The 144,179-nt window shown below is 41.8% G+C and overlaps 1 protein-coding gene across 6 annotated transcripts; it reads right to left on the bottom strand.

Moving 5' to 3' along the window:
* Positions 1-34,427: 34,427 nt before the first annotated feature.
* Positions 34,428-136,783, bottom strand: ZNF462 (zinc finger protein 462). Of its 6 annotated transcripts, none has more exons than XM_074953674.1 (13): positions 136,368-136,783; positions 90,007-90,258; positions 83,696-89,172; positions 82,503-82,667; positions 80,588-80,859; positions 77,473-77,591; positions 73,135-73,326; positions 52,649-52,916; positions 50,788-50,924; positions 45,431-45,654; positions 42,760-42,892; positions 36,884-36,998; positions 34,428-34,678 (listed from the first exon to the last, which is right to left on the bottom strand). In XM_074953674.1, exons 2-13 carry the CDS (start codon positions 90,224-90,226, stop codon positions 34,477-34,479), a joined length of 7,524 nt encoding a protein of 2,507 aa, XP_074809775.1. In that variant the 5' UTR covers positions 90,227-90,258; positions 136,368-136,783; the 3' UTR covers positions 34,428-34,476. The 6 variants fall into 6 exon arrangements, with proteins under 6 accessions (XP_074809775.1, XP_074809776.1, XP_074809774.1 ...); XM_074953675.1 differs by lacking the exon at positions 136,368-136,783 and adding an exon at positions 135,118-135,299; XM_074953673.1 differs by lacking the exon at positions 136,368-136,783 and having other exon boundaries at positions 80,588-80,856.
* Positions 136,784-144,179: the final 7,396 nt, after the last annotated feature.

Below are 144,179 nucleotides of genomic sequence, written 5' to 3'. Positions count from 1 at the left end.
TGGCTGCCTGCCACATTTCCAAGAGCTGGAGAAAGCTGTCAAAAAGTGGCTGTCTCCCACCCCTTCCAGCTTAATTCTCCTGATCTCAGTGGAGATGGAATTCAGCCCCAAAACTCCCTTCATCTGATATTCCACAGAGGCGAGAGAGTATCACTTCAATCCAGCCTTTTACATTTGCCTTTATTAGCATGCGGGGTGTTTTTTTTTTCTATTAGCTTTAATAGTAATTTGAGAATGTGGATTCCTACCTCCAGGTGTCAATTTCGCTTTAATTAAATCTCCAGGTCTGCGAGAGTGCCAGATGTCCTGTTCAGAGAGAAAAGGGGATTTGCAGTGAAAATGTGCACCACCCGAGAGTTCAAAATAAGAACACAGGTTAGTGCTGTGCCTTAATCAAAGCTAATTAAACCTTAAAGAGCTCCCTAATTTGAAGGGAAGTTTATTTTGTGCAGCAATCTGGGGATGTCTGAGGTTTAGCGGGAGGTGGGGGGGTGGGAATGGGATTACATTGTCAGCTTCTTGGGCCAGGGATGGTCTTTTAGTTCGGTTGGCTGCTGGTCCATGACTAGGGCTCCTAGGCACTATAGTAATAAATATAAATAATCAACCGTGCCATGCTGGTACAAATGACTCCCCTCCTCTCCTCTCGAGCATGGGGACTCGATTGTGACACTCCAGTTCCCAGACTGCTCCTGGGGCCATGCAACGATGTGCTGCCCCTGGCTCAGGGTTTGACCCAAAGCCTCAGCTGAGCCCCCAATGGATACACATTAATGTCCTTGAGAAAGAAATACCCACACACAGCCAAAGCCTTACCTGCTCATATCCATGGTACCTTGGGAAACATGAAGGAAAGGAGGTGAGTGCTTTGAGTGGGATGTGGCACAGTTATGCTAAGCAGCCTCTACCTGGCACCAACAAGAATATAGATTTATTTATTAGGGCTGTCAAGCAATTAAAAAAATCACGATTAATTAATAATCGGGCTGTTAAACAATAATAGACCATTTATTTAAAATTTTTGGATGTTTTCTACATTTTCAAATATATTGATTTCAATTACAACACAGAATACAAAGTGTACAGTGCTCACTTTATATTTATTTTTTATTACAAATATTTGCACTTTTAAAAAAACAAAAGAAATCGTATTTTTCAATTCCCCCATTACAAGTACTGTAGTGCAATCTCTATCATGAAAGTTGAGCTTATAAATGTACAATTATGTACAAAAAACCTGCATTCAAAAATAAAACAATGTAAAACTTTAGAGCCTACAAGTCCATTCAGTCCTACTTCTTGTTCAGCCTTGTCCCTCTCAGATTTTGGACAGCACTTCAGATTCTTAAACCTTGGGTCCAGTGCTGTAGCTATCCTTAGAAATCTCATATTGGTACCTTCTTAGCGTTTTGTCAAACCTGCAGTGAAAGTGTCCTTAAAACAAACACCATGTGTTGGGTCATCATCTGAGACTGCTATGACATGAAATATATGGCAGAATGCAGGTAAAACATACAATTCTCCCCCAAGGAGTTCAGTCACAAATTTCATTAATGCATTATTTTTTTTAAATGAGCATCATCAGCATGGAAGCATGTCCTCTGGAATGGGGGCCAAAGCATGAAGGGGCATATGAATGTGGGGCATATCTAGCATGTAAATACCTTGCAATGCCAGCTACAAAAGTGCCATACGAATACCCGTTCTCACTTTCAAGTGACCTTGTAAGTAGGAAGCGGGCAGCATTATCACCCGTAAATATAAACAAATTTGTTTGTCTTAGCAGTTGGCTGAACAAGAAGTAGGACTTAGTGGACTTATAGGCTCTAAAGTTTTACTCTGTTTTGTTTTTGAGTTCAGTTATGTAACAAAAAAAAAGTCTACATTTGTAAGTTGCACTTTTATGATAAAGAGATTACACTACAATACTTGTGTGAGGTGAATTGAAAAATACTATTTCTTTGTTTAGCATTTTTACAGTGCAAATATTTGCAATCACTGTACGCTTTGTATTCTGTGTTGTAATTGAAGTCAATATATTTGAAAATGTAGAAAAACATCCAAAAAATTAATAAATTTCAATAGGTATTCTATTGTTCAACAGTGTGATTAAAACTGTGATTAATCACGATTAGTTTTTTTGAGTTAATCGTGTGAGTTAACTGCGATTAATCGACAGCCCTACCATTTATTGCTGTTTCTTTCCAAGATAACTTTAGGTTTCGACTAGCAAGAGGTTAGGGGGCTATTACTACAATACGGTGACTATTCCTTTAATAAGAAAGGAGGACTTGTGGCACCTTAGAGACTAACAAATTTATTTGAGCTCTCTAGGTGCCACAAGTCCTCCTTTTCTTTTTGCGAATACAGACTAACACGGCTGCTACTCTGAAACCTATTCCTTTAATGTTTTCTTTTATTCTTTCCTGTGTGTCCACTGTAATATTGGCCCATGTTAAGTTTTGAATCAAGGGCCAGAATAGGCCCTCAGTTACATCCACATTTGCCTGTTGACATCGCCGAGGTAGCACAGGCTTAACTGTAGCTAGAGTTAGGTATTAAAAGATTTTTTTTAAAACAGAGAAACTGCAAGTGGCTGCTGTATTGATCGTTTCCCAGCAAAGTCAATGCCAGACTTGTATTACCCATGTCCTTATTCCTCAATAAAAGGAAAAGGAAAGTATGTGCGACATCCTATTTGCTAAGGAAATACTCTGGGTTCATCTCTGAGGACATACCAGAAAGAATCTGGGGAGATACATTGGTAATATAGACAGCCATAGCAGGCAAAAGGAAAAGGTTTTCACAGCACAGCACAGCACATTGTGAGGAACAAGCTTTGAAATGATTTATCTATTTAAAAAGGCACTATGGGGCCAATCTGACTCCCACTGGTTTCAATGTCCAGACACCTAGGATAAGAGTTCCTATATTATTTTGTGATAACACCTTTCCCATTTATTGTAATTGACTTGTTTATCTATGGTACCTGTATCTGAGTGTCTCGTAATCTTTAATGTGTATAGGTAGGGAAGTCCTACACTCCCCATTTTATTGATGAGGAACTGAGGCACATAGAAGCTAAGTGAGTTGCCCAAGGTCACATAAGAAGTCCGTGACAAAGCAAAGACTTGAACACAGGTCTTCCAAGTTAGCACCCTAACCTCTGACTCTTCCTTCCTCCCATCTCATAAGCAAACTAGGGAAATGGGGTCTAGCTGAAATTACTGTAAGGTGGGTGCAAACTGATTGAAAGCCTATACTCAAAGAGTAGCTATCCATGGTTCGATGTCAGTCTGGGAGGGCGTATCTAGTGGGGCCTAGAGGGGTCAATCCTGGCTCTGGTTAGAGAGGATCCTGGGAGATTTAGGTTAGCTATTAGGACAAACTGTCTAACTAGAAGGGTAGCTAAGCTCTGAAATAGACTTCCAAGGGAGGTTGTGGAATCCCTATCACTGGCGGCTTTTAAGAACAGGTTGGACAAACCCCTGTCAGAGATGGTCTAGGAGTTTACTTAATCCTGCCTCAGTGCAGTGGGCTGACCTACAATATTTCTCGAAGTCCCCTCCAGTCCTACATTTCTATTATCTTAAAACCTCACCTCACATCTTAAATCTAGTGCATAAGACACCTTCACCAGCGCTCCATTTACCATATATGTGTCACCTTCCAAATATCAGCCAGAGCTGAGGAAAAAAATTATTTGCCCAATTTTGCCATTTAATATTAATTAATAGTTGCAAAAACTTGCAACTTTCTCAAGTGCATTCGCTATTTGAAGTTATTCACCCTATAATTGTAACAAAGAATTCTTCGCCTGTAGCATATTGGTAAAGCAGTTCTTTGCAAGCATTCCATATTTGAAATTCAAAATTTGACACCCCTTAGTAACAGGGTACATTCTGTTCCTTGACTGGAGGGCGTCACTCTTTGAACTGAGTTTTTGATACAAATGCTCACATTTGCAATATCCATAACTTGTTTTCTGTGAATAGCATACAACATTTTCTTACATTGTATTGTTTCAGCATGCATTCCTAGAGAAAGGAAGTGAACACAGTTGAATTCTATCTTATACTTTTATACTGCAACCCATCACCATAGTGCAAAATTTCCAGAAAGAGCCCTAGAGAACGTAACGAATGTGCACAACACACATTCTCAGGAATCTGCCAAGGGCAGGCCTTGAATTAACCATACACATATGATCCTCCGGTTCCCTATCCGCACATATTGAGTCACTCAGTTATTCTGTCAGTAAACCAGAATTCAAACAAATATTTGCAGATTTCCGCCCCCACCATATTCTCAGCTGTAGTGCCAACATTCATGTGAAATATTGTCATTTCGTGTTAATTTTACTGTAGCAATGACCAGAAATCAAACGCCTTATAGGACTTAGTTTTGCAATCTCGTCATAAAAGATCAATGGGAACCTATGTTAAAAAATGTTATGATACTAATACAAAACATAAAGGACCACATTTTCAGTTGCTTTTGATTGACGTAGCTCCATGAAAAAAAAAACAATGGCCCTATTCCAATTTACATCAGATGGGAATCTGGCCTCAACTTATGGGTCTGATTTTCAGCTCTGTTCCACCAGTGTTATGTTGATATGACTCTATTAAATTAATTAAATCAATGTAAAAGTGACGTAACTGAGTTAGACGGTGTGGGTCTATTTTACTGTCAGAATATGGTAAATATAATAAAGCTTTCAAGTTGAGCTGTGAAGAAGCCAACATTTCCATTTCACTGGAAACTCCATGGTTTTGAAATCCACTTTCATTCCGAATCAGAACAAAATGGAGAAATTCAGAATTTTCCACAAAATGAAAAATTCCAAAACATATTGGTTTGGGTCAATAGAAACATTTTGTTTAGATAAAATCATAGAATCATAGAATCATAGAATATCAGGGTTGGAAGGGACCCCAGAAGGTCATCTAGTCCAACCCCCTGCTCGAAGCAGGACCAATTCCCAGTTAAATCATCCCAGCCAGGGCTTTGTCAAGCCTGACCTTAAAAACCTCTAAGGAAGGAGATTCTACCACCTCCCTAGGTAACGCATTCCAGTGTTTCACCACCCTCTTAGTGAAAAAGTTTTTCCTAATATCCAATCTAAACCTCCCCCATTGCAACTTGAGACCATTACTCCTCGTTCTGTCATCTGCTACCATTGAGAACAGTCTAGAGCCATCCTCTTTGGAACCCCCTTTCAGGTAGTTGAAAGCAGCTATCAAATCCCCCCTCATTCTTCTCTTCTGCAGACTAAACAATCCCAGCTCCCTCAGCCTCTCCTCATAAGTCATGTGCTCTAGACCCCTAATCATTTTTGTTGCCCTTCGCTGGACTCTCTCCAATTTATCCACATCCTTCTTGTAGTGTGGGGCCCAAAACTGGACACAGTACTCCAGATGAGGCCTCACCAGTGTCGAATAGAGGGGAACGATCACATCCCTCGATCTGCTGGCTATGCCCCTACTTATACATCCCAAAATACCATTGGCCTTCTTGGCAACAAGGGCACACTGTTGACTCATATCCAGCTTCTCGTCCACTGTCACCCCTAGGTCCTTTTCCGCAGAACTGCTGCCTAGCCATTCGGTCCCTAGTCTGTAGCGGTGCATTGGATTCTTCCATCCTAAGTGCAGGACCCTGCACTTACCTTATTGAACCTCATCAGATTTCTTTTGGCCCAATCCTCCAATTTGTCTAGGTCCTTCTGTATCCTATCCCTCCCCTCCAGCGTATCTACCACTCCTCCCAGTTTAGTATCATCTGCAAATTTGCTGAGAGTGCAATCCACACCATCCTCCAGATCATTTATGAAGATATTGAACAAAACCGGCCCCAGGACCGACCCCTGGGGCACTCCACTTGACACCGGCTGCCAACTAGACATGGAGCCATTTATCACTACCCGTTGAGCCCGACAATCTAGCCAGCTTTCTACCCACCTTATAGTGCATTCATCCAGCCCATACTTCTTTAACTTGCTGACAAGAATACTGTGGGAGACCGTGTCAAAAGCTTTGCTAAAGTCAAGAAACAATACATCCACTGCTTTCCCTTCATCCACAGAACCAGTAATCTCATCATAAAAGGCGATTAGATTAGTCAGGCATGACCTTCCCTTGGTGAATCCATGCTGACTGTTCCTGATCACTTTCCTCTCATGTAAGTGCTTCAGGATTGATTCTTTGAGGACCTGCTCCATGATTTTTCCAGGGACTGAGGTGAGGCTGACCGGCCTGTAGTTCCCAGGATCCTCCTTCTTCCCTTTTTTAAAGATTGGCACTACATTAGCCTTTTTCCAGTCATCCGGGACTTCCCCCATTCGCCACGAGTTTTCAAAGATAATGGCCAAGGGCTCTGCAATCACAGCCGCCAATTCCTTCAGCACTCTCGGATGTAACTCGTCCGGCCCCATGGACTTGTGCACGTCCAGCTTTTCTAAATAGTCCCTAACCACCTCTATCTCCACAGAGGGCTGGCCATCTCTTCCCCATTCTGTGATGCCCAGCGCAGCAGTCTGGGAGCTGACCTTGTTAGTGAAAACAGAGGCAAAAAAAGCATTGAGTACATTAGCTTTTTCCACATCCTCTGTCACTAGGTTGCCTCCCTCATTCAGTAAGGGGCCCACACTTTCCTTGGCTTTCTTCTTGTTGCCAACATACCTGAAGAAACCCTTCTTGTTACTCTTGACATCTCTTGCTAGCTGCAGCTCCAGGTGCGATTTGGCCCTCCTTATATCTTTCCTACATGCCCGAGCAATATTTTTATACTCTTCCCTGGTCATATGTCCAACCTTCCACTTCTTGTAAGCTTCTTTTTTATGTTTAAGATCCGCTAGGATTTCACCATTAAGCCAAGCTGGTCGCTTGCCATGTTTACTATTCTTTCGACTCATCGGGATGGTTTGTCAGAACTTTTGTTTAGCATAAAAGATGAAGTCAAAAATAAAATAAAAGTTGAAACAAAAAAGTTATTTTGAAATGAAAATACTGAAATGATTCATTTTGATTTTACTTAAATTAATCATTTAAATTTTTTTTAGTAAAACTGACAAGCCCCTGCAGAACTTTTCAATTTTGTTGACTCAACATTTTCAAATAGAAAATTGGTCCACTGGAAAATTTTCAACCAATAGTACTTTTGGAGACAGTACCAATACAAGTAATTCTCCCTCGGTGATGGGGTGGGACCCACCATGCCAGCACCTCCTACTGGTCATCTTGTGGATCAGCTCCACAAGTCGGTATGCTGACTCCTGGTGGTATCTCGCCTGCCGTCACTTCTGTTCCTGGATCCATGTTTCTCCAAGGACCGCGGTGTCTTCAGGGCTTGCTCCCCGCTTCCAGGGGACAGTATCGCAATCCAACTGTCAAGACATTTCCTCAGTGGCAAGTGGGAGTGAGGGTGGGACCTGGGCCCACCCACTACTCCAGGTCCTGGGCCAGGGACCCTGTAGGTGGCAGCCATGTGCTGCTTCCCTCCAACCTCTCAGTCTATTTCACAGGGCCACATCCCTGCAGCCTCAGTATTTTCTTCTCCCTATCCTCAGGGCCTCAGTATACGAGTCTTAGCAGTCAGCCAGGAGCTTGCTCTCACTCCCCTGATCCTGCCCAGCACTGATCTGTCCAAGATGCAAGCATTCTTCCTCCTGCAAGGCACCTAGTCCTCCCTCCTTGAGCTCCAGGGAGCAACTCAACCTGCTCTGCCCTGCAGCTCTTCTTATATGGGCTTGCCAGGCCCTGATTGGCTGCTCCTCGCAGCCACTCACCTATTGGCTGCTTGCTGCACTGCCTCCCTGTGGCTCCATTAATTCCTTACAGGCCAGTGTGGGGCAGATGTCCCATCACACTCAGCAACATCAAAACAAAGTTTAGTTTGAGGTATAAACTTTTCAGATCAAGTTGTCTTGCTTGTTACATACCATAGGGCAAAATCTTTATTTCACTTGTAATTTTTGTTAAATACAATGAGCATCATTATAAATTATTACAATGTTTACTTAGGCCAAATTAACTGCATCTTGCTATTTGCTCTACCTCCCATACGGTATACTGGGTAATGTTAATTACTTGCAAGTGTCAATTTTAGAGATTTTAATAGCAACCAAAATAAATTCTGAGGATTCAACTACAATAGTACCTACAACCACCACCTCACTCTCCAAAAAAATAACCCCTTGTTTTCAAATGTTCACTTTAAAGAAACCTCAAAATTTTTGGCATAATTTTTGCAAAACTTAAAAGCTAAAAGATCATTTCCATTATGAAACAAATATTTGGATGGCTCCTTTAGACAGACTTTACTGTATTTAGTGCGTCACATGATGAGACGCCGCTAGTGAAGAACCACCCAAAGTACTGGTGTGCCATGTGGTCCAGTATTGTTGGACCATCTGGTAAAGACCTGTTTTCCATGGACCCTACCCCCCATCTTAGCACCTCATCCCATTAATGAATTTACCTTCAACCCCCAAAGGGAGAGAGGTTGATTGAACCTCAATTTACAGGTGAGGAACCAAAGCATAGCCAAAATAAGTGACTTGCACAAAGGCAGACAGGAACCATGTAGCAGAACCAGGCATCCAACATCATTCTGCTGAACCTTACTGCAGTACCGTAACCACAAGGCCACCTGTCCTTGCAGTTACAGGCAGTTAGTTCTGATGTGTTGGCACCAATGAGAGAGAAGCACAAACACCAAAGGGAAAACAAAAAGAAAAGGAGTACTTGTGGCACCTTAGAGACTAACCAATTTATTTGCGCATAAGCTTTCGTGAGCTACAGCTCACTTCATCGGATGCATACTGTGGAAAGTACAGAAGATCTTTTTATACACACAAACCATGAAAAAATGGGTGTTTACCACTATAAAAGGTTTTCTCTCCCCCAACCCCACTCTCCTGCTGGTAATAGCTTATCTAAAGTGATCACTCTCCTTACAATGTGTATGATAATCAAGTTGGGCCATTTCCAGCACAAATCCAGGTTTTCTCCCCCCCTTCCCTTTTTTTTTTTTCCCACACACACAAACCCACTCTCCTGTTGGTAATAGCTTATCTAAAGTGATCACTGGAAATGGCCCACCTTGATTATCATACACATTGTAAGGAGAGTGATCACTTTAGATAAGCTATTACCAGCAGGAGAGTGGGGTGGGGGGGGGGAGAGAAAACCTTTTGTAGTGGTAAACACCCATTTTTTCATGGTTTGTGTGTATAAAAAGATCTTCTGTACTTTCCACAGTATGCATCCGATGAAGTGAACTGTAGCTCATGAAAGCTCATGCGCAAATAAATTGGTTAGTCTCTAAGGTGCCACAAGTACTCCTTTTCTTTTTGCAAATACAGACTAACACGGCTGCTACTCTGAAAAGGGAAAACATACCCTGAAGATAAATAGCCAACAATGCTTGAGCTGCCCTGGTGGCATCTGCTATCAGAGACATTAGTCTTTTAGGGAAATCTAGACAGTTTGATGTTGTGCGACACATCCATTAAAATTATACTTTTTACCTGAGTTCTTAGGGGCGTGACCCAGATTTATGGGATTTCGTTTTTTAATAAAATGAAACTATTCATGGTTTGGTGTCATAGGCTCTGCTATGAATCACAGATGCCTGTTCAACAGTGGAATGAAACTGGCAGAATCCCACCTGCCCCATCTGAAGTGGATTATGTAAAACCCCGGTCATTGTTCTGTCAAAAATAATAAATCTATCCTGATAACACAGAGAACAAGCTAATCCATTAACCGGCTCTAACCTCTTTAAAATTAGCTCCAGAAAAGTGTCTGTTGGCTTTTTTACACTGCAAGCAAGTTATGTGCCTGGATTATCCATCCTGCACCATAAAAGGGAGACACAGTGCAGGGAGCATGGGCTTTCTTTTCACTTCTGCAAGATGAGGGTGCCTATTGCTCGTTCGTAATGGCCCGTTGATCCCCTCAGTGCGTGTGCTGGTAGTCTGGCTAGACACGACGGTGCAGCAGCAATTTTAGAGCGTTCGATGGAAAAACATTCTTGCCCCCCGCACAACCCACCTTTGCACGGCAACTCGGGAGCAGTGAACCAGTTGGTAAGAACTTCTCTCCCCAGCCCCAGGCCAAAGCCCACTAAAGTAAATAAGAATCTTTCCATGGACTTCAGTGGGCTTTGGATCAACCCCCAAACTCTGGGGACCAGATTCCTAGCAGGTGTTATTCAGCTCCACTGACTTTTGAGAATCTGGCCCTGTAAGTAGAATCCACGTTGTATAGTACTTCAATTGTTCCAGGTGGCTTCCTAAGTGCAAACTGGATCGGCCCAAGATCTTCTGCTGAAATTTTCAAAGCTGCCTAAACGATTTAGATGCCCAAATCCCATTCAACTTAATGTGTCCATATCTCCTAGGCAGCTCTGAAAATGAAACGGTTACTGACTGTAACCATGGTTCCTCGAGATGTAAGGTAGACGTCTATTCCATGTAGGTGTGTGCATGCCCAGTGCCCCAGAGGTGGAGACTTTTGCCTAGCAGTACACAGAGAGGCCGTGCATGTGCCTTGTGACTGCGGCATCTCCCCCGGCTATATGAGGCAGCGCCGCCCTGTCCTTGAAGATTTCAGCTATACTGTGTCTGTTTGATAGGATGAAATATACCAGCTTGTAGTATGACTATTAATTTAATTAGTTACTGTTTCTAAAGTGTTTTGAACATGAAAAGCATGTGTTAGTGGATCTCTGTGTATCCCTATCTATGCTAAGAGATATCTAGCTCCCTTGTCTCCCACGTCCCCCACCAAGCCAGGGTTTTGTATAAACCTGAAGTGTAAATGCTACACTGGCATCTGTAAGACAATGTGCCAAATGCATATCATTTAAATATTTATTTCATGGGAAGTTAGAACATTTTGCACTTTCCTCCACAACTCTTTCAAAAGCAGCTCCTTCTTGTCTCTGGAAGAGTGCCCATTGTTCATTTGATTCTAAAGATAGGTCTTCCCTGTTTTCTTTTAAGGCAGCAATTGGGAGGGAAAAAAAGTTAAGCTTTATTATGCTGCCTTGTCACCAGGATACAAAAGGAATGATGTGAAACAAAAATTGCTTTCTCTTCAATGTGCTCTACCTCTCCAGCATACAGATTTCAAGCCATATTCTTCCTTCACTTACGCCTTGTGTACTGGATTTCAGATACTGGTGTCACTTAAATGGCAGACATTATGCATCCTGCAGTCTCAGTTACTTAAGAAGCAGTAATCTGTTTTCTGTTGCCCCCCAAATTCTCTAGATTTCTCAATAGATGGGGATGAGGGTGGTTTATAGCATATGCCTGTTTATCTATCGTACCTACGTATCTGGCCCCTATTCCCATATTATCTGAGGACCTCACAGTCTTTAATGTATTTATCCTCACAACACCCTGTGAGGCAGAGCCATGCTATTATCTCCATTTTACAGATGGGGAACTGAGGTACAGAGAGATGAAGGGAGGTCCACACTGCTAGTGGAGCTGTGATTGCATCTTACATAGACAAACCTGCCTAGCTTTACTCTAACTAGCCTGGCTAAAAGGAGCAGTGAAGACAAGGCAGTGCAGACCATAGCATGGGTTGAGAGCACTAGTACACATGTCCCGTTGCATCTTCACTGCTATTTTTTTAGCTGTGCTAGCTAAATTCAAGCTAACTTGGGTTTAACCTACCTGAGCTGCAATCACAACACTGATTGCAATGCAGATGTCTAAGAGACTTACCCCAAATCACACAGGAAGTCTGTGACAGAGCAAGGACTTGAATGCAGGTCTCCCAAGTACTTGGTTAATGCCCTTAGCCACAAGACCATCCTCCAGGGAGACCCAGCATATGAGAGTGTGTGTGCCCTGAGAAGGCGAATACAGGGATAGACGCCAACCAAATGCCTTTTCTGAAAATATAACAAAATAAACCTGAAGATCCATAGACATCTGTGGCCAACGGAAACCCTAGAAATCAATTTAGACACTCACCCTGCATTGATATTTGGTAAATTGGAATCCCAGCAAAGAACATGGCCTCTTCCACCAAGCTAGAGTCAGGGTGGGCTAAGATGTCCAGTATGGCAACAAGTCTCAGTAACCTGATGACAAGTTAGGGATGAAAGGCCAGATCCAAAGTCCTTTGAAGTCAGTGGAAAGACTCCTGTTCACTTCAATGGGCATTGCATCAGACAGTCCATCCCTACTCAGCAAAGCACTTAAATATGTGCATAACAGGAAGCACAAGATCTGAGTGGTTCCACCAACAGTCATGTACTGCGTGTTTAAAGCTAGGCACGTACTTAACTGTGCTGAGGCCGAAAATGATGGGTTTTTGTTTTAAATGGGAAATGTGTCAAAGATAAAGCATTTTTAATACATGATTTGATGCAGTTCCTTTTAGGTCACTAGATGGAATGAGTCTGAATTGTGGAGTAATTATAAGAAGAAATTTCTAGTTAGAAAGAAGGCAAAAATAGGGCTCGGACCTTGCAAAAAACTTAACCACATGCTTAATTTTATGCAGATGAGTCAAGTTAAGAACATACATAAGTGTTTGGAGGATCAGAGCCTACGTCCATATTAAACACATTTCAGTAAACACTTAGAATGAACCCCCCCCCCATTTTGCTATTACAGCAAATCAGACTCCACAGCAAATATAACTATATTCTACACCTAAGCATTTCAGTTGGTCAGGGAAAGGAAATAGGTAATAAATAGACTCAGCTTTTCATTGCTATAGAAGTCCTGCAATTTGAGCATCCAAAGACTGAAAACTCATATCTATTCCCCCATTTCCTGAAGTGAAATGTTCTAGGCTTTCTCCATCTTTCTTCTTCTCAACTGCTTCTGTCTTAGTGCAAGGCCCCAGTCTTGCAAACACTCCTGTGCATGCAACTAGTCCCACTGCAGGATTGCTTAAGCCTTTAACCTCGCGCCCCACATCAGATTCCCATTTCTCCCCAGTGCAAATTAGTCTTGTGCCCACAGCTCAGAAGCATTGGCAGCAACACCTTGGTGTCCTCTAGATTAACAAGGCAGAGCTCTCCCATAGCTGGTTAGGTGGGAAAGGAAAGCCCACACACTTTTGCTATTGTTATCCTTATCACTCAGAACTTTTACCAGAGATTGTGGTTGAGTCTGAATACTGGAAGAGGAATGGATAGAGAGGAGAGGGTTTACGTTGCCTCAGCTGTTTTCTGAAGCTATCATTTACATTACAGTGGGGCCTAAAAGTGCAGTCAAGATTGGAACCCCATCGTGCTAGGTGCTGCAGGTCAGCCACAGAACCCAGGTCTCCTGACGCCCAGCCCAGTGCTCTATCCGCTAGGTCCCAGGGCCTCTTCCTTAGTCCCTTCTGGTTTGTTTTCTAGTGACACATCCCAATATCCTCTTTGCTCAACTAGCTACTGCCAGGCATGCTACGTTATCACTCATTGCTAAGAAGAAGAGCCTCCTTACGTGTTTGCCATCATTCAAGGTAGAGTCCCAATGGCACACCGCTCTGCACACATGCCATACTGCAGGAGAATCCCAGAGCTGAAAACAATTTGCTTTCCTATACCTCTGAGGAATACCACCAGGAAATTGCTAACACTGTAAATTGTTTCAAATATGCACTTGCTAAAGCCTTTAAAGAGCAATTACTGTATGTTAAATGAACACCAATCAACTGTAAAAAGAGCAGTTACACGGGTTTAATAGGTATATAAAGGAGACAATCTCACCACCCTGCAATTAATTCTAAATCACATAAAAAGTGTAACTTGTACACTTATTGCTTATTAATCCATAAAAGCATGTATGACACCTTAAAACATTTCATTAGCATTTAAATAGCAGGCGGAAAGTTAAACATCAAATTATTGTCAAAATACTTGTTGATCTCTTTAATCAGCATCTTAACAGACCTGTAGCTTGAGGTGCAAAGGTCCTCACAGCAAACAGGTGCTCGTTTAATGTGAGTCATGTCCCCGACGCCCTTCATCAGAGGTGACAATAATATAGTGTTCAGTGTAACTATCACGAAGCACTGCAGTCACAACCATGGAAATGTTCCAGCTAGGCATCGGAGGTGGCAGGCAGGGCTTAATATGGGCCAGAAGGGACAAAACCACACATGGGCTAGATCCTCACCCGATGCAAACTGGTGTAGCTCCCTTGAAGTCAGTGCTGGCTTGCACCAGCTGAGGATCTGGACCATGAAGATTTGGCAATGGGAAGTGCCAATGTGGAGAAGTTAGTCAACTTCCCAGAGGCCAGGACTGGCCAAGAGGGGATGGAGTACTCGGAATTGCCCTGTTCAGATCATTCCCTCTGAAGCATCTGGCACTGGCCACCGTTAGAAGACAGGATACTGAGCTAGCTAGACCATTGATCTGACCTAGTATGGCTGTTCTTATGTTCTTAATATGTTATTACCAGACTGGTTAGAAAATGCACCCAGATGCAGGACAGGGCTTGGGATAGCTTCAATTCAATGGCAAGCTGACCAGTGAAGACAGTGTAGAAAGAAAAGTCTTGGCAACATTGAACCTATAAAGCAAATATTTTGTTTCCTTACCAAAAGTTTAGAGAGAAATAAGACACAAGACTTTAAAAAAAAAATTCAGATCAGAGAAGCAATGTTTTTAGCCCCAAGCCTGCACAGATTTTGCAACTATCCGGGACAATATGGATATTTTTGTTCTGATAAAGAGAGGAAGGCTGGTCTAGTGGTTAAGGCACTCAGCTGGGAGTCGGCGTATCTAGGTTTATTTCCCTGCCCTGCCACTGACTTCTTATAGGACCATGGGTGAGTCACTAAATCGCCCCTTTTCCTCAATTCCCCACCTATGCAATGGGGTTAAGAAACCTTCCTCTCTTCTACACTTGGGTTTGTCTATTTACAGTCTGTGCAGCCTTTAGACTGCAAGCTCTTTGGGATGGGATTTTCTATTACTATGTGTAGGTACAGAACCTACCGCAATGAGGACCCAATCTCAAGGTGCTACTGTAATACAAATAAAATATTAACCATTTCCTCATCCTTGGACCTGATTTATAAGCTTTTCATGATCAAAATGTGATGAAGAGGACAAAACAATCACGTACTTACTGGCTTTTGCTGAAATCATAGCTGAAGAACCCCTGTTATGAGTCCAAAAAGGGGTAGATATTAAAAGCGGAAGATTGAAATCACAAATGGAGTTTCCAAGGTCTTTCGTTTACACTAAGGCCCCTTTACATGGCACTGGCAGTTCGAAGAGACCTTGGTGTGGAACTGGGTAATATTTATAACCACTTTGAAGCCCCTTTACACAGCCAGAGTGGTATCAATGGGAATCAAATGCTAAGAATTTTGACTCAGAATTGTGTAAATCTTCCTCTACAAGATCTTCAGGAAAACACAGAACATGAATATTACAGATTTCTAAGGTTTTCTAAGGCTTGTGGGAAGTTAGTCTGGCATAGCTGTTTTCTTTAAAAACCAGAGCCTGTCCTTGGATGAAAACTCTGCTAGCTAAAACTATGCTGGAAAACTGTTACTGAGCATCACTGAAGCAAGCAAGATTCTTCACCATTTGTAGACAGTTAAAGAGGTCTGGAAAACTTTCTAAGGATGGGTTTCAGAGTAGCAGCCGTGTTAGTCTGTATCCGCAAAAAGAACAGGAGGACTTGTGGCACCTTAGAGACTAACAAATTTATTAGAGCATAAGCTTTCACGGGCTACAGCCCACTTCATCGGATGCATAGAATGGAACATATAGTAAGAAGATATAGATATATATATACAGAGAAGGTGGAAGTTGCCATACAAACTGTAAGAGGCTAATTAATTAAGATCAGCGGGAGAAAAAAACTTTTGTTGTGATAAGCTTTTGCTCCAATCCCTCAGACAGACAAACACCTATAATATCTCTCTCAAGCATTCTTAAAACTACAATACCCACCTGCTGAAGTGAAAAAACAGAGCCAGAAGAGTACCTAGAAGTCACCTACTACAGGACAGGCCCAACAAAGAAAATAACAGAACGCCACTAGCCATCACCTTCAGCCCCCAACTAAAACCTCTCCAGCGCATCATCAAAGATCTACAACCTATCCTGAAAAATGATCCCTCACTCTCACAGATCTTGGGAGACAGGCCAGTCCTTGCTTACAGACAGCCCCCAACCTGAAGCAAATACTCACCAGCAACCACACACCACACAACAAAAACACTAACCCAGGAACCTATCCTTGCCACAAAGCCCATTGCCAACTCTAATAGAACCTAATCACATCAGCCACATTCACCTGCACATCTATCAATGTGATATATGCCATCATGTGCCAGCAATGCCCCTCTGCCATGTACATTGGCCAAACCGGACAGTCTCTACGCAAAAGAATAAATGGACACAAATCTGACATCAGGAATCATAACATTCAAAAACCGGTAGGAGAACACTTCAACCTCTCTGGCCACTCAGTAAAAGACTTAAGGGTGGCAATTCTGCAACAGAAAAGCTTCAAAAACAGACTCCAACGAGAAACTGCTGAGTTTGAATTAATATGCAAACTAGATCCCATTAACTTGGGTTTGAATAGAGACTGGGAGTGGCTGGGTCATTACACATATTGAATCTATTTCCCTATGTTAAGTATCCTCACACCTTCTTGTCAACTGTTTAAATAGGCCATCTTGATTATCACTACAAAAGTTTTTTTCTCCTGCTGATAATAGCTCTTCTTAATTAATTAGCCTCTTACAGTTTGTATGGCAACTTCCACCTTCTCTGTATGTATACATATATCTTCTTACTATATGTTCCATTCTATACATCCAATGAAGGGGACTGTAGCCCACAAAAGCTTATGCTCTAATAAATTCGTTAGTCTCTAAGATGCCACAAGTACTCCTGTTCTTTTTTCTAAGGATGAAAGCAGTTCAACAACGGAACACCTGCATTGAGAGGTCATTGTGGGGCACCATCAATTTAAATGTTCAATGTAGAGATGGATTCAAGCCACAAAGTTTTGTTCAAGATTAAAACTTTTCCAAAATTGAGGGATGCTCAGCCCTGAGGTTTTGGTTTAAACTGCAACAGGTCAGCTGGTCCATGTTTAGATCCAGACTTCTCCAAAATGTTCATAGTGTATGGATCTGGGCTTTTTGGTTCAGACTGATTTCCATTCTGACATCAGGACACTCAGACTGGAATACCGCAGGGGATCAGTGACGCAAGTTGAAATGGTTTGGATATGATGACTCTTCTGCTGTAACTGCTAGGATTTCCTAGTATTCTGAGCAGGAGACTAGGGATTGAGAACCAATTGTTTTTAAGTCGCTATTGAGGAGACAGTCTGATCTAGTGCAGAAGGCACTGGACTGAACTTGTAATCAAGAGACCTGCATTCTGCCACTGATCCACAGGGCCTCGGGCAACTCAACCACCTCATGCCTTATTCTTCCCATCTGAGAAAGGCAGGCAATAACACTGACCTCGCTTTGTAAAGTGGTTTGAGGTCAGCAGATTAAAAGCATTGTATCAGAGCTAAGAATCACTATTATTTACAGGAAAACAGAGTGACCTACAATAATGTTTGAAAAATGAACAGGGACCATGACCCAGTGTGTTTGGTTATGTCATAAGGCTACCACTAAGAAAAGAAAACACCCCCACAAATGCATGTTCAATAGCAGTGACCTCAGACCTCTGGAAAATGTAAACATCCTGCCTGGATTCCAATGCCTTAGTTATCATGCTAACAAGACAAGCCACCTGCGTACGCAGAAGACCGTACCATGAGATGCATTTCCTTGTTATTTGCAGAGAGCACAGCAAATTCACTCCGGAAACTCGAGCAAAGTGAGAAATCACCTGGATATTGACTTACTGGTATGGCATCCCTGCTATTTCACTTTCCATCTTGCTAATGCCCTGATTGGAACTGAACTCTTTAACATTTAATATGATCATTTTAATTGGAGAAACTTTGAGGCTCACGTTGCCTGGCACCCTTTGCATGAGAATCAAAATCACCATCTCTTTTCCAGAACAAATTAACTGGCTGGTCACAGAGTGTTTGCCATTGCTGATTGATGCCAGATACAATCCAGTGTTACTCCTCCAATTCTATGTATGTCATAGCAGTGTTTGCCTCCCAAGAGCCACACTGATGAGTGAGTAATTTTCTTACCCTTAGGGACACATTCAAGCGCCAAGCTGACGTTACTGGCTGAGCACCAATGATCTCCATGGCAGGAAGCAGCTGGACTCCTGCCCTCCGGGCTGCGAGACAGGGCTGGAGTCACTGTGTGGAATTAGTCTGGCCTGTCTAGGAGCAAGAGGAAAATCTAGAAGATTCTATAGCTCCAGCCAGGCTGCTTAGCACTGACGTAACTCTGTGCCCACAAATAGTCCCACTGATTTCAGTAAATTGGCCTGTGTTTCTTGCACTACTGCTCTCTTCTATGGGAAGACAGTGGTGATTTTCCAGCCCTTACTATGTATGCCAGCCGGCACTGGCCTACTTACCCTGGCCCCAAACAACCACGGCTTTGCTGTGAGCATCCATAGTTATTGTGAATTGTAGGAGCACCAACGGACAGGACCTGAGCATGAGCACAGAGTAACAGTCCAAAGCTCCAAGGCAGGCAAAGGGTGGAAGAAGGAAAGTGATGCCCTCATTTCAGATATGGGGACCTGAGGTACGGAGGCCTAGATCCTCAAAGATATTTCAGCACCTAACCTTCATTAATTTTGATTAAGTGACTAAATACCTTTGAGGTTCTGGGCCACAGAGACTAAGGGCCAGATTTTTAAAGGTAGTTAGCCACCTAAGGATTCAGATAGGCACCTATTAGGATTATCAAAAGAACCTTGGTGCCTAAATCCCATTGAAATCAGTCAGATACAGGTGTCCAGGCACTTTGGAAAAATCCTGGTAAGTGCCAATCTGCACCTTTAGGTGCCTAAATCCCCTTGAAAATCCAGCCTTAAGCAACTGTCCAAAGTCACACACAGTGCCTTATAGAGCCAGAATTGAACCCCACTCTCCTGAGTCTCAGGCCAGCGTCTTGACTGTGAGCCCATCCTTCCTTTTCAGACAACTGGGCTTTGCAGGTTGTAATGGGTGAGCCCCCTATGCAAAGTCCTCCCCCCGCACAGAGCCACACCCAGTTGTGAAGCCAGCCCCTCTCCCTCCCCCCACCCCACGATAGCTGCTGAGTTAGTGGTAGGATTTAACTTCCATCAAGTTGGGGATATATATCTTTTTTTAAAACGATGAACCTCACACTTTTACCCTCCTGTCAGTGCCATGGATGTGATAGGCTTTTGCAGAATCTGACTTGCAAATGGAAAGGATAATCTCAAAACGATCATCTGCACCTATAAATGGGCACACTGAATTTTGCAAATGTGAATTTGTGAAGTGTGATAGTGCAGAGCAGTTATTTCTGTATTTCCCCTTTCAGTGAGCCGTCTAGTGCTTGCTCTCCTGCTGAATCTCTCTATGCACAGCCCAGGGATGACATCAACTTTATATAAATTAGGTGGGAGCGCAGTGTTTTCCTGTCAGTTTTCCAGTTCAGTGACACAGAAAAAAATCTGAGTTACAGCACAAATTCCTTCAGAAAGAAGTCCTAACTGCTAAGTACATATGTTAAACGGCTTAAGTAACGATGGAAGTGTAATCCATTGATAAGAATGTAATTATACTTTTGTTGCTGATAGCGGCTAAATTAATTGCATAGGATCTGATATGTACATTTGAGCATCTCTTTACTTCTGACGTCTGGGTGTAGGAGTAGAGAGCTGGTGACTCATAACTATGGGAGCAGGTCCACAGGAAGACAAAATTTACTCTCATTCACCTGAAATTTTCCTTGGCTGTGACTGGGTCAAAGCAGCACAGACCCTGGTTTATCCCGGCTCTCTGAAGCAGAGAGGCAGGACCAGTGACCAATCAGAGTGAAGGCACTTCCAGAGAATCTTTTTCACTTGCCAGGTTGATTTGCTCTGCTCCGTAATAAATCCAATTACTCTATTTTCCTACCTTGGTGGAAAACACACCTCACCCTATCCAGCCAGGAATCAAATTCCTCTTAGGTTGGTGTCTGCACAATCTTGACTCAATCACAGAAAACAAATTTGTAGGTAAATGGGCCTGCAAAACTCCCATTGACTTCAGTGGGCCAGGATTTTATCACAGGCTACAGCAGTAGGCAAGAAGGCACCTAAGGGGAGACACAAAGATTTGGCCTACTGGAAAGGCCACAGGGTATGGGTGAGAGAAACAGGGAAAGGGGGACTTTTCCATCCAGCTCCTGAGAGAGACTTCCTCACAGAAGGGGTTCCAACAACCGACAGCTGCACATTTAGGCCTACGCTTTCCAAAACCACTAGAGGCTGATTTTCCAAGGGCTGGTGCTCAGCTCTTTCTGCTCAAAACTCACCATGGACACGTTAGAAAATGGAGTGCCCAGGGTGCCCGACGATCGCTGCCATCCACGGCTTGGCCAGCCAAGAGATGGCAGCGCTGGGGAGTGCCAGAATCTTTTCCTCTGCAGGGCCCATGAGCCTGCCTGTCCGTTCCAGAGCGGTATGGTAGGCCGCTCTCTCACATTCACTTTTGGGGTATTCTCAAAAGGGGACATCGAGGGATTACATTTCCACTAGCTGCTTTTTGTGAGGCAAACATTTCTTTGTGAAGAGATGTGAAGTGCCAGCAGCAGGGAGACACCCCTGTAGTCGTAGCAGGGTGTATCTCCAAAGGGCTCAGAGACGGCCCCTCTCTGCACATGTGATGGCCTTTCCAGGCTGTATATATACTACTGCAAAACTGAATCCCTCCTAATTTTGCATGAGACTTAAAAATAACAGGTACCTGTTTTCTAACATCTCATAACTGAGATTCTAGAGAGCGTTAAAGCAGAAGGAAAAACTCTCCCAAAGTATTTTATGGACCTTCTCTTCTAGTGATTTACAGTCCTCAGCTAGAAACAATGAGCCAGCTTGCCAACAGTGCAAGTCTGCAGTGTTATTCAGCGGGTTTGTTCTAGAATGACTCCAGTGTAACTGAGAGCAGACTTTGGCCCAGTAACTCAACGTGGTTTCTTCCAGCTGCAGAGAAAAGTGATAATTTCAATCTACCATTTTCACTCCAGCGACCCTGATTTCTGAGGCATGCCTGGGAAATAAGGTTCTTGGTTAGAGGGCAACAGCTCAGCAGCAGAGACACATTTCGCTCCCATTTGGAAGGCAATCCTCTGGTTGGCTAGGCTAAGCTCAGCTCTTCATTAACAGAAGTGAACACTCAATGGTGAATCTGTGAATCAAGAAGCGGCGTATTGGCTTTTATACCAATTATTCAAAAAGCCAAATAACTGGAGAAGCAGAGGTGATAAAGTGGCTCCCTTCTCATTCCAACAGCTGACTTTATTTTTTCCTGAGCACCCCAACTGAAAAAAAATCGCTCTGAGTTCTCCATGGACTGTTATGTACATGCAGATTATCCCCCAACCTCAATCTATGGACAGTTCTGATGGGTGTCCACCCCACACAAGGCCTAAATGGGGAAATTAGGCCAATTAACCTTAGACTGCACCAGGAAGGAACCCAGGGAATGCCAGGGCCTAATTGCCGATATGGTCCAGGTGGGGGAGGAACTCGGTGGGATCTATGAAGAAAGGAAGTTGATAGGCTGCAGGGAGGAAACCTGCAGTTATACCCCCTGTGACCGGAGTCCCAGGGGAGTCAACTGAGGTCACTCAATTAGGGTGAACTGCAAAGAATGGGGTGGACAATCCCCAAAGCTGGTGGATATTCCAATACTTAGATTTACCAAGCCTGCACAAAACAGCATCTGTAGTAACCCAGCCTCAGGCCTCCACCCAGACACCCAAGTCAAATAGGATGAGGATTACTGAAAATCTTATTCATCACATAAAAAAGTTCTGCCAATCCCAAAGGATCAGACACATCACCTCCCAGGTTAATGAATTTTTTAGATCTTACCCAAATACATGCTGACAGCAATTCTTATTAACTAAACTAACATTTATTAAAAAAGAAAAGAGAGAGTATTGGTTAAAAGATCAATATACATATAGACAGGAGCACAGTTCTTGAGATTAAATTCATAGTAGAGATGGTGAGTTTTGTAGCTGCAAAGAGTTCTTTCAGAATTGGTTCATAGGCTATAGTCCAACGTTCATACTCAGGGTAATTCCAGATTAGGACTGGAGATCTCAATCTTGGGCTAAAGCTTCCCCTGCATGAAGCATCAAGCAGATCTGAGATAAAAAGGATTGGGACCCATAAAAACATAAGAACGGCCATACTGGGTCAGACCAAAGGTCCATCCAGCCCAGTATCCTGTCTTCCGACAGTGGCCACTGCCAGGTGCCCCAGAGGGAGTGAACCTAAGAGGTAATGATCTAGTGATCTCTCTCCTGCCCTCCATCTCCACCCTCTGACAAACAGGGGCTAGGGACACCATTCCTTACCCATCCAGGCTAATAGCCATTAATGGACTTAACCTCCATGAATTTATCCAGTTCTCTTTTAAACCCTGTTATAGTCCTAGCCTTCACAACCTCCTCAGGCAAGGAGTTCCACAGGTGGACTGTGCGCTGAGTGAAGAAGAACTTCCTCTTATTTGTTTTAAACCTGCTACCCATTAATTTCATTTGGTGGCCCCTAGTTCTTATATTATGGGAACAAGTAAATAACATTTCCTTATTCACTTTCTCCACACCACTCATGATTTTATAGACCTCTATCATATCCCCCCTTAGTCACCTCTTTTCCACGCTGAAAATTCCTAGCCTCTTTAATCTCTCCTCATATGGGACCTGTTCCAAACCCCTAATCATTTTAGTTGCCCTTTTCTGAACCTTTTCTAATGCCAGTATATCTTTTTTGAGATGAGGAGAATCTGTACGCAGTATTCAAGATGTGGGCGTACCATGGATTTATAGAAGGGCAATAAGATATTCTCCGTCTTATTCTCTATCCCTTTTTTAATGATTCCCAACATCCTGTTTGCTTTTTTGACTGCCGCTGCACACTGCGTGGACGTCTTCAGAGAACCAGCCACGATGATTCCAAGATCTTTCTCCTGATTAGTTGTAGCTAAATTAGCCCCCATCATATTGTATATATAGCTGGGGTTATCTTTTCCAATGTGCATTACTTTACATTTATCCACATTAAATTTCATTTGCCATTTTGTTGCCCAATCACTTAGTTTTGTGAGATCTTTTTGAAGTTCTTCATAGTCTGCTTTGGTCTTAACTATCTTGAGCAGTTTAGTATTGTCTACAAACTTTGCCACCTCACTGTTTACCCCTTTCTCCAGATCATTTATGAAGAAGTTGAATAGGATTGGTCCTAGGACTGACCCTTGGGGAACACCACTAGTTACCCCTCTCCATTTTGAAAATTTACCATTTATTCCTACCCTTTGTTCCCTGTCTTTTAAACAGTTCTCAGTCCATGAAAGGATCTTCCCTCTTATCCCATGACAACTTAATTTACATAAGATCCTTTGGTGAGGGACCTTGTCAAAGGCTTTCTGGAAATCTAAGTACACTATGTCCACTGGATCCCCCTTGTCCACATGTTTGTTGACCCCCCTCAAAGAACTTTAATAAATTAGTAAGACACGATCTCGCTTTACAGAAACCATGTTGACTTTTGCGCAACAATTTATGTACTTCAATGTGTCTGACAATTTTATTCTTTACTATTGTTTCAACTAATTTGCCCCGTACTGACATTAGACTTACCGGTCTGTAATTGCCAGGATCACCTCTAGAGCCCTTCTTAAATATTAGCTATCTTCCAGTCACTGGGTACAATAGCTGATTTAAAGGACCGGTTACAAACCATAGTTAATAGTTCCACAATTTCACTTTTGAGTTCTTTCAGAACTCTTGGGTGAATGCCATCTGGTCCCGGTGACATGTTACTGTTAAGTTTCTCAATTAATTCCAAACCCTCCTCTAGTGACACTTCAATCTGTGACAATTCCTCAGATTTGTCACCTACAAAAGACGGTTCAGGTTTGGGAATCTCCCTAACATCCTCAGCTATGAAGACTGAAGCAAAGAATTCATTTAGATTCTCTGCGATGACATTATCGTCTTTAAGTGCTCCTTTTGTATCTCGATCGTCCAGGGGCCCCACTGGTTGTTTAGCAGGCTTCCTGCTTCTGATGTACTTAAAAAATGTTTTGTTATTACCTTCTGAGTTTTTGGCTAGCTGTTCTTCAAACTCCTTTTTGGCTTTTCTTATTACATTTTTCCATTTAATTTGGCAGTGTTTATGCTCCTTTCTATTTACCTCACTAGGATTTGACTTCCCCTTTTTAAAAGATGCCTTTTTATCTCTCACTGCTTCTTTTACATGGTTATTAAGCCACGGTGGCTCTTTTTTAGTTCGTTTACTGTGTTTTTTAATTTGGGGTATACAATTAAGTTGGGCCTCTATTATGGTGTCTTTGAAAAGTGTCCATGCAGCTTGCAGGCATTTCACTCTAGTCACTGAACCTTTTAATTTCTGTGTAACTAACCTCCTCATTTTTGCATAGTTCCCCTTTCTGAAATTAAATGCCACCGTGTCGGGCTGTTGAGGTGTTCTGCCCACCACAAGGATGTTAAATATTACTATATTATGGTCACTATTTCCAAGCAGTCCTGTTATAGTTACCTCTTGGACCAGATCCTGCGTCCACTCAGGACTAGATTGAGAGTTGCCTCTGCCCTTGTGGGTTCCTGCACCAGCTGCTCCAAGGAGCAGTCATTTAAAGTATGGAGAAATTTTGTCTCTGCATTTCATCCTGAGGTGACATGTACCCATTCAATGTGGGGATAATTGAAATCCCCCCCCATTATTGAGTTCTTTATTTCGATAGCCTCTCTAATCTCCCTTAGCATTTCATTGTCACTATCACTGTCCTGGTCAGGTGATCGATAATAGATCCCTACTGTTATATTCTAATTAGAGCATGGAATTACTATCCAGAGAGATTCTATGGAACATGTGGATTGATTTAAGATTTTTATTTCATTTGATTCTACACTTTCTTTCACATATAGCACCACTCCCCGCCCCCACCACACACACACACGACCTGTTCTGTCCTTCCGATATATTTTGTACCCCGGAATGATTGTGTCCCATTGATTGTCCTCACTCCACCGGGTTTATGTGATGCCTATTATCTCAATCTATTATATCAATATCCTCCTTTACCACGAGGCACTCTAGTTCACCCATCTTATTGTTTAGACTTCTAGCATTTGTGTACAAGCACTTTAAAAACTTGTCACTGCTTATTTGTCTGCCCTTTTCTGGTCTGTCAGATTCTTTATGTGAATGTTTCTCGTCTGACCTGGCCCATACTTTATCCTCTTCCATCCTCTCCTCCTGACTAAAACCTAGAGAAACTCTATCACTAGACTCTCCTCTAAGAGAAGTCTCTGTCCGATCCATGTGCACCTCTGCAGCCATCGGCTCCTCCCCACCCCCCAGCCCCCATCTCTTAGGTTGCTCTGCAGCCTTTGTAATGTGAAGTGCCAGCAGACTGGATCCACTGTGGTTTAGGTGGAGCCTGTCCTTCCTATATAGGCTCCCCCCATCCCAAAAGTTTCCCCAGTTCCTAATAAATCTAAACCCCTCCTCCCTACACCATCGTCTCATCCACGCATTGCGACTCTGAAGCTCTGCCTGCCCACCTGGCCCTGCGCGTGGAAGCATTTCTGAGAATGCCACCAAAGTGGTCCTGGATTTCAGTCTCTTTCCTAGCGGCCTAAATTCGGCCCCCAGGACGTCTCTCCTACCCTTCCCTACATGTATCACGCCCATCGGCTCCTCCCCAGCACTACACATAAGTCTATCTAGATGCCTCGAGAGATCCGCAACCTTCGCACCAGGCAGGCAAGTCACCATACGGTTCTCCCGGTCATCGCAAACCCAGCTATCTATGTTTCTAATGATCGAATCTCCCATTACTAACACCTGCCTTTTCCTTATGACTGGAGTTCCCTCCCCCGGAGTGCGAGAGGATATCCCAACATCATCTGGAAGGAGGGTCCCAACTATGGATAGGTTTCCCTCTGTTCCCGTTGACTGCTCTTCTTCTCTGGGCCTTTCATCCTCCTTAACAGCGCAGGGGCTGTCTGACCAGAGGTGGGACAAATCTAGTGTCCTGGAAAGCCTCATCAACGTACCTCTCTGCCTCCCTTAGCTCCTCCAGTTCCACCACCCTGGCCCCCCAAGCCCATTCACGGTCTCTGAGGGCCAGGAGCTCCTTGCACCAAATGCACACATATGCCACCCGCCCACAGGGCAGAATCATACATGCTACACTGAGTGCAATAAACAGGATAGCCCCCACTCAGCTGCTGGGCTTCTGCCTCCATTTCTTCTACAGCTACCTAGGTTAATGATAGGGTTTTTGTTTAAAATCAAGAAGGTTTGATTATAATTTAGTTTAAAGGTTTTAAAGAATGGCAAGTGTACCTCGCCCCCTTCTGAGCTCCCTCTCGAAACTTCCTGTTAGCGGTCCCTGTTCGCTTGCTCACTGTATGAAGTATAAACTGTATAAAGACCCAAGACATCTTTATACAGTTCGGAGTCCTTAGGCGAACAATAGGCAATCACGGATACTTTGAAGTAGACCTACTTCCTAAGCATCACCTGTAATTTACATAAGGCAATTTATCCATTAAGCAATTTATCACAGACTTTAAAGAGATATATAGACAATGACATTATTGCACCCAAGATTCATCGAACTGTTAATATTCCCTTTTGATCTCTGAATCAATAGCTATAGTGACAGACAGGAACTGTCTGTTTACATGGCTAAAATTTAACAAGATATAAGTACACACACACAATTAGTATCACCTCTAATTTCTAACAGTATAGGTTTGCTTTTCAAAGTTCTAGCCTATCTACTGTGGAATGTCCCTAATTACCATTCACATACTTTTCTAACATGTCTCTAAAGCTGCTTAACCCTTTCTGGCTATGTGTCATACTTCTGTATAAGATTCATTGCAATTATATAACAGTGGTAGCAACAATGATTTGCATGGTCATACTCTAATCAGATAATGTCACACCCCCGTATACAAGGGGCAAGAGCAGGAAGCTGTAAGGACAGGGTAGGAAGCAATCCAGGGAAGGAGCAGTGAGGGCTGGGAGAGTAAAAGTCCATAGCTGCTGGGTTGAGGGTCCCTGGACTGGAACCCAGTGTAGAGGATGGGTCCAGGTTCCCCTACCAACCACTGCTGGAGTGACACACTGACTAGGGAGAGCCCATTTGGGGATGGCTGGAAGCAGTCTAGAAGCAGACTTCTCCCTTCCGGGGTATCATCGAACTTTAATGTGACTTAGCCGGAGGGCTGAGCCATAAAGAGGAAAGTGCTGCAGCTCCAGGCACATGAGAGGCCATGGAGTGAATGAGTGAGTGGAATGATGGACTAAGTAACCACAGGGAGGGGCATCAGAGAACGTGGAAGACATAATTCCCCAGATGGGCCACAGGGCGGTGTTAGAGAGCTTATTCCTTCACTCTCCCACTTCCCTGGTCCTTCTCGCATGAACAGAAAGCAACAATACCCGAAGTCCGAAGGTGCAAACAATTCGATGTTTATTGGGGTGAACTTCCAGCAAGCTTAAATACAAGTTCCTTTTTCCTTATTTTCGAATCCCAACTTACTTCCTGTTTGCCCCTAATTTATATAGTAATATTCTTAGCTATACCTTAACCAATCATTCTACTGAAATTTAACTAACCAATCCTAACATATTGTAACATGATTAGCTAACCAATTATATCCCACCACCTTAATTAGATTACACCCAGCAAAATTAATTATACAGCAGACAGAAACAATCACAGAACCAGACAGAGATTATACAGACAAACAATAGCAAAGTTGGAACTCTAATGACAAAACAATACAGAAGTGAGGATTTCACATCCCAGCTATTGATAAGTGAGTTCTTGCCAGACAGGATGCTATCAAACTAAGTTTCCTTTTACATTTTCTAGGCACTTCCCTTTCTCTGGAGGTGATAGGAATTATCAGGACAGGATTGTATTCAGGACAGGATTGTATTCCTAACAGCCCAATAGCACCTTCTTTCAATGTGACTAGTTTGGAATGTGAGGATGTGACTGTTCGCTTCCTGGCTTATGGCTACCTCTGCTGCTTAGCCAAAGGCCTTAGCCTAAGAACAGGGCCTCAAACTGTCACAGTAAGAGAAGGCCCTTACACCAGCAGACAGTGATTTTGATTCTTTCTTTTATACCTCTAGAACTAGCCAAGTGATAAGAATACCCCTAAATTCTTAAAGTACAGGCTTTTGCAGACAGGCCTGAATATCTATATCCTAACAGGCGGCACTGTAGAGCAGTGAGCTGAGCAGATCTCTGTCACAGCACTTATATATATTTTATGAACTCTATAGGAAAGACACAATGCAACTAAGTTATAGGAGGATTTTTCCTTTTAGGGGAACAAAATAGCAAAATATTTCTAAAATGCAAAAAAGATGAGTATAATTTTTTTCTGTCGAGTTTCATCATTGAGGCCAAGAGTTTAGGAAGATTTGAATTGGGGTTGGATAGCAAGAATATTCTGAATAATTAATGTTAAGAAAGACATGTGAATTGGAAGGACTCTGAAAACCTCATGCTCCAGGGCTTCAGTCAAACTAACTATTGGGGGAAATGTCTCGCTGTGCGTGAACCCAAAGGCTCTTAAAAGAGCCTTTGTGGACTAGGATGATACTTTCATGGGGGACAGGTTACCCCACATGTGCCCACTGCAGGGTTTCTTGCATCTTGCAATGGGTGCTTGGCCCTCTTGGGAGAAAATGAGAGCTGGGCAAGGTGGACTATGAGTCTGATAGAGCCTGGCAACTCCCATGTATTTCAGGAACAAAACAGTTCTCACATGAAAAATAAATGTCATAATCAATGACGCTATGAAAAACTCACCTACATCCTGTTTTTTTTAATCCAAATTTTCCGTAACTTGGGCCTGAATTCCTCCATCTAGAAAAGATGCAAACACCAGCTAAGCAAAAACAAAGAACATTGGGAAAACTTTTAATTTCAATTGATTTGAGGCAAGTTGTTGAAACAGATATGGGGGGAGGAGGGGAAATTGTGTGGTTCACCACAAAGCTAATCAAGAGGTTTTGTCCAAGATGAAATCAAGTGATTCAGCTCCCAATCCTCTCCTGTACAATCCTGTCACAACAAATCCATTCCCATTGAAGCTAATTTGCAGATTTAAAAATATTCAGCGTTACCCATCCACTAATGAAACAAACCTGCAGAGAAAATGTTCACGTTTAAAATTTGTTTAGAGATTATAAGAAGAGAACGCCATCAGGTTTGATGTGCATTGTGTGTTGGTAAGAATACATCTGAATGGAGGCATGCTTCAAAGAAGTCATTGGGCTTAATGCAGGGGTAACTGGTTGAAAGTCTGTAATATACAGGATGTCAGGCTAGATGATCTAATAATCCCTTATAAATCTATGAATTAGCTGGCATGGCCTCACAGTAATTCACACTGCTTGAGCTGCTCCAGATTCTGATATTTGTATTTAAGTCTCTTATTCTTAGTTTCCACAAGGAAAGTAACAATCCCATATCTCCGTCTCGGAAGCACAAGAGTGAGATGTGCCCTGAACCGCCACCTAAATCCAAACCCCAGGTTAATTCAAATAAGGGTACTTCCTTCCTTTCCACCCAGGACAGCTACCTTGGATTATTCTGCTAAATCCACTTCCACTTTTCAGAAGATCCGCCTGCTTGAGTGAGTGTAGTTTGGGAAGACAAAAGTGAAAAGTGAAAAGGCATCAAAAGATCAACCTTAGAGCAGGGATACTCAGACCTCTGTGGTTCAGGAGCCAAATTAGCAATCAACATTTCACAAAGGAGCCACAGGAGCGTGAATTCATTGTTTCATTTACTACAGTACTATATATTCATATTTAAACAGCATGACAGGGAAATAAAATTCTCACAGCAAAATGGCTGACCAAGTATTATTACTTTATCAACTACAATTGGTTAGCAACATAGCAAAAGCATCCTGATTAATCCAATAACTTAGATTGGTTAATAATTAAATCACACAGTGTTTTAATATCATGTGCTGCGAAGAGCCGCAGGAGACACCTTAAAGAGCCACTTGCAGCTCATGAGCCTCAGTCGGAGTATCACAGCCCTGGAACATTGGGGCCTGTTGTCCAGAGTGCCGTGCAAGCTAACACCCAACTTGTAATGCTGCTTGTTACAATGGGCGTGGCCAGTGATAACGTGACACAAAAACAAATGTGTCTTTAGAGAACCCGGATTTTATTAATACTTTGTCTCTCACTGGGCCAGGGACATTCCCTTGACACAACAGGCCTCAGCTGAACTCCTGAAGTTAATTATTCTGACTGACTCTCCCTCAGCCACTTTCCGTTAGCCTGATGAACACAACTGGCAGAGAGAATAGCTCCTCCTTTTTCTCACCAGAAAGTGAAAGCGCTATGGCAGCAGCCCACAAGTGTTGAGTAAACGTATTTCTGTGGCTGGGCCAACAGAGTTCAGTTTGTATTTAAATTTACCCAAATGACCGCGTAGTATTCCTACCGGTTGTGGGATCCAGACCTTCAATTTTCCATGCCCAGGTTGAATGATGCGCACCTGTGGCTCTGGCTTCCTTAGGTAAAGTTCCATGAAGAATGACAGTGAGTGATGGAGCTTAAATGTATTGGGCCAGATGACCATCTCCCTTCACACTGGTGTACATGTAACTCACTAGGACTTACAATGGTGCAAGACGGAGTTCACGGATTGTAATTGTTAGGACAAAAAGAACCAAATCAAAGCAGTCAACTGGCAATAAGTTGACATAAAGGCCCAAATGCTTACACAGACCTCCTGAGAAGGCAAAAAGGGAACCAGTCCTCGAGAGCACAGCATGAGTGAACAGAAGACCAGCCCAAAACATATGAGTTCTCAGAGGACTGACTGCTCTCCAGAAAACCAGTGAATTGCCCCCAAGTTAAGAAAGATGGACCTTGAACGTTCTCTCTGTACTTAGAGTTTCCTAAACTGCGCTTTAATTCAGTGTAGGCACTTGAACCAGTTGAACTTTGAGGCATGCTCTGCTGCCCAGTGCAAATACGGAACTCAGAGCAGAAGCTCAAGGGGTCAGATTTTTCTCTCATTTCCAGCAGTATGAAGTCAATGGAGTTACACTATTGTAACGGACCGGGAGCTTTATACCACTGTAATACAAGACTAGAATTTGTCCCAGTCGCATACTACATTAGCAATGTAACTGCTGTTAGTATTAGACAATTACTTTTACAAATTCAGGTTCACTCTGGGATGGAATAGATAAAAAGTTTACAGAATGTTGTAAATCAGTAAAATATACAAATAAAAAGATGAGAGGTTTCCAAAAAGCATCTAGACAGTGACAGAAACCCTTAGACATATTGTTTTGTTTTCTATAGTTCAAGGGAATATGTATTTCAGCCCCCACATTATTTTGATCTGGGTGGTATAAATGCCTAAAGAGAAGGGTACATATAAGGTGATGTGATTATCAGGGTTTTGGTGCTATTTAGCACCCCAGGCAATCAGCCCAATTCTGCTCCCAGTGAATCAAAGGAACTTCTATCATTATAGGAGGAGCTGACACACCGATACCCAAAAAATGAACACTTGCCACAAATCTCCAATGCATTTAAATATCTGTGGTTGCCAAGGAAAAGATTCCAGATCAGTCTTCAGTCATGAACTCAAAGTCCTTTCTAGATTCTCAGCAGAAACACAAGAGTAAAAAAGCCAGCCACAGTTTGCTGAAATCATATTTGCCCAAGGCAAAGTGCAAAATCAATTAAGCATCTGAGAGATCCTCAGATGTTGAAAGGGACAAATGCTACAGTAATGGGGGCCATTAAAAGTACTTAAGATAGAACTATACACACACACACACACTTTTTAAAAGTCTTTATTCATTTTCATTGCCTTAAAAAAAACCAACCAAAAAAACAAAAAAACAAAAAAACCAAACAAAAACCCAAACAAAAAACCAAACCCATCAGTGCAACAATTTAGGATCTCCCTCCTCCTCCCCCATCAGTAAGCAGTAATTTAAAATCAGGAAATACTGAGTGCTGGAGGCGATGGGTTAGCATTTTGCTATTTTATTTCCTTCTGTCAAACTCTGAAAAAGTCCTCTGTATAAATTAAACAATGAAAAAAATGTTATTTTCAATTCTATGTCATCATTACAGTTAACAGAATTCATAATAATGCATCTAAAATGTGGTGTCCACAATATATCAGGTATACATTGGAGGGGAGTCGGGGGGGGGAGAGAAAAAAAAGAAATATATGACATTCTAGGCTTGTTAAAAGGATAATGGTCCCATATTTTTATTAACAGGTTAGCAAAACAAAATCCAATGGATTACAATATTTACATGTTATTTGAAAAATAAAGTAGTGATAAAAGCATGTCACAATCATTTATTTCATTTTTTTTTCTTTTTCGTTTTTGGTAACCATTACAAACACCCAATCCAGGTATGGAACTGTTTAAATACATTTGAAATGAGGCCAATTAAAAAAAACAAATACAGACACAAAATGTGTATTTATACTTGTCCCTCTGCTGTGTTTTCCACATGATGCTCCCTCCCACCTCCAAAGAAACCCCTCAGAAGATGAATCCTTAAAAGCAAAAACACCATGCTTTTCAAGTAGCACTTATTCCACAAATGCAACATTTTTGCCATCAATTTTACGTGAAGCTCTGTGGGATGCCGTCTTCTCACTAGCTTCCTGTCTTTTCCCCTCCCTCCCAATACATCCCCCCAAAAACAAAAAAACAAAGAGACACATGCATTTCTAAAACTAGGTTTCAGTCAAGTATTTTCTACTTTTTGGAAAGAAACTCTTTTTTGTTCACGGTCAGAACATACCATGGACCTGGATTCTGCACTCCTTACTCAGGCTAAACTCCCACAGACGTCAGTGGGCATTTCACCAAAGGGGGTGGGGGGAATTAAAGAGTGCAGGATCCTTCCCCGTGGGTGTAGATTCCTATTTATTCTATGCTGCTCCCCTCATGCTAAGGAGGAGGGAAAAATAGCAACTCCTGTCTTGACTCGAGTTAGATTCAAGCTCCATGTAGTATGTAACTATTTCACCTTCCCTTGCAAAAACACGTGTTATCAGAGACCCCCTCCCACCTCCCCACCGCACAAAAACAAAAAGAAAAAACCACACACCACATACAAAAAGGCAGCCAATCTTAACGAAAAGTTACTGGCGTGAGACTGATCAATGTTAATTTGACAAGCAACAGAATGGTTATGAGGACCTAAGTGGCTGGTCCGCAAGCTGCATAGCTGTGCCGTAAGTTTGGTTCTTTAGTTTAAATTTTTAAAAAAAGTTAAACTTCTTTGTTATTTCCATATGTTTAAAAAAAAATTTGTTCGCAAGAACAAGTCTCCTTTCCCCCTTCCCCCCCACTGAAAAAGAAATAATTTTACATGAGAAACTTAATTGTGCTGTATTTGTAACACCTCAGGCAGATAGAAAACAAACATGTGGCAAACAAAACCGCACAATCAGTCACATGAATCTATCAAACCCTAAAATTATAGTTGAATACTAACAAACAGCTTACCTGGAATAAAGGATGACAATTCACAAACAGTTATCTAGGAATTAAAGTCTCTCTCTCTTTTTTTTTTGTATTTTTTTTTTACTAAAATAATTAAAAAATCACAGTATTTTAAGAAATAAAACCCACACTGGGATTTTAAGCACAATTTGTTTTCCTTTCTTTAAAACTTCTTTTTTTCTTCCTCCATTCACCATCTCAGCCAGCAGTCTCTACATTTAACCACAACGACAACAGGTAGTACTGACAAATGCAGAGATTTCCCTTGGTTAATTTTGAGGTACTAAGAAACAGGTGACTGTTTTATGCAAAGCAGTTTTTTTTTTAATCCTTTCTTTTCTTTTCTAAAGCAGTTGCATTCAGTCTGGAAAAGTGTACTGTATTAAAACTAGAAAAACGCACTGAAATTTGTGCGTCAAAAAGTTGTCCCCCCTTCTTCCACGCTCACGACGCGTCCATTCTCAAACAATCCAAGTCTCCATTGCAAAGCACATTGTGTAATGTAGGAACCCGGGAAGTTGCTTCGTTAGTCCAAGATGAATGTAACTTCCCATTGTCAAAATCCAGAAGAAAAGATGCAGTGATGTAATGGAGCCACTTATTCCATCATTTAAATAACTTTAATATACACACACTCACACAGGTACCAGTGCTTTGAAAATAGATCATTCAGTCCTAAAAGCAGCTTTGTTTCTTCCTTCAGCCCACCCCCCCACCCCTTTCATCACTGTTCAAGTAGGTTAATTAAAATCACACCAAATGCTTATTCGTTTTTGGCCTCTGTGTTCTCTTGGAGAGATTTATCGGCAGCCACACCAAGGACTGCAGTTTCATTCTTGTGGGAAAAATCCACCATTTCCTCACTGCTTTCCTTTGCTTCTGCTGATGGTACCTTAACATTCTCCTCTGCGTTCTCCTTCAGCTGTTCATCCTCCCTGGTCCCTCGCTTACTTTCATTCAGGGCCCTGAAATTTGAGCAACAGAAAGTGGAAAACTTTTCGATCAGACCCACAGAAAACAAAGCCCTCCTTTACTTATTGCAGCAGGGAAAAACAGCTCGCTTCTCCTCTAATGACATTCACAGAGAATACAACCAGTCAAACATCCAGCATCTAATATGATACATATGCTTGCAACAGGACAAGTAACACAATGAAACACTAATTTCTGCGCATTCAGAGTTTGATATTTGGTACTTATTCATTATGGGCTGTTGAACATAAGGGGCAGGAATAATCCCAAATTTGATGTTTGACCTTTTCATTAGAGGTCACTGAAAGGTCAACCCCCTTCCTCTTTTCCCTTGTACTCATCATTTGTATTAGAATTGGTCCCAAAGTGTGCTAGGTATGTGAGCGTGAAGACAGTCCTTCCCTGAAGAGTGAACAGTCTAAAAAGGCTAATGGCTTTTCAACCACTGAAGTGCCTAATGAGCTGCAGTCTTTAAACTCGGTACACTCGTCATTACGATGATAAAGCCCCGCTGCGTGAGGTGCTGTCAAACACAGTGTAAGCACTTTAGGGCAGAGACTCTGACTATCTAAATACACAAGACAAAGGATAAGAACACTGAAGTGTCTGTTATCCCCAAAAGCAGGGTTATCATACGTCTGGGTTTTCCCAGACACTACCTCTTTTTTGACCCTCCGCCTTCTGTCTGGGCAGATTTTTCAAACAACAGGCAATGTCCGGGATTTTTGCAGAGCAGTCATTGCAGCTCAGAAATAGCCCCAACTGGTCCATTTCCCTGCAGCCACAGCTGATGGATCCCGCCCACCCCAGGCCCCCAGCCCTGGGGCGAGGGGGAGCGGGGGGCCCCGCAAGGAGGCGCTGACTGATGGGTGTCGCTGCATCCTGGGCTTGTGCCAGCCACCCTGTCAATATGACAGGGAGCAACACTGTCCCTCGCCTCCGGTGAGTACCCCTGCGAGCACTAGTACACACACTCCAGGTACCCCCTCCAGCACCCCCAGATCCCCCTCCCGGTACACCACACCCTCAGTACCCGCCAAATACCCCCTCCAGCACTCCCAGCTGTCCTCCCCTCTTCAGCTCCCTCCCCCTCCAGCAGTGACCTCTTTTTGGGACCCTGAAATACGGTAACCCTACCCAAAAGGTCGTCAGCCTAGCAAGATACAAAAACAACATTAACGTGTCTTCCAAGTGACAGTAATTTTGCAAGAACCCTCCATTTTGGAGTACGTAAGGAGCATTTAAGAGATTTCAGACAAAAATATTCTCAAAGGCAAGTGACTGTACCAAACACCACAGCTGACTGCACCATCCACGTGCAATAGTGTGGACTGCTATTAATGAGTGCACAATATAAAATCATTTGCTATTAACCTCAGAGTAGGACTTTTAGAGAGATGTCCTCTGCCTGAAGATTTCAAAACTTTAGTGCACATAATTTACCATAAGTTTAATATCAGTGTTCTAAGACAAAGACTAGAAAGGGAAACCAAAAGAGTGGAGCCCATGCGGAAAGTGCACAATGATTTGTAGGCATCTTCAATGCTGGCTTATGAGCTCGAAAATGGCAACAGTAGTCTCCAGCTTCATTAGGTCAATGAAGTGGTGTTCGGATCAGGATGACTTTTAGCATTGGATTCTGAGGTCCGGTTTAAGGCCAACCTGGTCCCATGATTCAAGTTTGGATTAGATAGCACTGTATTCCTGGAGCTGTTCACACAAGATTCTGGACCAAAATGGCGGAAGTTTCTGAAGATGAGCTGTACTTGTGAGACTTCTCCCATCTTGGGCCACATCTCGAAAAGAGGTTCCGTCCAGCCTGGGATCTGATCCAGGCCTGAAGTTGCAAGGGAACACACTAACATCTGGGGTCTGCATCCAGCCCCCCCAATAATGGGGGAATAGAGAGAGTTAGACTGAGGTTTTGGTTCTGATCCATTTTGAGTACCATAGCCACCTTGGAATTCTGGGTTCACTAGATTCATAAATGTTAAGCCCAGAAGGGACCATTATGATTGTCTAGTTTGACCTCCTTTATAACACAGACCAGAGAATTTCACACAATGACTCCTATGGTGACTTCCTCGAATTATTTGTTCACCTCCCTGTGTTTGCCTTTACTAGGCTTGGGGTGGGGAGGAACAAAAATCTACAGTTGCCTTCAGCTGTGATGAAAAGTAGTCTGTAAACAAACTTACATGCCATGTCTCAGTACGTGCCGTTCCCACTCAGAGCCCTCTGTAAATGACCTCCCACAAAACTCACATGGAAAACGCTTCTCAGGAGCGCCACTGTCAGAGAACATCATGGAATCTGAGAAAGAGTAAAAGAAATGTCATTCACAGATTCATCAATGTTATGGCCAGAAGGGGCAATTACGATAAGCTAGTGCGGTCTCCTCTGCTATCCTTCTGAAAGGGTGTGTGTGTAGAGAGGAATCCTTTTGAAAAAGCTGGCTCAAACTCTTAACACACTTTGCAGTTCAAGATTCCTGCTCCCCATCTTCAAAACGTCTCTGCAAACCAATGTGATGAAGTTTACCACCCACAGGCACATCCCCTTTCTCCACATTTCAGTGGCCAGAGAACATGCATACCTCCCTCAGAGTTCAAAATCAATTTTATGAGGGAAGCTTAATGTGGAAACAGCTTGTAAGAAAGAAAATAAATACAAGTCTAAATACATTTTTCGGTCACAAAGCTAATTTTGGGCGACGCAGTCTCATTATAGTAGGCATCTGATCCCCAAATATGAGTCCCTCATGCCCATGTCTATAATATCTCATATGTAAAGCAGTACTGATACCATTCTCCAGTGATATTTAACTGGATCAGTGTTTCCTCCCATCCTGATCTTTTACACAAAATGTCACTGCCCTGATCTGCAGAAGCGCCAAGCACCTACAACTTCAACTGAAGTCAGGGGAGGCTGTGGACACTCAGCACTTCTAAAAACCAAGCCCTTCGTGAATGGAGCCAGCTTTAACAAAAGATGAAACCTTCACTCACAAATTAAGAAGATCGCCACACAAGCCATTAAAAATAATTGCACAGACTATCTCAGTTGATTCTTTTCACTGGAAATGAGACAGCACCATCTGTTCAGAGCATTAATTCCTTAGCAGGGATTATCTTGAGCAAGAAATCAACAGAATGCCTTTCTGACTCCTCCCCAACTACATAATGAAAGAAAAGGGATTTTGCTTCATTCCGTTTTGATCTCTGCTTGCCTGGTTTCTTCACTTTCAAATGTAGTCCATTCAAGTTCAAGCTATGACTCAAACTTACCCACACACTCACTCCCACTCTCTGTATGCATGTTTTGTACAGATGTGTGTTGCTACGAGTTTGTAACCTTCATCAGTTGTTTAAATTGTCGGGGGAATGTTCCTTTCCACAGCTTTTATCCTTTTCCCTTGAAGGAGAACTGGCTTCAGATTTCACAGGATGCAGCCCTTCATTATATGGCTAAGATCCACGGGGCCAGATACTCAGCTGATGTGAATCAGCATGGAGTCAATGGCACCAGGCCAGTTTACACCAGTTGAAGCTCTGGCCCCTAAGCTTAGTCATACACACTTATGTGTGTCGTACAAACGTATAAGTACCACTAGAACACCTTATCTCTGCACCAGGACTAGTCTATCACCTACAGAGAGTAAGAAGTTTTGGGGGCAAGAGCTGCTCTTATGTTCAAGAATACACCTACAGTACAACAGCCAATGGGAAATTTATTCTGGGTCTGTGCAGAGGAGGTGCAGACAACAGACCCTATTTTGTTCAAATGCATGAGGGGGATTTAGACTTGTAATTCCCATTAATATTAATGAGTGTTAGCCTAGGAACTCCTCCACCCTTTCTGAACAGACCATGTTCTCCTCTCCCACTCCCCATGACTTCCCGGTCAGTTTGGTTTTAAGGTTTGTAAATGTGGATGGCTCCCTGAATTACAAATCAAGCTGAAAGCAGTAAGGTCATCTCAGATCTATCAAGCTGGGTATATGACATGGTTCCAAGGGGAAAAGGATATTTTGTACACGCTCAAGACACCTGACTGCCTTTGACTGTGTGTTATTTTGTGGGCATACATTGCTTGTTTGCTAATGTATGAATCATTTCACAATCTGAGTTCTAAGATCAAAGGATAGAAGTTCACAGGGAGAGACTGTGTGTCTAGGACACTGCTTCTAGCAAGAGGTGGCACGTAGCTGCTCTGTCTCAGAAGCATCCCAGGAAAGGAACATCATCCCTCCCCTCCCTTTTGTTGTTAATTTTCTGCTGTCCTACACCAAGTTATTCCTTTCCCCCAGCCCCGCACACAACAACTTATCTGTGCTGACATGTTGTACCCAGGCTCCATCCATTCCCTGCCACCCTTCACCCATCTTCTCCAGGGAGCAATATGTGGTTGCACAGCTTTGCTTACTCCTGCATTCATGGATTCTGTGGTTCCAGTAGCCCACATAAGGATGTGACAGGGATTCTTACTTCCCTGTGCTGACTTATAGGCCAAGTCATGACCTAGCCCATGGTGAGAAATCCCAACTGTACTGAAGTCATTGACCTGAGTGGAGCTGTGGTGTATTAAAACTGGGTTAAAATTACAGTCACATCAACTTTTAGGGGATTTTCCTGGTCCGGTTTGCAGGATAGGGGGCTTTATAGGGAAGCATGAGATTTGGGCCTAACAGCAGTCAGTCTACAGACAGCCAGGCTACAGTAAGATGGGGAGACTTGTGCTTCTTTGTTTTAGGGAGCAGCCTGCTTTCTCTCTCTCTGTTTTTGGGTTCTTGTGTGTAACTGTTCTTAATTCTAAGAAATAAAAATAGTGTTATACTACAAACTTCCAGCAAGAGCACTTATGTTTTTTTTCTAACTTTTCTCTGTGCGTGTTTTGAACATAACAGGGAGCAGAATTTCATCCATGGTACTTACAGTTGAAAGAGGCCTGTTATGTAAAGTCCAGTCCCTGGCACAAGATGCAGAGTGAAATTTTCATGTCCTAATGACATAGAAGACTAAGTCTCATTGAAAGTCAATGGAACTTGGACTTTTAAAGTGCCTAATGTTATTTTGAAAATGGGACAAAGGCACTTTTGAAAATTTTACCCACAGTGTCTCTAACAGCGGATATATGTACCATGTCAGATATTACATGGATACTATTGCAGCTGATACTAGCTAAAAGGGAGAGAAGAGAGATCATTTGCTAAAGAGTAATCAGCAGAGAATGGTAGGTAAATAAAATCCTCAAAAAAGTATGATTTTTCGACCCATTGTTTGATCAAACATGGATTATTTTAACCACTCACAGATGGAGAGACCCAGCTGCAAGTGAAAATATATATACATAAAATGGTGAAATACTCTCCACATTATAACCATTGTCTTTGGGAAATGTAGATATTTCTACTGTCCCTGATGATTAAAACCCCAATCCGGATAGTTCTAATCTTGTATTTGCATAATAAAAAGCATCCAGAGATGTATGTATCCTGAACACAAGTTAAAATAAAATGTTTACTGTGTTGGTCTACATAAGAAGGTAATAGGTCTGCTGCAGCTGCAAGTCAGGGGATCTGGTCCTCTCGCTAAAGCAGTCAGTACAGGCTGATGCTTTCAGCACTGCAGCTCCTAGGCTCGAAACCCACTGTTGATCTGACATGACTAATTACATTGACACTAACTTACACTTTTACCTAGGATGCTGCACCTTTACAGATGCCATATTTTTGAGTATTTGTGAAAAAGACATCCCTTCTGCTGATCTTTTAATTTCTCTCGTGCCACCATCAAAGATCTCATGGAAAAAAGATTTGATAAGAGCTATGTAGTTTCTTAACCAACACTCCTCCCGCTCATTCAGGGCCATCCCTAGGAGAGTGCGGGGTCCAGGCCTGAAGTGACATCACTTCTGGGACCGACCGCGCCGGGGGCAGGTAGGGGAGGCTGGGGAGGCGGTGCCTCCCCAAACAGCCAGCCTGGCCCTGCTCACACTCTGCCCCCCCGAGGGCCTCGCTTCAGTATCGCCGCTGGGCTCCAGGGGGCTGGGCTATGCTGCCTGCCTTCCCGGGGCTGGGGAGGCTTCAGCGGTGGCTCTCCCTCCCGGCGCGCTCTCCCTCGGGTGGAAGGGGCAGGGCTGGGGGTAGCCTCCCCCGGCCAGCGGTTCACCCACCGCCCATGCGGGGCCAGCTAATTGCACCAGCCCACGGGGCCCCCCCAAAGCATGGGGCCCAGAGCGGTCACCCTGATTCGCCATCCCCTAGGGACGGCTCTGCCCTCATTAAAAAAAAGCTCTGGGTGAGTTATCACTGAGCACAAAAGCTGTTAAAAAGCAATGTCCTAACTATGGACTGTGCCATGATACTCAAATAGCTAACATGCTGAGATTTCATTGGAAGGAAAGACATAACCTAAACCCACATTCTGTTCTATACGTTGCCTGTGAGACAACAGCAATAAGTTTAAAAAACTTCAAGGAGATGGGTATTTTCCCTTCTGAAATCGTTTTTGAATGCAATTTTGAATTCTTTTTAAGTTCACAAAAAAAATTTACAGCATTCCTTTAGTTGGATGTAGAGAGAAATTGGTAACCTGCCAGTCAGCAGCATGATAGAATGTGGGAACTGGATGGCATAGGGAACTGGTAATGGGATTCATCTTTGAGAGTCACTAGTTCAAAATGAACCCTGGTTAGCGGTGGCTGCCATATTATGTCTGGTTGATAGAAGTACGCAATATAGGGTGGGTTCTGAGACTGCACAGAGTACTTCAGTTCTTGGGGCTATTGGTCTAGCAAATTACATAAAAATTACATTGGTCTAGCAAATTACACTAAATCGACTTAGAAATATTAAAGGAAAAAGCCCAGTATTATGAATAGAAGATTTCTCTTTCATATTCCCTCCCAACTAATGTTGGTTAAATTACCAGGATCAGCAGCTGCAGAAAAGAAGAATGCCATTCTCCTTCTGATGAGCGCTTTATGAACAGAGTGTGCTACTGAGTAAAATAGAGTAGGACTGCACAGAAGAGCTGGCCAGAAAATGGAAAATCTCTTTCCAAGAAAAATTTCACATTTTTGAAAAAAATAATTGTCCCGAACCAGGATGAAACATCAAAACAGTGAGAATTTTCAGAGGAAGGGTTGAGAACAATTCCATCTTGGGAGAACTGATATGGAATTTTCTGCCTGCCTGCCAAGAAGGCTCTTGCAAATTTCATTTGTGGAACTGATGAGAGCCGTCTAACTTGCCTGCCTGAGAGGCAGAGAGCCGGGACATTTGACTTCTCCTCCAGCTCTGTGACCTAGAGCAGCAGAGAGCTGGGGTACTCAGCCACTCCAGCCCAGAGCTGGGGCAGAGAGAGAAGAGGCTGAGGGTGTTCAGCCTTGGCACCTCTTTTGGGAAAGGTTTTGTCAATGTCACTGGAAGAAAATGTGAAAAATGTCAGTTTTAGGTTGCCTAGCTCTTGTAACTTGAAATTGACAGATGATTCAGGCCCTGATTCAGCCACTCACTTCAGCAAGTTCTCAGCTTGAAGCAAGTGAATTGTCTGACTGCAACCAATGGGAGTACTCACATCCGAAAAGTTAGGCGCATCCTTAAGTATGTTGCTGAACTGGGGTCTTAATAGGTAATGTGCTTCCAAGATGGAGCACTTTGTTATTCTTGCTTCACAGCTGCCAGCCAGTCTGAACCTAAAAAGGGGAGTCACGCATAGAGGAGAGGGAGGACAAAAAGCTAACGAAGAGCAAGACAAGAGAACGATGATGGTCCAAAAATAAATGTCTCCACTAACTTCGATATCACAAAGCATTAACATGGAACAGGAAGGTTGCATATGGGTTACCGACATACAAATGCTACAGAACAATTTGCTGACATGTACAAAAGATCTCAGTTGCCTAGATGTGATCTGCTTTTTCTCTATATGCACGCTGTCTATTAGGCCTTTGCTGACATGTGTCTATGGTTCCTGAAAAATCTCTTGTTAAGTCAATGGCTCATCTTGTTCTATGGGGCTTTCAGAGACATTCCTATGCCCAGACTGGGAGAAAAGGAAGCAATACTGACCTCTCTCTTCAGTCTTGGGGCTCATCTCCTCTTCCTTTTCTTCCTCATCACTGCTGGAGCTCTCGGTTTTCCCTTTCATTTGTTCCAGCTGATCCAAGTTAACCCGTCCAACCAGCTCAAAATTACGACTCACCTTAAAAGAAACAATATAAACATTAATTAATATTCATGTCTATTTAAAAAAAATCAAACCTCTATTTGCAGAGTAATGGCTGATGAGTAAAATTTGCCAGAGGCCATTTTACCAACACTCTGTCAAGTTAATACCCATTCCCTTGAAACACAATTAGACACTCCTCTAATTGTTTCGCTTAAGTTTTTTTGCAAAAAGAAAAGGAGTACTTGTGGCACCTTAGAGACTAACCAATTTATCTGAGCATGAGCTTTCGTGAGCTACAGCTCACTTCCGATGCATCCGATGAAGTGAGCTGTAGCTCAAGAAAGCTCATGCTCAAATAAATTGGTTAGTCTCTAAGGTGCCACAAGTACTCCTTTTCTTTTTGCGAATACAGACTAACACGGCTGTTACTCTGAAACCTGTCATTAAGTTTTTTTATACAGCATTTCTCCATGCTTCACCTTGCAACCATCTTAGCTGAGGGATCTTCCTTGTTTTTCCCTTATGTGCAGGTTTTAAACTTAATAAATAATAAAAATAATACAAGCACCACTATTAATCCCCAATCATTCTATAGTCTTCATCATTGCAGGGGATTACTAATCTTATGTGATATAATATTAATATAGCACCACGCTAATGCAACAGAATCCTTTATGAATGATTCATTCAGTTTAATGCATGGGAGATGGGTCCTTGAACTATACATGTCTGCTGTCCGAGTGACTCATTAGTAACAGATTAATTTTCATTACAAAGGGTTGCTAAGTGCTTCACAAACTGATTTACAAACTATAAAGGGAACACTTCACCCAGCAGTCAAATTCCGCTAACCCTCAGGTGAAATGCGCCAGCTATTTAACAGCTCACAGCAATAGTACCTAACAGGTTTAGGATGGGAAGTGAAGAACTCGTGTATCCAACTGAAACTGTGGACAAAGATTTACGACAGAGGCGTAGAATACAATTACCCAAGATGAAACGTGACCAGGACACTGGGGTTAATACCTTTTATGTGAACAGCGCCCTGGGATTTTTAATGACCAGTAGTGGTCACGACTTTGGATTCAGACTGATCTGAAACGACAGCACCTCCTATAGCACCAGCATTATGCCAAGGCTCTGATCCAGTACTGACTTAGAGAGCGGGGTGAATCCAGTACAACATTTCCTGCAGCACCTTGGATAAAGTAACAGCTTGGCACGGCTGTTTTCTGGGAGGGGAATTGCAATGAATTTAAAGCGCAAGTCACTTTACATCTGAGAAACTTTTACAAAGTGACGTGTTTTCCCACAGGGAAATGACAATAAACACAACAGCATGACAGTAGCACCTACACCTAAGGAGCACTGCTAGATACAAGTACTGCGCACAAAATAGTCTGAAATAACTAGTTTTTAAAGAGTGTGAGACAGCATGAACAAAGTAACTACTGGGGTTATTTCGGCTATGACTAGAGACAAGGAGAATACACCTCTGGCAAGAGCCAGGACGGGGTAAAATCTTCCCATAATGAAGCACCCAATCAAAGGCCTGGGGCATAGTGAATCCTGGTCCAGCACCCAGGCTGTGATCAGTGGGGGAAATGTGAGAGCTAAAAATTGTATATTGTGGAGGAGTAGAAAGATTCTAAAGCTGCAGTAAAGAGAAGGGGAGAGAAGCATGCCAATTATTAACAAGCTGACATAAGGAAAATAAACGCATTGCAGTTCACAGAGCTAGTTTTTAAAATGCAGTGGAATAACTTTTAGGGCAAAACAGATTCTGCTGACACTTTTGGCGCTCATTTTGTCAACAACATTTTTGGTTTGTTTAGCAAAAGTAGTGGGAGTAAATTTCCAGCATGGGGATTTAACTGCTTAGCTCCTGTTAACAAGAGTTAAGTGGTTATTTCCCTACAAAGTCTGACAAAAAATATGTATTCCTAAAATTCTGAGCTGAAGCAATGCAAAGCCTCAATCCTGGAGAGGATCATCCCTCACAAGAACATCTTGAGTTAGAATTAAAGGGCCTGATCCGAAGCCAACCGATATTACTGGACATATACTTAACGACTTCAATGGGTTTGGGTCACACCCATATAAAAATTAATATTGCTAAAGCACCCTTAACTTAGCATGATGTACACGTGATGTATTTTTTATGTATCTTTTCCTTAAGTGTAAACTAAAATGTATCACACAGTTATTAAAATATGCATTGCACGCCATGTTGTTGACGTTATTTATTTCCAGAGCAATCTCAACTTTGAAATCTCCCACCTTTTATGGGACTGGATCACACTGCCTTAATCGTTGCTTCATAACTATTAAAATAAGGTACATTCTCTACATAAACATTCAGGTATCTGAATGGCTCAGGAGGGGTACCCAAAATTCAGGAAAAAGCCCTACAAACAAACAAGATTTTGGAAAATAGGAATTTCACAAAAAAATTATTCCATCCTGGGGGTCAGTTCCAAATCTTGAATCACTTACCTTTGCTAAAAGTCAAGTCAACTTACCACTTGCAATGTGTACATAGTCCCAGAGAAAATCCTGCTAAGCACTTACTTTATGCTCATCCCGAAGATGAGCGTCCAGCTCCTCCGTGTGTTTGGTCTCGTAGTAGCAGAGTTGGCATTTGTAAGGTCTCAGTTCATTGTGCTTCTCTATGTGCTGCTGTAAGCTCTCATCACTGGAGCAGGTGAAGGTACACTTATCACAGCGGAAAACTACTCCCTGCAAGTATTTTGACAGTTTGGATCGGCAGACTTCGATGGGAACAACTCGCTCTTCTGTTGGGATAAATGTGATGAGAAGAGCATTTTCATTTTAAAAACGTCAGCACTGTATCCACAGCCTTCCCCCTCTTTCCCCCCGAGAAACAAGATTTGCTATGTTTGTATACAATCCATTTACCAGCAAGTAATTTGCAACGTTTTCTTGAGGGTGGGATAAGATGGGGGGGGGGGAGGGAGGGAGGGAGGGGAGGGGAGCTAAACTGGACTGACACAAAGAAATGCAACTACATTCCCTCCACAAAAGGTAGGGTCAATTCTCTTCAAGGCAGTGAATGCAGAGGTCACCCTGAAAACTATCACTAATTAGGTGGGAGAAAGGGAAGGAAGAGAGGAAAGGGGTGTGGCCAGGAGTCAGGGCCGCAGAGTCTGGGAGTTGGTGGGTAGGAAACAGTTGACGGGATGGTGGGTCTTTCTGATGATGGCTGAGCTGAGCATACCAAGGGAAGAGCCTTTAAATATTACGGTGGTAGCCTAGTCACAGACCAGGACTCCACTGCACTAGATGTTGTACAGATTAGCTTTTAAATATTGTGACTGTAAGACTAGAGATTAACATCCATTTCATTTCTCACCCAGGTGCTTAATTCTACCAATTCAGTTTTTCATGCCAACCTGCCCAATGTGTTAATATACATTTCAGGTTTTAGTTTAAATATATAGTGAAAAATTATTCTACTGAATTTTAATATTACTCACACACAGACAGGTGTATATACTGTATATAACACACACAGACACACACACTCATGTAACAACGTAACCGATAAGAAGTTTTCCATGTTTCCACTGAGCTAGAATCCTACAATTTGGTTCCTTCATCCACTATCGGCCACTGAGTATTGTGTGCACACAAGGGAAATCCCCCATTCAATATAGGGTCACCAAAAGGTCATCATTACTTAACTGCCCTTTTGAACTAGGGCACAGGAATTTAAGACTGTTATTCCTTAAGCACTGCAGGTTAAGAGGCAGTTCAATGTTTGTAACATAGTGAACATCACTAACAACTTATTTTAAAGAAGTAGGCCCAATTCTCAGCTAATGTAAACTGGTGTAGCTCCATAAATTTCAACGGAGCTCTGCCACAGAAGAGGTGGATCCAGATCAATGTATCAGTTTCTTTGGTAAAGTGGAAACATGGGGTCTCTTGCCTCCCATTTGGAGAAATTAAAGTAATCCTGGTTTCTAGTAATTTATTGTACATATAGAATTCCTAGACAACCCCCCCCCCCCAACCACCACACACACACATACAGGAGTGATATGCATATAATAAATGCATTTATCATGCCTCTCTGCCCATTTCACGTACCCTCTCTGCCCATTAATCTATTTTTCAAATATTTAAATATTCCAAACCCCTCAGCTCCTTCAAGCATCTGTTTATTAAACAAAAACAAACAAAAAAACAACTTGATTTTGAAATATTTCCTTCTCCTCAGACCACTCCAAAAAGTGGAATTTTCCCCAAAGCTATTCTTGCTAACGGCTCAGAACAAGTAAGATTTGCTCCTGCACCAGTGACAGTTGTTCCACCTGTAAAAATGCAAGGCCCTTCAGGGGAAGAAAAAACCGGTGAGGTGGGGAGGCTACAAGATAACAGGATTTAAAGTTGTGACCATTTGGGGGCATAGGAAAGCTATTTTCGAAGGCTCCCTCCGAGTTCTGTGCATTTGAACTTGTGGAATCAAGGCACCGGCTTTAAAGCTGCTTTCAGCACTGGAAAAATATCAGAGCCTTTCGTCATATGCTGGATAGGAAAGCACATCAGAGAATGGCCAGTAAAATGTAACTGCATCGTCTGGGCTAAATTAAAGGCTAATAGCTGAGCTGGGCACAGATCTGGAGTTCTCCGGTTCCAGTTACAGAACTTCCAAGGACTCTCCAAATCGGACTGCCATGAAACCCAAGAGTGACTCAGAAGTCTCCTCACCACTGTGTGCCTGCAATGCAGGCTCTGGTCCTATAAATTCCTTCCCCCTTCAGACTAGGAAAGGGCACAGAATCACTGCTCCTCTGTGCCTATAAAAGGGAAGTTAAACCACACTGACGATGTGTAACTGATTGAGCTGAGTAGGTGACACATGGCAGAAGGCTCTCAGGGGCAGACTAACAACATCCTGCGCCCATAACTTTTAATGGGAAACATACTCCTTGCTTAAACTTCTCTAACAAACCATTCGATGCTCTAGCTCATAATGGCTTTCACCACAGTTAATGGGTGGTGATAGAAGTTGAGCCATTCACTGGGCTAAAGAGAAGATGATGTGCTGTCAAGTGTCAGCTACATCCTGTGAAATCAGGGACCTTTCATTCCAGTTGGGGCCTCTGGACATCATCTCAACAGAAACAATATTTACAGTGCATTTTCATCCTTCAGTGCCATATGGCAAAGAAACGAACATCACACTGAGAACTAGCCAGTACAAGGTTGTACACCTGTAACTAGTTATCCACTGGGGAGGGAGAAGGGGCACCAAGCAACATACTGGACCAGATCCTCAGCTGGTGTAAATTAGCATAGCTCCACTGTTTTTATGCACAGCATCCATTACTCACCCTCAACCCCCTGCAAAATTAGTGCTTGGACAGACAGCCTGACACCAAGCCCTCTGTCTGTCTCTGGAATGGCTTCAGAACAGACTGCACCAGGGCAGCTACCCCATGCCTCACTCCTGCCCAGAAAGGCTTAGCTTTCAAGATCCAAAGATATTTCAGTGCCCTCGCACATTAACCCCTCGACCGCTCTACTGAGGCTGCCATAATTAGTGTCAAACACCATGGTGAGGTTTTTGATCTGTCATATGTTCATCAGGAAGGAGGACTTGGATGGATGATTCAGGCATTGACCTGGTGGTCCTTTAGCATTTGGGTGCTATGTGTATGGAAGAATGGCTCTTCGTAGGCCCTTGAAAGCGGACATCATCTGACTCTTCCCAGGCCCAAGTCTCATTTACACTAAGGCCTCTTTACAATGCCTGAATGGTATAAAAGGGAATTTCTGTAGGATTCACTGCAACAACGTTCACAAAGGCTATTTACAATGAAGCTTTGCCTAAGGACGATGGGGGGCAGGGAGAGAGGAAAAGAACTTGGAAAGTTTGGATACTTTTTGCCCTTTTTTGGAGGGGTCTCTTAGTAGTGTTGACTATCAAGTTCATTTATTTGGTCTGTGTTTTCAGGTTTTTATTTTGTATGTCTAGAGATCTAAGATAGGAGCACTGGATAAATTGGATAAAATTAAAAGACAAACATACGTCTTTTTTCACAGGGCCAGATTAGAATGGAGATGAAAAATGCTCTATCTTATAGAGCTTGTTGGAAAATGGAAACAGAAGCGCAGCTCAGCAAGGAGCGCAAATGTGCAAACGCGCACACATGGTCCCATCTAGCAAATGGTCTGGTCTCTATTATTTACAGACACCAATAACTCTTAGGGGACTGTTCTGGCAGTTGGGCAGAGGGATGCTTCACAGCTGCCACGTGGGCAGCTCTGCTCTACTTGAAGACTCACCAAGACAGGGGTTCAAGGCTGCTCTGCATGGCTGGAGCATTGCAAAGTCGCTGCAGTGTGCCAAGGAACTGACCCACAGTTTCACAAAAGAGTTATCTGCCTGCTTCCTTGGGGTGTTGTGAGGATCGACTCATTAATGTCTCCACAGTGCTTTGAACACGTAAAGTGCTACGAAAGGTTATTGAACATTCGCAATTTTCCTCAAAAATCTTGCATTAGTGGAAGTTTTCCAACCAGGTCTAGCGCGCTGCAACCCATTGTCTTATCTACATTTGTTTATTCCCACTTTAAAAGTTGTGCCTAATCGCACGGTCCAGATACAAACACAGGACAGAGAACATCATCACTAGGGCTCCTATGTGTGGTAACACAAGTAATGATAACAACTCCTCGCACAAACTATACCTAGTGAACTCTTCTGACCCAATCAGTACCCCAGAAGTGCTGATAAACACATTCCTCAGTGATGCTTCTATTAGCCCAAATACACCCTAACCCACCTTCTTCTCAAAAGCCATTGAAGACGGATCCTGCAGATCAACAGACTTGAGCTGTCTAGTGCTAGAATACCTCTGGAGGATGATCTCAGCACTGAGTGCCATTGCCTGCCAAGCTTTTACACTCACTGAGCTGGCTCTATGACATGCCTTTTGAGTCCTGGGAAGGTCTGTATGATCTCCCCAGATGCCCCTTCAACATAGTCTTTCCAACAGCCGGAAGTACCTATCAATGCTATCTACTTCATTGTTTGGAGCCTTTCTAAACCTGAAGCAGCCCAGAATATAGTGAAGTATATTGTGTGACAGTGCTGCCACACAAGAAGAACCTCCTCCAGGAAAAGATGGCATTTGAAACACACGTTTGGTCAGCATCAATATCATACTGCGAGATTCTGCTTAACCTACAAGTAGGCAGGGTGCCAGCACAACACATGGGTTTGGATTTAGGCAGCCAACAGACCATCTGTAAGCATCAAGTGCGATAACTCTCGGCAGGAATCCCAGCCCAGAGTGTCCAAACAGCTGTCTCTTCTGAACTTTCAAGCCTGTGGTTAATAGAGTAGGATAATCTCTAAGTCAGCTCTTAATTGTTTTAAAAAGTTTTAGCCATTTTTGCTCCTAAGAATAGTTGATGCAGATGTGGTGAAGAAATATATGTTAAGTCCTCTGAGGTGTCCAGGGTAGGGGACGGTGCAGATGGAATAGAGCCATCCTTTAACAATGTATACGGAACAGAGATTATTAGATAATGGGCTCATTAGAAATACATATATACGGTAAAGATGTTTCTCAGTCAGAAGGGTGCTATCCTGCCCCACAGAGTGATAGGAGAAGCATAACATGCTCTAAACAGGTGTCAAATGACTGTAAACATTTCTGGCAGAAATTCTAAACAGCAATTTCAAATCTGCCTCTATCCACTTTGGTCTAATTCTTTGTACTTCACAGAAAAGAAACAAAATGCATTACTAAAAATATGTGCAAGGACTTCCGGGCTACTCAACACTTTAATGCTCACATTCAGATGAAAACTTCATTTCATGGGCCTGAAATAAACAGGCATTGTTCAAGGTTTTCTTTGTCAGACACAAATACTATAAGGGATGTCTTTACCTCTGTGCAGGACTATATGGTCAATCATGTTACGTTTGTATTTGGTGTGGTACAGGCAAAGAGGACAGCGAAGGTCTTTGGGTCCTTCCTCAGGAACTGCTGAATGCCCAGCTTCCACATGCATAGTAAAAGCAGATCTATAAAGTAAGGAGAAGCAGAAGAGATAAAAAATCAGTATTTCATATGCCTACACACTTCAAGTGCCACAGCTCTGTCACTGAAGTGTTATTTAAAGTGCTACAGATGCCACTTACTCCTGTCTGTATAAAGCCACATGATACTTCAGTTGGACTCCTCAGACGAGTAACACATGTGCATATGTATTTGCAGGATTTACTCTTACATAGCCATCATGTACTCTGACAAAATATTCTATTACAGTGGTTGCACTGGTCATGCCGCTATAGGTAATGCAGCAAAAGAATTTCCATTCCACAGGCTCAAAAGAGGTCTTTGGGCTGAAAACTTCCATGCTTGGTCTCTGCCAAAGGCGAAACATGTTTGGAAAGTTGGAGCAAAATTCCTTCAACTGTTCTGGAGTCACAAGGCTGAAGATAAATGTCTTTCTGACAGCAGAAACATTCTCGCCACCTTTCTTTTGTGGGCCGAACTCAAAAACAGCTGAAACGCTATGCTCCAGATCTGGTAGATACACAGACTTTAGTTAGCACTAAACATTTGCAGCAAGTTATACTACTAGCTGCACATGCAGAAGACAGATACACTGCACACTCATACCTAGGAAGTTAACTAGGCACCTGTCTGGCTACAAGGCCAGCTGTGGAGGAGGCGTTTGTAAACTTGGGTGGTTCAATAATTTTGGATTAAGGAGTGGTGGAGTCTATAAATGCAGCAAGCTGCTTAACCCTTCACTAAGGAATTTACAGTCCCTGTTGGCTTGACAGCAAGGAAATGATAAACTCTGCTGGCTTTGGGCTTGATCCAGTGGCCACTGAAGTCAATAGGAGTCTTTTCATTGACTTCAGTGGGTGTTCTTCTGTGTTTCACTCTCCATAATGAATAGAGGACAGGACTTTTCTACATTCCTGAGAAGAAAGACCTAATCCCCAAATGCTTGAGAAACACTGCATTAAGGAACGCAAACCTCCATGTCACAAGTGTCAACATATTTAATTATATGTTGATTTAAGAGAGTTTTGTTATGTCCAGTGTTATTGGTTGGAGAAAGGAGTAATAAATAATAAAATAAATAATAATAATAAGTGATGAAAAACAGTCTAAAACCCTGGAACTGGAAATACATGGAAATAACTGAGTTTTTATTTTCGGGTGTTTAACTGATTTGATGAAATAGTCAAATATACTGTCACACACTTTTGGGTATGCGTTTCACTTCTGCCATCTGAACTAGATGGAGAAAAAGGGAGGAAATTATAAAGTTACATGGTAAAGATTCCTTTAGACAGGCCGTGTTGGAACTCTGCTACTTCACTAGAACATCTGCCTTCCTTACTTCTCATGCTACCTTCTAACGCCCTCCAACAACACACCCAGGAGTTTTCGGAAGGGACGTAAACCCTCATGCTTCAAGGCATAAACCAACTTCTAACCACAGATGATCAGGAAGAATCATTCTCTGTGGACACACTATTCTGTAACAACCTATTGCAGGGATTTCTTGCACCTTCCCTCTGCAGCAGTTAGTAGTGAATGCTGTCAGACAGGAAACTGGGTTACATTAATCCTGTCGTGATCTGGAAGGGCAGTTCTTCTGTATTTCTCCCTAATCATCCATTCTTATGTTTCTCTTCAGCTCCAGGCAGCCATTTCAGGAACTAGTGTGCTTGTCTTTTAAAGTGTTAGAAGTGATTTCAGTTTATCTGTTTTGTACAATACGTACTTAAAGCCTGTATAAAAGGAACAATCTTTGCACTTGAAGAGCTTCTTCCCTCCATGTTTGTCACGGTAGTGACGCCGAATGCTCTGAATGTAACCCGAGGAGAATTCACAAAATTCACAGTTTAGGGTGGCTTCAGTTTTCTGTTCAGCTCCTGCAGCCGCCCCAGAGAGCGGGAGGGGGCTAGTGTTGTTGTTGTTCCTGGCCAGAGCTGCTGACTGGTAGTGGTTCAGCTGCTGCTGAACGTCAGGAGGTTCGGAGTATGAAGAATCTGGGGAGAAAGTGAAGGGGAAGTTATAGCAGCTGGTCAGAGAATCTGAAGTTTTAAGGACCTGGTCCAAGTCCCGTTTACTGGGATTGGAGTTGGATCAAGCCCTAAAGCATGGAAATCTCGGACGCTTCTTTCAGAAGCGGTGTGGAGGGAAGAATGGTACTTGTTCATCTCTATAATTTCAACCCTAGTTTATATTTCACAGTTAAAGGCTGTTGACTGAAATGATCATTTTTAATCTATCAAGTGAGAGGCTTCAAAAGGGAGCCAGTATAAAAAGGAGCCTAGTTTCAAGACATCTGTAAACTGTGAAATAGAGGCAGGTTAATATACTGTGAGCATTCTTCTACATGATGCGTAATCCAAAACAGATTTTCAGATGGGGTGAATTGGTGCATTCCCATTGATTTATGCTAATTTACACCAGCTGAGGATCTAGCCCCTGATGTTTACGAGTAACCTTTTTTTTCCTTTTTTTTTTTTTTAAAGCATTTACAGTTATTTCCCCTGAAATTCATGGAATTATTGGAGAAACCCCTTAGCAAAGCTAGTTAAAACAAAATGTTCCAGAATGGAGAATTCACTATAATATCTAACTATTCACATCCTAACATTTGAAATGATTTTAATTTTAACATATAAAAATCAGATATATTCTCCTGTGACTGATGTTTAAAAGTGAGACAATATTAAAAAGGGTATTTAATCCTAAATCCCACTAAAAAGAGATTTCCAATCAGGTTTCTTTGAAAGATATTTTTGAAATGCCATTAAAATATCATGACAGAGAAATGCAACTGATTGGGGGAGGAGAGGAAGGAGAAGAGGAGGGAAAAATCTCAGAACACAAACTGAAAACCAGTATTCCTTCCTCCCAACATAAAGAGGGCTTGAACCTTTCCCAATACACTGTTTTGAATGTGGAGGTTAGGAATTCATCAGCTTTGTCCTATATAACCGACAGCTGCCCATGAATGGCACGAATGAAGGCAGATGAATACAGCACAGATGAATTTCAGTGTAACTTTCCTGAAAAGAAAACAAAGGGCTCTTTTCTTAAGCTTTTCAAAGAAAAAAGAAAAAGAAAAAGAAAAAGAAAGAAAGAAGAGGGACTACAAACTGTACAAGCCACCTCCTGCTTTGATGGAGACTTAATTTTCCAAAGTATAATTCCCTGAGGCAGGATATGTAGGAATTCTCCAACATCCATACTCGATGGAACTTAATACCATCCATTCTAACCAATTAGTAAAGACAAACAAAAGGCAAGCAGCACTACATAGCACTCACTGTGGGGACTTCTCCCCACCTGTCTTCAAAAGAGTACAACGCTTTCTTTCTTTCTCCCTGCCAAAAAGGGGAATATACGTGCTTTAGAAATGATAAACAAAACAAGACAAAAAACAAAACAGGGAGAAGAGTTAAATAATGTCTCACGCCTCCCTTGGTTTATCACCAGGTGTAGAGTGAGGACAAAGGAATAGACATAAAGGATCCTGGTAAAATGCATTAAGTTCTCTCCTACAATCTTCTATCCAAATCTCATGAACCCAGACCTGACCAGAATGCAGCATTTAGCAGCTGTGCATTCATTCTTTCTGTAGCAAGTTTGTTTACCATTTCATTAGTGGTTTACAGAGTCCCCCCCCCCCAGTCCGTCCGTCCGTCCGTCCCTCCCCCCCCCCGCCTTTAAAATCTCAAGGTTTGTTTTCCTTTTGTTCGAAACAGACCCGTATACCCTCCACATTAGCACAGGTCTAGCAAGCTAAGAGCTGAAGCAGACTTCTCTAAAAGCCATTACTTCCTTAGAGAGAGAGGAGGCAAAGTGCTCCTTTGCATTGCTTTTGGCCAGTAAGTCATAAGAGTTCATTGTATACTGTCTAACTTTCAAAGAGGGGAAGCAACTAACGTCTGGGTTATGTGACCCAACCGTTCTAACGTCCCAGTTAGACACAGCCTCCCATACAAGGGCCTGGCATCCTAATAATTTTGACGTCACAGCAGGCAGTTGTGTGCGCGCGCCATTCAGGCCTCCTGTAAATCACTGAACAAAACCTTGTTGATCCATTACTTAGCAACAAGGAGACTGACAATTTCCATCACATCTTCAGCATTCTGGGCCAGATCTTAAGCAGAAATAAATGGGTTCCTCTTCATCCACTCCAATGGAGCTAGGCGTAGTTATAACAGCTGAGAAGCTGGCCCACATTTTCACCCATCAATGTTCTGAATATTAGCCGTTGGTAAAAAGGTGGCTGATCTTTTAGCCCAAAGTGGGGTTTTTGGAAGATCCATTATACTTTATTTCACACATTTTCCTTCTCCCTAGAGTCTGCTGCACATTACTCCAGCTGCCTCATTGAAAAAAAAGAAAAAGAAAAAAAGAAGAAGCCTTAAACTCTGGTATTTACATATGTATGCGGAAGCTGCCCTGTGAAACCTGCAGAAATAAAGAGGCACTTTTATAAACCCACAGGAGGTAAAAGGTGAAACAAACATCAACATTCTTATCATGGGAAATACCCAAAAGGAACATAATGTGCATTTATATTTGAATTTTCTTCATTCAACTGGGATTGGTGTGCATTTGTTTTCTATTTTTGGTTTATAGCTCTTTTGATGAAAATATTCTACACTTGATCGGCACTTCAATATTTATAGAAAATAAATTATCCACACACCACTGTAGTTTGTGATTATACGCTCACGTTTAAACAATGTTAACATTTATGCCTACAGCTCTGCATGGCTATTTCACCCCTCTTCTTTTGCCAATATGTTTTATTTCTCTCGGATTCCTTGAGCAGTGCAAGATTTAGCGCTTCCTGAAGGAAAACAACTAGGATTAACGTGAGTATACGTGGCTTCTGTTGATTTCTAAGAAACAGTTTGCAAGACTATGTAATATTCTAGATCAAAGGTGGAATGTTTACAGACATGATTCTACCAAGAACACTTAGAGCCCAGTCCAAAAAGCCGCTGAATGGAACAGAGTCTTTCCATTGACTTCAATGAGGTCTAGACCAGTGGTTTTCAACCTTTTCATTTGTGGACCCCTAAAAAATTTCAAATGGAGGTGTGGATCCCTTTGGAAATCTTAGACATAGTCTGGGGTCCATGGACCACAGGTTGAAACCACTGTTCTATGGTAATGACAAACTTTTGCGGATCCCTTAGACAGTCTGGACACCCCCAGGGGTCCATGGACCACAGGTTGAAGACCACTGCTCTAGACCAAGCCCTTAGTACTTGATCCAAAGCCCACTGAAGTCAATGGAAAGACTCATAATTGCCTTCAGTGGGCTTTGATCAAGCCTTTAGTGCATAGTACAGCAAGCACTGTATGTAGGTAAAAGCCATGTTAGGGGTAAAAAAAAAAGAGCTGGTGTAGTACAATAATGACTGGGTAGGTTCTTTATTCTGAGCAAAAGAATGGCAATTCAATACAAAGGAGAAGGGGTGGTATAGCCCCAACTCAGCAAGACAGTTATATGTGTGAGTAATAAATCCCACCCCTGGTCAGCAAAGTATTTAAGCACCCCTGGACAGCAAAGTATTCACGGCCATGAAAAACGCGTCACAGACCGTGAAATCTGGACTCCCCCGTGAAATCTGGTCTTTTGTGTGCTTTTATCCTATACTATACAGATTTCATGGGGGAGACCAGTGTTTCTTAAATTGGGGGTCCTGACCCAAAAGGGAGTTTCGGGGGCAGGGGGGTGTCACAAAGGTATTTTAGGGGGGTGCAGTATTGCCACCCTTACTTCTCTACTACCTTCGCCGCTGGGCAGCTGGAGAGCGCCAGCTGCTGGCCAGACGCCCAGCTCTGAAGGCAGAGCCCCGCCGGGGCAGTGCAGAAGGAAGGGTGGTGATACCGCACCATGCCACCCTTACTTCTGTGCTGCTGCCTGCAGAGCTGGGCGGCTGGAGAGCGGCAGCTGCTGACTGAGGGCCCAGCTCTGCAGGCAGCAGTGCAGAAGGGTGGCAATACAATACCAGGCCATCCTTACTTCTGCGCTGCTGCTGATGGCAGTTCTGCCTTCAGAGCTGGGCTCCCGGCCAGCAGCCGCTCTCCAGGTGCCCAGCTCTGAGGCAGCACCACCAGCAGCTGCGCAGAAGTAAGGGTAACAGTACCCCAACCCCCTCTACAATAACCTTGCGACCCCACCCCTCCCTCACAACTCCTTTTTGGGCCAGGGCCCCTACAATTTCAACACTGTGAAATTTCAGATTTAAATAACTGAAATCATGAAATTTACTATTTTAAAAATCCCATGACCATGAAATTGACCAAAATGGACCGTGAATTTGGTAGGGCCCTACTAATGATGCAAATTACATGCCAGCCTTTTGCTGCATCCAGAGGAAAAGTTGGGTTGGGCAAACTCCCAAAAGGCATTTGCAATCTCAGCCCAGAGTAGACAGAGGGATCTGCAATCCAGGTTTGAAGAAAGCAAAGAAAAATGGTATCCCAAGTTTGCATCAAAGCCCAGGAAGAAGAAGAAAGACATTCAGCAGATAGGGAGCAGTTAGCAAATTATATTAAATAATGGAATACAGAAAACCAAAAGAGAGGCCCTAAAAGATTCATAACAGGAAAAACAACCATGAACGAGGGCTGAGCATGTGATAAGAAAAACTAGCAAATTTTTAAAAAATAAATTCAAAACAGGAGAGTGGCTAACATGACAAAGAAAATATGGGACATTTCTGTACACAGATATCGGAAACTGCATTGAAATGCGACTGGCAAGCAACAAATCAACCAGGGCAAAATAGTCAAATATTCAAACAAATACCAAAGAGATTTGCTTCTATTAACGATTTTTACACAAAAGACATACAAGACATACTATGCTACTTCAAAAGTTTATTCAGAGAAAATATAGAATCTTCAGACATAAAAAGAAGAGCAGCAGTAGCCACGCCAGTGAAGGAAGAACTGCTAGTAACTGAGACAACAAAACTCGGAAGAACAGTGGTCACGGTAGAAATATTGTGACTTGCAATGTAACCTGTAAGATTTTCCAATAGGCTAACTGCATAGGTGGTGCCATAAGAGTAGCAGATAACTAAGTTCCTGCCTATATTCAGAAGTGCTCACCATTGACCTAATTCTGTTCTCAATGAAATCAATGGAAGTTTTACTATTGACTTCAAAGGGAGAAGTTTTACTATTGACTTCAAAGGGAGCAGTTCTGGTCACCAAAGATTGCTTCTGAAAATCCCGTCTAGAAATAAACTGTGCTCGTAACCACATGGCAAAGTGATCATCTGAACTAGTTATATCCAGTACAAGTTGGAGGGTGGGATGGGGAAGAGTTGCTGTGACTCTTGTGTTAACTATATTTGTGTTAACTATATTTGTGCATCCATGCCTACCACGTTTCTTAACCATTGCATTCTGGGAAACTCTCTTAGTAGTGACTCAGTAACGGACAAAGGATAAACATTTCAAAAGCACCTAAGTCACTTTGGAGCTTAAATCTCATAGGCTTTAAGTGAAACTCAGGCACTTTTGAAAATTTGATCCAAAGTGCCTGGAGGATATGCAATCAGATCATTTCAGCAACACTTTGGCCAGTGCATACAGGATGCCCTAATTAAAGAGGCCTACGAAAGGAAGGAGTAAGATTGGCCATCCCAGTTAGGAGATCCTAGCAACACAGAAAAACAACAGTGTTGTGACTGGTTACTGCTTTTTACACTGGAAAGAGCAACACATGGTTGGCTGCCATGGTACCATACCTGATGTGTACAGCCATACGCAATGGCATTAACTGTTTACAGAGTTTGTTAAAAATTATGGTATCAGGAGTCTATGGGGAAACACCTGGACTTCCATAACTCAAGAGAATGAGAAAACTCTTCTGTATTAACACAACATATTAACAATAAATATCATATGTAAGGTACAAGAGGATTTCTTTATTCCAAAAGAAATGAAGCATATCTGAAATAAGCAAGTGGAAGAGATGCAATAGAGAAAACAACAGTTTCATACATATACCATGGAATTGTGGAAAAATTAGAGAAATACTAGGAAAAAATATTTAAAAGTGCTGTAAGTACTAGATAAGAATGAAAATTCCCAAGTTTCCATAGCCAGTCTTGGGCAAATTAATGTATGTGCACCAACGTGCATAAAAATTGTGTTTTTTTTAATTTAACAAAAGGAAAAATAGAATATTTTTGAAGAAGGAAAAATAAACTTAATTTTTCATCCCAGGATATTATAACGTACTTGAAAATCCAAGAAAATCAAGTTGAAATACCATACAGAAGTCTAACATATAAGATCTGTCTATCGACACAAACACATCAGAGCAAACACCAGTTTAGGCTAAGAGATACAAACAAAAAATGTTTAAACATCAGGCACAGAGAAGCAATAGGAAGATTACACAATTAAACTAAAAATAAAAAAAAAATACAAATGAGTGCCCCAGTCTTTCAGACACTGAAGTCAATGGGCTACACATGTCTAGCATTAAACATATGCTTCAGTGCTTTTAGCATTAAGGTCAGAGATGGAGAATACAATATTGCATAAGAGATGCAATAGACTGAGTACATGAGGAACAAGAGTACTCTAGCCCCTAAGTGATAGCGAGAGAGAGATCAATGACCAAAGAGAGAGAGACGGATAAAAATAAAGACATTAGTTCCCTGTAAAATTCATACCAGAACAGAAACTACAAAGTCACCGATCATCTTCTTGTGGAGGGTTGAGGGTGAGGAATGAAACAAAATAAGAAATCAGAAGTTGGAGAAGCTCTTATCCAGCTCGAGTTTTGAACAAAGAAAGTGCAAGAGATTGGGACACTTCAACATGTATTTAAAAGCCTCTTTGGGCAAAAATGGGATGATGAACTAAAGCAAGAAGCAAATGGGATACCATGGAAAGATCCAAGACAATACAGAATAGGAACAGCAACTTCAGCATTGAGGACATATTGGACAGCCTGTAACAGGGAAGCCCCTAGAATGTTATTCACGAAGGGAAGACTGTAATAAGGAAGAGTCAGATTTTTTTTTTGAGAAAGAAAAAATACAAGCAAATGGTTTCTCCTCTAGAAAAAAAACAAATCAAGATGCGATACTAGACACTGAGCAAGTAAAAACACGTCAGGGTGGGATTTTGAAAAGAGTCTTTGTGATTTCAAAATATGAATCCCACTGAAACTCAACCGGACTCCAAGGACCAGCTTAGGGAGCGGTGAGAGGATATTCTACTCATGTAGCAGCAACAGCATGAGAAGTGGGAAGGTGGGGAAGTGGAGTTCCACAAAGATCACGAAGATGACACACACTTGTTCACTTGACGCCACACATCACTGACCTGAAGAAGGAATATGTGGGAGGGTGAAACACTCTGAAGATGAAACATAGTGGGGGAGGAGAAGGAGGGTGAAAAGACTGAGAAGGATTCAACACAGACTTGAAGCATGGGTGCTTGTGGAAAATACCGAGAGTGCAAGGAAATTTAATATGACCAGATTTTTTTTTATTTTTTTTTAAATTGAACTCACTGGGCTTAATTCTCATTTACGCAGAGGGGCCCCTTTACTCTGTCAGAACAACACTGAAGTGGCCATGGTGTAAATGACAATCAGGCCCTCAACATTTAGGCACTGCCAAGAAATAAGCAGGAGAAAGATCTGAGGGGATGAAAACAAAAACCCGCCACACACTGCTTTATGCAGCAGAGAAAAACAATTGACATTTAAGGATGCATAAAAAAAAAAAAAAGGGGGGGGGGGGGAGTACTGAACATTCACTGGAGGAAGTTATTCCAGCACTGTGTATCAAGACCACATTTGGAATGCTTCGATCAGTTCTGGCCATTTTTTTAACATTAAAAAGGATACTATAGATGTATAGAAGGTACAGCAGAGGGCAACCAGAAAGATACACAGACTGTAGGATCTTAGTTGATCAAATAAAAAGGTTGGAGAGACTATATTCATGCTCGTTTGTAACTTTTAATCTCCTTTTTTCCTTTGAGTTATAGACACACACGTAATTCTGAACACAACAAAGAGGGGATAGATGTTGCACAACTCCTTGTGCTAGTGTCAAAATCACTTAGAAAGGACATGCACTTAATCTAGAGAAGAAAATAACAAAAGGAATTTAGAAGGTAATTTTACCTTCTAAAGGTGAAACTCAGAAGGTAAAATTATTTTACACAGCGAGGGACCCATACTGCTTCCCATTGAAGTCTATGGGAGTTCTCCAATTGATTTTTCACTGGGTACAGGATCAGGTATACAGCAGTAATAATACACTATATAATCAATTACAAGGAAAAGCAATGGGAACTATATACATTTCAGAAGAGAGAAAAGTAATTGGAGGACGAAGTTGTACCATATTATTTTTATCTGCAGGGAGGGGACCAACCAAAGAGCTTCCTGTCCCCTCCTATTCCAAAGCTTCCTATACTGCCAGGAATTTCTATTAACATTGGCATTCAAGGCCTCTATTTATCCACAGAGTAGGTACAACGTGGCCAGCAGCACTATCTGCATCCCTACGCTGCTCTACGAAAGTGCTGATTTGGAATGACCAATTCTAGGTAGGAAAGGACACTGCTCTCTGTGTATCTATTCAGTCTTGGGCCATTAATTCTGTTGCTTCTTTATCCCCCTTTTCCCCCAAGCTGCTTTCTTGGATTTATTTTTAGCTTATTATCCTTTAACTTTACCTCCAAACATTTGTTTATTATTATTTTATGCCAAGCACAATTCCATTTGTTAAAACGCAGGTTATTCCAGTCATTTTTCTACAACAAGCTCCCTGCTTACTATTTTTTCAGGCCAGAGCGGAATTCTAGTGTCGAATGTGTTTTCTTCACTGTGATTTTCCTCATTATATAGGACTGATGCACGCGGAATAACTTTACACATTTGAATGACCTGCTTGCAAGTATGGCATCTATGTTTAGTCAGAGACTGCTGGTTAAAGTCTGAGCACTGCAGTAGGCTAGGAGTATGCTGCCACCTGGATGTACTGGCTTAACAGTTCAACACACAGGTCAGGTTTCAACCATGTATTTATTCAAGTGATAAAAATTCCACAGTCTAAACATGGAATAGGACTTGGAAATAAACAAAACGTATTTGTATTTCAAATGTCAGATCTCAATACACACACTATCGCCAAAGATTTTAAAATAAAAGTTGTCCATTTATTTCTAATCTTTTGAGCCAATTGCATTCATGGTGCAGCTCCAGTGCGACAAATGAAGTTACCCAAGGGATGAAGTGTGCCGCTTAGGACTAGATGGAGAAAGCAAAGCAGAGAGGTTAGACACGAGGTAGATCTAGTGAGACAGAGATTTAACCATTCAACAATTGGGCGTGATCAGTAATGGTTAGTTTCTTAATTTATGTAAATTTTCCATCTACCATTTATTCCTCATTCCAAGCATAAAGGGCTGAGCTGTGTCTTATGAACTTGTAACCATCTCAGACTTATTTTATTCTGCTCTGTGATTCCCTTCTTGTTTAATAAGCATGATCATCAAACACAAAGTATTTAAATGTTTCTTCATTGTTCTGGATCTATGTGCATTTGTGTGTGTGTGTATGTACAAACACATATACACAAACTGCAGTCATTGAATTGCATTTCTACATTTAAGCCCTGTGTTTCAAGGTTTAAGACATTGTCTAACTATTGGGTTTTAGAAAGAAACTTCTCCCAAAAGCAGGTCCTTAAGTGCCAGTTACATGGTTTCTTGCACCTTCCTCTCGCACCTTTCTCTGGACTAGATGGACACCCAGTCCGATCCAGTCTGGCAACTCCTGTTACTCTGACTAAACTTTCTCTGGAGAATATCAAGATTAACAGTGGACACCTGGGCAAGGTGTGAAGGATCACGGGTCTTGAATTTGGGCCCACAGGTTGCCAAGAAGTGTCCAGACCACAACCGTTACCTGACAATTCTGCCAGTCCCCTCCCATGCTGGTTCTGGAGAACTCTGGCCCACCAGAGACTCTGCCCACAGAGCTTCTGATTGGAGCAGATGTCCAGCTCCACCAATTGGCCGGGTGTCCAGCCCCATTGATTGGCCTGATGTCCAGCCCCTCCGATTGGTCTGGGTGCAATTCTAAAACCAGAAAGAGGAACAGGAAGTTGTCTGAGCAACTGAGTGAACTCCTGACCTGATGCTGTACTGGGCTATGACTCTGGCTTCACCACAGGCACTGTGCCCTGGGTCCGAATTGATCCTTGGCATGGCTGATTCCGACTTAACTTTTGGCATAAATACTGACCCTGATTCCAGTCTCTACCCTTGGTGTGATCCTAATTCCAACTCCAGCTCTGGCTTTGGTTCCTAGTGTCTAACTCTAGCTCTGACCACCAGTTCTGACCATCCACACCTTGATCCCCACACAAGGTTACTGTCAATAGATTGAATATCAGGAGATGCAGATTCTATTCCCGACTTTGCCATGATTTGTTGTGCAACCTTAGTCAAGCCACTTCGGTCAATATTTTCAAACACAAGTGCCACATTTCAGTGCTAAAATCTCACTGACACTTGAAGAATCAAACTACATATTCAGATGCCTAAATAAGTATGTAGGTGCCAAAACTTTAGGCACCCAGGCGCAAAAGTGTTGATATGAACCTCTGTGCACCTGTGTCCTCATACATCAAATGGACATAAAGCTGACCATCCTTTACAAAGCTCCGTGAGATCCTTTGATGGAAGGTGCTAGAGCAAATAAAAGCAGCAATAATGAAGGGCCCGAACTAAGGTGGCCAGGTGTCTGGTTTTCGACTGGAAAGTCCAGTCGAAAAGGGGACCTGACAGCGTCTGGTCAGATCTACTGACCGAACACCAAAAGGCTGGTTAATGCAGGTGGAGAAGGCGGAGAGGCACCAGGTGATCACCCGCACCAGCCCCTATTCAACCGGGGCCACCTCCTACCTGCATTGGGCAGCTGCCCCAGCTCCGTACTTGAGTCCCTCCCAACCTGAGCAGAGGGGGAGAAAAAGGGGGGAAAGAGGGGAAAAGCAGCGACCAACAGGGGGTGGAGAGGGAAGAGGAGCAAATGGGGGGTGGGGCCTTGGAAGGGAAAAGGCAGGGCCGGGGAGGTTCTGGTACTCCTGCTGGAGTGTCCGGTTTTTAAATATTACCAAGTTGGCAACCCTAGCCCTAACACAGGGGGCTGACATACTGGAGCCACTCTTTCCCATGTGGCCTGAGTCAAGCAAATAGATACAAGACTTTGCGCTAATCGGAATTCTAGCACTGGCATCACTTGTACTGGATTTTGGGCCATCATCAAACACAGGTAGGATTGAGAGAATGTGGCAGCGGCTCAGAGCAAACTCTCATTAACTTCAATGGTAGCAAAGTTAGACCAATGCCGAATGATTTTGAAAACTGCACCTTTGCTATTTTCAGGTTTGTTTGTTTGGTTTTTTAAATTGATAGTGGAAGTGAAGTGTTTTATTTTTAAACAATCTCTGTCATTCTCCATATCTTTTGACTACTTTTCCCCCTTCAGCTTCTCTCTCTCTCTCGCTCTCTGAAAGGTGATTAAGACGTGTCCCTCTTGTGTACTTTACAAATCTGTATAATACGGTCAAAATGTACTTGCTGGCTTAAAGTGAACCACAGAGCATTAGTTTAAAAATAATTAAAAAAACAAAAAACCCTCAACCAATTTTACGGGGGAAATAGCTTCCTGTGACCACCTCAGGTTTGCATATACAATTTAACATGTCACCACCCTGAAAAATATTAATTTAAGTCTCCAGGCTAACTTCCTTTCAGAATCGTCATGCAATACATTAGCCACACAATTTTTCATTCAAATTTTGGGTTGAGTATAAAATATAAAAATGCATAAAGGAGTTTTACATTGCAGCAGTGCCCTTTATCAGAAGGTCTGTAAATCTTAATCAAGCCACTAAATCACTATTTTCAGTGGTTTCTGACTTGGTAGTCAACATGTGATGTAAGACCAGAGCTTTGCAAAAAACCATTAAGAAAAAAAATATTTTTATATTTCTGTTGAGTTTCAGCCTTCCAAGTTTTTGCTTTGCTCTTTTAAGTCTATCTGGACATCTTTAAGTTGTAATAACACAAAGACAAAAAGAAAAGAAAAATCATAAGCAAATTCTCCATTTTAGGAGTTTCTCTACTCTAAATAAATGCAAAGTGTTTTGCTTTAAAAAGAATAAATTTTAGGAGAGTATTAATCAAACCAAAGTGTGGTTTTTTTTTTTGATGAAAAAAAGCCAAACACTAAACCAGCAAAATTAAGGACCTGACCAAAGAATTATGCATATGCTTAACTTCATGTACTGGAAGTACTTTCCTAGAGTTCAATATGCCCACTGTGTGTCTATAAAGTTAAGGACATGCTTAAGTGCTTTCTTGAACTGGGACCTAAGTTACTAACAACTGACTGTCTTTTACTGTGCAAGGGCAGTAACTGTTTCGACTCGCACTTTCACTGAAATCAGCACAAATATACACACAAAAAACCCGTAAGAATTCAGTATCAAGTGTGCAGATATACCTATCAAATGTGACTGTGGGTGTGCACATGGTGACATTCACTTGTTTTAACAGCATGTTCATCACACCATGTTATCTGATCACCAAAGATATTCTGTGCAGTTGCACATCCAACTCGCCTTGCAATTTAAGCAATTATGCCTTAAGCTTTGTTTGAACTTGCACTTTTGTCCTCGCTGGTTCTGTGCCTTCCCAATCAAACAGAAGCCAAATAAAGGACTGCCAACTTCAAAGGGTTTCTTTCAAAACCTGTGAGGCCCATGCAGTGAAAAGGATACTTCCATGTTCCCACAGCAACAATGTTCCTATGAAACATACTCTGATATTAGTCTGCTGAAACTCAGCAGTGGAACAGACCTACAAGTGTGGATGAAAAAGGCTGTGATGTCCAAAAAGCACTAGCTGCTACGAGCAAAACAAACAAACAAATAAAATTAGAGAAATAACTAAAGTGAAAATTAAAGGACTGGCCTTAGGAGGGATCGATTTAGAGACCTCTGCATAGGAGACTATTAAAACGCTTTGAAGGAGGACAACACTGCACCTAAAAGATAAAAGATGAGCTAGAAACTAAGGCCTATGCAAAAAAACAAGGGACAGCTGAAGTCTCTGAGTATGCTGAAAGATCTGCCCGGACAAGTTGCTGTTGTTTTTTGTGGGAAAAGTGGATCACTAGCTTTGTGCAGCTCAATGGATCTGTTCTTGTCTTGCTGGTCTTCTGAGAACCCCTCTCCTTGCCAAGCTTCTTGTGGGTTCTGGTGCCACAACAACTCACTCTAATAAATATTTGGAAGGCCCTCTGAGCCCAGGGGGATTTCAGATGTCAAAGCACATGAGATACGTATTTTTCCTGACTATGCAGCATCACTTCTGAAAAGGGGATGAGAGGGGAAAACAAAAACAAACAAACAAAAAAACACAGATTTGCACCTTTCAGGCAACAGCTTAAAAGAAGGGACTCAGTTGAGCAGTTCTATGCCCAGCCAGGCTCCGGTGAATCAAGACAGACACGTCTTTATATTTCAGTCTCCAGATGAGGCAATGGCCTTTATCAAAGAGAAAATAACAAAGTTCAAGAAGAGCTGGAATACATGGGACTGGGTGCTTTGGACAATGACGGAGCTCAGATATTGCTGCTTAGTGAATTTAATTATCATTGCATCTGCCTTTTTTTTTTTTTTTTGGAAACTGAGGTGTTGGGTCTGTTCTGAGTTGCTGCTTTAAAAAAAAAAAAAAAAAAAAGTGAGCACACTCATGCATACCATAAAGTAAAACTCAAAAAAGCTTCTGTTTTGAACATTACTGACTCTGTATGTGTTCTGTAATGTGTGCCTGTATTTATGAGGGGCAAATATTTTTCTTGGCATGCATGGAGGGAAGGGGATGGCCACTGAGTCGCAGGAGTGTGCGTAAAGTGCATTGTATTGCTTCCAAAGGGTATCTCCAGATTCTGCCATCCGTACTCCTACCTTTCTCTGCAGTCCCACCAAAAACCAATCCGGCTATTCAAAAAAATAAGTATCACGCAAAATGAGCACAGGTGAGCAGCCACGCTGACTTTGCTTTTAAGTACAATGTGCATGAAATAATAATACAAATGCCAACCCATTTATTAAGCTGTTGGGTATTTTTTTAATGGGTTTTAAATGTTACAGGACCCACTCATGTACTTCTCTGTCTCTCTTCTTCTTAAAATGAAATAACATTGCCTTCAACTTCTAAATATATTTGTTTAGGACTGGAACTTGCATGGAAGACAGCCCGATTTACAGGTCTCAGAAGCTTCTCTTGGGGAGGATGAAGGCATCGAGGCAGCTCCCAGACTGCTGCACTGGGCAGCACAGCATGGGGAGGAGACGACCAGCCCTCTGTGAAGAAAGAAGTGGTTTGGGACTATTTAGAAAAGCTGGACGTGCACAAGTCCATGGGGCCGGATGCGTTGCATCTGAGAGTGCTAAAGGAGCTGGCGGATGTGATTGCAGAGCCATTGGCCATTATCTTTGAAAACTCATGGCGATCGGGGGGAAGTCCCGGATGACTGGAAAAAGGCTAATGTAGTGCCCATCTTTAAAAAAGGGAAGGAGGAGGATCCGGGGAACTACAGGCTAGTCAGCCTCACCTCAGTCCCATGGAGCAGGTCCTCAAGGAATCAATTCTGAAGCACTTAGAGGAGAGGAAAGTGATCAGGAACAGTCAGCATGGATTCACCAAGGCCAAATCATGCTTGACTAATCTAACTGCCTTCTATGACGAGATAACTGGCTCTGTGGATAAAGGGAAAGCAGTGGACGTGTTGTTCCTTGACTTTAGTAAAGCTTTTGACATGGTCTCCCACAGTATTCTTGCCAGCAACTTAAAGAAGTATGGGCTGGATGAATGGACTATAAGGTGGACAGAAAGCTGGCTAGATTGTCGGGCTCAACGGGTAGTGATCAATGGCTCCATGTCTAGTTGGCAGCCGGTATTAAGTGGAGTGCCCCAAGGGTGCCCGAGGACCGGTTTTGTTCAATATCTTCATAAATGATCTGGAGGATGGTGTGGATTGCACCCTCAGCAAGTTTGCAGATGACACTAAACTGGGAGGAGAGGTAGATACGCTGGAGGGTAGGGATAGGGTATAAAGCAACCTAGACAAATTAGAGGATTGGGCCAAAAGAAATCTGATGAGGTTCAACAAGGACAAGTGCAGAGTCCTGCACTTAGGACGGAAGAATCCCATGCACCGCTACAGACTAGGGACCGAATGGCTCGGCAGCAGTTCTGCAGAAAAGGACCTAGGGGTTACAGTGGACGAGAAGCCGGATATGAGTCAGCAGTGTGCCCTTGTTGCCAAGAAGGCCAATGGCATTTTGGGGTGTATAAGTAGGGGCATAGCGAGCAGATCGAGGGACGTGATCGTTCCCCTCTATTCGACACTGGTGAGGCCTCATCTGGAGTACTGTGTCCAGTTTTGGGCCCCACACTACAAGAAGGATGTGGAAAAATTGGAAAGAGTCCAGCGGAGGGCAACAAAAATGATTAGGAGACTGGAACACATGACTTCTGAGGAGAGGCTGAGGGAACTGGGGATGTTTAGCCTGTGGAAGAGAAGAATGAGGGGGGATTTGATAGCTGCTTTCAACTACCTGAAAGGGGGTTCCAAAGAGGATGGATCTAGACTGTTCTCAGTGGTAGCAGATGACAGATCAAGGAGTAATGGTCTCAAGTTGCAGTGGGGGAGGTTTAGGTTGGATATTAGGAAAAACTTTTTCACTAGGAGGGTGGTGAAACACTGGAATGCGTTACCTAGGGAGGTGGTGGAATCTCCTTCCTTAGAAGTTTTTAAGGTCAGGCTTGACAAAGCCCTGGCTGGGATGATTTAATTGGGGATCGGTCCTGCTTTGAGCAGGGGGTTGGACTAGATGACCTCCTGAGGTCCCTTCCAACCCTGATATTCTATGATTCTATGATTTTCGGGGTCAGTCCTGCAAACACTTAAGTCCCAGTCTAGTGTAACTACTTGCAGGCAAACTGAAAGATTTATGCTTCCTCCCATCTTTAAAAGGGATGAAGCAGGGTGTGGTACTGCCTTGGAAAGTCCAATCAGGCTTTCCCTAGTTTTGCTGGAGGATCTCAGAGCATGTGTAGTATGACCTCTCACCCTGAAAGAAGGGGTAATTAATCTATAACTCAGGCCCTGCCTACAGTAAGGAAATTTGCACTGTTATAGATAAACCAGTGTAATTTATTTCTGTGTATTACTGGATTAAGCTGCACAGCTGTAAAGCCCCACTTTGCACCAGAGTGGTGTGTCTACATTACGAGTTTGTGCTGGTGTAACGAACTAGTGTGGATTGCCTTACTAGAGACAGAGCCAAAGACATCCTTTCTCCAACCTGCTCTTTAGACTGGGAAGTGAAACAGAGGTTTGAAGAAACCCACCAAAAACACAAAAACGGTTTGACAAAACACAAAAACAAACTCTCAAATGCTTAGTTTTGAGTCTCCTTATTCTTGTGATATCATCATTTCACAAGCATGCCAGTCACTATCCATTCCACAATGCCAGCCAAGACCTGACTTTCTAATTCAAAACAACCAGAAGGAAAGGTGGAAAGCAGCATAGCTCCACTGAAGCTCAGCAGTGTAACAGCTGTGGATTTGGCCCTTTATCTGGATTATTATTGTTTAAAACAGCAACAGACTACAAGGGATCATGCTACACACAAGACCGCACTTTAATGTCCAATATTTACACAGGCCTTTCATTTTTGTTTTTCAAAAGAATTTGGTGCTTCCCGTCCAATTTTTTATTAACATTAGACAGACATGCCTAGTTTGGTCAATGTGTGTATTCAGAGATGTCACTCAGTTTAATAAAATCACTGATATGTTGGGGGTAGTGTAAAGATGCTCACTAACATGGTAAAACCCTATTAAAGAGAGAGCTCTGATGATCATACTGCTGTATAATGTTTCTCTAAACAAAAGCTCAGTGTTGCAATGATTATTGTTTTGTTTATGATATTTACATGGCAAGCTGTTAAAACTTCCAAATAAATAAATAGTTTTTGCGGGGGAGAGAATTTTGTGCTTACAGAATGTACCGATTCCCATCTAAGGAGCACCTGATACCATGGCGACAGTCACCTTCTACACCAGAAATACTGTGCACATGTAGAAGTCCCCCTTCCACAAACCAGGTGTGGTATAAATAGGATCAGCTTCCCATGTTGTCTCACTAATAAGATTCAGTATTGACCTGCAGGGCCTACCCCTCTTGGAATTGAGAGGGCAGTTCTGCTTCTATGCCTCTTTAGGCCTTCACCTCACCACCAACACAGTCCATCAGGTTATTTCACCACAGACCTCCAAACAACTGCTTACTGCTGACCTGGACCAGTTTACATCAGCATTATAGCGTTTCTATGATTCTTCTTTTTACTGACAACACAGCCAACAAGGACCAGACCACCAAAAGTGCCCTCGAAGTCTACTCTCACTCAAACATCTCAGCTCCAGGACATACACTGTAAAGCTGTGCTCATTGCTCCCAATAAAAAGCTAAAATAAATGAGCCATACAGATTTAAATTCCTTCATGCCTTGTAATGCATGGACCAGCCTAAATGTGTTTCTTTGGACCTTTAAAAGTGGTGCCTTGGGAAACAAATTCTGCCTGACCTGGAGGTAAAATTTCTACTGGGTGCTCGCCACAGAACCATTTTATTCCAGCAAGGCTGCGACAAATGTGCATTTCGCCATTTTGGTTGTGCACCCCTCCTGCCCCCCTTCTTTAATGTATTCTTTCAGGCTCCACATTTTCCACTCCCACTCCCACCTCTCTTTCAAGCCATCCTGCTCTAGTTCTGTTCCATTCATTTCAATGCACGTGCATAGTAAATAGGCCTGATTTATAAGCTTTCAACTGTACTTTGTTGCCATATAGCTACTGATTCATGAAACAAGTTCAAATTCATTTGATATAATATCCATGTTTGCCACTTACTCTCACTCTGATCCAATTTTGTGTCATCAGCAAATTAACTAGATTATAGCCAGCCCAGGGGAAGGTTATTTATATATGTTAGAACAGTGGAGGTCCAACTACTGTGTATTGTGCGAACCCCACTTAATACTTCCCCCAGTGGGGCATAATAGCACCTTTCACATGTACTGCCTCCTTTCCATTATTCTGACCAATTGTTTATCTATTCCACGTATCACCTGCAGCTTACAGGTCTGAGTTACACAGAACTCTATTCAGCCCCTTCTAAAAATCCAAAATGAACCATATCAAAAGCATAGCAATCATCAATTTGGTCTGTAACCAACTCCGCAATGTCAAGAAAATTACTAAAAGCATGTTATTCCTTTCCCAAGTGATACTGAGAATGTTCATATGATTATTACTTCACCTGTGCTCTTCTAATTGGCTGCTGGTGGCTTTTATTATTTTCAAAGTCATTTAACTATTAACCTAGTTTAAAGACGATCAAGCTATTTGGGACAAATTCTGTCTTGGCCTCTGGTCTCAATACAAATCTGGACTGTTTAACAGAGACCTCCTCTGATAATGGGTGTGTTTCAGTGTACCTAAAACTTTTTAACCAGAACCCTTTAACTAATATGTACTCCTCTTTAAAAATAAAAAGGCTACAATATTGAAAACATAACAGGCGACAGAGGATAACTGCAATTCATGCCTTGCTCCTGTAATCAAGACTTGGAGCTCTGAGTGTGAGCAATAGAAAGCAAATGCATCATCCCTCCAAAGCCCGTTACATTGACTCTGCTCATCTCTTGATACCTTCATCATTAGTAGAACCTTGCTAATTCACATTAAAGATTGGTAGATCCATTGATAACGACTGAGTTTTGAAATCTGAAGAGTCACAGAAATATTTTTTTAAAACGCAATAATGCACACCAGATATACTTTACTCATTGGACTAGCTTAGTATTAGCAAAAATGGCATTAGTAGCAGCTCGGTCAGTATTCACTGCCCAGTGCCAGACATCATCCTGTGAAAGGAAGGGATCTGAACAGGGCTGGTCAAAACTGTCTCACTGAAAGGATGTTTTTGAAAAAAGAAAAAAAACAGCCTTTTTGGAACATGTTTGTGCTGTTCACATCTTTACAAGTTTTCTTTGAAAAAAATAGTTTCTATTTTAGTCTTTTGGGGTTTCTGCCTTTCTGGGTTTATTCCTCTTTCATTCTTTCCCATTCCCCCCATTCTTCCAAAAACACTAAGTGATTAGAAATGAAATTTTTGTTTCAACAACGACAAAACAAAACAAAATTCCAGAACATTCTATGGAATATTTGGAACAATATTACATTTCTTTCTTTCGAGCTTTTCCATGGAAAATCTGATCTGAGGAAATCCCAGACAACCTTGGAAGATCTGGAAGATCTTGGAAGAGCTGGAACTTCTGCCCAGCCCCTTGTGCATCTATTTTCTTTGTCAATATGGCTCACTCAGGAACCATAGTAGTTTCTTGCCTAAGTACCAACTCCCTTGCCGGCCTGGGGGTTCAAGATGTGGAGCTTGACATTGCAGTTGCATTATCTCCCTATAAGCTTGCTAGGGTCTCTGTCATATATAGCATCCATACTCCAGTTCTGCATCTGCTCTATTCAACCACACTGACCAAAATTCCCAGAGCCCCAAGCAGCATGCTTCTCTTACAATGGGCTTAAGGGAGGTGGGAAAACAATGCCTCTTCGACTTCACTCACCATCTTTACCCACCATCCTGATACAGCCAATATTTTGGACTTCTTTTATACACACCCTGTCGCTTTTAGGGGGAGATTTTCAGAGGCACAGATAGGGAGTTAGATATCCTGTTCCCACTGATTCTCAGTGGGAGTTAAGAATCTAATTGTGTCTTTAAAAATCTCCCCCATAAAACTTTGCTGAGATGTGCAGACACCCTGACATACTCTGAGTATCAGTTATGGGCTGGACAAGTTAGAGGAGCATGAATTAGTGAGGTTCTTCCGAAGATCATATACTAAAGCTTCAAACAAATTTATTCTCATTTTAGAAGCAACTTCAGATTTTCCTTTACAAAGTGACCAAAGAAACTGCCTTTGGGGCAGGCTGTTGCCTTAATATATGTGTGTGTGGGTGGGTGTGTAAACAGCACTTTAGACAGTTAGGATCTTGCTCTGAGGCACCTCTTACCATTAGAGTCCTCCACTTCTTCAGCAGGAGTGTGGTTCTTGGAGGCGTGTTGGGCGAGTGAGGCTACAAGGCTGACAATGCGGGGTCTTGGTAGTGTCAGTGCTTTCCCATGCACTTTCAAGGAGTGCTCTTTCAGCTGGCTGATTGTCATGGTGGAAAATGAGCAGGAGGAGCATTTGTAGGCATGTTCACCTGGGTGAGCGAAATACAGGCAAGTCATCAGCTCACAAAAGAAATAATGGGGCCCCATTCTTCTCCTACTGAACTCAATGGCAAAACTCCCATTGACTCCTCTGGTGCAAGACTGGTTCCAAAGAAAACCAGCTATTTAGTTTTCCTGTTGGAACAGTCGGTACTGGAGTCTATGGATAGTGACACCTGCCATATGACAAAGATATTGCCCCTTTGAAACCCTGGCCCCCTTGTCACATGACGAGAGGCCAGCAAATAAAGACCAGTCTCTCATCAGCACTCCCGTGCATCACAACTTTGTTGCATGGTGTTGGAAGAAAACAATCTTTGGCGAAATGGAGCTGATTGAATCCCTCAAGCTGAAAGAGAGCTGGAAGCGGTGGGTACAGGACTTCCAAATTTTCTTGGAAGCAAGAGGCCTTTCACAGTCGTTGGAGAGGGTGGAATCCTCCATACTGCTACATGTGGGAGGTCCGGAAGCATTACAGAAGGAGCACGAAGGGCATTACAAGATGCTAGCCAAAATCCTTCAAAATCTTCAAGAATATCGTGATCCAGGCAATCTGGGAAAGGTACATTTTCCTGACATGAAACAAGCTGTCAGGCAAGATCATTGGTCATCATGTAACAAAGCTAAGTCACGTGAATTATGTGTGGTATAAGTGATAACCAGATCAAGGCAAGGTTATTACAAGAAATGGACATGACATTACTAGGAAATGTGGATATTTGTAAGGCTAGCGAAAACTGTTATGGAAAGCATTAAGAAGAAGTGAAAGAACAGAAGTGCTTGTAATTCTAAGTACGTTCCAAGCCATAAAGACAGATAAACAAGGATAAACAAATTGGAGAGACCAGATTTGTTTGCAGTAAGTGCGGAGGCAACTGGAACACAAAGCAAAGTTGTCCAACACAAGGGTTGTGGTGTTACACATGCAAGTATCGCTCTTATTTGGAAGGGAGAACAAAGCACCACACCGAATAAGCATGGGTTACAAACAAACCACAAAAAAACAAGACAAAAATAAGTGTAAAGTATTTATGAACATTAGCTGGAGGACAAAGCTTTGATAATGAAGATGCAGAAACAATTCTTTTGGGGGGGGTCTCTTCATAAATTTAGAAAACAAGGTTCTGGAACAGATTGGGTTTGTGACACGGAAATAAACAAAAAGAGAATTTGAAAATATATACTGGAGCCCAGTGTAACATAATCACAGCAAGCATAAACAAAAAGGTTAGAGACCACCCTGTGCTAAAATTAAAAAACAGCAGCTAAGCTTCTTTAGTAAAAGACAATGGCAAGCACACACTGGTGTATCTGGAGAAGGACAGACCACTCAGAGCACGAAGTAGTGGAACAAGAATTCTCATGTGGTCCCATCTGCAAATGCTGATTAACAAAGGTGTACAACACATTTACAGATGATATGCAAATGTTATTCTTCCAGAATATGATTGGTTGCTTAGTGGGACAGGACGCATTAAGGATGTAATGCATCCCATTGACATAGACACTAGCATGCTGTCCAAAATACAGTGAGCAAGAAGGATGAGCTTCACGATATGGTAAAATTAGATGTTATTGAATAAATACAGGCCCCAACTGACTTTATTAACATTAAGGATATCATAATGAAATCAAACAAGTTAAGTACTCTTATGGATCAAGAAGATTTGAATAAGGTTATCAAACATAAGCACTACTCTATGAAAACAGCTGAGGTGGTTGTATCTAGGACTTCAAAATGCAAGAGTACTTTCAGTTTTGGATGCAAGGCAAGAGTTTTTGAAAGTCTGACAATAGAAAAACTACAAAGACCTATCTTCTACTCCCCATTTTGCAGATTATATATAATATCCCTTTGGGACTGTCTCAGATCCTGAGATGTACCAAAGCATCATGATCCAGATTATTTAGAATGTGAATGGGGTGGAAGTAATTGTTTAAATGATCTGCTGATTTGGGGTGAAGACAACAACAACACAAGAGGCACCACATAACGTTCCGTAACATGCCACAGAAAGAACGTTACATTGAACAGGAACAAATGCCAGAGAGGAGTGAATGTAAAGTACGTACTCCATGACGAATGAAGTTTGACCAGAGTCAGAAAGATGGACGCAATTGTACAAATGGAAAGACCCAGAATAAGAAGCAGGCTAACGTATCTAAGCAAATTCACTTCTAAATTTGTACAGATTAGCACTGGTCTGATCAGGGAGAGAAAAAGTTTTGGAAATTTAAAAAAAAAAAAAGCTGTCATGGAAGTGCTAAAACTGGACTATTTTGAGATTAGAATGAGACTAAGATCTTGGTTGATTCAAACTCACATGGGTTGGGGGTAGCCTTCCTGGAAGGTGATTACTTATATTTCCAGAGAGCTGACTAAAAACACAACAGAGCTATGTTTAGATTGAAAAAAAATGCTAGCAACTTTTTGGTTTCATGAATGTCTATTTGGTAGACACTGGTTGAAGCAGAAATAGACCATGAAACTTTGGAAATCCTATTACACAAACCATTGTGCAAAGCACCACCTAAACTCCAGAAAGTGACCACAAAATTCCAAAATGTGAGATACAGGCCCTGTAAGGAGTTTCTCAGAGCAGACATGGTTTCAAGATCACCTATATATAGCAAAATCAAGAATCTATAGAAAAAGGAGTTTGGAGGAAATATGGCTCACTTACAAATTTTTAAACTAAATTTTGACAAGCTCAAACAGGAAATACAAAATAGCCCAACTGTACAACAGCTTGAGAGATTAATTCTAAATGGACGGCCAACAAAAAACATCCAGGCACCTCCACACATGAAAACTTATCGGGAGTATACAAACTGAAACCGCTGTTTAAAATGGGTATCTCATAATCCCACACAGCATGAGGCCAGAAACGTTAAAACTAGTTCTCAGTGCCCAGCCATATACTGAGAGGTGTAAGAACAGGGCCTGGCATGAATGCTGCCATTGAAGATAAGGTACCCAAGTGTGAAATCTGCAGTCAATATAGGAAACAGAATGCAGAGCAGCAGCAAAACTATAGGCGACTCCTGACTGCCCTTCGTCCAAGGTTAATTTTGATCTATTTGAATTTAACAGGAAAGATTAACTTCTTGTTAGTGGACTACAACCAATTTTATTGTATTAATTGCGCCATTGCAGAACAGGCAGAAGGAACTGCTATGAGAACAAGATGTGACCATGTAAGCAGCAATCCCTGGAGGTTCAGAGATGTAGTTATTGACAGATGTCTAACACCGTTGGGTTTTAGTAATTAGCTAGATTACTGTGTGGTGGTTAGTTTTGGTTGACAGTCTACTTATCTGCATTTGATTTGATCTGCCTCTTTTTTTTTTTTTTTTTTTTTTTTTTAAAGGAAGCTGTAACAGTAGCCAAAGGAGTAAGTAGATATTGACCCCAGTCCTGTGATAACCTTTTTAATGCAGAAATATGTCACATGGCTGCGGCCAGGAAATCAAGATCAGTCTCTGAACAATCTTGTGTCTCATACCTTTAGACAGTCACAGGTGCAATATTTTGCTGTGATCCTTTCCCTCCCCATATCACTTTCCCAATTCCCAACTATCACAAGTGTGTTGGGTGTATGTACATATTCTACACAGCAGGGTAAAAAAGTCTATAAAATACTTCACTCCTCAACTCGTGTAAGTCAGCATAAGCTCCATTTACGTCAATGGAGCTATGCCAGTCTAAACCAGCTGAGGATCTGGCTCCAAGTTCAGTTTGCACATTGAAGCCAACACATGACAGTCCAAAATGCAAATCCCAGCTCATTTCAGGAGTCATTTAAAATATAAACATATCAGAACAGCAGATCATCAACATATGAGTATCAAACTTGACTGGTCACCATTACTAGAAGCTGAATGACTGAGCACACTTTTAGAAACAAAAAGTGCAGGATTTTCAGAAGTGCTCAGTGTTGGCCTAATTCTGCTCCCTCTGAAGTCAATGTTAAGACTCTCAATAATTTAACGGGAGCAGAGAGTTGACCAGTGCTGAACCACCTTTGAAAATCCCACCCAAAACTGGCAATGAAAAGTTTAACTGGTGTTAACAGTGGCAAAGAGAGTAAGACATTTGTTATAGTTGCTGCATTGTAAAATTGACAGAGACTTACCAGCATGAGCTTTGAGTATATGAGTTTTCAGGCGGCTATTATAGGAAGACTTGAATGGGCAGAGTTTGCAACGGAATGGTTTATGGTGTCCGTGGTGAGTCTGCATATGGCGATCCAAACTTGGCAAGGGAGAGGCAGAAAAAGGAAACACAAAATATTAAATAACTTCAGCTACTACTTCATATGCCAGGCTGAAAACCTAACAGGCCAGACTCTGCCACCCTTCTTCATGCTGGGTAGCACCTCAATCCAGTGAGGCAACTTGCAAAGCAAGGTAGTATCTAGCGTGAGGAAGGGTGGGAGAACTGAGCCCAACGTTATGCAGAATGCAAGCCACTTAAACAGGATAACTGGGAAAAATCAGGTGTTAATCAGTTTTATCCAGAGTGTAACAGGATAGATGCTATGGAACAGAGCTGGTTAAAAAACAAACAAACAAACCACAGCAATTTTTGGTTTGGCAAGAGTCCTTGTGAAAAGTTTGCCCCCTTTCCCCCTCCAATCAGCAAGTTTTGAAATTTTTCAACCTGCTCTATTGAGGAAGCCTTCTTTTGGCAAAGAGAATAGAAACGGACTAGTCTGTTCTGGGGAAGATGCCAGCAGGCTGTGCAGGAGCCAACCAAGGAGTTCCAGGAGCAAAAAAAAGATGGTTTTAGAGAGAGATTTGGAAGACAGTGCATGGAGCCCAAGAAAAAAGTGTGGGTAGCAGGAAACATCTATGCTAGGATCTTCTTTGTGAGAAGTCAAAGCAAGAGAGGGGGGTAAGAAACCCTTTCAGATTCCAGACTCTTTCTAATCAATCTTTATATAACAGCTCAATTCATAATTACATTTGATTTAGAAGAATGAAGCACTAGGTGAACATCATAATATCTGAATAAGAACCCCAGAGTTCGGAAGCTTCTCTAAACCATCTGATCTTCCCGAGTTCACAAATCTCAAGCGAGCAAGCACCAACTTTAGGCTGGACTAGACATATCCCCAACAACAGCCCCTTCTCACGGTATGTTAACATGTTTGACTCTTGTCCTTCTTTCAGCCTGCATGTGCAAGAGGTGCATGGCAACAGGATAATGGGATGGGGGAAAACAGTCTTTAGTCTCAGAAGTGCTTCCATTTTCAAATTTGCTTGTATTTCACTTACACTGGCAAATTCTTACTAAATATCAGCATCTTCACACACAATGCAGAAGTTCCTGCTACATTTTTCATCCTGTACTACCACAAAAAGAGCCTAATCTATAAAAATGCCTGTCCATCGGTGCAAAAGCTGCATTCTTAGTCCATTCAAATTAACACCTGATAGTAACAAAATGTACAGTATGTCTATTTACAGTAGCACTTCATAGCAAAATAATGTTATTGTAAATTCAATAAGGAGCTATAATTACTGCCAGTCCAGTGAAATCAACAAATCTGCTCAATGAATAAAATATGCGGAGCATCCATTTGCGTCGATACTTCACATAACAACAAAACCCCCATCTTAAATACCTGACAAGGAAACAAGCTTGCTTAACAATTAAAGCAGACTGTCCATCCAAAGAGGTATAATATATAATACTAGTCCATACAGGACCACATACAATTAAACTCAAACCATAGGTCCCATCTCTGAGATTCTTTTCCAATCAGTTTTTATTTAGGGTTTTTTTTTTTTTAAACTTGTACTACGGATTTTCTCTCTCCCAATTACCTATTTTACCCAAGTTAAAGAGATGACGTAGATAGTCACACAATATCTGATTGAACCTATTTCTATAGCAACCACAATTTTACAGAACTCCAGCTTGATCCTCCCTATTTAATCCCAGCATCTTCTTCATTCACAGCCATAACAACACTTGCCAGGGAAGAGTGCAGGCAACCTCAGTGCTAGAGTTGTGGGGGGAGGGTGGGGGGGGAGGAGGAGGATTATTTTAGTACAGAGACTTTTAAAGTGGCACAATCTGTATTCCACCAATGCAGTCCTGCCAAGGCCTGCCAATTCAGTATCGGAACCCCTCTGCTCAGAAGAGGCCCCCTGTGCCCAACACACATTCCCCGGGGGATGCCCTGTCCTTTTACCTCTCAGAGCCTGTAAAACAGATTATGGTTATAACCGAGCTGGACACACTTAGGATGCTGGTGGAAGTGTCACTGTCTAGAACACAAGATTTGTTTTCTGTGTCCTGCTCTCTCCCTGGTATGGATCTGGTTGCAGAGCAGACACACTTAAGCCTGACTTACGATGCTGTGGATGATGCCACAAATGTTTCAGACAGAACAGAGCATGGCTCTTCCCTCCTTCGTTGGATGAGTAGGTGTCTCCTTGGAGGATAGATGAAGCATGCATGTGTTCTCAAGCCTGTCAATGGGGGTTTGGTGTGGGCGAATCCTACGGAGTACATTTCTTTGTGGCAGGCCTTCAAGAAGTTTAAAAAGCCAATTAAGCAGCTACCTCTCTCCCTAGTCTAAGAAAACCTTTAGCACATACTTTGTGAGAAGTTTGTTTATTTCTGCTAATACTTAATCTGTTGCATCAGAAAATGGAATATGTTGTGGAACTCATTCAGAGAAGAGCCCTATACTCTTGTGGATAATGTTTTCATAGAACAATTTACATAACACAATAAAAAAAATCAAGATTTTTTTAAGTTCAGCTCTTGAGAACTGCTCAGCATTAAAGAGACTACATCTCTCTAAATCAACCCAACAAAACTCCACCAACAAAAAATCACACTGCTATCTGAAAACTGTTGCTATAGGTAACACCCAGGTTCCTTATTTATGAGTATCTCCCTCTTTTCTTTCCTGTTTATTTTATTAATTTGACAGCACTGCGTAGAAGGTCAGTTTCATTGTTTCCTCTGTGTAGGAAGTTTGCCCCTTTTGTTTGTGTGTTCTTCCCCCACAGAAAAAAGGAGAATGAATATTTTAAAAAAAAAATATGAAAAGAATCAGAGACATTGGTAAGGGGACTCAGAAGAATGTGAATACCTGAAAACTAGAAAAAAGGGGCAGGAGAGCAGTTAAACAGTAAAGGTGTCCAGTTTTCAAGTGTACAGTGCCCCCATTAATGTCAGCACATATGAAAACAGTATCACTGGTCTGTACTTCTATTGCAAAAACTTACTTGTGCCTGAAAGCAGAGACAAAGGAGCAATACTGGCAGCTGTACTTGTCTTCACGGGTAAACATGGCCAGAGCCAAATGACTTCTCTCATGAGATCGCAGACCCTGCATAGACATCAAAACCCGGTCACACTGGCTGCAGTGGTAGCCCCCAGGCCTGGTTTCATCTTCCAAGGATGCTCCAGATTCAGCTTCTGTAAATTCCACCATGCCATGGTCTTTTGCTCCCTCAAAACCCTCCAAAGTTGTGTTTGAAGAATCTTCCGCTTCCTGCTAAAAAACACATACCCCCCCAAAGCCATCAATTCTCTCTCCCTTCTGCCTTGGGTCTTCCCCATGTGTTAACTTTCCCATCTAAGCTTCCCTTTTCAGAATGTCTCCTGGAATCCAACTACATCCATGTTCTAAAGATATCCCTGCACCGTTCCCATATCATCAATGGCTTCCTTCAGGAAAAGGTCTCCCAGTTTCAAATCTATTCTAAAAAAAGACTAAATCTCACAACTGGCCCTAAGTAATATTGTCAATATCATCACAAAAGCCATGGAATTGGAGCAGAAACTGAACTAACTACCGTCTAACTCCTGGAAGTGGACCCCACAAAACAGGTTAGAGACACATAGGAAGGTGGTATGGAGGAAACTTGCATTGTCCTTGCCTCTGGGCTAACCCAGACCTCCCCTTTCCAGGGCTGTTGAGCAGACACTTTCTCATGAATTTAGTGCTGGTGGAAACAACAGGCACTCTATGAAAACGCTACTCCTCTTCAGAAATAGTTACTTGTTTCTTGTTCCCCTCCCTTAATATTATTCACCATGGCACATATTTTGTTGTGATCAGCAGCTTAAAATTGGTAGAGAGTGTGGCACCACATTCATTTCACCTTGGTTTTCAGCTTTCTTGCTCAACTACTTAAGTAATTTCCTTTTGCTCAAAAAGATGGCAACGGTCCTGTAAGCTACGCTTGAAAAGGATAGCTGGGCAGGAGAAAAGGAACAATCTCTTTTGTAGCATCACGTAAGCAAAAGAGGAGGGCAGTGAAAGGACAACAAAATAATAAAAGCCCTCTTAGGTAGAGCAGCTCAGACCCTTCTGGATTTAGTTGCCCTATCGCAGGATGCAGTAGGGGTTAGAAACACGGGACTGTGGGGTCAGCTCTGCTACTCAACCCACTCTGAATTCTCACTGCAGCAAAAGGAATGTGTTCACAGCTCCTGCGGCACGATTGCACGCACACGCCCCAGTTGATATCCTGAAGAACCTGCTGTTAGGTAGGAAACCCCAGTCCTCCCCTGCACACCTGATTTCCTAGAAGCAAAAGTCCATTTGCACATGAAAACTAAAGTGCATTTACAATTGGCCTCTTTAGTTGGGCCAATGGCTCCAGTAAATGACTAATTAGCCATCTGAATGGCTGTTTGCATATACAAACACCCGGTTTGCTTGTGTCATTGTAACTATGCATGCAAGCATGTAACACACAATTTCATGTACATTTGTGCATGCACACTTCAGGCTTCCTCTTCTGAAAATTTTGCCTTCAGAGGCAAAGACAGTAGAAAAGTAGCCCAGAATAGCTGGACAAGAGCTTCCTGCTCAGAGGCCTACGCTTTCTACCATGGACAAGACAAATTCCTTTCTGCAAGAGAAATGGGATATACTCAGTGGCAAAAAATAGTCTTCATGTCCTGAATCAAAGGTAGAAGAAAGTTGTAACTAATGTCTAAAAAAATCTAGCATTAAAATAATCCAGAGACAACACAGAAAACTGTCCATTAGATTTGGATGATGGATTTAGTAAATCAGTACCTAATCCAAATTGAACTTAATGAGAGAGTCTGCCCATCAGCTTCCGTGAGTTTTTTGATCGGGCTTTAATCTCAAACAAACACATAGCCAGTTCTTATAATTCTCACCTTTACGGTAGCTGTCACAGACGAGACATTCCCATACTGAACATGCTTGCGAAGGTGATTACAGATGGCTCGAAGGGTGGGATGAACTTCCACGCAAAATTTACATTTGTATCCAACAACTTTCCTCTCCTTAAATTTTGATACATCTTCCAAGTGACCGAATGTCTGTTGGAACACATCAGTATAATCAACAAAGACACTGAAATTTGCTTCCAGAACTAACTTAACCAAAAAAAAAAAAAAAAAGAGAGAGAGAGAGATTACAAATGTACTCTGAGACAGCATGGATTTTAAAACCAAAACAATTAGGCAAGCCATTTTTGTTTGTTCAAATAGAAAAGAAAAAGGCCCACTCTCTTGGCGCTTTAAGGACAAAGATACAGATTTTGCAAAGCCATCTAAATGACTTACACACACATCCATTAACATAGATGGATAATGTGTTCAAATCCCTTAGGCTGGTTTGCAAAATCTCCTCTCAAGTTTTCAATTAGCCTTCGTTAATGCCTTTAAAATATACAGGTAAAACATTTCCATAGTATGAACTCTGAATTTCTGCCTGTGACAATTTTATTAATTTTTAATTACAAGGCCCAATTATGCCATTGGGTGACTCTGATATAAACTATGAGTCACTCCTTCGCAATGGTAAATAGTTACTCCAGATTTACACCAGTGAAACAGAACAAAATTTGGTCCAAAGTTCATATGGGGCCTGATCCAAAGCCTGAAGTCACTAGAAAGATACCCACTGATATTAATAGGCTTTGGATGAGGCCCCATGCCAGACATATTACCCCCATTCTGCTGACACCATGTCTTATTGAGTAGGCTATTCCTGAGAAGGAAATTTGTGTTATTACAAGGAATCATGACCAGGGGGATTGGGAAAAAGACAGGCCAGTGGCCTTGTAATAGAAAGTCACATAATTAAGTGCCAGATAAGGAGGCTACTCATAGGAGGAGAGGAGGAAACAGCAATCCCCTAGGAAACTCTAGAAAGAGATACAGAAGGGGGCGGGAGGGGGGGCAGATGTAATCAAGCTAGAGCATTTAATTGATTTATAGAACTCATTGGCACACTAAGTCGCTTGCTTGTAGCTGTTTGGCTGCCAAAGAGCACATGCATGGGGACACTAATAAGAAGCCGGGGAGGGACTGGGGGTGTTGAGAGAACACACACACACTCTTACCCTCTCTTGTTTGAAATCTGCAAAAGCACCATCTGCATATTTCTGCTTGCTCAAAAGCTGTTTCCTCCTCTCTTGACGTTTGGCACGCTTCTGGAATTCCTCATTGTGACTGTTCAAATGTGAGGTCAGTTCTGCCATGCTATGCAGTTTACTATCACAGTGCTTGCACTGGTAGGCAGAGCTCTGAGAGCGGGTGCCACATCCCAGTATGGTAAAGTCTCTCTTCAAATCCTTGCTGTGGTGGTCAGTGTAATGCATACACAGCAGCTCGGCTGTGCTGAAGGACAGTTTGAAACATTTTATACACCTGAAAGGAAGCCACTCGATTTCCTGAGCCTCATTCTCCACCTCAGACTTTTCAAAATCATTTCTCTCCTCACCTAGGATCTGCTTTTCATGCTCGTCAGCATACACAGCTGTAAAGTAGCCCCCCAGCTTGCTCGCATGCTGCTTCTTAGGGAAAACACCAGGGTGACGCTTCATGTAGTGGGACACGATGCCTTTTTTGCTAAAGGACTGGAAGGAACAAAGCGAGCACTTCTTCTTTTCCACTGCCCTCCTCAGCTCCTCGCTCAGTTGAGGAGAGGTGTCTTTGGGAGGAGACGGAATGATCACTTTACTGGGCTTGTCACTTACCGTCCTGGAGGCTGCCAGGCAATGAGTGTAATAAGCGTCAATGTCGTGCCGTTTCTGGTAGTGTGCTGCAAGCCCTTTGCGGATGGGGTTTGTGTAGGAACACAAAGCACATTTGAACAGGTTGTTTTTGCCTTCCGGCTGTGCCCGGACATTGTTGTGTTTGATGCGGTAGTGCCTGGCTATCCCCTTCCGGGTGGAGCAGAAATATTTGCACAGCTGGCACCGGAACACTGTGTGCGACACGAGATGAGAGCTGGAGAAATGAGAAGCTGGCACGGCGACTTCTCCGATGTCCTCAGCAGCAATTTCCGGAGAAGCCTTTATTTCAGGGGTACTCTCCGCCTCCATGGACGCAGACACCTTTGGTGGTGACTGTGCAAACACATCAAATTCAGGTTGGTTGTGGTATTTTTCATAGTGAATTTTAAGCTTTTCCAAAGTGCCATGGGTATAAGGGCATAATTTGCATCTGTAAGCACCATACCCTTGCTTGAAAATCCTACTTGTTTCTTCCACATCATTCTGGGACATGTCATTAGACTGCTCCACGTCATGCACAAAATCCTCAGCGGTGACCTTTATTGACGGATGCCGTTTCTGGTAGTGTGTAAGGACACCGTGGATGCGCGTATTAATGTAAGGGCAATGCCTGCACTTGTACACGGCTCCTGGGTTAATGTCTATGTCCTGTGCAAAATCTGCAGCTTTAACTTTCATGCCAGGATGTTTTTTGCCATAATGTGTCAGGAGGCCGTGCAAGTTATTGTATTCAGACTGGCATACTGTGCACTGATACGGTGTGGAGGATATCGCAGGGTTTGCAGAGGCCAGCTGGACATTTTTTTCTTGGGGGAGGCTGGAGTCTTCTGTACAATCCACGTCCTGTTCCATCTGTGATGTGGTTATCTGGTCTTCAGAATTAACCCTAGTCCCAACTTCATCGGACTGGGTGCCAGCTTTCTCAGCAGCATCTTTCTCCTTGATGATATCCAGCAACACAGATTCATCCCCATTCATGGCCCAAGGATGAAAAGCCTGATAGTGATTAGTAATATCCCAAATGGAAGATGCTTCAAAAATGCAGTCTCTGCATTTATAGGTTTTTGCCTCTGATGGCATCACTAGGGCTGGAGGGGAAGGATCTGGACCTGCCCAGAGTTTAGTGGCCATGTATGTATAGTCAACATAATGCTCAGGATGTCTCCTTTGGTAATGCACGAGCAAACCGCTAGGCTCTGTATGTGAATAAATACACCATTCACAGTGATAACCAGCTTCTATTAAGCCATCCAAAAATGCCCATCGTAAAATGGATGTAACTGTGGCCTTCAGGCTTGGATGGTCTTTTTTAATATGCTTCCTCAGTGCGTAAAAATAAGGCGACGTGTAGGAACACTGCCGGCATTTGAGAGCTCTTAGTTTAGCCTTGTCCCGCTCTGCATTGGAAGTGGGTGCAGGCATGCTGCTGGACAATTTTTTCTGGCCACGATCGCAAAGGCTCCTAATCGTGGCTGTGTGCTGTCTAATCACATCTGCATTGGCTTTGAAGTCACGATGCTTCTTTTGATAATGAATGAGCACGCCTTTAACGGTCCGATTTCCATAGTCACAATGCTGACAGAAGAACATTTCATTCTCAAGGGGAGCCACAGAGCTCTCAGAGCTGCCCCTGTTCAGCTGCACAGACGCTGGTGGCCTCTGAATGCCAGGTGGCATTTCACCACCCCTCATCATTGCTGCTGTGGGGGGCGTCTGCCTAATGTATTTCGCAGTGACCTTTATTTCTGGATGCCTTTTCTGATAGTGGACGAGCACTCCCACCACCGAGCGGTTGCTATATGAACAGTGCTTGCAGTAGTAGAGTTCAGTGGTGAGGTCTGGTGGTGGTGGTGGGGGAGGTGGTGGCTGTGAAGCCATGTTGGAAAGTTTTGGGGAGATGGGAGTTCCCAGCTCAAAGGACAGTTGAGCCAGGGCAGAACCCCTGTCGACAGACACCACCCGCATGGTCTTCTGAATCCTGAAATATGAAGCCTTTTCTTCAGGGTGTTTTTTCTGATAATGCACCAGAACAGAATGCATGTTAGGGCTTGCAAACGAACACACATCACAGTCATACACCACAACGCTATTAACTGAAGGCTCTTTCTGATTTTCACATTCTGGACTAAAACTCTTTGAAGCATTTTTATTAAATGTAGCAGGAACTCCAGCCCCGCGGGCCACCGGGGTGGAAGTTGCCATGGTCTTGGGAGCAGAATTCAAGATCTCTCTCAGTGTTTGTGACTCTGCATTTAACCCTTCTTGCTGTTCGACTACATAGCTTGAAAATATCATTGCATTGTTAATTTTAACAGTTGGGTGCATTCTTTGGTAGTGCGGCATCAAGCTTCTAACATTCGGGCTAGTGTAAGAGCAAAAGCGGCAGCGGTAGATCAGATCAGAATGATCAAAGTTGAGTACATTCATAGCTTCAGGATGATGCTCACCGTAATGCTGCTGCAGGTCTTCAAAGTTGGTGTAGTCAATGTAACATTCAAGGCATCTGTACACAGCACTGTGATCGTTAGGGTCCAATATATACCTAAAGCTGAACTTAATGTAAGGATGCATCCGTTGGTAGTGGGTGCTAACACTCCTCGCAGATTTGTTGCTAAAGTCACAGTGTTTGCAATAATAAAGCCGTCCGGAATCATTAAACTCTGCATTTTCACTGTTTTGATCAGATCCATACATACTCGACTGGCTGCCCAGAAGAGATGCATTAGGCCCTTGATGATCCTTCATGTTGACAGAAGAACAATAATAATCTTCCTCATCTTCAGATAAAGTTAGCTCAATTTCTGCCCCATTGGTGGAATTATAATCATGCGGCATGTTCCTGAAATTAGTCTCCTTCTGAGAATCATTAGTATCTCTTCCCCACATTTGCTGGGGTGCATAGGAACTAGACACCTCCATCAATGGCTCTGTTTGTTCTTCTTCCTTGTCCAATTCTACTTCTATCTCCACTTCATTGTCTTCCTCCTCCTCTTCGTCATCCTCTACGTTAATCACTGCATCTTCTTGTTGCTTGTTTTGGTTAATTTTGCTCTGTAGGTTGCTCGCTATTTCATCGATTCTAGTTCGCTTCTTCACAGGCGATAGATCTAGGGGAAAGTCATTTGTCAGTTTTCGAGAGGTCTTAGCTACAAAGTTATTTTTAGATGATAACCCAAGAATTGAGGTCTGGCTTTTCTTCACAGTGCTGGAGGCAGCGTGGGCATCCACCTCACTCTCTTGTGGAGCATTGGATGACGGTCCCTCGTATTTTGGCAAGTTATCACAAAAAGAATGCTTGTGTTGTTGATGAACTCGGAGACCTTTCAAAGTAGTTGTGGAGTAGTTGCACAGCGTGCATTTATAGGGGTGCTGAGAGTGGGGTTGAGGGGACTGCTGCTGTTGCTGCTGCACGGATTCCATCATTCCGCCTGACTTCCTGCCATTTATATTTCCACTTTCATAAGACACTGTGCTTTCATTCAGAGAGGAGGCTATGCTTTCACTCTGGGAATTCACAGCATCCCAATCTGATGTTGTACCTGTATGACATTGTTTATGAGCTCCAAGTTTTAATGAACTCTTACAAGTGAAAGGACATTCATCGCACTTGTATACAGCCGTCTTCCCAGAGAGGTGGATGTTCTCAATATGGCGGGAGATGCTTCGGCGGTGCATAGTGAGGAAAGGGCAAAAAGGACACTGGAACCTGTTCATGTATCTTCTAAAGGGGATCCCCTTTGTTTCCAATAATTTGTTACCATCAGATCCCATCAGCTGCTCTGCAGACATTCCTGAGGTCTGGTGATCCATGGAGTTCAAGCCATTCTCACTGTCTATTTCATTTAGCTCTTCATCAGAGCTAGAGTCATTTAGCATACTATTAGTTTCCAGGTCAGCAGAAGAATTTGTCATGTCAGCTATTCCATAGCGGGATCTGTCAGACAAATTAACCATACCAGAGTTATGAGGTGACTTAGGCTTCATTTGAGGATAAGACACAGAAGAAAACTTTGAAGATGTAGAAGAATTGGGTCTGATAAGGGAGTTAGTCATGGAGCCTCTGAAGTTTGAGACGTTGGCATTCGGCATCTCACGTCCTGTAGCATTCATAGAGATATAGTTGGAGTTTGGGGCGGAGTTTGGTGCACTTTTGTTCTGCACATCAGGTAAACTGGTTCCATCCTGTTGCTGTCTCAGGCTTGACAGTATTTTTACCATGCTGCGATGCTTCTTCATCATGTGGTCACACCAGCGTTCCCTTCGAGGGGTCTGATAGCTACACCATTCGCAGCAAAAGTTGCCCCTAGACTTTGTTAAAGGCTTGACCATGGATTCCAAGATGCTACGCTCTACTACTTCAGCAGGCAGCTCCTTGCAGGATTCCTGCACCGGCACGGATGCGGATGCAGATTCAGATATGGCAGCTGTGGCAGTAGGGGGAGTTGAACTCTCCTTTAGATTATTTTTGTGATACATTTTCTGGTGCTTAATAATCCTTGCACGCCTTGGCGATTTGTAGGTGCAGAACTGGCAAGAGAAAACTTTGCCAAACCCCTCATGCATCATGATGTTGTAATTTAAGGATCCAGCAGCAGGCGGTCCCACCGAGCTCCCTCCAGCTTGTGTGCCATGCACTTTTCGGGTATGTTCTATGAGAAGGTTTTTGGATCTGAAGTAACGCACACAGAATTTGCACTGGAAAAACTTGTTTGTTGGTTTAGGATTTGGGGCCATGTGCTGGCTATAAAAACTCTGGCTATGGCTATAATAACTTCCAGTCCCCATCTGAGCTGCATTTTGCCCTAAAAGAAAAAAAAAACCCACAAGGAATAAATACATACAATTTCTTCCCCACGTACCACTCAATGATATAATACAATATTCAAGAAAAATCACATCCCATTGGGTCCATCAGTATTCCAACGCATGCAATACACTGGACTATCTCATTTACGATTCTCTTCTGTACCTGCTGCAAAACTCTGATATACAGGACGTAACGTGGTCTATATATTACTTCTAAAATAAAGTTTCTTTAAATAAACACATTAGTTTTCCCCTTGTTTATTCTGCCCCCCCCCACCATTCCTCAGACGTTCTTGTCAACTGCTGGAAATGGCCCACCTTGATTATCACTACAAAAGGTTTTTTTTTTTTCTCTCCTGCTGGTAATAGCTCACCTTAAGTGATCAATCTCCTTACAGTGTGTATGGTAACACCCATTGTTTCATATTCTCTATGTATATAAATCTCTCCACTGTATTTTCCACTGATGCATCTGATGAAGTGAGCTGTAGCTCACAAAAGCTTATGCTCAAATAAATTTGTTAGTCTCTAAGGTGCCACAAGTCCTCCTTTTCTTTTTTCGAATACAGACTAACACGGCTGCTACTCTGAAACCTGACATTAGTTTCAGACGTTCACCCTAAATAAATACATAACTTCTAAAATTCTTGATGATAAAAAACAGATAAATCCCCAACCCATTTCAGTGGTTACATACAAAGCAGTAATCAGAACTGATAAGGCAGTAACTAGACAATACTCACTTTGCTGTCATTATAATAAAATTAATGAAAATTACAAATTAAAATATGCCAAGACAGGCAGCAAAAAAAAGAGAGGTTTACGTTTACCTGCAATTTCATCTGCAATTGTAAATTCATCCTTTACAGAAGAAAATTCGACCTCTGTCTGGTTGCTAGCATTCATGGAGCCAGACCTTGGCTGGCTAGGACTTTCCTCAGAAACATCTGTTGGCTGCAAAAAAGCAGTGTGAACATCCTGAATGTGAGCTTTAAGGTCTTCATAGGATGGAGCTCGAAAATCACAGCCATCGCACTGCAGCACCTCCATGGTCCTGGATAATACTTTCACATCAGGAAATTCTGAAAGAAAAGGAATGGGGGAGAAGTACTTGTTACAGAAACATCATTCAGTGAACCATGACTAATATATAAAACCAAGCTGGTCAGCAATAAGGTTTAGTAACCTCCAGAAATGCTAACATTACAGAAGTAAGAACTCAACTTTTGCTCAATATGTTGAAAGGCATCAAGGAAATTCAAATTAACAGAAAATCCTACCTAAACGGCTCACGAGTTACTGAGCTGGGCTCTACAAATATTCAAGCCTTCTGACAAATGGATGTTGATTCAGTAGACCTTGGCTTTTCCCTTACTCAGGTTCTTTCTGCCTGGGCTTATTGTTACACTGACAGTCTGTCTCAAATAAAGATGAGGGAAGCACATGTGATTTGAGCAGCTTCATTACTCCCAGCCATTCATGCATTGACCTTTACTATTAGAAAATAGGATTTCTGCCTCTTTTCAACCAGCACTAACCTTCCTCTAGATTAGACAACTACTGACTACTTCATTGCCAAAGACTAAAAAGCCTCCTCGGGAAACTTGCATTTTCAATTAGTTTAAAACATCTAGTCAGTTTTGACCTTGATGGAAAAAAGAAACAATATGGCAGTGAAAGATCTGGATACATTGACCTTTGATAGATTGTTGCACCTTAACAATTCCACCAAACACAGAAGAGAGCTACATTCTTGGTTGGAATTCCCATAATTATGCCCAGAGTTATACCCTGTCTCTGGGATCAGGATTTTGATGGGGTGGTGGACGGGAGAGGAAGGGATTTTGCTGTCATTTAATAAAAACATTGCAACAGCACAATGGAAATATGAATAAAAAAGACCACGCCCCAAAGTTTCATGACTTCCTAGATTCCTCCACAAACCCTAATTTGATATACGGTGTAACAAACTGATCTTGGTAAAGCCAATGTAGTTCAGTACATGACCAGTTAATCCAGTGAGACATAATTCTGGGGGAGAATTTGTCTCTGTGCTCAAAATTTATGGACTGCTGTAGAAGAAAGAATATATAAACACAGGGAAAAAAGTCAAAGGCAGAGGTCCTCCTACCTCATGTGTTTCTTGGGCACAGTAGCAACTTATTATCTTAATGAATGAATTACTTCTTTAAGTTTCCCACATGCTCCACTGGGCTAGATTAACCTAGGACTTCCAGAGATCTGATAGAGGGAACGGCAGCCAAAATATTTTATGATGAAAATTCCATTCATTTATTGTAGAATATAAAATTACTTCTACAGCAAGATCAAAGTCCAATAATATTATGTCAATGCAATAAAAGAGGGCATTGCATTAGGATTTTACATACAGGAATGTTCCTCCTGATAGCCTGCTAAAATAAACTTCTGTCAAGTCAAATGCTGGACAGACTGCGCACACAGACACTCCAGATGTTTACCTACACTACTGTGCACACTGCATTTTGTCCCCTTTCTCCTTAGTCCCCCATAAAGAAAATGAACACTGCACCAGCTTCTTTTCAGCTAGCAAAGACACAATAATCAAGATACTCAAGTTTTTTCCTGCAAGTACCAGACCAAATTGTGTGGAAGAGGTTGCTATCTCTGCTCTGGATCAAATTACAGCAGTGAGTGAAGCCCCACCCCACGTCTCCTTTAGCACAGTCCATTAGACCTGAAAACAATTTTTTTCCATGGAGCAGACGACTCCTGCATTTAGAGCACTTCACAGAAAAGCAGATCATCCAGTTTTCACTGCCCATCCCCCAAAGCTTAGTCCTTTCATCTCAGCCAAACAAGCCACAGCTCTGCTGAATGTGTTTATCACACTTTCAAGAGATATGAGCTCCTGCGTCACTGAAGCTTTAAGACTCACTAAGCTGCCCTAGTCCTCTGAGCTTTAGGAGCAGCCATTTTAGCTCAGACAACTCATGCACTCAGAGCCTCATAGCTTCTAGCTTGTGCACAACATGGCCTCACTTATCTGAGCTTCATCTCAAGCACACACGATTTTTTTTTTTTTGCTAGAGTGATGCTAGAAAAAGCATCCTCATAAGAACACTACTTGCCTTCTTCTTATGATTTACCTTTTTCAACAGAGAATCTGCTGTTCCCATGCACTGTCAAAACCAGCACCTTTTCTCCCTCACTGATCATTTGCAAAGATCTCTGAAGGTTCTTTTATCCCATGAATGATAAATGTGTTGATTAGTTCCAGCACAACAGTATTACTGAAGCAAGACACTTGTCCAAACTGTCCTACAGACTGAAGCAGCCCTCTTAAACAGGGGGAGGGGTATGGGGGGAAGGAACCCTCCAGAATGCCTCAGCCTCTTGAGAGTCGTCCTTCTATGCACAGAAGACATACCATCTGACTCTGCTTGCCAGATTCCAAAGTCTAATGACCTTTGTTAATCACCAGCCAGCCTGCCTGCTTCAGCAAACTTTGCCAGCAGACACACCCTTCAACACAAAGGCTGGAGCTATTCCTTTTAAAAGAGGTTCTCTGAAAGCTCCATTGTGTGGAAGAGAGAAAAAACAAAAATCTTTCCTTAAAACTTCAGTCACTTTAGAAAGAACATAACAAAAGGCTTGCTACTGTGTGTCTTTTGGGAACATTTAGACTGGTTTACAAAACAAAAACCTGAAGGAAGAAAAATTGAGGTTCTGAACAAGATAAACGCAACGGCTTCAGCAGTGCATAGTTAGAGCATCTATATTATATAAAGTTACAGTTCTTTAATATTGTGGCACTTTCTGAAGTTATTCTCAAGGATGCTAGCTGTCGTCTAGATGAACTTGAACCACAGTCTCCTTGTTCTGCTACAAAGCAAATTAAAGGGTTATGAGATCAGTAAAAGCTACGGATTTTTAAAAAAACGACAAAAGACCCTTTCTAATGGGTTCTAGCTTTAATGTCACTAGGGCCTCTCCCACAAAAGCAGCACTGAGTCAGGGAAGAGGTTAATCTCACAGCAGATGAAAGGAACAAACAGCCTCAGGTACAGTTGAATGGCCTTCAGTTTGATGTTTTCACCAAGGCATGTACCGAAATCACAATGAATCGTATTTTGTGAGGCAGTTTGCTTTACTATTTACACATTTCTCTTTAAAATTCAAGCGCTGTTTGAAGGAAAAAATCAGAAACTTGTAGTTTGGGCTAAACTATCCAAAGAAACTGAAATGTGATGCATTCTTTATTTTTTTCCTTATCAACAAGGGATATGGAACTGAGAGAGACCCATCTATCTGCAAGCAAAAAAGAGCACATTTTCAGTGCAGATGTTGATACTCCATTGAGACATGCACCAAATAAAGGAGATAAAGCAAGATTTGCACAATTGTCCATCATGAGGCAGGAAAGGCAACACTTTCCATAGGTACACATACCAACACTGTCTTCTACATTCCAATTTTTTAGTCAACACACAATCTGTTTTATTTCCAGATATTGTGACAGCAAGATTTAGTTATTTATTTTTGTTACCAAATCAGCAAAATCAAAAGCAGAATAGGAAGCTTCTGAACTACTAAAGCAAAGTTTTAAACAAACCAAAAACAAAAAGCCCCAAAATAACAAACCATTCAAGGAATCCATACATCAAGCATGACCTCTACAATATTCCAACCCATGCCTTGTGACCATGCTAACTACAGATATCATAGCTTCTAAAATACCCATACTAATGCCAGCCTACTCTCCTCATGCAGCTAGGGAAAAATTAAAATTAAAATGTCTAAGTTTGTCTAAATTTGTTTGGTCTACATAGAGTGCAACCTTTTCTTAAATTATATGGCTGTTTCCCATGAAAAAAGAGTCTCTGATTTTCCAACTGGAAAAAAACTTGAGCAAACAGATTTCCAAGTTTTTGTAGTTTTAAAGCTTCAGGCTGAAGTCTCCTGTTCTCTCTACTTTTCTTCTCCTAGAGCTTGGCAACAACTGAACTTCAGTACAAATAGTTCTGAGGGACTTACTTGCGTTTTTTGTTTTTTTTTTTTTAAAGTGTGTGGTTTTGGTGCTTCAAAATACAAAATTAATTGTGAAGCCTAAAGTACTGTGACCTCAAAACTGAGCTTCTAGGGTTGACTACCCATCTGTTCTGTTTTGAGATGGAGTCAACAGTGCTTCTACAAGTTAAGAATACATACGTGAACAACCACAACTGAAAAGCTCATGCTGAGCACACACTGAACATCCAGCTCAATTTTAGTATCACCACCTTTAAAAATGAGTACTCCAATTTTCTGAGTTTTCCAACATTTGGAAGATCAGAAGCTTCTTTAGACCTAGGAAACAGAAGGCAAACACAGTTGGCAAACACAGTTTGCCAAGGTGAAGTTAATACAGAGCCACCCTAGGGTTGTATAGTTTATTACAGATGCACTGCTGCTAAACCTGCTACAACTTGACAAAATTCCCTTGGAGACTCATTTTACTTGGTCAAAACAGATCAGCATGAACAAAGGGTTTTAGCAGAGATTGAATTCGTGCGTTTGAGAAAACTTCTCCTCTAACAAAGTGCAGGAGGCCTCAGCATTGGTCTTCTTTTTTTTTTTGTCTCCTGGAGCCTAACCTCCCAGAAATAAACTATGAAACACTACAGCAATGTGATTCACCAGCACCTAATTATAGACATTACAAAATCTTCAAGAAATAGAACCTTAAATCTCATGAGTAACACCATAGGGTATGCGTTTTTTCCTGATACAGAAATCTAGATTTTAAAAGATGCCAGTATTTCACAGCTGCAGAACCTTCTCCTACTACAGATTAAATTACTTGTGAAATGCTTTATTTAGCCCAGGCATGTGTGGCTTCTGATCTTATTTTCTTAAGTTGATTTTTTTTAAACACTATCTACATTTAACCATTCAAGACACCATTGAATAAAACTATGGGACTTTCTAGCAATGGAAAAGCTGACATGTTTGAGAAATGTAAGCCTGAAGGGTGCTATAAAAAGGGTGTGTCTTGTCATTTATATTCTTCACAGAATAGAAAGAATGAGGACATGAAAGACCAAATGTGTGCTCTCAGTTATATCGATGCAATCTCACTTGAGGCAGTGGTTTCTTTCAAAAAGACAACCTAAAGTGGTTTCCTTAGCAGCAAACTCAATCCTCTCAAGACCTTTGTTGGTATTTTTTTTCTTCTTTTGTATTAGGAATGAAAAATAAAATCTATTTTCTTCCCTTATCTTTTTCATTTTTGTAGGTTTTGATGGTATTACATAGGTTGCAGTAGCCCACTTCCTTAGTTAATTCAGAGATCCAGTTTGGGTACAGTAGACTCTAAAGCTAAATTCTGCCTTCAGAACATGGGTATAGACTATAAAGTCAAACTCCCTGTATGTTAACCCAATGGTTAAGTCTTCTGCATTACTTTTTGAAAATAAAAGATATAAAACAAATCTGCATCCATCAGTCAAACACCATTCAAGTTGACTGTGTATGATGGTCATACATGCAGCTTCACCACATTTTGGCCATTAAGCACTTATCCAGCTTCCTATGACAGGTTTCAGAATAACAGCCGTGTTAGTCTGTATTCGCAAAAAGAAAAGGAGTACTTGTGGCACCTTAGAGACTAACCAATTTATTTGAGCATAAGCTTTCGTGAGCTACAGCTCACTTCATCGGATGCATACCCAGCTTCCTATGTGATCTCAATTTACCCATATTGAAAAGACATAACATATAAGACAGCATGAATAATCAAGAAATTCAGAAAGATACAAATGTGTCACAAAACAAAGGTTTCAGGAAAATAAACTATTGTGATCAGAGATGTGCTATACTCCAGGAATAATAAATAATAAAACCACAATTTGAATAGCAGCAATAAAAGACCTAAACACCTCTGCTAGTGTTTGGATATACATTTTAGACAATATTTTGAATGTGGCATGAGCTTCAAGCCAGGTTTCACAAAATGAAGTCTACCTAGTATATGCCGAAATTCTGGTTGACCACATTGTTATAAAAAACAGGCTCTATGAAGCTCCACAAGGAGCAAGAAATGCATGTGAACATAAACACACACACACACATAGAGACACACAACTAAATTCTATTCTGGTCAATTGAGTTGCATCTTCTTTCATGTCAGTGGAGTTGCATCCACTTATACCCATGCTCAATTTGGCCCTTTACAATGTGTGAGTCCGTGTCACATGCAAATCATTTATAACATTAGGTCAGTGCAATACAAATAAGAGAGTTTTCAAGCTACTAAACAGCTTGCAAAACCTTGTATCCTTAAAAGGAAAAAAAATCCTACGTGAGAGCTGTATTTTTATGAGACAGAGGAAAACTTCACAACAGCAGCTTTGGGAGTTAGGACATAAAGTACTTAGACCTTTCAGTGAGCAAAAACTTCAATTCTCAGAAAAGCTCTGGGTGTTTTCTTCTTGAGACCTTGACACTCACACATACAGAAACCACTACTGCAAACAGGTCAGAGCAACAGATAAAGTGCTACAGGCTCAACCTGTTCTCCAAGGCTGTCTTCACTGCAAAACGGATGGGTTTCAGCTACAGCAGGGTACCTGACATTTGTTAACTATCCCAGTTTAAAACCCCAGTGGAGACAATCCACTGTCATTTCTACTGCAAGGTACCCAGGCAAGGTCACTTTGCCTCGCTACCTTGCAGTCAAAACAAACAGTGCTTTGTCACCGCCTGGGTTTTACAGTGGGACAGCTAACATCTCTTAGTTGTCCCGTGGTCAACACACTTTAATTTGGCATTGAAAACAAAGCCCAAAATGATCTAAAATAATTTTGAACTGAAGTGTTACTTGGAAAGAAACCAGGGGGGAGTGTGGGTGGGTGGGGGTATGTTTAGACATAGGTTACTTGAATTCCACAAGAACACCAGATGGTTTTATTAGTTCGAACTGCCCTAATACTGGCAGTTTTCATGATAATAATTCAACTGATTTTTTGCCTCAGAATTCTAAACATATGAATGAGAAGTGAAACAGCTTAAGTTGCTGTCTGAATTCCTGGAGGATATTTCAAAATTGTAAAATTGAAGGCAGATTGCAGATATGCTGCCACATCTTAATTAAAAAAAAAATTAAGGCAGTTTATTAAAAGCTACAAAGTTTGGTTCTGGACACGTCTCTCAGCCTTCATCTATTGAAGTCCAGTTGCCAGAAACCAAGTGAAAACTCAGGCCTTGGGCAACCGGACTTCCGCATAACAAAATCAGACACAGAAAGATTGTTTACAAGTCTCCCAAAATTAGATGCTCAGGCCTGTTTGACCCCCAAAAAGTTGCAATCTCAGTCATCGCTGCCATGTAATTCAAAGGATAAAAGAAGACCCTCAGAAGAATGCCATGTGGAAGATAGTTACCCTTACAATACCAAAAAGGGTCTGGAGACAGGGGTGCTGGGACAATGTACATAGTAGGGGTGTTGAGAGCCATTGAACCAAACCGTAAATCCTGTATACAGTGGGAACCACTTGAAGCCAGGGGGTGCGGTGGCACCCCCTACATCCCTAGTTCCGGCACCTATGTCTGGAGAGGTGAATGATAAGAATTTGATCCTCCACAAAGATGTGGATATAATGCACTTTTTCTTCCCTAAAAATTTAGGTAGTTCCTTACGTAGAGTGACCAGATGTCCCGATTTTATAGGGACAGTCCCGATATTTGGGGCTTTTTCTTATATAGACACCTATTACTCCCCACCCCCATCCCGATTGTTTACACTTGCTATTTAGTCCCCTATCCTTACCTGTGTTATTGGATAACTGTAGCTGGGGGGGGGGGTGGGAGGAGACTGTCTCTCTAGGTAAAAGGAAATTCCCTAGAATCAATATGTAGAATACTTCCTTGAGCATATATTGCAAGAAGATCGAACAACTGCTTTACCCAGAAGGGGAAACGGTAATTTCCTTGCAGGTTCCTTTAGTTCTCCTATACAAGCCCAGACAGGCGGGTTTGCTTCCTCTTCCCAGCAGGTGAATAAATAAAAGTACTGAATCCTCTTCCTGGAGAAAACCCTCCAGGGAAATAACTCTATTAAGCCAGGTTTGAGATTCTAGTAAGTGCCTTTCAGAGGAAGATGCTATTAGACAAAACCATCTTCCAAAGGAAACATTCAGCTAAAACATTTTGTAAGAGCCCAAGAGGAACGGGCCATGACAGGAACAGGACAATGGAGAAAATCTAGAGGGCAAATGAGGCCAGTTGTCCTATTCACATGCTCAGTGCTCAAGGAGAACTGACTGCCTCAGGTTTCAGAGTGGTAGCCATGTTAGTCTGTATCAGCAAAAACAATGAGGAGTCCTTGTGTATTTGTTAGTCTCCAAGGTGCCACAAGGACTCCTCGTTGTTTTCACTGCCTCAGTGGCACCCCACTGACTTCTCAACTTGTCAGAAACAGACATTGTCTTGGCCCTCCTGTGAACACTCTGATACCAGAGTCAAACAACTAAACCGACTTGGCTTTTTGCACCAGCCGCCTGAGTGTACTTCTCACATTGTAGAAAACAAGTGAAAGATCTTTTTTATTAATAGCAAGTTGGAGGGTTACCATAAATGCCAATTTATGCACCATGCAAACTGTTACAAGAGCACACACTCTGTGTATATATATAGTTAATACATAAGGTGCCTGGAGATAGTGCTCAGGAACACAACAGCATAAAGCCGGGTTTTGTAGAACCAATAAAACTACTTGTTGTGCCCTGCAAATAATTTTCTCTAGCAGCTCATTACACAATGTGTTACCAGACTCTTCAGCATGGCAGAACCTTATTCAAGTTGGCTGTCTTGCCAAGAAAGTCAACAAGTGAACCCAAGTCAGGACTACCAGGTTATATAATCAGGGTTCCCTCTGTGGTGAACTGGCTATAGCTGGCAGGATAATGCTCTCTGAAAAACAGTCCAAAGAGTCAGGAAGGGCAGAAACATCATACGGCAGAAAGCTACACTCGTCCCCAGTTACTCTGCTGCTCCTAGTAATCCCTACAATAGACAGACACAGATACTTCCTAACCCAGCCATCTGACCATTTGTCCCAGTCACTGTTATAAAGGTCTGACTGCTTAGGGTGCATGATTGATAAGCTATGTGTGTGCATTAGGAAAGTCTGATTTTAGTATCCAAGAAGCTCGATTTACACAGGCCACATGCTGTATGTACACTTTACACTTCAAACTGATGACACAGCTAGGCCCAGCTCATGTATTTGCGAGATAAATAAAGATCCCTGAAATACTACATTATTTTATGGGCCCAGGGATCTGAAACTTGGTGATGGCCATAAAACAGGAGGTTCCATTTCCCCAAGGTCAGCCAGCCAAAAAGCAGAGATCGGATCTGGTCCTGATGCTTACAAAAATCCTCAACAAGGAGAAACACAGAATAATGAAAAGATATGCCTCTCAAAGACTAGACAAACAGGAGTTCTGCTGGAGAAGTGTTCCATCTGCCACCTTGAGACCTAGACCCAGTGCTATATTGCATCAGTTCTACCAGAGGATTTCTAAACAGGGGGGTGGGAGGTGAGGGAAGAGACACAAAGTAATACTGTGGCTGGAACACCTAAATAAATTCCTGGGGTTGTTTCTAACAAGTGCTATGCAATGTCCACTTGGGTACGAGTACTAGGCTCCTAGCTGGATGAAGTTCAAAGCATGGGCTGAAACCCAGAACTACACATGGATCAGTTCCATGGAGAGCATCTACGGACTCTTTTCTTCATGAGCATGAAGTGAACTAAATGTCTTCCCCATGAGCTCAACTAAGTGAGGCCTCTAGAGTGAAGGGTGTGGTTTTCTTAATCAGCATTCTGAAAGCTCTATTTATCATCTTATTACTCCTAGTTCAAAAGAGTTGACATGTCTAGAAGCCTTCCAAGGAGGATGAGAAAGGGTAGTTACTAGTAAGGTTTTAACCCTGTAACTTTCCAAATTGCAAGTGATAAAACCAAAGCATTGCCAACCACCAGCCATGTTCCAAGGCATCAGTAAGTCCAATTAAATTGGAACCTGGTTGACAAAGCCAAGTAAGGGGCAGCCTATATGCTGTGTAGTGTTATCTCACTCAGATTCAGAGCCCATTTCATATGTATAAGGCCTAGGAGTACTGTCAGTGGCTGAAGTTTCCCTACGGAACAGAAAGTCTCTAAAGATGACTATTTTGATTAGGCTTCAAGTCCTCAGGTAAAAACAGTGATTTCTCTACTCTTTACCACAATCTTACGAAGCGTTCCTCTCACTGCTACTTTAATGCTTATTTATTTAAAGCTTATTTCCTCGTATCCTAAAGTGTCCTGAAATGCCACGTGCCTTGGACAAAGTGTGGAATCTTCCACCAACTGGCCAACAAGTTTCCTCAGGTCGATGCAACATACTGCTGACCAGTTTATAATGAAACCCAGGATGCAATATCATTTGCCCACTGAGTTCTGGCAAAATACCAGCAAGGATCTTTGCCTAGTCATAGCCTCAGGCAGGATCAGAGAAAACAGTTCAGCCAGTTTACTTCCCAGTGCACTTCAAAAGATGGAGTATTTGACAAATTGCCATTAGCACTTACCTGGACCAGTGCTTAACACTGGGTTACACTTTGCTGCATCTAGCCGGGAGCCGTTCCTTTGTCTCTTTGGGGATGGAGGTTACCAACAGCCATCAAGTCTCACTCTTGACTCTACTGACCACCAATGCCATTGACTAGATTGAACTAGCATGAACAGGAACCAGTGATGGTGTCCAAAAGAAAGCTCTGCCCCTTGAGAAAGGCTTTGTGAAAAGCAACAGGTCCATCTCATGACCCCGGTGCCATGAGGTGGATGCCAATTATAGTTGGAACATTCCACCAACTCTAAAGACAGCCTCTTCAGGATCTCTTTCTGGCCCCTAGTCTCTGCCTACTAGAAGCTTCAACTCTTCAAGAGAAGGAAATCTGCATTAGAATGAAAGAGGTGCTTTCACTTCTTGGAGATGGGAAAAATTAAGCTCTGATGACATCAGACCCTCATACTCCATGAGAATCTTGCTGGTTCATTCAGATCAGTTTTTTCCTTCTGCCTCCACTCGCTGAAAGGAGTGAATCAGCACCAGTTTCTGTAAGCTGGTATAGGAAGACTACGCGTAAAGTGTTTTTAAAAGAGCAGTACATTTTGGTTCAACTTTTATAATTGGTATAACACACAGGCACCATATGTTGTCTAGACAAAACAAAACAAAACTCCTGTACTTTAAAAAAATAAAAAATAAAAAAAAAATAAAAATTACAGCATTGCCAGTAATAGCTCACAATACTAGCTAATCGACTAAGGTTAATGGAACATCTCTAGCCAGCAAGTCTTTTGACTAGAGAGGCATTGGACACTGTTACATTAAAGTAAGTAAAAGCAGCATTGCCTCGCCCCGCCCCATAAAAAGGGTGTCTTCAGCAAAAGAGGTGTGCACTCCATTACATAGGTGATTGTTCAGAACAGTTTCCAGAACAAATCTCCATCAAACTCACTTCTCATCTGTCAAATCACTACACTCCAATGGAGGTTACCTGTCCTCCTCCCTTTACTACTCCAAACACAATCAAGTTAAGAAGAGAAACATTTTTAAACTGAAAGAAAAGGAGTATTTGTGGCACCTTAGAGACTCCTTTTCTTTTTGCGAATACAGACTAACACGGCTGCTACTCTGAAACCTGTCATTTTTAAACTGAGTTATATCAAAAAAGGTAAGATGCCAGAGCTCTAATGGAGGAGTTCTGTTCCAGTTTATTCCTTTCTGCCTTAAATAAGCTCTTTGAGGGTCAGTCAGTGAGATCCAATTTCTTTTTCTTTCTTCAAAGAAATATCCATAAAAAGGAAAAAATAACTAAGACTTTCTTTGTAAATGAGGCCCATAGCTAAGGAAGGTAATCAGAGATTATTACTGACTGCATCCTTACAAAGACAGAATCACTACAAGTTTGTAGACACTACAGAAGTACAGTAGGAATACCAACCCATAAGATACAAAAGCAGGAAAAATAGAGAGACTGTAAATGAATTAGAATATTAAATTTTTGGACCTAAAATTAAGCACATAGAAACAATTTCAAGATTAAAGCTGACCCCCTATCATCTTAAATTTTTTCCTACTTTGAGAACATAGTGGGTTAAATTTTGTTTGTCTGAACAAGATGCTGGATAGAAGGTGGTAAAACATTATGAAGCTCGTGGTCAGATACCCAAACCATACTCCATTAACAATAAATATGCAGATTAATAAAAAGATAAAATTAAATATATATCTATATCTAGATATACATTTTATTTACCTCACTTGCACTGACCCTTCTTGATCTCAGGATTTTATCATCACAACTGAAAGAGACAGATCCCAATAACGTAACAGTACTCTGGATTCCTTGTTCTTATGTTTTTCACCCACAGCTGATCTTTCTACATTACTAGTGAATTAGACAAACAGCTGTTAATAATTTACAAATGGCTCATTAATTCTATTAGCCACCTTGGACCATCATCAGTTTCAGACTTGGCCCACATGTCTTATTCAAAACCCCTAAATAGATAGGCATGTCTTCTCTATGGGGGGTGGAGAGAGAAAAAGAAAGAAAGAAAGAAAGAAAGAAAGAAAATCTAATCTATAGGACTGCCCACCTGAGAGATGCTCTATAGGTATTTCAGTTGTCTTCATTTTAGGAGTTCCAGTTAATCTTCGGATTATACAGATAACCTCAATTTTAATTTATATGTTTATTTTTTTTTCCTTAAAAAATAAAAAAGAGAGATCTGTCCTATGAGAATGCTTTCTTTAAGGCAAGGTGAACACAGGAACAGATTTTCACTTTTCCTCCCCTAACAAAAGAAAATGCATTGATGGGTCTCAGAGGATTCTTTGGAAAGCTCTCATGAATGTGCTTAATCAACAATGGGAACTTATCCAAAAGAAAAAAAAATGCCTGGAAGATCTGTGTCCCAAGACATTCAGATCAATCCAAGAAAAGAGCTGCCGTCCCCTACTCTACAGGGCGCGGTGGGAGACAGCGCTAGATTTGCATTTGCATTTTAGTTTCAGATGTAATTATTAAAAATGATGAAGATAAGTCTGAGAAGAGCCACAAAGCAAAGTGCCAAGAGAATAGAAGCAGCATTTTCTTAGGCTTTGGCCTGAAAGTCTGACTCTTTACACCATCGTAAGTTTAAAAATGCAAATATCAAATAGATCACCATAGAACAGACCTTCCCAGCTGTAATTCTGCAGACCACCAGTGGCCCATGAACACTCACCCTTGGTCCATGACCCTAGTCACAAGGTGCTGGTTATCGTCTCGTTTTCAGCTGCTGTAATATTAATTCTCCATGTGAAACAACTGCTGTAGTTTCCACAGCACTATTAGCTGCCTGGGGTTGCTGTAACATTCTCCAACAATGGAAGAGGAAAGAAAACACTCTTAGCTGCCAAAAATATTAGCAAGCTCCTTCACCAAGACACAAATAAGATGAAATCTCTGCAGAACGTGCATGTGTAACACCCATTTAGTATTACCAAGATGGCCACTCCTCTCATTCCGTCCTTCCCACTCAGCATGGTCTCATACAACCTACAATCCCTGCAGCAGTCTTGGGTAGTTTATCTTGGCACACTCTTCTTGTCTGTTCTTCAGTCTTCAGGTTTTCGGTCTTCAGGGCATACCAGATGCAGAATAGATAGGTACAAAAGGATGAGGAAAGTCTTACACAGTGATCAGAGTAGTCAGATGACAAAGATGGCACTTGCAATTCTTCATTTAACAAAACCAAACAAAATGCCCATGACCCTCTAGGACACCCAACAGAAGTTTCAAGCCCAGTGAGATACATACAGTACATAATACATCGCGGTACCATTCAGGGTACCTGAAACCTTCAAGAGAGATGCTCTGAGAACAAAGAAGAGAATCCCTGGGTTAGGCAGTTAAACAAGAGAGAATGTTCCACAACAGTAAACAGGATGTGCTGCAGAAATTATGCTACTGTATTCCAACATAAAAAGGGCATGACTTAGATTGGTTTTATTGATGGTTGTGCAACTAGTTGGAAAATAAAACAATGTTCCACCCACGGGAAAACAAATCCCCGAACTTTCCTCCTCACCACTTTCCTGAGAGCTTCACTTGGTAGAGTGAAGAGCACTTCACAGCACTGGAGCCCTCCACCTCAACTGGCCACAGATGAGGAGACGGCAATGGTTTGCAATGCACATATTGTTGTGACATTGTGCTGTAAAATATGCATTATGCATAGGCTCTCTCAGGATTTAAGATAGGGTTGCATTTCTAAAAAAATCATATTAAGAATAAAGGAGGAATAAAGAATTAAAAAACCACATGGGCCAGAGCTTCAATTGGTTGAAGTCAGCCTCGCTCCGCTGGAGCAATGATTATTTATTTACAGCAGCTAAGGCTCCGGGTGCATGCTTACAAGTACAAGGGGAAATGGAGCAATGGATGATCCCATATAGGAAATGACAATAGACCTCTCTGTGTTATTATCAAGGGCATCCATTTCAAATAAGATCTTAACTGATTGCACTGCCAGTCAGACACAATGTTCAGTAACACCACTTTCTATTCAGGCCTGCCAATTCACTGGTCTTTCATTGCAAAGATGGTTATGTGGTATTTACATTTGGGTCTCATACAGTTCAATCTGTTTTGTGGGACCTCTTGTTTACATGCCACCCCAGCCCTTAACACTATATCAAAGGTAAAGCATAATCAAAAGTTAAACTCTAAAATATTTAGAGTCCATTCTAGACCTGGGCTAATACTCCAGAAGTTATTGGTGAATATTTGTTTGAATAAAAACCACAAATATGCTGAGACGTATTTGCATCCCCTTTCATTCATTTCCTGAAAGCATTCATACACATGTGGGGGGTTGTGTTTATCTGCAAGAATGTGGAAAGTGAAAGTTTCATATTCATGTGAATTCACTGACTCAGTGGTTTATGCCGGAAGTGTTCACGTGGACATGTTGAAATCTCATTTATAAAGCTTCCAACCAAGGAGTAGAAACAATACTCTGGGACCAGTCATACACCACGAACAAGTCATTGAAGGCCATGTTAACCGTTCACAACTAGCTCACAGGCTGAAATATTTTGGAATAGTGAACATAACCACAAAAATCCTACCCTGTTGAGGATACAACAAGAATGGAAAGAGAAGGTAAAATATATCAAATAATGTCTGTACAGCTTCAAATATTCCTCTACCCTGTTGCTAATTATTTGTACTACAGTAGCCTACAGGCCTCAGCGATTGAGGCCCCATTGTGATAGGCCCTATTCAAAAACATAAAGTAAGAGATAGTCCATACCATGAAGATGTTGCACTCTAAATAGATGGAGACAGAGGGACAGAGATAAGGAAGTGACTTGCCCAAGGTCACAGAGCAGGTCAGTGGCAGAGCCAGCAACAGAATCCTGGTTTCCAGACTCCTACTCCAAGTCCCTGTCAATTAGACCATGCTGCCTATGTGCCAACATCTCCAACGTCCTTGGGTTTCTCACCACCCCACCCGTCAAAAAAGTGTGGGAACAAATCCAACAGTTAGTTTTTTCCAAATGCTGGTGGTTGCACCTGCCATTCACTTCTGCGGCAAAAAACAAAAAGCAAGGCCCTTATGTTTTGTGGGTTCAAAAAGCTTTAAATTGCATCAAGAGAGAACCATGTCTTTTGAAAGCATAGGCTAGAATATCTTCAAGAAAGGCTTCCATTTTTGAAGCACTCCTACCACTTTCTTTGGACACTGGGATTTTCTCATGGCTACCTTTAGTTCTCAGATATCGTTAAAGGCTTGTGGTCCAAGGACTGACCAGGAGAACAATTGCTCCCACAACACAGGCAAAGCAACAGAGCTCTTGTAGCTCATAATGCCATGCCACAAGTGTAGGTGCCACTGAGATTGCGTCATGCAGAAAGGTAGCTATCGCAAAGATCTTTTTCTGCAAACTTGAATTGAGGCCTGCAAGAAGTCATGGAACTCAAACGGGAACTCTGCAGTCTGCTCCCTATGAATCCAAGTTCTATGGACAGACACAGATCTGGAATAATCCAATCTTCCTAACATCCTCCCCTCTCCCATACCCCACTCTCTCTCTTCTTAGCAAAGACATTACTGGTGTAGCACTTCTCTGAAGGGATTACAATAGATAGGCTTGATCCCAGAGATGTTCCCTGCATTGCTGACAAAGGAAAATTAATGTATATGTATTTGCTGGGAGCTGCAGATTTGAGATTTTTCCTAGAGAGAAAACATCAAATGGCAACACTTCTTCAGGTTTTTACTCAACAACAGACCAAGACACCAACAGCTACCACAGTCTGAGAGGGCCAAGCTAAAAGGTTAGGTGTTCCAATTTATATTTACTGTGGGGTGGGCAAGGCAAACAGGAAGATTACATCTTCACTGGTCAGGTGGCATGGGGTACAGCCAGAAGAGGACCATCTCCCATTCACTAAACCCCTAGCTAGTAGTAAGTTCTGTGTGGCTGATGTCATTCCTGAAGGAACCATCATACTGCCAGTGGGTAGCGGGCCCAGCTCCTTTCTCTCTGAGCCAAGTCAACTGACTGGCTCTTGGATTGCCGAGGTCAGAGTGGGAAAGATTTCAGGTTTCTTCATGGGGGCTAGTGGGGACCCTGGGCTCCCCACTCTTTGCCAGTTCCATTCATAGTGCTAGGTAGGGTTTGGCAGTAGCAGACTGAGCAGCAACTTTTGGGGGGAAGCTGGTAGGAAGAATGGGGACCATCACAGCACTGACAACTTCATAGAATCATAACAATTAGGGTAAATGACCTGTTGTGTCTCTTCCATCTCTTCCCCTGCCTTCCTCCCAAAGGTAGAATTATGCCCTGGAGTTTTTTAGCACTATCTTGAGATAAGTTTTAAAGATGTTACCATTAGAGACCTATTCCCACAACACAACACATCCCAGTGTTAAGGAGATTTTTCTAGTTTTTAGTTTCATCAATTCCAAAGCCAGAAGAGACTATTGTGATCATCCGGCCTTTATAACACAGAACTTCCCCAAAATAATTTTAGAGTAGATCTTTTAGAAAAACATCCCATCTTGATTTAAAAATTGGGAGTGATGGAGAATCCGCCACAACCCTAGGTAAATTGTTCCAATTGATGAATTACTTTCACAGTTAAAAATGTATGCCTTATTCCGAGTCTGTATTTCTCTAATTTCAACTTCCAGCTATTGGACCATGTTATTCCTTTCCCTGCTAGATTGAAGAGCCCATTATTAAATATTTGTTCCCCATGTAGGTACTTCGACTGTAATCAAGTCACCCCTTAACCTTCTCTTTGTTAAGCTAAACAAATTTAGCTCCTTGAATCTATTACTGTAAGGCATGTTTTCTAATCCTTTAATCACTCTTGTGGCTCTTCTCCAAACCCTCTTCAATTTATCAACATCCTTCTTGTATTGTGGAAACCAGAACAGGACACAGTATTCCAGCAGCAGTCGGATCACTACCAAAGACCGAGGTAAAATAACCTCTCTACCTATACTTAAGATTCCCGAGTTTATGCATCCAAGGACTGCATTAGCCCTTTTGGCCACAGCATCACACTGGGAGCTCAGTTCAGCTGAATATCCACCATGATCCTTTTCAGAGTCACTGTTCCCATAATAGAGTCCCCAATCCTGTAAATATGGCCTATATTCTTTGTTCCTATACACATTTACATGTAGCCATATTAAAAAGCATGTTGTTTGCTCATGCCCAGTATTAATAATCTGTCCTCCTCATTATTTATCACTCCCCTAATTTGTGTCATCTGCAAACTTTCAGTGATTTTGATGTTTTCTTCCAGGTCACTGATATAAATATTAAATAGCTTCAGGCCAAGAACAGATCTCTGTGGGACCCCACTAGAAACACACCACTCAGTGATGATTCCCCATTCACAGATGCATTGAGACCTATCAGTTAGCCAGTTTTTTATCCATTTACTCTATGCCATGTTAATTTTATATCATTCTAGTTTTTTTTTTTATCAAAATGCCATGAAGTACCAAGTCAAACATCATACAACCGTGTTTTACATCAACACTATTACCTTTATCAACCAAACTTGTAACCGTATCAAAAAAAGATACCAAGTTTGACAGGATCTGTTTTCCATAAATCCATGTTGATTGGCATTAAATTATATTACCCTCCTTTAATTCTTTATTAATCAAGTCCCATATCAGCTGCTCTATTATTTTGCCTAGGATCAATGTCAGACTGAGAAACTTGTAATTACTCTTTTTAAATATGGGCACAACATTAGCTTTCTTCCAGTCTTCTGGAACTTCCCCAGTGCTCCAAGACTTATAGAAAAATCAAAATTAATGGGCCAGTGAGCTCCTCTTTTCAAACTCTTGCATACAAGTTATCTTGACTTGCTGATTTAAAAATGTCTAACTTCCATAGCTGCTCTTTAACGTCCTCCTGAGATACTCGTCAAATGGGGGGGGGAAAAAGAAAAAAGTGTCGTTGCGATATGATGAGACAACCGCATTTTTTCGAAATACAGAAATATTTATTGAACACTTCTGCATTTTCTGCATTATTATTAATAATTTTACAATTTCAATATAGAAATGGACCAATACTGTTGTCAAGAATCTTTTTTTTCCTAACGTACTTAAAAACTCCTTCTTGTTGTCCTTAACTCTGCTGGCCATAGATTTTCTCCTCATGTCCCTTTGCTTCCCTACATTTCCTAGCTTTTAATTTATATTCATTACTAATAACTTCCCCTTTCTTCCATTTGTTATATATTATTTTTATAGGTGCCCTCACTTCCCCTCTAAACCAGGTTAGTTTTTTAACTAAAACGGCCTTCTTCCTTGACAGTGGCTTTTCAGGCATCTAATAAAGTAAATAATTATCTATAATCATTCGCCTATTTCTGATTAAATTGTTCCTCCCAGCTGATCTGGCTCATTATTGTTTTCAGCTTTGTGAAATTGGCCCTTTTAAAGCATCGACTGTATATATAATTACTGTTCTGGACTTTATTCTGCTTGCACATTATAAATGTGATGAAGTCATGATCACTTGTACCTAAACTACCATTAATTTTTAGTTCTGTGATCAGTTCATCTTAATCTATCAAGATGAGGTGTCATACAGAATTCACCTTTGCTGGTGGCTATACTTTTTGAGTTAGGAAATTGTCATCTCTCAGTCTTAGAAATTCCAATGATGTTTTAGTACTGACAGCATGAGACCTCCAGCATATATCACTCAAATTGAAATCCCCCATGATCATGCAGCTTTCTTGCCTACACATTATCGATAGGTGCGTACGGTCATCCTGTTCCCTAGTGTGATTTGGTGTTTGTAGCAGTCACCAACTAATACCTCATCTTGTGCTTCACCTGTTAAGACACTGATCCATAGGTATTCAAAATCATTTTCGTCTGAGTTATCAATGACTCAGAAATAGGTAATGTCATTTTTGACAGAGTGCAACTCCCCCTCCCCTTTTACTTACTCGATCTTTCTGAAATAATTTATAACTATTGATTTTAACATTCCACCAGGTTTTACTACTACCAACTAGATTGAATTTATGCTCTTAAAATGAGCAATTCCAATTCCCCTTATTTGTTATCCAGGTTCCTAGCACTGGTGTACACAGGGAATTAAATTATTTCTTCTCTTCGTGTCCTTTGGTTCCTTGATTAGTTTGGTTTAACATCTCAATTCTGTTCTAAATGAATGCTCATATCTTCCCTCTTCTTACCCTCCCCATCTGTTCTTAATTTAACAAGTTTAGTTTTCCCTGAGGGTAAACTGAGAGTTGCCCTAAGGGGAGATCTGACCTCTTCTCTGAAGGTGCTCTCACCTCTTAAGTCTGTGGAAATGGTAAAAGTTGGCCACCTCCTACCAGCAAGGCCTCCTAACTCCACAGGTATATGAGGCAGCCATAGAGTAGTAAGATGGCTCCTTGATTTCTTCTACTTCTTCCTCTGAGCACGGTTAGTGCACTGGCCCCACTATGATCAGGACCAGGTCAAAGCCAAAGTCGAAGCATCTTCTGCTTTTTCCTTTTAATTGTTTGACTTTACTTTTGCAAAGAAGCATGTTTTGAAAAGTAGGTGCTCCACTCAGACCTATTACCCAGTAACACAAAGGAAATGAGGGGGGAAGGAAAGCCAGACAGACAACACCAATGAAGTCAGTCTAGCAAGCAACTGTCGCTGCTGTCTCTCAGTTCACTTGAAGAGGAGGAGCATCACTAATTGGTATCTGAAGGTACAGAAGTCTTAAATTACTTCCTCTTTCCTTTTAAGGAACAAAAATCCCTTTGGGTTTTCATTGTCCTTTCCTCTGTACTTAGTAACTGACACAGCTTTGGTCAATCAAGATTTTGTGTGTGTGCATGCTATGTCTGGATCCTCAGAAAGGCAGTCTGGTATTTTATTTTTAAACTTTGGATCCAGTCACATAGTCCACATTGAAGGGCTTCATTCCTGAAGGTTAGATACTCTTCTGCTATCAGTTTTCAAAAAAAAAAAAAAAAAAGCCCAATGCAAGCCACCAAGCAGAACAGGAGCAAAGTCCTCTCCTATGCATTGAAGCTTTTCCTCCCCTGTGCCTCACCCGTAAAACAAAGAGATCACAGCAAGATAGTTCTGACTAATTCATGTATCACCCTCACCCCATTTCTCTATTTTATTAACTGCAGAATTTTGTGCAAGTCTTAGAATGTTGCATGTTATACTTTTAGAGATTTCTGCAGTGTGCATCTCAGAAACTTCAATGGCGCTCTGCCAATTTATACCAGCTAAGGAACTGACCTTAAGTGACTAGATCCTTTACGGCACAGTGGTGGTGGTTGCTGGGGGGGGAGAGGTGTGTGAAAGGAGAGGCGCAAATGTGAAATAAAATTAAAAAAAGTTTCTTACCTGACTGTATTTTTCTAGTATCCATCTCCACAGAGCCTGCAATGGGTCTTCAGGTCTTTGTAATCCAAACCTTGGTGCCATGCCCCTCCTGAAGAGCCTTGTCCCAGAGCTGACAATTTAACTAACTTTATCTCGTATCTTACACATCTAGACACCTGCAGTGCAAGATCACCGAATTTTTTTTTTAAGTTAGGTTTCTGTTTAGCACACAAACTCAGTTGAGCTATATCTGCAGACCTAAATATTAGAAGACAGGAAAGTAAACATTCAGGTAAGAGACAAAGGTTTCCTCTTCTCAGTCACAACCAGGTCTGGAAGTAGGATTTTCATAGAAGTGCTAAAAGCACAGCCAAGTGGAAGACAGAAAGTTTGTCCCCTACCTTTGATTTTAACTTTTCTTAATGAAAGACATTCACTGGTCAGGATATTACTCATGGCTTAGATTTGCTCATTCCAAAACAAAAACAAAGAGGCTTTTTTCCTCCCCTTCTTTCCCCCTTTGAATTCTGACTCAGACAGCTAGACTTCTGCAGCACTGCACTTTGGGTCCCAAAGATGAATTCCAAGGCTGAAATTACAATAGAAGCTCTATCAGCTGGAGAACCCCCACTCATTTACTCTTGCTGCAGAAGTAATGACTGTAAGAAAGGAGATAGACATATAAGGCCTCACTAGATGATTAAAAGATGTCTTACGGAATCAGGTTGATGCATCATTCTTCCATTGGCAGATTTGATTGAGCAACAGTTACAAAGAAACTGAAGATGTGAAGACAAAGCTGATACTAGTAGTCTTTGATTCATAACAATGAAGGACCGAAGACTGAAACTTTAGGCTAATTGAAGCTTAAATCCACCATGGAGATCATCCATGCGGCAACAAGGGATGACGGACAGACATTTGGAATATATTTAGGCTGAGGTCTATATACAAACTGAACAAGTCCCTCAGGTCTGCTTGAAATGCACTCATTACAGAAGGTTTCCAAGACTTTAATAGCCAATTTCCAGGAGCAACCATGTTGCTGAACTCTATTCTAGGCTAGTTTTTATGCTGCAGCCACCACAGAGATAACTGAAGCATCAGACTCTCAGGTTTCAGGCTGTAAAAATCAAATCTGCGAAAGTCCAGATAACTGAGTGGATTCCTGGTGAAGAAGATTCTTGATGAAACTAAGTTTCTGGTTTGGGGAGATGGCCATCTTTAGGATGGTCTATGAGGCCGCTATTGGGTGGCTAGAATTCTAGATGCTGCCCTGTCACGTTTTCATGGTGATTAGGAGAAACAGGGGCAAAGCACACATGAATATCCGTCCCTGTGGAGGAGAAGGCATCTAGAATCATGGAAATGTAAGGTTGGAAGGGACCTCAAGAGGGCTATCCCCACCTCCCACTCTGAGACAGGATTAAGTATACTTAGACCATCCTGACAGGTGTTTGTCTTACAGGTTCTTAAAAACCTCCAACAGGGATTCCACCATCTCCCTAGATAACCTGTTCCAGCGCTTAGTCAGCCTTGATGTTTTGCTTGCCTCCAGTGTATGCTGCTCTGGTAGGCAAGCACTGCCTCTCCAGTGAGAGAGGATTCTGGTGGCTGTGTAATTCAGATCTGTCTCCTTTGTTCCTACTAAGCAGTGGACCTGTGCCCACTGCTATCCAGCTGTTACTTGATGAGGAATCCAGAGAGATTCCTGGGGATCTGCTGAATGAATGAATGAACCATTGTATCATCTAGTTTGACCCCCAGCAGCATAGGAACTAACTTGGTGGCTGCTCCAGAAAAATTAGCAGATGCTTAGCACCCACCGGCAGCCAAGCTCCCCTCCCCTCCAGTGCCTCCTGCCCGCTGTGGATCAGCTGTTCCACGGCATGCAGGATGCACTGGGAGGGCAGGAGAGGCGCGGGAACGGGGCGCGCTCAGGGGAGGGGGCGAAACTGGGCGGGAAGAGTCGGAGAAGAGATGGGGCACCCCCGGGGAAAGTTGGAAACCGGTGCCTGTGCCCTGCAGGACACAGGCCATAGAATTTCAACTAGCTATTCCTACATTGAGATGAAGGACTCATATTTGACATAGAACTTATTTTAGAAAAAGACATGGGCACCTTAAAAGAAAATCAAGATACTAAGTCTCAAAGTGATGAAGAATGTACCACACACAGCCTTTAGACCTTGATTCCGGAAAGCACTTAAGCATGTGCTAAAATGATTTCCTGCACCAGTGCCTCGGTGAGCTATTCCAATGGTTAGTTATCCTCACTGTTAAAAATGTGTGCCTTAATTCTAATTCAAAGTCTTCTAGCTTCCGCTTCCAGCCATAAGATCTTGTTATGCCTATGTTTAGATTACACAGTGTTGACCCCCAAACTGAATATACTTTTTCAGTAGTGATTTACCAGTAGACGTAGTATCCTCTCCCACTGAATATTTTCCCTGTTCATACATCCAAAGATTATGTTTCAGAGTGGCAGCTGTGTTAGTTTGTATCAGCAAAAACAACGAGGAGTCCTTGTGGCACCTTAGAGACTAACAAATTTATTTGGGCATAAGCTTTTGTGGGCTAGAACCTACTTCATCGGATGCATAGAGTGGAAAATACAGGAGCAGGTATAAATACATGAAAAGATGGGAGTTGCCTTACCAAGTGTGAGGTCAATCTAACAAGACAATTCAATTAACAGCAGGATACCAAGGGAGGAAAAATAACTTTGGTAGCCCTTTTAGCCACAGCTTCACACTTAGCGTTCATGTTTAGTTGGTTATCTACCTCCGCATTCTTTTCAGTGCCACTGCTTCCCAGGATACAGTGTCCCCCTACTTGTAAGTATGGCCTACACCAGAGGTAGTCAACAAGTGGACCGGGGGCCAAATCCAGACTGCCAGATGCTTTTGAACAGACCCCAAAATCTTTTTATTTACTTATTATCATAATTGGTTATTTTTTATTATTATTTTCTCTTGAGTCTGGACCTTGATAAAAAATAATTGATACTCTTTGCCTAATTCATACAGAAGGATAAGGGGGGAAAGGAAGCTCTATGGAGCTCTATGGAGGATGTAAAGAGGTAATGCAGAGTCATTTCTTGAATGAGTCATGGAATATTTACAAATCTTATTTCTGTTACAGATATAGACTGAATGAAGATAGAACTGTTACAGGGACTACAGACAACCTAAAGAAGACACCTGGGTCATCACTCTGAGGATGGTACTGGGATGATAGCTCCTATGTCTAGATACATTTCTCTTTTTTAAAAAATCTGAAGTACTGGCATGGAGGAGAGAAGAAAAGAGGGAGAAATCTCTTTAAAAATTTTGTAAAGGTAACCCTTTTAGAATGCTTTTGTTTGAGGTGGCACTGCTCCAAAAGGAAAAAGGAGATACTTTATATTCTCCTTAGAATTAAAGGCCCTTACACACTCACATTATCTGGTTGATCTACTGAAAGGAAGTCAGTGCTTATTTCTGCCCTGCAAAGCCAGAAAGATGCTTCCTGGCTCCAGAAGAACAAAATGGCTGGTTAGCTCAAGGTCTTATCTGTACTTTCGGTACAAGGAATTCACTCCCTCCCCTTTCCTTCCTCTAATGAGACAGCAAGAATAAGAAAGCAGGTGGTTCCACTTGGATAAATCTTTGAGTATGTCATCTGCGGAATTCACCCAACAACTTAGTCCCAATGAAAAGTGAATAATATAAAGATGGTGCATGTGACAGACATTAGGCTCTTCTGATTTCCCCGCTCTCTCCTCAGGTTGGTCTTATGCTACATATTGTCTTATTGACCATAACTTTGCCATAGTCTTTCAAGGATACAAGGCAAAGCCCTCTCTGATTTATAGGCCTCTTATGCACCATTTGGCAATCCACGCTGTGGATGCCTTCTTTCCTTTGACTGAGAGGATGAATCAGAGCTCAAAACCCCATTGTTCTTGTAAGTGGTTTTGTGCAACATAGATATTTTATGGCTCTCCAGCTGTCTAGGCTATGCCGTTGTTTATCTTTTTCATGAATACAATCTGGACAAAATGCAAGGAATGCAACAACTTCCTGGTATTTATGGAATATGGCATTTATTTTGGTATAAAAGCTATGTCTTTTCTTGGTATGCCTTTTTCTGTGTGAAGGTACTGCATTATGACTCCATAGAAAAGAACCCCTAGTTCTGATATTCTTCTGTCTGGAGAGCTTCTATTTTAAAAAGTGCTACTTCAATTCTTAGGAAATACAACTCGTCATGCTGACTCTAAAAGATGGCTTTGTGAGTGCTTTAAAAACTGATCAAGATCCCATGGGGTGGCTTCTATACTTGCTGAGGTGTCAATAGGAAGGTCACTAAGGTCTCTCGAAGATACAATTGACTGTGTCTGCACTTAGCACAAGACCGATATTTGTCTTTTCAGTGCTTTTGCCTCAAGGCTTAAGACCTGGCCGTTTTGGAGAAAATTCCTGGGTTTGAGAGATTTGGGCTGAACTGGAAGAATTATTCTTGCCCCTACACCAGTATTTGAACTTTCGCCACGTGGATGTGTTTATTTTCTTCTTTTGCTAGAGCCATGGTCTGGGGCAGTAGGCATCTTTGCTGGCTCCTGCTGGCATCTTTGAAAGAGCCGCACTTCGGCTGCACTTCCAACAGGGGCAGATAGGGAGGCCACAGAGTCTGCAGAACATTCTGCTGGGAAACAAGTTCCAGAACTGGAGGGAGGTAGCTCAAGTGGAACCCTCCCAGTATTTGCTTGTGCCAATGGGTTGAGACCTTAGTGCAGGTTTTCAAGCAGGTGAAACAAGCAGGCAACATACTTAGATTCTTAGATCTAAGGCCTTGGAACTTTTCTTTGGTGCCTTCACCATGGTGACCTGGTGTAGGGTGGAGGACAAACCCTGCAGCAGTGCCTCTGAAGCAGAGGGGCCTTGAGAAAGAGAAAAAGGATAAGATCCCCTGGGGAAATGCTCCTGCAGGTCCCCAAGGTCAGAGAAGCCTGGTTTAAAAGTCCAGTTTAGAAATTTAGGTAAAGAGTGTCTTTAATTTTTGTTTGAAGGATTCTTGCTCCCTGGTGCAAAGCTGGCAAACTCTTTGAGAGGGACAGAGCTTGGTCCCAAGTACATGACTGACAAGTCTGATTCTGCCTCAATGGTCTGTGGAGTTGGATCCAATGGAAAATGGTTCTCCCCATGGAAGAATAATCTTAAGCATCTCAAGTCTGAGAAGCCATGCTCAAAAACTTTTATAATGATAAAGGCAACAATCCTTCCAGCTGAGGCAACACACAAAAGCCTAAACAATTCTAGGGCTTCCAAAGCTTATTACGTAGTCCTCTCTTTTTTCAGCAGAAACCCCCTTGAGGCTGGGAGTCAATCATTGTGTCTTTGGAATGTGTAGTGGCCCTGAATTCTATACACACACCCACTTTAGCATTCATCTTTTATTTTTTTTTCATTATTATTTCTAAAGCGTGGATTTGAGCATAAACTACCTCATACTTCTCAAACTCAGCCAGGCCTTAACCAAGGCCAGCTCTGCTGAGACAACCAAAGTAGATGTTCATAGCCACTCTTCGATTCAGCAATCTAGGGACTTGTTTATAGGGTAGAGAATTGACTTATGTAGCTATTCTGCAATAGCTGCTTCCGAATAGCTGCCCATGTAGACACACTATTCTGGAATAAAAGCAGGGTTGGAAGGGTTAGATTTTTATCTGTAAATGCCAGTAAAAGTCAATTTCACCTTATACTGTACATACAAACTGATGAAAAAATATTTCCATTGATGATAACAGAAATCTACAGATAGGCAAAATAAGAAAAATGCTGCTTGAGGACTTAAGAGTTTGATTTAAGGATATTTACTTTGTATATTTTGACATGTGACATTGACAATTTGTGTTTTAATGGTTATAAAAGCTGTAGCTTTTTGAATCTCAGTGGCTACTGTCATTAAATTATTTTCTGATTTCCCACACACACACACCATAATTTCCTGCAACTGTGAAAATTTAAAAATCAGTAAAAAAAAAATGCTTAAAAATAAACAAACATCAATATTATCCATTGAAATTATACAAAATATAGAAACCAAATTCTGCCATGCCTGAACAAAAATTACTTTATTTTGTGAGTGGAGCAATTATTCTGGAATAAGAATCACTTTTAGTCTGAAATAATGTGTCCACATGAGGGAGTTATTCCAGAATCAATAAATTATAGTGGAATACCTACGTCAGTCAATTTCCCCCATGTAGGCAAATCCTTAACCACTTCTCAGTAACATGTCATGATTAGTGGATTTCCTCACTCATAACACTTTCTGCCCAACCCTTCAAGACACGATTAGTTCTTTCCACCAGCTTCTCAAAATGCCAGTTAGAGGTTGTACTAGATAAGCATTAATACACACAGACAAAAGGACATGTTCAATACTACGGGTCCATTGCCACAATTCCCCATGGCAATACAGCTGAGTGTGTCAACAGAGAGAGGTTCCACAACTTCATAACTATTGCTTGCTCGCTCTCTCCCCCACTCCATTTCCTTACTCTCTATTTCCTCATTTAACATGAGAGAGGGGAGAGGAGGATGGGAAATACCTTTTAGAAGGTGAACTCAACCTCCCTTCCTTGTTAACCATTCTGCACCTTAAAAGACAACAGGTAAAGAAAAGTCAGATTGTTTCCTCCTGCATTTCCTCAGGCAGCAGACGTTCCAGACCTCTCAAGCCTTGCAGCAGTGGCATCTTCCTTTGTTTTCATCAAGTTGCACCAATAGCCATGTTGGTGCCAGTCTGCACAACACCATTAAAACAAAACAGCCTCCCCACCCCCTGGTGGCTTCCCATTAGAGATAAGCCTATTCTCCATTGCACAGCCACTATCCTATAACAATGCCATCCAATGCTATGGACTAGTAAAGAACAAAAGGAAATTGCATAAGGATCTCTTTTCCTCAACCACTGCTAATATGAATAGTCAAGCAGTGGTTGTGGTCAGCAGCTTAATTTTCCACACTACTAACACCAGAAAAGTAACTCACCATATCTACTGATACTCCTATGAGCTTTCAAAAGGCAACAAAGGATGGTTGTAATTTCTATTTTCCCCTCCCCCAACATAATTTATGCTACACATGAAAGAACTCCTCATTATGGAAAGAGTCTTCACTTCCACCAGAAAGCAAGATCTGTAGGTTCTTCAGAACCTCACTTGGTTGCAGACTAAAAATTATGCTTGAAAACTGAATGTTATCCACCACGGTTTCTTGTATATTTTGTTATCTTTAAATTATGTGCTCTAGTATAGCTGATTCCAGGTAAATGTCTTAACTCTCAGATTCTGGCTTCTAGCCAGACTTTAAACAAAACAACAACAATGGATTTACTAATCTATGGTTTTCAATGAAAAAAAAATATCCCACCACAGGAAAAATCACCTGCTTTTAACCAAATCTAATCTAATCTTTCCTTGCAGCTATAAATTCAATCAGAGTGCTTCAGTCCCTAACTTTAGCCTCACACACATACACATGAGAATTACTGATGCAAACCTTTTGTACAAAGGTGATTCTGAAAAAAAATGTATAAAACGTTATAAGTGGGCTTGATTAATACTCAACAGTTTGCAATCAGAATCAGTAAACAGTTCCTGGAGAATATATTGCCATTTTTAGTAACTATAGTATCCTCCAAAATATACTAGCAGTAACATGATTACTGTTTCACAAAGGCTTTGACTTTCCTGCTATTATCCCAGTCTTGCTTTAGCACATACTTTGTATTACAATCCATTCCAGGAAGCATATGGCAATAGAACTAGGTCAACCATTAACCAAATAACAGGAAGCTGCTCTGCAGAGCACACCCTTCAAAAGCTTGCTTAATGAGCTAGCTCTTCAGAATGTGTCCTTCAGTAAGGTTGAAGCTAACAGTTCCAGTGGATTTCTTTAAAGCTGCAAGGTCACCCAAGTTTGAAAGCTTCTGATCATGCCCAGTTTAGAATGGTCAAACTCATTTTTAAGTGCAAAAGCATCCAGTTCAGAAACAGAGATGATGGACTCCCCCACATCTGAGCATTTTAGCCTGGCTCAGAGAACAGTAGAGAACAGGCTCCAACAGTTCCTGCAGTTTGTGGATAAACACCATCCATCCCTCATTACTCTACATTCCCAAATTTCATCTTTGAAAACATGCATCTCTCACTGTACCATAGAATACCCTGGGGAAGGTGTGTTGCCATCTCTTCTTATTCTATACTTCTCCTTCATAGGCACACAAGTTATCTCCCAGATAATCGACCTCTGAATCATTGCGGCATTTGCAAAATATAAATTTTGTTCAGAGTTTGTGATCAATGTTTTTAACTAAGTTCTTCACGGTTTGATTTTTTCATTGATCTGTATCTATCTCAATGGCATGTTACAAAAGTCAGTGATCTGTCAAATATTGCATTTTCTGAAAATAGGGGGGAGGGAAGGAAGAGGAAACCACTGTCCAACATCACTGTTGGCATCTTCAACCTGTATTCTACCCAATACAATCCTACCAGCCAGTCACTTTCAGAATGCCTAGAGTTCAAGATTCTTATAAAGCCATGCATGACACACTGATTCCAGTCTTCCAGTTTTGTGGTCCTGTTCTTCTATTTTATGTGTGCTATCCTACTAGAATACTGTGTGCCAAATAACATGCAACACAGAGGCCAATAAAGAGAGGCTGTTTTCTCAGAAACCTACAGTTATTATTACAAGTGCCAAGGAACAGAAATTCAGAAGTGACATGGGATGAGTTCAAATTCTGATTAATATGAGATAGCTATATATAAGCACTCAGCTCAGCTAGAGTAGGAGATGAGTTAAGGAGTCCAATCTCCTCATGGAAATAAAAAGATAATTTGCCAAGTTTCTATTTATGGGTATATAACCTATAAATAATTTTGTACATGGTAGTTACTGAAGCTTCTCCGATAAATGCTGAGACAATATGGCTGCTGGATTGCCATATACCACAAACCAGTATTATACTTTGAGAGCTTTAGATGAAGTCACTACCAAGCCATGTGAGTGTAATCAAAGCATAAAGTGGAACATATGAGGACATTAATGTTGGTCTTGTGATATCTTCAGAATAATGCATACTGACTCTTGTTATGCTCAGTTCCTTATTTTCTTTTGGGTAATATTTTTACCCAACTGCACAATGTCTTCTTTCTAAAGTCACTACATTACAAATCTTAACTTTGATCTCTCACACCACCACCACAGGCATTAAAAACCACAGAGAAGAGAGATCTCCCAGGAAGCTATGTTGTGGTTATGTTCAGATCACAATTCCTTCAGGCAATCACACAGTCATTCATGAAGACATCCTTTGCCTAGTGTGACCTGTTTTGTGTATTTGATGCCAGAAACAAAAAAGGATATCTATTAAGAACATTCACTTAGATGATTGCTCCACAACACTATGCCATGAAGACTCACTATGATCTCCAAAATCCTTAAGAAGCTCTCTAGCATCCTACCTACTCAATACTTATAGGTCAGGCCCATTTCTCTGGTGTCACGTACTGTGGATTCCACTGGTCTTCCGGACAATGGTTGTAATTCCCAGTCATCAGCTAGAGCAAGTGATGATAACACAGAAAACAGCCAGTATGTGCGATCATATGTCCCTGCAGATTGCTTTATATCTTAAGCCAGAGCTCCTTGCTGAAACAGGCTAACTCAATGGAAGACTGCCAACTTTGCTGTGGGTAAGATATTATTTTAGAAGTTATTTATAATCAACCATTCTTACAGTGAATCACTTATTTTGTTTAAAAAAAAGTCAAATATGATTTCTTTAGAGCATTTCTACAACACAAAGAAGTTTGAAGGAAAAAAATTCCAAGCAAAAATTTGGGAACAGCATGAAACATTATTTCTTATTTATGATGGGGAAAACACACCTGACTGTGAGTTCATCCAAAGTGTGCTAGGAAGTTGTCAAATAATACTGAAAACACAAGACAATCAGCCAATGGAAAACAAAGCTTTGTAGAGTGAGAATTATACAAGAAGTGATGAAGGAACCATATCTTCTATTATTAAAGTAAGTTCTCTTGGCTCAGATATATCCTTGAACTGGCTAATACAGAAATAACTTCTGCAACCTGGGATTATTTTACATAACTTAGAAGAAGATCTGCATTGGGAAATGCCATTCCAGTTCCAGATAAATTGTTCAGTGTCATTTTTAGTTGAGCTTTAAAAACAACCACAAATATATACTGTAAGCACAAGTCCTAGACTTACAGTACTTCAACCAAAAATCTTCTGAATGGGGCCAGTGGAGTGAGCAGAAGGGTGAAGGGATGAAGTTATTAGAGCACAGAACAAACAGTCTTCCTAGACAAATCTCATTTTATGTACATCTCCTCCCATCCCCAAAATGCTACTAGAAAAACATACCTGTGGGTTGACTACTTCTGTCATCAGCTCTCAGGAACGTCTGAAGCTACTCATACCTTGCAGGGCTACCACAAAACAGCATCCAAGACAAGTATTCATTCAAGCTAGGCTGTAATAGTATCCTTCAAAATCCCACTGAACAGGCAACAGAAATTGAGAGGGCTCTGGTTATGAAATACAGCTCTGCCATGCCCATTACTGAGTAAGCTCTGGTATACTCCATGCTGTGACTACAGGAAGGTGTCTCCGTTTTAAAAAAAGAAAGAAAGACATTTCCTATTCAGCTGACAGAAGAATCCACAAGACTGCAAGCCACTAGGTTTTTGCAGTCTGAGTCAACAGAATGCCTGGCAAGTTCATTTATGAAGTCTCCTCCTGCAGATTTATTCACTCCAGTGATTGTATTTGGCTTTTAAAATCTGGTAGCATGGTTAATTTACCTCTGGCTTTTACAAAAAGGGAAAAAGAAACCTTAAACTGTAGGACTTTCCTGTTAAGAGGGAAAGCAAAGACAACTGTGACTGTTTTCCATGGTTACTTAGCAATTACATAATTGCAAAGTCTATGCAGTATCACTTGCAATATTCTGTACCCTTCTTCACTTCACAGCTGCAGTACAATGTTCTCAAATGATTGCTGCTTTTGAACAAACTGTCTCTGCACTAAAGACAAAAGGATCTACAATGAAACTTCATCTGAAGCTCAAGACTCACATGACTAAACCCTTCTCATTCTCCAGATTTGTTCAACCCCCCTCCCCCCCCCTTTTTTTTTTTTTACCCATCATACATGCTTTGGAGTATACTTCAGTTGCTTTAAAAGACAGGTTCAAAAAGAGAAAGAAATGAAACCCTGCTGGGCTGAAGTTTTCAGATGACAAAGCACAAGGTAATCATTTAATACTGAAATGAAAGCAACATAGAAGGAGAAGATGCAGAGGGAAAAATCTATTTAGACTTCCTGCACTGGCATGAAATGGCTGCTTTCCTTCTTACTGCCAGCTCCAGTGCTTCATGTTGACATTACACATCCTGTACTGTAGATCCACCCCCATGCTGCTGCTTGCCCAACAGAATTATCTCCTGCGTCACAGCAGTGGTAACAGGACTGCTGGGTCTGCAGATCTGAAAGCACTATTTCAATGCTTAATACATGCAGCAACTGGACACATTACCAGATATTCTTGGTTGGTTTGTGCCACTCTCAGCAATACATTACTCGGCCTAACCTTCTGTTAACCAGATGGTCTGTTCTCCCCTTGGGATCAAACCATTAAACTTTATTTTATTAAATTCTATCAAAACGCAGGGACAGTTTACAGCAGAATGTCTGGTTCATCTCCAACAGGGTTGCTAAGATAAAAATAACTGGAAATACTGCTTCACACCAACAGGGAACAAGATCTTTTGGAGTAAATATTTAAATGATCTGCCAGATTAAGTACCATAGCAGTACAACCACATGGATAGCAACTTATATTATGTACAGACACACACCTCTAATTACAAAGGGCCTTGGTAGCATTTTCCCTGATCCATTTTCATTGACAACTACATTAGTATCTATCATAATCACTTATATTTCAAAATCAGAAATAAAGTAACTTGTCAAAATCCCCAGCTTCCAGAAATACCATTATATATAAGGGTGATACGAAGTATCTAAACACCATCTACTGAGCGCACACTCAATAGAGCAAAGGGAAAGTTCTTTTAAGCCTTATCCTTATATGAAATCATACCTCAGGGATATGCAGGCACTAAATGAAATCCAACTTAAGTATCAGACAAATGCCAAATTGCACCTCTCCCCCCAACCAAAATGCAAAGTGTGGGAATGCAAAAAACGAGGTATGAATAGAAGTGAAAGAATTATCTATTGCATTAGCACTTGTTAGAGAGCGTAAATGAACTCCATCAGTATCCCCGTCCGCAAGCACAAATGAACAACTTATGTATTTAGGTGGTAGCTGTTGAAAATTAAGTGCATTTCGCATTTAAACTGTCATTTCCAAGTGCATCACTGCAAACCCCAAGAGTCAAACTCTGGAACTGAGGGTCTGGTCCTCCACACATTTACTCACATGAGTAATCGTACTGAAATTCAATCAAATCACTGGGACAGCTCACATGAATAAGGGCTACACACAAATAAGCTTTTGCAGGATAAGTCCTCATCTTCTGCTGTTTTCCATCAGATTGTAGTAACCAGAACATGGAAAGGTAGCAAAGAGATCTGACCAATTAAAAAGCCATCTGGATATGAAGCATCCTCTGATTAAGGGGGTAAACCTGTGGGCTACAGAACAGCAAGCATTGCTGTCAACAGGCTACTTATTTCACCTGTAAAGAAGATTAGAAGTTCTCAATATATTTAGATGGCAAGTGTAAGAATATCCAGTGTAGCATTTTAGCTCCATCTACCTTTGAAATTTCCCAGATAGAAGAAAGTAAATGTTCTCCATTTTTTATGTCCCAGTTAAGATACTGCCTCATCATAATCATATGACTGAACTCCATTGCCATGGCATACAAAACTTCAGTATATGGTAATGAACCCTCCAGAAAGTCATTCCACAATCTGAAACATCATCTACCCTTCAAACACACTAAAAATAGCATACTCACCCCTTGAGGTCGCAACAGCCCATCTGATATTACAGAACAGTATTAGCAAAACTAAGTAGACATGAACTCTTAAAATAAACATCTCCACAGAGAAGATCAGAACACGGGTAAGCAGACCCTACATTACAGTGCATCACTGAAGCTATATGAATAAACCTATGGAGAGCCATTTAGCACTGGGAAACAGGGGAGGACAGCTAAGTATTTAAGTGGTGCAAGTAAAAAGCAGAAAAAGTTTCAAGTCATTTGCATATAAGATTTGGTTTGCTCATTTCAAGTCAACCAATGTACCACCTTGCCGCTGCAACTTCTGATTCAAGGCTTCAGGTTGGATTGCATTTTCTGGTTGTGAAACCATAATTAATATGTGAACAGTTTTAATATGATTCCTTGTGACCTCCTGATAGCATAGCACATTGAAAGCCTTATATTCCTCCTTATTGCGAGCTATGGAGTACACTGGGGAAGGTGGAGTGGAAAGGAAGGTGTATGATATACTAACACTTATGTTATTGCTCTGTAATCTGATACATTCAATTTCAACAAATATTTTCAGGTGTGCTTATTTGTTCATGCGGTTGGGAGACCCAGATACGTTGACTCATTTCTCCCTACAGTTTCAGCAAGTCACAAGATTCTGTCCTTGAATGAAACATCTCACAGATCTGACCTGATAACAGAGCCTCTGATGGCAGAGTCCACATACTCCTGAGAAGCAACTTTTCCTTTATCTAATGGAAAGTGTCCAGTGAACTCATTGCTTAGCTAGTCAGCTATAACCTCCAGAGAGGCATGCTTCTTATTTTTCCTATCCTACAACCACTGGCCAAGAGGCCAGAAGAGGCATCATATATGTTGATTCACTTAATGGCTGTAAGTGATATTTACCTCCAGGGGGCCTGGTAAAGTCATAGTCTCTCTACATAAATACTATCATACACAATGCTGTTTCACACAATATGCTTCATCATAGACAAGGGAACTTGACCTCTATATGACCTGACAAAGCTGAAAGCTGATATCCTTTCTCCCCCGTTCCCTCCCCGCAATAGAAGATAAAAGGTCAATAGACTAAAAGGAATTGATACAAATAGACTTGATATTACATGAATTTAACTTTCAGATGCACTTCTGACCAGGAACTGAAGCACTTCCTTGCTTCATTGTAAGCTCTGGCCTTTGGAACTGTACTAAGAGGATAGCAACCATTTAGTAGTGAGGAGCTAATTAATTAGACAGAACTCTCTGGATACTCTTGTAATATTTAGCACTCGCTAATTTCCTTAAACTGAATGGAGGACTGTCCAAAATACCTGAACGGGTCCTACTACACATGTGGGTTTCAGAACCTGCCAACAGTGATACCTCTATATCCTGTAGCCAGAGCAAATTACTAGAACAAAGACAAGCAAGAGAAAAACTAAAATGCAAAGACGAGAACTTTCTGTTCACCAGAACAAGAGACAGTATCAGTATTTCTGCTTTTATTCAATTCTCTGTCATTTTCCCCCCCTGCTTTTCGCAAAACAAAATAAACGCAGAGGAAAATACTGATTCTAGTAGAACAGCAGACTACTTACACATACCCCTTTGTTGCTGCTCCCTTCCTGAGCCGCTCAGCCCTACCAAGCCACTACCAAATAAAGAGTTACATAGACATAGTGTGTATATTTTTAGTCTCCTCTTCCATACAAACCCTAGCTAGTAATACACATCTGAAAACAGACAATCAGTCAGCACAACTTAAGGTTCACTGGATGAGTACTTGAGTGGTAGCCCAGTGGTAATAAATGATAAATAATGAAACTTGTGGGCTCCCATAGCACCTTCCATCCCAGGGTCTGAGAGTGCTTAACAAGCAATGGTCAGATTCTGCTCCTCCTGCACACAATGAATAGTTCCTTACTCTGAAGGGGATGCTAACTATTTCTATTTCAACATGAGTAAAAAAGGAAGAATTTGGCCCAGTAAGTTTACCCTCTCAATATCCCTTCTGACATGGATAAGTGTTATCCCTGTTTTTTAGAGTGATTAGGGACAAAATTTCCCAGAAACAACCACTAATACTGGATTCCTCAGTTCCACCAGAGATCACTTCAACCCAATTTTCAGAAGCATTGAGCAACCACAACTCCAGCGGAAGCTGATGAGAGCTATAAGTGTTCAGTACCTCTGAAGAAACCAGGCCCCAAAGGTCTCAAATTAGGCACTCAACCAAAAAAAAAAAAAAAAAAAGTCTGGCTACTTTTGAAATTTTGATCGCAAACGATTTGTCCAGCTTCACACAGGAAGTGTCTGGCAGAGCTGGGAACAAAAACTCATGTTTGACTTATAGCTCTGTGTCTTAACCAGCATTCCTCTGTATAATCTCAGGAGTTTATAAGAACATAAGAACAGCCGTACAGGGTCAGACCAATGGTCCAGCCAGCCCAGTATCTGTCTTCCGAATGTGGCCAATGCCCAGATGCTTCAAAGGGATGAACAGAGGGCAATCACCAAGTGATTCATCCCCTGTCATCCAGACCCAGGACCTGTCAATCAGAGGCCTAGGGACACCCAGAGCATGCAGTCGCATCCCTGCCCATCCTGGCAAATAGCCATTGATGGACGTATCCTCCATGAACTTATCTAGTTCATTTTTGTACCCTGGTATAGTTTTGGCCTTCACAACATCACATGGCAGAGTTCCACAGGTTGACTGTGTGTTGTGTGAAGAAATACTTCCTTTTGTTTGTTTTAAACCTACTGGCTATTAATTCCATTAGCTGACCCCTGGGGTTCTTGTGTTATGTGACGAGATCAATAACACGTCCTTAGTCACTTTCTCCTCACCAGTCATGATTTTATAGACCTCTGTCCTATCCCCCCCTTAGTCGTTTCTTTTCTGCACTGAACAGTCCCAGTTTTTATACTCTCTCCTCGCATGGAAGCTGCTCCATACACCTAATAAGTTTTTGTTGCCTTTTTCTGTACTTTTTCCAATTCTAACATATCTTTTTTGAAATGGGGCAAACAGAACTGCACACAGTATTCAAGATGTGGGCGTACCACGGATGTATAGAGTGGCATTATGATATTTTCTATTATCAGTCCCTTTCCTCATGGTTCCTAACAGTGTGTTCGCTTTTTTGACTGCTGCTGCACATTGGGCAGATGTTTTCTGAGAACTCTCCACAATGACTCCAAAATCTCTTCCTTGAGTGTAACAGATCATTTAGATCCTATCACTTTGTATGTATAGTTGAGATTATGTTTTCCAATGTGCACTACTTTCCATATATCAACATTGAATTTCATCTGCCATTTTGTCACCCTGTCACCCAGTTTAGTGAGATCCCTTTGTAACACTTTACAGTCAGCTTTGGATTTAACTGTATTGAGTAATCTTGTATCATCTGCAAGCTTTAACACGTCAGCGTTTACCCCTTTTCCCGGGTCATTTATGAATATGCTGAACAGCACTGGTCCCAGTACAGACCTTGGGGGACCCTGCTATTAACTGTCTCCACTGTGAAAACTGACCACTGACAAAGGAAACTCTTTGTTTCCTGTCTTTTAACCAGTTACTGATCCATGAGAGGACCTTCCCTCTTATCCCAGAACTGCATACTTTGCTTAAGAGCCTTTGGTGAGGAACCTTGTCAAAAGCTCTCTCAAAGTCCAAGTGTACGTTATCCACCCTTGTCCACTCTTTGTTGACCCCCTCAAAGAACTCTAACAGATTAGTGAGGCATGATTTCCCTTTACAAAAGGCTTGTTGACTCTTTCCCAACATATTATGTTCATCTACGTATCTGCTAATTCTGTTCTTCACTATAGTTTCAACCAGTTTGCCTGGCACTGAAGTTAGGTTTACTGGCCTATAATTGCCAGGATCACCTCTGATGCCTTTTTTAAAAATTGGTGTTACATTAGCTATCCTCCAGTCATCGGATACAGAAACTGATTTAAGCAATAAGTTACATACCACAGTTAGTAGTTCTTCAATTTCATATTTGAGTTCCTTCAGAACTCTTGGGTGAATACCTGGTCCTCAGGACTTACTACTGTTAATTTGTCAGTTTGTTCCAAAACCTCCTCTATTGACACTTTAATCTGGCACAGTTCTTCAGCAGTGAAGACTGATGCAAAGAATTCATGTAGCTTCTCCGCAATGGCCTTGTGTTCCGTGAGTGCTCCTTTAGCACCTTGATCATCAATGACCCCACTGATTATTTGATTCCTGTTTCTGATCTACTTTTTTAAAAAACACACATTGGAGTGTCCACTTCATATACTGGTTAGCAGAAACCTTCAATAAATCAATCAACTTCACGAGTTATTCTTGAACTTTTGTTTATCCCAAGTTAGGAAATGTGGAATTCTTGGAGCTGTCAATTTTAAATTAACAACAGGAGGAAGGAGGCAGAAAGGGAAAAAAAGTTTACTTTTCTTTTAGTTTCATCACCAGACAGCTGAACTCTGACATTCAGACTGCAGTGAGCCCTTTATTAATGATCCCTTTCCCAACTAAACACTAAATTAAAGTCTTCAACAGATAACTAACTTTCAAGTAGTTAAAAGGTAAATATACCACACTCTGCATGTAAAATGGCACTGACCTCTTGACGTGAATCTCCAGACACATGAACCCTTGCATCTTAGCTATTTTGTTTACCTTTTTAAGGAATAATTCAAAAAATTTCATTTGAAACAAGAGTACAGGATTTTGTTTTCTCCCCCCTCTCCCACCACCTCCAATATGCACACAATTCTATCTTAGCCAATAAGCAGAGACAGTTTGGCAATATGTGGAAGGCAAGTCTTTTATGGGCCTCCTACAACAAACCATCATGGTTTGAATCCATTAGCATTGCAATCAATGTCCACTTTGTTGTATTCCAGCAGTTTGGGTCCATTTAATCTCCATCCAGAATGTTCAGGAAGGTAATTCATCCCATGACAAGTGATGTCATCCCAAAGTAACACAGTTTGACCCAAAAAGACACAAGGGGCAGGGGAGAAAGAGTTTGCTCATTCAGCTGGTGCAGTGAAGCCCTTATTGTCCAGAAGATCATGGAAAGAGATACTCTCTCTATATCAGAAAATTCCATTTTTAGTATGTTTCAGTAAAGTCTTCTCCCTCATTATCATGAGCACAGATTTCTCTCAGTCTCCCTATATCATTCTGCCTCTTAACATCTGCTTTGTTTTGTCTCACAAATCATTCTAATGCCTCTCTACCCCACGCAATTGCTCTATTACCAGCAAGTTTCCACTACACATAATTACGGCATGCCTTAGCCTAGTTTTCTGTTGGCTGCACAGCCCTGCCTATTTTCTACTTGTGCTGATGCTACTGTTTGCTTTTCCTGACACTCTAATCCTTGCATCCTTTGAAGGCCTTATTTCCTCTACCTTGACAGCAGCTGGGATTCTAATTTTCAGGTCCCTTCCAAAGCTTTTCATTAGCAATAACAATGCAATGGTTTAAATATCCTATTTCTTAATCTTCAGGTCAGGGTCGCAGATGTGCTTGTAAGATGTCTTGCAAATATGCCATATTATGCTGCTACCCATTCCTTTTCTTAACAATTGGTAAATTATTAAACTGCATACATATAGCATTCATCGGAGAAGGGAAAAGGCAGACACACAATGTATGGGGTGAAGATTACTTGTTCCCCACACCCACAAGATCCTGGGAGAATCCCAGAGACTTCAGCACAAACCTAACAATTCAGTTTTATCTTCTTCCCAATTAAAAATATAAGCATCATCCATGGTGAAAACTGGATTCTTAAATTGACAGGCCTACTCCCTTGTGGTGACGCCGGTCAATCAAGTGCTTCTAGAGCTATTTGGCTTTCACTACATTAGCCTTGAAATGGTCATTACCCAGTTAAGTTTTCCATAAGTCCTTTCTAATCACTGATGACATTGTTGCTGTGACTACAGCTCTTTGTCCTGACTGCATCATGAAGCTTTTATTCTTAGAAGGAATGTATGTGACTCCCCATCTGGGAGCAATAGTTATGTGCCTCGCAATCTCTTGCCTGTATTCTCTTTTAGAAAAAACTAGTCCCAACAGCTCGGCTTCCTTGAGGGATCTTCCTAGCCCAACCTTTTCACAAAATACTACGCCTTTACAACACCAGCCTCACCCAGTTACATCATGAACCCCCTTCAGGGGCCAACTGTGCATGTTCGTCTTCCATGGTTTCAGCAACTGCATTCAGATTGTCCAAAAACATTGGGATTTCAGCACAAGGAGAAAAAGGGAGGTCACAAGACACAGCTTTTTGTTGCTCTATCCAGGATTGACATTCAATTAATTGAAAAAAACAGAGCAGGTTATGTCTAGAGAATAAATACCAAGTGGTCCTGACCTTCCACTGTGGGGGGGGGAAGTTCTTTCCAAATATAGCTTAAGAAAAGTTTCTTCAATTAGCAATTAGGCAAGAATGGTTTGAGAATATTGCAATAATAAAACAGTGCCCCAAGCTGAACAAAGCAATTCTACCAATGAAAGTATTCTTGCTGAAGATAGAAAACAGTAAAAATAGAAACCACAGATGAGCCTGGGTACTTCCAAGTACCTGGAAAATGAAGATACACTTTTGCCATATCTCAAAGCTTCTCTAATGCTGTGTCTGTACTGAAACATGTAGCTTCTCAAAACTCTAAGACAACAATGGCAAAATGTTAAATCTTGGTGTCTTGTTCCCAAAGTTAAAAGAAAAAAAAGAAAAAGAAAAAAATAATCTCATTTGACCTTTCCCCCCAGTGATTTCAACCTCCCAAAAATAAGCTGAGTAGACAAAAGAATGCTTCCAAAACACAAGGCTTAAGGGAAGTCTGAATTCTTATTAATCAAGTCCCCTCATTTGGAAGCTTCTACTAAACCCTTTTCACTACAACCAACAAGATAATTATCATAAGTCAAGCTATCTCCCTTCCTCCCCCTTTTTCTTCTTTCAGCACTGGCATACAAACCATGCTATTTTAACTTCTTTCCTGTTCTCCCAGTTCTTCTGGAACATTTTATTTTCAACAGTCAACTCGTTTGGAGAAGTGCCATGCTGAAGTTCAACCATTTACAATGTTAACTGTGTCTCTGCCAGCAACTGAAGACTTGCATCACACCACCTTCTTCAGACCCTCTTAGATTAAAGAATCTGTGTTCCTTGGTCTTATACATTTTAGAACATTTAAGCAATCTTAACTCTTATCTCAGCCCTGTTTTTTCTTCAGAATTACTTTTGCACATTGAAGAGTAAAGTGTGCCCCCACCCCCCACTCTTTAGTTAACACTTTCAAGACTTGGTCTTCAAATCCCATGGGCTCATATTACATTTTACTATTATCTGAAAGATTTCCATAAGAATCATTTCCTGTCATCAGCAGGATAGTTCAGTACACCACAGTGTTTGGAGAAACACTGATGTTTAGACTGATGGGAATGGATATCTTTTTGGAAGCCACCAACTAGAAGTTCAGAACAAATCTACTCCCTTTCATTATTAATGAAAATTAAAGAATTCTGCCACTGGTAGAAGACTTGGAACAGTTTATAAAATGTATTCTTTCAGTCCAAGAGCGCCTACTGGAACCTTCTGGATAAATATTGCTATAAGGCTTCCTCCATGGTGTGACAGAACTTTAGCACAAAGTTCAGAAAAACAAACTAAACTTAAAATAACACAAAAACTTGACGTGCTTTGCAGACTTTTCTTCCCCACAACTAGTCCACCTCCCCAAATTACTCTTTGCAACATTTTAGCTCAACTAAGTGTTGTTATTCTTGATTAGTATACAACTAGGGGTATATTTTTCTGCCCTGAGTTTGGTCAATTATAGATTTATAATAAGACAAATCTGGTTAAGGAATATTACCTAGTTATTTACCAATTTTACAGATTACATCCTTCTTCCACAGTTTAAAAGCTACAAAGCAGTGTTCTTTAGCTCAATTTGGCAAATTACCTGCAACAACATGCATAGATAGTATTAGAGCAGAATAGAACAATCTTAATTCTTATAAATACATTTGTTAGTCTCTAAGGTGCCACAAGTACTCCTTTTCTTTTTGCTTAATTCTTATTGTAAACCTGCATGTGCTTATAAAAAGTCCACACAACCATCATGGGAGTAGCTTTTTGCTCACTATTCTGTTTCTGAGAGTTCGGCATTTCAAGAAGTATCTTTGTTTTTCGGAATAACCTTCCTCAAACTGTAGTTTGACCTATAATAAGATTTTAGTACTTCCTATTTCCTTTCTAGTGCTAAAATTAAACTGCCCATTCCTTAGGGCCCAGCATAACATCTGCCAGATGTCTAAGTATCTATGTGGAGCATTTTCTCCTAATACTTATCAGCCATCCTCACAATCAGTTAATGGCTTCCAAATACCAGTCTTCCTTTAAGTCACAAACCAATGCATAACATGATTAAATCTCTTTTTAGCTTTACTGAGTTACAACAATAAATCCCCCCCCCCAAAAAAAATCTTACACTTCTGCTTGTGATTGTTCTAGTTTCCATATCAACCAACCAATTTTGCACTCACATTAGATTGTTCACATTCTGAACTCATTATATATACACATTAATACTTTTTTATTTTCCCTGGATAGTGAAATAGCATCTCTTGTCTCTATCAACTTGAAATATTCAATAGTGCTTTTTTACATTCCAGGTTCTTCAATAACATAGCTCATGGTGGTACGTGCTTTTATTAGGTTTGTAATTAATTATTGTTTAAACCAAGGAATAGAGCATCAAAGTCAAGAGAACAACTTATTTTCCTATTTAGAAAATAAGACATTCTTTCCAAAGTTACTTTAAGGTTTACCACCTTTTCCATACTTATCTAGTCCATTTGCTGTGATGTGAATTTCAGTTGCTGCTTGGAAATATCCAGAGTAAGTATCTTCACTAGCAGGAACATTCCTGTGAGAATAAGGCCATGTTCCTCCAAACATGAAGAGTGTTGTGTGGTCTTTTACATTCATAGTGACTAATTTAGGGTTTTCTACAGTGCCATCACTACAACATATATAGTCAGCCCTCCCTTAAGGTACTTCACCTTAAATCTCATACCAACTGCAGGGTAACACTTTTCATGTTCTGTAGGTAGGAACAAACCCTTTGGTTTCTCTCATTTTAGAAATTCACTGCTCTTTTGGCTATGGAATGTATATATCTAAAAATAGTTTCACAGTTATAGGGATGGGAGAAAGACAATGAGGATGAGAACCAAAATTATGGAATTAAATGAGTGCCTTTTCATTTACTTCAGTGGTCACTGAATCAGGCCCATACCAGTGATCAGACAGTAGATGGATTTTCCTTGTTTTTTACTGAGTTTCAGTGTAACCTTAAACACATCTGAAATTAGGGTTCCAAAGTTCATCCCACAAAAGTGCTGTTTCAAAGAAAGACACAGATGTTTGTAGCCTTTCAGAAACTGAGCAAGACACACTGGCAACCAAAACTCTGGAACCACACCACCTAAAATGTTGAACGTATACTACCATTTAAAAAAAAATTGGAAGTGATCAAGAAAATGTTTTTAAAACCTTCTAGCAGCTAGCATCACCAAGTTCTACTCCAACAACTACCATCTCCAAGTATTTCTACTTTTGTGCGTATTATTTCCTACGACCGCCATATTGCTTTCTTGAGCTCTTCAAAATATTCTGAACACAGTACAAAGCACATTACTCACACCTCTCTACTGACCCATGCTTCCAAACTGTATATTGTAGTTCCAGTTTGCACTTTTGAAGAACTGCATAAACTCTGCAACCAATCTGCAAAGGTTGGTGGGGAGAGGGTGATGGGGCACAGAATCATAGACTATCAGGGTTGGAAGGGACCTCAGGAGGTCATCTAGTCCAACCCCCTGCTCAAAGCAGGACCAATCCCCAATTTTTGCCCCAGATCCGTAAATGGCCCCCTCAAGGATTGAACTCACAACCCTGGGTTAAGCAGGCCAATGCTCAAACCACTGAGCTATCCATCCTTTTTTTAAGGCTATCCTAAACTATTCCATATTAAAAGGTGAAAAGAAATAAGCTTTGAAGAAATATGCCATCATATTTTTTTTAAGATCTTAGGTTTCCATAATGTCATTAAAAATAAACCAGAACACCAATGTTGCTAGACAGTTTCAGAAATAAGCATTTTTAAGACACAGGAAACATGAAAGTTGTTGGATGTTTTTAAGTCAGACAACATGAAGAAAAAGAGAAACCTCAATGAGAAACCAGATCCTTTATGGTACCTTAAGAACCTTCATCTTTCCAGCCTGCCCCAAGGCACCTCTGAAAGCTTTGTGGCATTGCAAACATGGAACCAAAGTAGTTGGCAACAATCTAAAAGAAGGACTGTTGATGAGCCTCAGAAATGAAAATGCTCAATACAGGCTACCAACATTCCCTTAGCACGGTAATGACTGACATTTCATGGTGTTCTGCAGAAGAACCTGAGCAGCTTCAAGCGATAGACACTTACCTCCAAATACTTAAGAAAAATTAGGGTTTTGGCCAACTGAATCAACATCTCAAATCCCATGAAGTTCAACCAGAAGAAAAATCTAAAAGGTTGACTTCAACATGAAAATTAGAGAGAAAAAAACCTCAGGAAGTGTTTCTCTGTGTAGATGAGAGCCTAAGAAATTTCTTCCATTTCCTTATAGAATGAAGTCACAGAGAAGAACCATCAAAAATGTTGCACACTGAAAAACTGAAGAACCCTTAAGGGAAAAAATAAACTATGATTAAGCCAGCCACTGCCAGCAAAGCTTCAAAAAATGGAGAGACATCCATAATGAGCACTTCCCATCTCAGCTTTGTCTACTGGGAGCCTGCTCTCTGTCTCTCTCCTCCATTTTCTGGTGGAGCTACAGAACATGACATGGCTTACCTGACTCAGATCACAGCTCTCTGCCAAACTAGTCACTTCCTCTTAGACATGCAAGCCGCTTCATGAGACAGACAGACACACACGAAAAGCAGCAGCAGAAAGCCCCCAAACTTGAAGGTCTTTCCAGTTGCTGACATTAAAACAAATGAAACTTTTGTTTTGTTTTGTTTAAAAAGGAAGAGAGGAGGGAGGGATCCTATCATATCTCATCTACAGGGAGCTTCAGGAGGATCTCACTCTGTGTAGGGTAGAAACTACAATGCTAAGAGGAAAAGAAAGGTTACTCCAGGAGACATAAAAAGCTTGGAGACTGTGTCTGCATGGGGGGAGGGGGGGAGCTTTGTGTGGTGGAGTCTGGACTGGAACCAAAGCAGACAGCTTGCAAATGGAGGACAGGGAGATAAAGGAAGGGAAAGAGAGAGGAGGGAAAGCTGCTGGGGGGGACGCTCTTTCTTCCCTGTGTGGCTGGAAGACAGAGACACTCGGGGAACTGAGCAAGAAGTGAGGCTCTTTCCTCCTCCTTTCTCTCTCTCCCTCTCAGAGGAGAGCAGGAGCGTGTGTAATGGCTTCTCCTCTCCAGCTAACGCTGTCCTCCTCCAAGCAACCCCCTTCAGAAACCACCAGCCCCCCCGGAGACCCAGCCGGAGACCCCCACATCCCAACTTCAGGAGAGGCGGAGGGAAGGGGGGGGCGAGGAGGCAAATACCTGGGCGAGGGACCAGCGTTGCACCAGGGGAGGAGGAAGAGGAGAGAAGGAAGGAGAGAAAGAAAAAGAAAGAGGTCACCCGATTGCCTGGGTCGTGCCAGCACGGAGCGTTTCTCTCCTCTGTGTCTCTCCCGTCTCTGATCCAAGTCCACACACCCAGGCACCATCCACTCCTAACACATACACACATCCATCCATCCCCCCCAGCTCTGCTGATCTCTCACTTATCGCCCCATATCCCCCCCCCTTAATGCAACAACAACAACAACAAAAAATTAATTAACCGCCTTCCTCCTCCCACCACCACCAGCACCTCCTCCTCCTCCTTCTCCTCCTCCATGCAAGAGAGACTTCTCTCTCTCTCTCTCTTTCAAACAAAACACCCCCCCTTTTTTCTTTTCCTCCTCGCCTTCCTCGAATGAATGGATTTCAGAGGAAGAAGGGGTGGTGGAAAGAAAGAAAGAAAGAAAGAAAAATACGGGGCGAGAGAGAGATGATCTCTCCAAAGCCAAACCGGAGATGGATTTTAATTGCAAGAACTTACAGTAGCGTCCCGAAGCTGCCGCTGCTTTCTTCTTCTCCTCCTCCTCTCTGTCTAGCTCTTCTTCTTGCGCTTGTTGTGGAAGTTGTTATGTGAGTCTCATGTGCTCCTTGCCAGGTCTCAGCAATGGAGGATCGCCATCTTTCCCTGCTTTTTCCCCCCTCTCCTTCGCTGGCTTGCTGCTGCAGCTGCAGATGACCTGAGATATCCGTCTCTCTCTCCCTCTCTCTCTCACCCTCTGTGTCTCTCTCTGAATAATGAGCAACCAGAGGGAGAGAGAGAAAGAAGACAATCTCCTCTCCTACCACACAAAACGCAAGAGCACCAGGGGGTGCACGAAGCCTTTCTAACAACAACAACAACGTGGAGGGGAAGAGGAGGAAAAAAGAGAAGGAGAAAGAGAGAGGAGGAAAAGGCAAGAAGAGGGGGGACAGGGAGGGAGGAGAGAGGGAAAGAAAGAGATGGAGGAGGAGGAGGAGGAGAAGATGATGCTGATAGAGGAGGTGGTGAAGATGGAGGAGATTAAGAGGAGGGAAGGTGGTTACAAAGTTAAGGTTTGGGACATGGAGTCACTCAGAGGCCAGCGCGAGGACGTGGAGGGGGGAGAAGCGATCTAAAGAGCTTCCCATTCCAAGCTGTTGCCTTCACACCGCCTCCTGCACCGAAGCGCTCATTAGCCCTGGCGAAGCTGAGACAGCCCGCTCGGATGGATCTTGCCTGCTGGGTCATAGCTTTCTACCAGCCATGGCAAAAACCGGTTCCTGCATGCAGATGTGCCCCTAAGCTGATTCCCTCAGACACATCCATCTCGAGGCTAATCTTCCCTGAGCGGGGTAAAGAACATAATGGGGCTGGAGGTTGCAAAGTATAAAACCAGATTCACCACGTGGTTGGTTTTTAATCCCCCTTCCAGCCTGCATTTGATGGGGAGGAAAGGGACTCGGATTGTCCATTGCTGGCACGTATTTTGAAGTCTTCTCCCGGACATAAAGACTCTGCCATTGCTAGGTTTTCATTACTCATAAGCGTGTAGGAAAAAGAGAGCTTGTAACACCAAGCACCAACATTACTTTCTATATCTGTGAAATGTTCTGACGGGGGGGGGGGGGAGGAAATCCCCTACTTAAAATAACTTTTACACCTTCCAGCCCCAACTTGTCTGTAGCTGAACATTTTAAACCTTGGAAAGTAACAATCAAGGCTCATAATGATCAGGTGTCATGATGTTGAAGGCAAGAAAGCAAAGATGGAGTTGTTATACCCTGAATTTTTGTTTAGTGTAGTTTTCCAAAAATCGGTCTGAGCCACCTCTTTTGCAAATGATTCCCTCCCCCGTTTCCATTCCATAGCACCCCCGGGCGGGAATCTGGGACTGGGAGGGGTCCGGTCTCGAAACATCAATACATTGTAGGGATGCCAAGGCAATCTAAGTGCAAGGACATGACTGTATTCATCACGGGCACTTCTCTTGTCCTCCAGCTGTGTTGTACTTTATATGGCTAGGAGAGGAAGCAGAACTTTAATTAAAGGTTCTTTTGATCGGGCTTTAGTTTGGGCGAACAGGAAGAGCCCTTTTGTGGTGTGAGGGCGGGACGGAGAAGATCTTCTTAAAGGTGCCAGGGTTTTATTAGAGATACGGAGGTGGTTTATTACAGTTCTGTTCTCTTTAAAATCCCAACTCAACAGCTACAGACCAAGCGATGCTAATCAGATCATGCCATGTAACCATCAGCTATTAAAACAATGGAGCGTCTCATTCATCCCTCACATCGCTCTCGGTTAAAGCAGAAACCAGAGTGCTCCCATTAACTCGTCCTCCCACGAAGGAGGGAATCCCCGGCCAGGGCGGCAGAAACGGGAGGACGGAGGGTGGCTGGGGCACCCTGGGGCGCGGGGGGGGGGGTCTGGGGAAGCCTGGGAACTCCCACGGACTCTGGGGGTTTCACGCAGACACATGGAGCAGCCTCGGGAGCGGATAAAAGAGCAGGAGGGAAGAGAGGGACGGGCTTTCCGGCGGCCAGGGCGTGCCTGTGTCTGGCAGCAGGTCTCTGTAAATCACCCCTCGGCTTGAAGAGGGCGCCGGGACGGTTACAGGATCTTTGACGTCCCCTCGGCGGCGGAGGGGAGACTTTACCTCTTTGTCTTTAACGTGATGGAAAGAAAAGACAAGAAAACCCGCGACGCCTCTGTCAGGCTAGGCTCCGGGGAAATGACCCCCCGTGCACCGGGATGGAGGCTCAACATCAAGCCTGGGACAAGAATCGCCAGCGAGGTAGTTTCTTTCTTTCCCCTCTTTCTCCCCCCCCCCGCCCCCCAAATCTCAATCGTTGAACTGATGTAGCCTCTCAGTCCGAGACTCCAGTCAATCGCCAGGGCAGAGGGCTGCCGTCCTGTTCTGGGGGCCTCTCCCCCACAAAGAGACTGTAAGACACGGGGAAGATGCAGCTGTTTCCCCCTCATGTCCTTCAGAGGACTGAAAGGGGGAAGTGTTCCCTAAAATATCCCCTCTCAAATAAATGAATGAGCCACCCATCCGTTCCCCTTTAACACAAGAGATGACACGTGCACTAACGGAAGTCAAGTTTAGCAGAAGGTTTCTTGAGGTGGAAGTTTGGGCAGGGATATAAAAACCCTCCTGCTTCAAGGCACAAACTAAACCCCGACTAACGGGGATTAGGAAGACATTGTCCCTGTGGACAGGTTAATCCATAACTTCCTTCTGCAGGGTTTCTTCCATCTTTCTTTGAAGCAACTGGTGCTGGCCACTCTTGGAGAGAAACTCCTGGACTAGATGGACCCACTGGTCTGGTTCTGTATGACAATTCCTATGTTCCTGAAAACAATGAATCATGAAAAATAGAAATCTGGAGGAATTTTATAAAAATCTGTAGGTACTGCCATGCCCCCAAACTTTTAGATATCTACAGATATCTGTGTTTCTATTATCTGTTCTGCTTAGCCCTATTACACAAATATTGACCGTTCAAGTGAGCTCTCCGCACTGCTGCAGTATAGGAAATGTACACAATTCCACAAACTGCAATCAGGAGACCCAAGATTTTAGCTTATGGGGCAGCAGTTCACATACAGAAGGAAAATGGCAAGTTCATCAACTATCCAAATAAGCCATGGCATCCGCTGAAGTGAGCTGTAGCTCACGAAAGCTTATGCTCAAATAAATTGGTTAGTCTCTAAGGTGCCACAAGTCCTCCTTTTCTTTTTGTGGATACAGACTAACACGGCTGCTACTCTGAAACCTTTCCAAATACAGTAAACAAAAGTGTGTTTGACTGTCAAAACTTACAGCCCTCTTCTTAGGAATGTAAAAGGGATGAAGTGTCAAGATGTGACAGGTGGGTCCATCCACCCGAGGTGACCATATAAACGGAGTGTCTCAGGTATGGTGATCAGCAATAAAAAGGTTAACTGTGTTGACACCTAAGTGATCCTAATTAGCCTCTCAAATTATCAGCCCATTAAGAGGAAGGAGGAAAGTTTGCACTTCTCTTGGTGCTGGCATTTCGGTCTCTGATGACTCACCAAGACAACAATGCTTTTGTTTACATTCTGAAGGTTACCTTCACAACCAGAGGGCCTAGAAGCATAATTTTAAAAATGAAAGCACTGAATCTGTAGGAAACCAGGAAAATCTATTACAGGAACCTAAATCCTCTGTAGCTGTGCATCACTGTAGCTCACAAAAGCTTAGGCGCAAATAAATTGGTTAGTCTCTAAGGTGCCACAAGTCCTCCTTTTCTTTTTGCGAATACAGACTAACATGGCTGCTACTCTGAAACCTGTCATATTTTTATTGTCCCATCATTTCACATAGGAGCTCAGACCTCATTCAGTTTTTGTTTGTTTTTAAAATGGAAATCTTGTTTCACCAGAATGGTTACAATCTAACACTACAGCATTATTCTTGTTCCTCTTGAAGCCAATGGAAGTTTTCCTGTGGACTATGATGGGAATAGGGTAAGGTCCGATTAAAATAATAAACTTTTCATTTTTGGTATAAAGGAATAATGAGAACGAGAAAGACCTGGCCAAGGTAGGTGGCTAAGAAGCACAACACACATTGTCCTTCCAGTTTTCAACCACTCATGCACGTTGATGGGTTCTAAATTAATTGTAACGGCTCATGAGAACCAGTAAACAACAACAAAAGTGCAAATAAGATGTATGGGGATATTAAGAAAGGGGTAAAGGATGATATTGGAAACACACATATATAAATCAACAATACACTATCACCTTCAATGCTATGTTTATTTCTGGTTACCCCATCTCAACACTATTGGAGCAGAAATGGGAGAAGTCAAGGAAAGGACAAAAAAAAAAGTATTTAGAATCTTGCAAAAACTTTCATAGTGAAGAGAGCTTAAAATGTTTAGGACTATTACATTTGGAAGAGTTGAATAATGAATGGTGACTGTCAATCAAGTGCTTCTATTTTCCTCTCTCATAATAGGAAGGAAAGGGGCATTCAGTTAGAAGACAACACATATAAAACTGAGAAAAGGACATTTTAAAACCTAGCACATATTCAGTCTGTGGAACTCACTGCCACAAGATATCATCAATGCAAACAGTTTGGTTGAATTTTAAAAAGGATTAGACATTTACAGGAATGTCAGTAGTTTCATTAATAGGATAAAATAAACATTCATGCTTTGGGACACAGATCAACCAATAACTGCCTCTCCCAAGGCCTTTTATGGCATAGGTGTCTATATGAGATGTTTTACATTTTCCTCTAAAATGTCTGGTGCTGGCTACTGTTGTAGACAGGATAGAGTGGGATTAGGGATCTATTTAAGTAAGGTAATACATATGTAAAACTACAGTAACATACCAATATGACCCACTCCTCTTGCTATGCAGTAGGAGCAAAGCAAGTATTAGGATGTTCCATTAGTCTGCTTGGTACTCCACACCCAGGAACTTAATAGAAGAGACAAATCTACAGATGAAAGCACAGAGGCATCTGGGAGCACAGAGGCATTCCAAAAACCTTCTAAACGAGTAACAGGAGGGAACTGAGTGGAACACAAAGAAGGAATATTGCCACTATCTCTGAATCCATAGTAATGTATCCCAGTCAAGAAAGTGGAATGACATTTTAGAACTTGTAATTCCAGAAATATCATACTTCCCTTGACCAAGGAGGTGGTTACTATCAGTATTATCACCTGTAACCCTACCTGTGCTGTGCTGAAGAGAAGAAATACATACCCCTTTTTACTTTATAACTGTCAGAAAAAGGCTTCAGTTGCTAGAAGGGCCTCATGTTTTGATATCAATGTAATTCTGCTGATTTCATAGATTCATAGATTTTAAGGACAGAAGGGACCATGCTGATCACCTAGTCTGACCACCTGTATAACACAGGCCACAGGAATTCACAGAATAATTTTCACATCAAGCCCAACATTTCACTGTTAAAATAATGTGCTTAGTTATGCCAGTCCTCTGCTGAAGAGTTAAATCATTTGATTGCTCAGGGCTCGTCTACACTTACAGTGCTGCAGCTGCACCGATGTAGCACTTAGTCAAGATGCTACCTACACCAACGGGAGAATGTCTCCTGTTGGTGTAGGCACTCCCTCCCTGAGAGGCAGTAGCTATGATGACTGGAGAAGCTCTCCTGTTGACGTAGCACTTTCTACACCGGGGGTTATATAAGTATAACTATGTCGCTCATGGGTGTGGCTTTTCCATGTAGTTATTCAGACATACATTGTTAGGGTAGACCAAGTCATGGTTGGACATCCATGAAATTATTCCTTTCTGGATTTGATGTAGCAAGTAGTTCTGAAATGAGTTCCCCTAATTAGTACTTTTCACCTGTAGAGCGGATGATGCCCCTTTTCACAAGCCAAGTAAGAATAAATTTGATTGGAGTGCCAGGAAACTTTTATATACACTTTTCTCTTTAAGGGTCCTTTTATCCTACACCACAGAGGCTTCCAATGCCTTAATCTGATGTCTACACTTCAGGGACTATAGTGGCATAGCTACGGTGCTGTAGCTATGCTGTCATAACCCTGTAGTGTATATGCAGCCTACAGCGATGGAAGGTGTTTTTCCTTTGCTGTAGGAACACCACCTCCTTGAGTGATGGTAGCTAGGGTGATGGAAGCATTCTTCCATAGACCTAGCTGCTTCTACACCAAGAGATAGGTCACCATAATCACTGTGCCCAGGGGCATAAAAATATTTCACACCCCTGATTGTCATAGCTATGTTGACCTAGTTAGTGTAGACCAGGCCTAACAAACTAGCCTCTCAGTTTTTCCACTGAGGACCTGACTAACATTCTCCTTCTCTTGAATATCACATTCTGCAGGTATTAAGAGAGATTCACTCTCATTTCTGAGAAGATTAGAATATACTGTTCTTTTACCCAGGTAAAGAACTTACTTCTTTAATGTCCAGAGATTAAAGAACTTGGAAGACTGGTTGGAAAGAAGCAGGGAGACTCCACCCACCTGTGTGAGAAACAGGGACACCTACCCACTGGATTTTCTTTGTCTTCAAGTAAAAACTTGTGTAAATAATCCAGAATTCTCACTCCTGAGAGAGCTACAGAAGTTTTTGAGAAACCTTAGTTCTTTTAACATTGTTTTTGGAAGGTATCAGATATAATTGCTGCAAGCATGCTGAGTAGTTATAAGATTCATGAAGGGTTATTATTTATAGAGGCACCCCAGAGTGTGCTAGATACTTTACAGACATCTAGAATGATATGCTCTTTGGGGCATGGGGAATGTTGTAAAGGAAACTTGTTGGGAGGGAATAGTATTGGATTGGCATTTGATGTCAGCTCACTATCCGAAGAGTGTACAGATCACTAGTGCAGGCCAGAAAGTAGGGTTTTCCTCCCTCTGCAGTAAATTTTCAGTTTTTCAACAAAATCACAGTTTTACTTGAAAATCAGACACTTTCCATGAAAATGTTAATTTAGTCAAAAACCCAATATTCCATCAAAACCCAGAAAAATTTTGACCAGGCCACTCATTTTGACTCAGTTCTGAAAACTTCCCTATCTTGTGCCTAGTTAGTGTATACCACAGAACTGATCCAGGAGCATCTTATTTGGTGAAACAAAAGCACAGAGCTTGCTCATTCACTGGTTGAGTTTTAGGTGGCCACTGTGTTATCCTGAGCCATGTTCCTAAAGTTGACATTTGTGACAGACATGACAATATCCTGCAATCTGCAGGACAAATCTTATTGAATTAAGTTAAACCTGTATGTATTGCCATGGGGAAGGGGGATGATAGCCCCTCCAGGAGCTAAGAACAATGGGAGGTAGCTAGGCACATTCACTCAGGTTGTAACAGCTCCAGAGAGCTACCACTTCTGAGGAGACTCGCTTATACTACTTCAGACTGGATTCTCCAGGGAGGGGAGCAACAGACAAAGAAAGGGTTTTTGGTTAAATAGCCTGAGTTAAAACTGACTTGGTGTCTTCTTTTAAACCAGCAAACAGACAGGACCTGTGGTCCAAGAAGGAGGGAGGCAATCCTTAGGGAAGGGTTGATAGGTCTTTCACCTATTGAGGTCCCTGAAGACTTGGGAACTAGTTCAGTGATGAAGCAGTGATGAATGCATTACCACAGCAAAAACCTCTGAGTGGGGTTTGAAGGAATAATCACCAACCACAGCCCTTCCTGGAGCGAGGGGTGATCTCTGATAAGCTTATTAGCATGCATGTAGGTTCTTTTATTGTTTTGAATGTTTTCTCTGTAATGCTTTCACCTTAAGAATAAATGTGCTTGCTTAGAAAGAACTGTGTAGTAATTTATAACT

Source organism: Natator depressus, chromosome 5 (genome assembly GCF_965152275.1).
Source record: "Natator depressus isolate rNatDep1 chromosome 5, rNatDep2.hap1, whole genome shotgun sequence".
NCBI classification, from domain to species: domain Eukaryota; kingdom Metazoa; phylum Chordata; order Testudines; family Cheloniidae; genus Natator; species Natator depressus.
The sequence above is the reverse complement of the archived record's forward strand: the minus strand, read 5'-3'. Positions and strand labels throughout refer to the sequence as shown.

Bases quoted from the DNA above. Each gene is read 5' to 3' on its own strand.
- ZNF462 (XM_074953674.1), bottom strand. From the start codon at position 90,226: ATGGAGGTGCTGCAGTGCGATGGCTGTGATTTTCGAGCTCCATCCTAT. The intron at 73,327-77,472 runs GTAAGTCTCTGT...TCGCTCACCCAG, and splicing joins TATACTCAAAGCTCATGCTG to GTGAACATGCCTACAAATGC. The intron at 36,999-42,759 runs GTCAGTATTGCT...ACTCTTTCTCAG, and splicing joins CCCCAAGACTGAAGAGAGAG to ATTCCATGATGTTCTCTGAC.